Consider the following 115,524-nt stretch of genomic DNA (forward strand, 5'->3'; position numbering starts at 1 on the left):
GAATGGCGACTCATCGCCTTGCTCTTTCTGACATGTTGGGGAGGATTTTCAAGATGATTTGCCTCACAGGAGAGAAGCCTCACCTGTCAGAGATAGAAAAGGCCTTAGGCCAGGAGGCAAAATGGATAACAAATTCTGACAAGAGGAATCCGGTCTTAGCGGGAAAAATACACATAGCCCTCATTTGAAGTAAAACGCAATAACACGTGCTTGCTGAGGTAATAAATTTCTGATAACCGGATGCAAACATCAGCAGGATAGTGAAGTTACTGATCCAAGATAAGCATCTCACTGCTCCTTATCTAGGCCTCAACGTCCTCCCCTCATAAGAACCTGTTAACCTGCATGATTTAAAACTATATAATGACGATTTGATTGGGCCAGCAGCCAGCTTGATTAGCTTAGCACAAAGACTGGAAACACTGGGAAACAGCTGGCTTATCTCTGTCCCAAGATTAAGAAAAAAAAACAAAATCCCTCTAAAGCTCACTAATCAACATGTTAAGAGTCTTCCCTGTTTCAACTCCTGCCTGCAGCTTCGTATCCACCGTACAAATATAAACATCCGATCTATGTTCTCATCTAACGTTTAAATGAGAAAGTGAATGAACCATGCCCTTGTTTTAAGAGTTGTAGGAACTTTACACAGAATGCAATGGGAAACCAACAAGTCGCCAGTTCCCAAAATAAGTCTCTGCGTGTTGTTTCCAAGGCAATCAAGCCTCAGACTACTGTATTGTTAAAAGAGGTTGTTTGGCAGCAGGCCTGTAAATCATATTCTTGTTAGCGAAAAGCAGACAGTGTGCTGATTTTCTTTGTAAAAAAAAAAAAAGAAAAAAAAAAGAGGGAGAATCCAATTGTTTTTCGCCTCCCTCCCCCTCTCCCTGTGCGGCTATCAGCGGGTCTCTGGAGAAGTGCTGGTTTCCGTAAACGTGATGGGAAGATGTTTCCTGTGGCAGGTCTGTCTGCTGCTGATTAGAGCCCATCCATCAGCTGGACCTCCTTGGAGTCGAGAGGAGGGCACTGGTCAAATCTGTCTCCCAGTCCACACCAGCTTCTCCTATGAGGCCATAACAGGGCCACACCCTGTCCCTTCACCCTTGACGACACGGTCCAACAAATTTCTCAGCTGGTGCTAATTTTGGGCAAGATGATTCATTGATTCAAATTTGGATGTGACTCTAAGTGAGCACAATAAACAATGTTGGAACCGGAGCCAGGATTTCTTTTTCTTTTTTTTTTTAATTATAATTTGTCATATCTTCAAGCAATTCTTTATTTCATCCATCTCACTGGTCAGCTCGGCGCAAATACAGACAATACAGAAGTTCACAAAGTGGGTCATTCCTACTATACGGTGCCATTAGAGCCTGGTTTACTTCATCAAAAATAAGTAAAATTTTCCATGTTTTTTGTATTTCATCTGAAGGAGGATTTATTAAACTATAAGTAAACTATATTGTTCCAGCTCAAGATATCAGTAATTTAATGATTTGGACAAAGTTCTTTGAATGTGACAGAGACAAAATGTCCACCCTGACATTCTCATCTCTATTAGTATATGTTTTGAATCCACACTTATTATAATAATTCAATTTTATGATAATTAAATTGTCCCTTAATTTACCTTTGAAATATCTTTTTTAACAAATATTCACAAACAAGTATATTCACAAAGAGTCCTGCTCTATTTTAAGGCGCAGTCTAATTTCTTTTCGAATTAGAGGAATTTCAGAGGAGTTTTCATTTATTTTTAAGCGAGTTCAATTTGGCAAATCATACACTGCAAGTAAACACAAAGAAATGCTTAATATTTGTAATTTTCTATTTAATTATTATTAAAAAACACGCAAGTAGCAAAGTGGACAGGGCGTAACAGGGTGGACCTCATATCAGTGAAAAACACATTTCATTAATGAAAGTAATTTTGTTTTCAACAGTTACATGAACATTAAAATCGTAAACATTAAATTAATTACCATTTAACCCACTCCCATCCAACCACCCACCCCCACAAAAATGTAGAATTTATTCGATTTCTGTTACTATATTTGTAACTTTAGTTGAGCAAACCTGATTTGGGACAGTTTAACCTACTTATGTAAAATTAGAGTAACTATTTTAAACTGAACTAATCCTGCATACATATCATTGTATGATACTCTCATACTATGTGCATATTGCGTTGTGGGGACTCAAATGGCACCGAATAGTAGGAATGACCCAAGTACATTTTTCTTTTCTGAGCATAATGTTTTAGATTATCATCCTGGGAATGTTTTACAGTTTAGTGTGGCTACCTCGAGTCTCAGAGAGGCCAGAGTGGCTTTTGTTTTCTTTTGCAGACGCGATCCTTCATCACTTCAGGTTTTATGGCGCTGATTGCTCCGTGCAGCAGTGCAGTGGCGTTGCTCCCCGTCTGCACCTCCATGCCACTCTTTGGCATAGCACCCACAATAGCAGGATGACTCCAGTCTAAAAACAGGCTGCTGCGCGTGCCCCCTGCTGTTTAGAGGTAAAGTTCTCCTCTGTCCCCATCACTTTCTTTGGCCTCCAGTGTAAAGTATAAACAGGAGGTAGAGTAGTATCCTCCCTGGCCAGCCTGAGGAAACCACACAGGGTCTGGGGACTGAACTCGACTGTGTTCACTTCGTCAACTGGAAGGCAGCACCGTGAACTGTTGAGTCTGGGAACTGTGTTACGTCTCATGTCTATTGTCTCGGACACTGTTTATGGATCTGTGTCAAATACTACCTGCCCTTGCATGACAATAAAAGTTGTGCTGGCAATCTTGACAATCTTGAGGTGCCAGTAACGAAAACAGAAGAAAACTCATTGGAGACCATTTAAAGATATGAAGACACAAACAGGAAAGATTTTATTTAACAAGTCAACACAGGAGCAGTAAACACTTCAACTGGTGAGCCTCTCGTCTGCGCAAATGTCTTAGTGGGGGAAAAAAAGGCCAGGAGTGAAAAATTGTGCTTGCATGCAAAATAAAGGCCAGCACTTTCCTTTTGTGTTTATTCTCTGAACAATGTGTAAATCAGTATACATTTCTGTTTATTAATACAGACAGTAATAACTCACAGAAAAGTTGTGTCACAACACTTGTTTTGACACAAATTCCTTTGTTCTACAGCGACATAATTGACCACATCAAGGGAAGGAATTTAGCAAAATTTATGCCACACTTTGACTCCAGAGGCTATAGCTTTTAGGGGCCCCCCTCCAGGCGTGCATTTGTATGGATGTAACATTCCTCAGTGAGCAGTAAGTGACGGAGTATCATTGACCGCACTCACCTCAACCTGCAACCTGTCAGGCTACTGAACCTGAGGCTGACTTAGACAATGCCCAGGTCAACAGGTCTTCATTGCTATCACTGCAGGCTACAGCTTTCATTACTCAGGGTTGACCTCTGACCTTTGAGGGACAGTCTAAATGAGATCATTAGAAATTATCACTTATGCTAGCATGTTGATATTCAGAGGGTATATTTTGCTTTAAAATGGTGTTCACAAGCTTATGGGTATGTAGGACCATACACATAAAATAAGTGATGTTTTCAGTTGGTATCATTGGCCACAAACTGTGAGGCTACAGCCAGCAGTCACAACTGTCTTTATATGGAGGACACCAAGGCTAACGGTTTAGCAAGCTAACAAGCGGCTAACTTAATGTAGGAAATACAAAGCGGCACTAGAAGAAAAAAAAAAAAAACTTTGGTAGTACCACATTTACTAAGAAGTTTCTGGAAAGCATCAATAATTGTACCAAATTTAATGCAATCCGATTTTGTAGTTTGGTCGAGGTATTCAACCCAAAACCATCAGGGCAGTTCAGAAGAAATCAGGGTATCACTGAAGTCGTCAGGAACCATTCTGAACATTTAATTAGTTCATTAATCAGATTTCTCATAGGATGTGTGAATCTCTCTTCTAGTGTTCATTCTACTGGAAAGGTTGGGAGATCACTTAAGTTCCTGCCGTTCATTATCGCAGCAACATGAGTGAAGCTAATTTTCCATCAAATAGTTGTTAAGCAGCATTTCAGTAAAAAAAAAAAAAAAAAAAAAAAGTTACTCTCACGGCAGTGCTGGAGGAGGTCATTCTTCCTGAGGGCCATAAATGTTTTTATAATAAATTTTAATGGTAATCTATGCAGTAGTTGGTGAGATTTTTCTGTGTGAATCAAAGTGGTTAACTGGGGACTTACAGCGCAATCACAAAAGCTATGTTGCATTAATGTCTGAAAAAAAAATCTGCAAGAGAGCTGAAGTGGATTGAATTTTATCCGTCTCCAATCTTTGATTAATTTCCAGCCAGATGTTCATCACCCTGATTAGAGTTTACCATCTGGCAGGAACACAAACAGAATATGGGTCAAAAGACTGACCCAGCACATTGGTGGAAGTTGACTTCTTGGACTTGAAGTTATTAAGCAGTGGATAACTGACAGTAGCTCAAATAAAACCTTTTGCTGTTCTGGCAGAGGAAGAAGGGACAGAGGAACTCAGGTCTTCCCAGCTGCACTGCTAAAGGGGGAAATGAGAGTCAGGCTCAGAAAGATTTATAGTCTTCATAATAAATTTCACAGGAAATATTACAGCATTACATTGTAAGTGTGGATATTATAGTGAAGGAGCAAGGAGCACTTGGCCCAGCCGGGAATGGTTCTGATAATAGCCTGGCCACTGCTGCTGTTATTGTTCGGGAGACACTACACCAGGCTGACTCCTCTTTAGATCAGATGCACGTCTCAAAGGCAGACACTGAGACTTCCTTTCTGCCATCCAGCTGCTGCCTGTCATTACTGGGAGCCTCTGAAGTTACAGCCAGCTGCTCCTGCACATCAGCGCACTGTATTCTCAGCTCTAAATGTACAACATTAAATTACAGAAAATAATAATAATTAAAAAAACAAATCTTAATTGGTTCATAAAATTAGAACGTTTAAGATTGGAATCCTCCTCTGGATGGATTTCACAGAAAGAAAACATCACACGTGCTGCAAATCAAACCTCAGCTGTGTCCGCAGACTGCACATTAAGTCCTCTTCTCCATCCACTTCTCCTTCACATGCATAACTCAAGTGAGATTTTCCACATTTCTCTCATTCCATTACAGTCTCCGTCTGACCTGCATAGTCCATGGTCAGACACACCAAATTCCAACGCTAACAAGCACCACAGTTCAGAAGAAGAAGCACAGAGGGACACATAATCAGATAATATACCACCAGCATGCAAATCGCTACTGGGCTATATTATTTAATCAAAAAACTCTGTTCACATGAAGTCAATTTTCTGCTTTAAAGCAACTCATCCACATTCAGTGGTCCAGCAGCTCCAAGTTGTTAAACGTAATTGCAGCTAAATTGCTAAGAATCACAAAAACCATATCCAGATTGTAATTAGAGGGCCCGACTGTTGCGGGCAAGCTACACTGTACGTTCAGAAAATGAGCCTTCTTCTTTTCTTTTGTCGCTTAGGCGTGGGTTGTCAGATCGAATGTGCACTGGCTGTCATACGCTGTGTGAGAGGAGGGCACGCTTGCTAAAAGCTGCAGAAGCAGTGGTGTGACCTGACGCTGGCCCTTGCCCCACACCCAATGGGAGTGAAGCTCAGTGGCAGGACGCCACGGCTGACATGACAGCTCCTGCTGAGAGGGGAACAGACAAGGCATAGCTCACTTCTAATCTCCACCAGACTTGATTTGTGTGTGGCTGGTACCCCGCCTGAAATTCTGCACATCCCAACATTGCGTAAGTCCCCTGCTTGACCAGAGGAAGACTCCTGCTGAGCCTCACACATGACAAACGGTGTCTTATCTGGGAAAAAATGTCCTTGGAGATATTTCACACTTTGCATGTGAGTTGGTAATTTGGTCATGTGTGCAAGACCCACAAGCAGAGACATGCTTCAGATTGCATGCCATGTACACACACACACACACACACACAAAAAGATGTTGCCTTTGGGGCACAGTGCCCAAAGCAAGTACTGCTGATCTCTGAAGAATTGAAGAAACAAGGGCAAGGCATTCAGGGGCTCCCTGTAAGCAATTATCCTGGCATGCATACACACACATACAAAGACTACGGTCAGTCAGTGGGGAACGGCTTGACTCCTCAGGCTCTGGGTCTTCAAACACACCCTCTTCCTGTTTTCATAAGCAGAAAACAGGAGTAGCAATGGAGAACAGCAGAGGAGAGACACAGCAGGGTGAAGGTGAGACCTAAGTATCATTACTCAGCGGGCAGGAAGAGGCCACAGCCTGCATAGTTCATAGTGCCTGTCTTAGATACAGTGACAGCAAATGAATTGTCAACTATTTTAATAATCGGTCTCTTGTTTTAGTCATTCTTAAAGAAGAAAGGCACCACTTTGGCACCAGTTTCTGAAGCCATGTAATTTATTGCTTGTCTTTCCTCAATAAACTCAGAAAAGCTTCTGTGGACATGAAGTGCAATAATACACACAACTGTAAAAGAGAAACAATAAGAAAAACGTGACTATAAATACACATTAAATGCTGATGTTGGAGGTTATGTTTTTGCAGATGAGGCACCAATATCTTAAGGATGAGAGGAAGGTGAGGAGAGGAAGTGTAAATCACATGCATGTGAGTGGGCATTGATAGGGTGATGGAGGTCATGAGCGAAACTCACAGCATAATGCCTGAGTAATGGTCCCTGTGCACTCAAGCCAGGGTTGGGGTGTCCTAAGCCCACAGTTTTGCCACATAAAAGAAGAAAAGGAAACCACCACCGCTTTTAACCACTGGCTTTTATCCACAGGCCCGAGGAGCGCAGACTGAACGTCAACAACGTCGAGTATTTTACAAAGTAGGGGAAATAGAGGGAGATAATTGCATCAACATGAAAAGCAAGCTGAGGTATAGGTATAAGAGGGGGTTCAGTGTATGGTTTTTAATGTCCCGCAGAGAGGGTAGTAGAAGGAGGAACACTTCAAAAGACTGCCACACTAGACTCTGTCTCTGTGTTACGAGTCTCAGGAAAAACATTTCCTCTTTGCAGAAAATTATTAGTCCGTTAATAATAATAATGAAAACAGCAAATGAGTCATGATGTGAATAAGAACACTCTTGCTGTCTTTTCCTGGAACTTGAGAAACGTCACTAGTGTTTTCTCACTTCTGTGTTGCGAGTGTGCACCGCGAGGAAATCCTGTCCACAGGAGGCTACTGTAATGTAAAACTGTAAATTTAAGCACCAAACTGGGTTCTAATCAGCAGAATACAGTACGGTATTCAACAGTGTGAAGACTGTACAGGCTGGTCAGACGGCTCCTGTCGTCACACCAAGTGGATTCCCTGTTAATATGACTTCCTGAGGGGCCCCTGGATCCTCGACTACCAGTCATTAATTATGCTTTCAGCAAAGAAAGCTCGCCTCTTATCTGAAGTGACGCCAGCCAGACATGGTATCAGCACGTATGATACATGTGGAACGTTTTATTCATGGCCAGCTGTAACAGAGTTATTTAGAGATAAACAGAAAGTTTTATACTTTTGGCGGCAACCCGATAGCTGGCGCTGGTTTGATGCCAGCTGGCTGCATGTCTTCTCCTCTCTCCTACCCCATTACTTATGCGGTTCCTTCCACTTATTCCTATCAAAAAGATAAAGTTATATAAGCCCCAAACCCATACATGCTTCTTCTTCTCCCCCACTGTCTGCACTTTGTGACATCCTCACATCTGCTCAGTGGTGAGGAAGGCCTTCTCCTCTGACGACAGCAGCCTCTCCCATGGCGTCAGAGTGATATCTGAAGCCTGCAGGCCAGCGGAGGAGAGAGATGGAGCCCCAGCTGGACTAACTCCACCTCGCCATCTGGGTCCAGGCCTTGTTACAAAGCACTGAGCCACGTGTGCTGCAGCAGGCACATGGATCCATCCACCCAACAATGGATCATTCATGCTTGAAGGTGCTACTGTATTCCACACATATAAGTCTGTGCATAGAACCAGAGGTAACTGAAGTGATTTTGCTTAACAGGTCAGAGTTCATGTTGATGTGACTCTAAGTGGGGTTTACCATAGTCAGAGGATACTCCATGGTGTCCAATTTAGTAAATCCCTTCAAGTATCAGATAGCACACAGCTAAATCTAATTGCTTTTTATTCTAAATTGTGCACTGACCTGTTTGTCTTGTCTTTCCAAACTGGTGTAGATTTAAGTAGCCTGCCTTTGCTGACATCTGTGAGAAATTAAGGAGCTTGGCGAATGGTCAGTTCAGAGTATAGTGTTTATTATTAACAGCTTGCTTTTAGTTGTGGCGGCGTACCATCAGTTCCATCAGAACCGGGTAATAATGACCACTTGTGCTTCATCTCATCTCGAAGCACCTTCGCCATCAGACGTCTTTCATCCAGCACAGCCTCTCTTGTGTGGCAAATTTCTTTCTAACATGTAATTATTCACAGCAGGCCACTGTTAGTTCATGTGCCTGCTAGATGTATGTCACCTGTTGTTCACACAACCAAACGTCTATACAAGGCCTGTTGCTCCCCCTACCCTTCCTGCGCCTGTGTCTTTGATCAATAATTCTGTGGCCAACCAGCAGCCATCAATATGGGCACCAGAGAGGGGCTCATTGTCATCTAATTACAGACCTACTGCTTCATGACCGAGCCGGTGCCTGAGTGAGTATGATTAAAAGTCAGCTGGGGCATGCCTCGGGTCTTTCAACTGGAACCAACAGCTTGGAAGCACGGCAAAGCCAAACAAAGTTCTCCTCAGCACGTTTGATGCAAAAGCTTTAAACATTACGCTCTCTTTTCGCAGATGAAGGTTCACAGAAGTGAGGGGTAACGTGATCGAGCACCTAATTTGTGATTAAATTGAGAGCACCTGTGGCATCTGGAGGGGTCGACGCTGAGTCACACACTGAGTTCATCTTCAGAGAAGGGAGCCAAGTGTTAGGACAATGGCGCCGTGAGAGGGACAGTACCATGTGTCCGAGACCATTGTTTGACTTAAGTGAGGTGAAAAGACACCGAACACAACAGGATATTGAGTGTGCATGGCCGCCTGCATTTACGGTACGCCTCAAGCAGATGATTAATAAAAGGAAAAACACAAAACAAGAACCGTGAAAAGGAGTTCTAAAATAAACACACGAAAAACACAGAAGAACCACAAAAATGTAAAATTACTATGAAGAGATACAAAAAAACACCCACAACTGAATAAAGTAAGGCTAATTTAAGACAAATAGACACAAAATGAGTGCCTGAATTGACCACTACAAACTGTGTGGTGTTGTTAGATGACAACACCACACAACCAAAACAATGGGAGCACAAACTGTGGGAAAAGAGAGGCAGAACGAAGACACATCGATGCGAAATGACTGCAGAGAGATTTCCGCAACATGTGCGTGATATGCGGCAGTTGTGTGTCTCGTTCGGTCTGTGAGTCTTGCAGAAAAGACGAAGGATCAGTAAATATGCATTTGATTTGTAATTCTATAGCAGATCAGTTTGAGGCGGTCTTGTAGGTCATATTAAACCTACCGTGTAGTGGTGGATGGACAAGCTTTTTTTTTTTTTCCTGAGGGAACTCACAGGAACTACCTTCTCTTTTATTATCTTTCCTGCTATTATCACTGGCAGCGCCTGCTCGCTCTCTAATCTCCACGGCCAGCGCGGCCCGCACGCCATCCCGGTATAACTCCTCATTCTCAGGGGCCCGCTCCCTCATACATCCAGCTTCCTCCAAGGCCATTCTCCTCATATTACCTTGCAATTCATTCAAAAGCATCAGATAGCACAAATTGAGCACTTGGTAGGCTGAGAAATTGGAGTCACATTTGACCCCATCCAGACTGAAAAAAAAAAAGCACCTCACTGTATCTACTTGTTAGTGCGCCTTATAACCTCACTTAAATGGAAAGGGCAAACTCAATTAAGCATCTCTGGCTCGCTCATCTGTTCATGTGTTCCTCGGTGACTTTAGCATTAGCGCTTTCGTCTCATCTGCATAAATCATGTTTCTTCATATATCATCATCTGAGAGTCAGAGCAGATGCAAGTCTGTGATTGAGTTTAGGTGACAACAGCACACACATGCAATCATGACCACGACAAGATTTATGAAATGGGATAATGAGTTCATATTAATGCATGAACATACCCCGAGCTGAAGCTCAAACTCCAGATGTGCTCTTCTGTGGCTTCATTGACTCCAGTTACACCAAAGTTATTTCATCCCAGGAGGTGGATTATTTTCATTACAGTAAAGGTTGAAAGTCATGAATGCAGTGCATTAAATTTAAATTAAAACAGAGTACACCACTTCAAGTCAGTAATTACAGTATCAAAGGGGAATCAGTCATTGTGACTAAACAAAAGTTCCCTAATTAAATAATAATCATCATCATTAACTTATAAATGTTCTGCTCTTTTTCTTTTGAACTATGTTAAAGTGCCAGTCTCAAACATTATAAATCAAAGATACATTTACCTTATCATTGCCAAAAAAAAAGTTACTGTAAATGTAATCTGTTTAAAGGGTGAGTTTGGCCAACCGAACAGACTGCTGCAGTTTCAAAATAAAAACATTTAAGTGGCAAACTACAGTTGACATTTGTGAAGTATTACCAGCAGATTCAAAGTGGTACGGATGTTTTCTGACAGAGGATCAACTTCAAATATTCTAGGGGTTAATGGAGCAAAAATTAACAGCTGCAGTGAGCTGCTAGATGAAGAGCTGCAGACAGCAGGCTGCAAACTCCCTGCCCTTGGAATGATTTATGCAATAAAGATGTTGTTATGCTGCATTTGCTGTTACCACCAATAACTACATGTGTCATCAAACCAACCTGGACTGACTTCTTTGAGATGCTGTTACTTCTTTTATTTATTTTTTTAGCCCTATCCTTCTCTAAACCATCATCTAGGCTGACATTGTTGTGCTGCACAAAGAAACCCGTACTGCATTTAGTATGACTTTAGAAGAATGTTTCATTTATTCAGCAGTTTGAATGTTTGGGCCTGGAGCATTAATGTCTGTATTCGCTGAGGGAAGGGGTTGGCATTACTGATCTAATCAACATTAAGTCCTTGTGAGTCTTAATACAGTTTAAACTAACAATATATTGAGACCAGATCCGGCCCAGGGCTAAAACTGGAACCTGCGGTCTATAACAGCAGTGTTAACAGGTCTCAGCCCAGCCAGGAGAGGAAGGGGCTTTGTCCACTCAGCTCTGAAGACACAACACCGTCTGTGCTGACACACGAGCTGCCGTTTCATCCCCGCAGCTCATTGTAAATAACAGAAAAGCTCTTTCAATGGGAAACAAACCTGCTTTGTGTTCCTCCGTCCACACATCTAAACTACTCAAGTGCTGCACGCCGGTCTTCCTCACAGCACTGGACTCCGGGGCCAGTTCTTTTGGAGGGGCTCCGTCTGTGCTGCTAAACATCAAAATTGCTGGTCAGGTTTATTGCTCCTGCTCTGTGATGCTCAGGTTTCCCCTCATCTGGTCTACATAAGACACGAGTCGAAAGCACGTGTTGGCTTCAGTTTGGTGTCTGATTTAGGATGGAGGTGAGGATCCAAAAATATTACAACACTTCTGACGTATAGCATCTGTCCATGCTTATAGATTTCCATGAAAAGGGTTCAAATGAGCATGCGTAAAAACAAAGGTACTATTGTTCCGGTGTAATGGTAGTTAGACTTTAAATGATCAAGTCTAGTAGCAATGACTTGCCTCATCTCTCACTTATTGCAAGAAAAGAGACTTTGGCTACTTCCAATCATATAAATATTCATAATTATAAATTATTATAAATGACTATAAACCCAGGTTAACAAACTGGAGGAGATGTTGTCACACTTACATAAAGTTGGACGAACAGTTTTTATACAGGAGTTTTGGGCCCGATTAAGAATACAGATAGAGTCTGAGATTAGGATTTGAAGTACACAACCCTTAATCTAAATTTCCTTTTAATTGCAACAGTGCCATGTAGGCTAAATGTTAGGACATTTTATAGTTAAAAATAAATTTGCCACTACTCTACCACTAGAGAATAGAATGGAAACATTATTAACATGTGCGTTAGTTACAGTACGTACTTCAATCCCTTGCCATTTATTATACTTTGTAACATCTGACCATATCTGACAGGACTGTGGTGCCACGCCAGACATTAAACGTTACTGATTTAAAACCATCTGCGAGGAGTTTTTTTTTTTTTTGTATGACACACACACATTCATCTCAGCTCTTTTTCCCAGCAGCAGAGCCTGTCTGCAGCGCTGCAGTGTCCTGGCACGGTTTTAATTATTAAGTTATCCACTAACAGCGTCTCTGTCTGGAAGAGTCCATCTGCCAGCCAAGAAGAAGAAGAAGAAGATACAGGAGCTGGTGAGTGATAAATCATCTGAACCGTGAGATGAAATTCTACTTTTTTTTCTCACTTTTATTTGCATTTTAAGTTGTGTACATGTGTGCATCTGTCTCGTGCCCAGAGTCAAGAGACTTTAAGGTTAAGAGAGCAGCAAACATGTACACAACTTAAAACACAAATAAAAGTGAAAAAGCCTTTTGACTCTGTGCATCAAAGTGCACTGTGCTTTATCATAGGTGATAAGGTTCTCAATCAATTTGCATCTTATATGAAAAAGTGCTGCATAAAGACATTACTGCAACACTGGAACTACAATCTCTGCATTTCTCCTTGTAATTGCATTATTTAATATTTGTGTGTGATTTATAAGACATTTTTTTCTGTTCCTGTTTCCTAAGCGCTGGTCTATCTTGTGAAAGAGATGCTTGTATCAATGGGACGACGCGTTTAAATATAGGATTAAATAAAAAGTTTTGATGCTGTATGCGGGTGAAGATATGTTTCACTTGCAGCATCCGTCTAACAGTATGCATATGTGTAGCCATGGTATGGTGAAGTGCTTTGGCAGAGAACCTTTAAACCATCAAACAGCAGCGTGTTTGTTTTAAATCCTTAAGTGTCGATGGAGAACCATCAGTCCAGCCGAGAGTTGACAGTATGGGTCATCAAAGAGCCTTTACTGCTACCGTGTCTCACAAAAAACTCCAAACAATGGCAGGAAGGGGCTGCAAGTCTTCAGGAGATGAGCCACACACAAACATCTTCAAGCAGGATTCATCAGACTGGCGCTGGGGTTGAGGGGGGTCCATCCATTTCCTGTTTTTACCTCCCGGCGAAGCGGCGACAAGGGCGTGCGTGTGCCACCGTCGCTAATGACTTAAGACTTGTAAGGCGCAGCTAACACAATCATTCAATGCTCTATTATGCCCAGCAGAATGGAAGTGGTGCAGACTTCCCTGGATTTGCGCATATTGTGTATTGGCGGCAACGTCATCTCGTCATTAGTGGTGACCAGAAATGATGCCAGTGACCGTGTGTCTCCAGCTACCGACACAATGGTTTGTTAACAGTCTCCCAACTCAGAGGACATCCTCCCCATATGGCCGAGAGAGCCTGGCTCCAATACTAATCTGCTCCCACTGTTTATAAAATAAACAGGCCCCTGAACACTAACCTACAGCCCGCCCACTCCTGCACCCTCTACTCTACATCTGGCTGACCTTTGACCTGAGCCGTTTGAACAGTGTTTCCTGTCCAGTGCAATGTGAATACAGTGTAATGGCAAAATCAACACTGTAGACATTTTTTTAGGAGGGGATTACCAACACATCCGCGCGGAGGTGGCACATGTGGCAGCCGCCATCGCACACATGAGCACAAAAAAAAAATTAAAAATGGAGGACTCATGCTAGGCTGTAAACAAGCACTCATTTAGATAAGGCTCTGTTTAGTGGTGTTAGGTTTCTTCTAATGACGAAATCCGTGGTATTCTTTTTTCCAAAACAAGGATCTTCACGCACACATCTCCAGCAGACACCCCCGCCCCGTCTTGGTGGGAGCCTTCTAGGCCCGCTGGTGGAGGACTGAGAAGAGATAAGCCCGTGGTCGGCCTCCATCAACACATGAGGCTTTCCAAAGCGAGTAGAGTTACAGACAGGCACTCCTCTGGGGCTCAGTGGGAGTGGGAGCGGGCTGGGACGGAGCTGCTCAGACATTGGTAGGTTGTTAATCTGCCCCCAGCCGGCCTGCTGATGCCCACCATCTGTGTCTGTAACTCATCACCCCGCCGCCAGGAGCCTCCGCAGGCACACACACAAGTAAACAAACTCCCAGAGAGAGCCATTTAACGGCTAATTCTCTACCTGGCTTAGGTAATTGCTGATTATCAGCGCCACCCAAAAAGCGGAGGACGGGAGCTAGCGGAGACATAGGGTATAAGGGGGAGCCAGATGTGAGAAGGGGACCATTAACTTTCGGGTTGTTTCATCGTCCTCATTAAGAGGGGCATTTGTGCCAAGCCAAACAGAAATATAGCTCAATCAGGACACAAGTATGTGAAGAAACTACTGTGACAGGTTTAATTACCACCAGCAGGGATTCTAGTCAACAGACTTTCGGGAGTGTCAGGAAAACTGTGGGCTGCTGGTTATGCTTCATTTACTTGACAAGACTTCACAGTCATAATTGCGCAGGCCTCTGGCTCCACTGAGCCAGGGGATGTAAAGGGTTAAGAGGTCAGGAGGATGGGCGCAGCACAGGGGTGGGGGGACAAACAGGCGGAGATTAAGCGAAACGCCTGAAACTCCTCAAGGAGTATGACAGCCGCACAGGTGTGCAGCACTTACCCCCACGTAACCCCCACACACACCCATCGTTTGGGGCTGAAGTATCCCTTGGGCGTAGCAGCAGGCAGGTGATTAGCAGATACAATTACTATGCCTCACTTAGCTTTGCACCGTTCAGTCTCGTGGCTGAATCTTACTGACAGAGACAAGTCGGTCGCTCTATGTGAACTGAAGGCTGAGCTGAATGACTAACTTTTTAAAAATCTGTGCGAAATAGTTGGACGGTGATGCTGTGTCATTTCTGTTTTGTGTAAGAGGTGAAGCGAAGGCTATCAGTGCATCTATTGTTTTTTTTTGTAACAAAAGAGATCAGATATTTTCTCAGAAACATCGCAATTGTTTCAATGTATTCAAAGTATGTATGTAGGGTTGAGTGTTTTTTTCTCATGGCTGTTTCCAATCCAATGTTACTCACCTCGAGGGTCTTTTCAGTTCAGCACCCCCCCTCCTCAACCCAGTAATTTTCATACAGTCCCTAATGCGGTGCGGCGCGTCCACAGGGAGTAGCTCGAACGAGAGCTGTGATGACATTTAAAGCACTTTGCTAAATGCACTCATGAGAATTTTTGGGTGTTATTCCATGTTAAATTTACCCGCTAAGTATCATCCATGTCTGTAGCCATTTGGACACCCTAAATAGAAGTACGCTTATACAATGGAAACAGCACTGGTGCCAAAACTGCACTTCCAACACAGGCAAACTCTAGCCTATGTTACAGGATAGTTGAGACTGCAGGCCCCGCTCCAGACTAAAAAACATTAACAGGTATTTATAACATTATTCAGCAGCGGCCTCCTTTTGGGATGATTTACAATAGCTCACAGGGGCCAAACGATTGAAAACATTTATGTGGGAGCTGTTATGTTTTCATCCAGACGAGACCTACACGCCCAGGCAACCAGTATTCAAACTACACTATATTAAAAAGAAAAAGTAGACACAGGTAATTTGGTCTGGATGTGGACAAGTGCCAAGTCGTCCATAATGTTAAGGGAGGAAGATAAAAGTGAGGGCTTTTCCTCTGGCAGATGAACATAAGAGGTCCACACAGAAAGAACAACACAGCCATGATTCAATTATGCGCCCTGGAACCCAACACACGGATCCCTCTTCTTAGTGCCTCCTGCACGAAGACTAATGTTTTCCCTAGGCGCAATAAATAATGTTTTATTCCCTCTGCCACGGAAAGTTCACCTGCACGGACGATCACGGTGTCTGCCCTCGTATTTGTTACTGCGGCCTTTTAATTTGACCTGAGTCAACCTGTCATGCTCCATCAAACGTGGGAATCGGATACCTCAGGAACACAGGCGCCTTTGCTTTACGTTATGCCCCACTACCACCACCACCACCACCACCACTGCCGCCGCCCAGTGCCTCAACACACTGAGCCTGGGAGAAAGTCACCCGCATCACATGAATCAAGCACTGTGACAGGGGTCCGTTGGGTCTGGGATCACACGGAGGATCACAAGTCTCTCTTTTTACTGCTCCCTCTCCCGTCTCTGTTAGCTGGGGATGAGAGAGGCGGGATGGCCGTCTAAAGGCATATATTTCCGTTGATGGAGAGATAAATCAGATCATTTCTGGAGTAAGGAAGAGAGCACAGAGGGAGCCTTCTTGGTCACCCCCCTTTGAGATGTAAATGGCACGGTGGCACTGAAAGAGGGCCAGGTGTCCGATGCAAAGAGGGAAAGCGTGACGGTGCATGCATTCCTCAGGGACCTAGACCATTAACTGTTGCCGTGCCTCGTGTGCGCAAACATCAGATCTCATAATGGCCTGTAATGGCCCTGGTGGACACACTTTATAAGTATGATTAATAGCTATTGACGGGGTTCCCCTTCAAGGCAGATAGACAATACTCATGTCGACACAGAATACAGCAGATTAAGTAGCAACTACCACTGTGACAATTTCCAAATGACGTGTAACTTGCCGCCTTCTGTTCATCGCCGCACTGAACCCTTGACGACCAGAGGTCAACAGCTGCAGCTCACACCTTGCTGGACGATTAGAAATCAGTTAGTGGGCTTAGAGGGGTCATCAAGTCAGCAGTTTGCAGTGAACTCTGTAAAGCCTGAGGCAAAAACCTCAAATATCCCACACCTCAAGGTGGAGACAAGAGGCATTAGGCAGCTCAAATAGTGAATTAAGAAAAGAATAGCAACCCGTTATTAGTCCAAACGAGGAGAGGGAGTGGGAATGGCCTCTTTGGGAAGGGTTAGGGGTTCAAGCTGAAGAAAAAGCCTTAAAGGAGAAAGGTCAAATATGTCGTAGAAACACTCCTACAGCAGCTTTACAATCTTCCCTTCATTTCTGGGATGCCCAGACATACAGACACCAGACCATGGACTCCCATTTGATAAGACCTTGCACCATGTCGTCCTGTCTTAGATGATGTATTTGACATGATGCAGAATGAAACCGTTACACAGTTCTCCCATTATAGTATCAGTGATAATGAAAATTAACTAATCTTCCGCTCTTAGACCAACACACTGAGAACAATGCAACGTAGACATTAGCTAGTGGTGGAGTTATTCCACCCCAAATTGAACTAATAAAAAACAAATGAACAACACAAGAAAAAAACCCAATGTGTTTTATGTGTCCGGACATTCAGTCTAATCCTAAAAAGTGAGTGGCAGGATGCAAAGGGAATTTTTATTTAAAAGTTGACTGACAGTTTCCTAAGAACATGTTTATAATTGTATAATATAAGATGAAGTCCATCCATTAAAACCCTTTAGTCCACCCCACCGTGTTGTTAGACATGCTGTCTGATTTCTTGATAGTGTATTTTTTTTTTAAGCCAGATATATTTGTATACACATTGTATTTAGTAAAAGGCAACTATTACTACCAGAGGGGAACAAATGATAATTTCATTATCATCAAAATAGTTTTATTCTTTAGTAAAGAAAGTGAGCTTACTTTGAAATTTGTTTGTACATTGTCTACATGCAGGTAATTTATGAGAATATTGACCATAATGCATTTCTTACTAACAGCTTATTAAAATTAATATGCAGCTAAATGGAAAATCTAGAGCTTTTATTTCTAAATGCCACTTTGTGGCGCTTTTTAGATTAGTGTTCTAAGCTAAACTATTAGCTGGTTATATGTTAGTAGGAAGATCACCGATATAAAGTACTGATATCAATACATTCTCTGGACTCAGAAATAAGAAGTAAACCACTTTAGGTTATGGCTCTGGACAAATTTACGGAAAAATAAATAGTGGGCAAAAATGGTCACATGTATTTGTACATCTTTATTCAAAAGTAGAGATGTCACGTCACCATTAGCTGTGGCGCGCTTCAACATGTTATGGAAAAATGTAGTTAAGGTAACTGCTGATCCGTGTTACATGTGCTGCAACATTAATAAACGTGTACAGTAATGAAGACATCTTGTTTTGTCACACATTGTGAAACACTGCCTCGTTTCGAAGCGATGACTGTGGTGCCCCATCTGCTGGTGAACACAAGACACTGCACAGGTAGAAAGCTTAACATGTCCAAAGACTCTTGTTATACAATGCAACAGAAATGCTTTAAGTTGGCTTTACGCTAAATTTAACATTAAACTCATGCCCCGTGGTTGTCAACTATCTCTTTCAGAAGGCTAGTGTAAATGGCGAAAAATAATACCCATCAGTCTTCTCAGATTAACCTTTTTCTCCTAGTGTTACAAATATTGACCTAAAGTGGACTGGTCCCAGACAGCTTTTGCCATTTCTGTAACTGCTCAATAAAATATAGCAATAAACGTTGAGAAACAGATTTCAAATTACAAAACAGTTATTTTTTACATGAAATATATCTACACAGAGCATTAAATTAAAATGTAACATGAGTGAAATGTGATACAAGCGACTTAAAACTACAGAGTACAGGTGAGTGGCTGCTTGCTAAACGTCATCCTTTTAATCCCCACTGCTGTTTATAACTGACCTACACATGCAGAATTATACACACAAACACATTTCATATGTGTGCTCGTGTTTGTCAAAACTCCCTTTGCGACTGTTACGCAAGTTAGAAAAAGATTAAGACATATAAAAGGATTGTCACGTTTTAGGGGGGGAAAATAGCTTCATAGCAAATGTAAATCTCCGTATTTCCCAAAAAAAATGAGGCAGGTTCTCTCAAGAAAAATATCCCAGTAGATCTTGAAATCCCATGATCCCCTCCTGACCGTGTGCACAGGATAAGCTTGGTCACAGGTAACAGGTCGTAGATGGTCTCTGAACAGTCTTGGTTTGCTTTGGAAATTCTAGCAAAATATCATACAAAAATAGACACGACATCTCAGTGGCTCCGACTTGAGCAGTGCCGAGAGGAAGGTCAGCACCATTAGGTGATCTGCGATCGCTCAGTGTCCAAGGGCCGACGGGGAAACACATGCACGAATACGTGCATCATGCTTATTAGCATTTGGCAAGAGACAGCGTTTAAATTGACGAGCTTTTAAGAAGGCAGGAATGTGTCATACAGTGAGGAATGTCCAGTGTTCTCCTCTCTGCTGCCCGAGTAACATGAATTACTGCTGCTCCAAAGTGGCTGGAAGCGCCTGGCACAGTGAGGAGTTAATACCGAGCTGAACCGCAGCAGCTCAACCGACTCTGAAAAAAAGTGACCATCTGTGCACTAGCAGGGCATAAACACACACATACATACCACAAATCAACTGATCAAATGTAATTGCCCTCTAAATAATTTGAGAAGCTGATTCAAAATTAGGATTATAAAACATGATGCAAAGAAAAGTGAGGCTTAGAATAACCTCTCCTGTGTCCAGGCTTACTAACAGTAATGTAACAGGAAGCACAGCTGGAACTACGAGGCTGCCCTCTAGTGACCAAACTCCATATTGAACTACAATGACTTGAAACGTAACTTTATAACAATTTGCATCTTGCGCTGCACAGTATTACCAGTGAAATCTAGTGTTGAATTTGAAACGCGTACAAATTCGCATAAGCAATGGCACCTTATTATTCTTTACGTCCCACTTAGACCTTTCAGCACTTTACTCCCAGTATCTCAGTAACTTGTCTCCCTTTCATAAAGAATACTAAGCCTTACGGTCTGAATAACAGCATCAAGCATCAAGAGGAGGCAACAGCAGCTTCAAGTTGACAAACGGCAAAAGCATCAAAGTAGTTCTACACTTAGCAATGACGCTTTAGTGTATGCTAATAATATCATAGGCAAAATTGGGTTTAGGATGAATACAAAATAGTCCCTTAGTAGAATAATAGTAATGCTGGCCAGTCAGAAACTTTGGCACTGATGGCTGGTTTTTGAATGGAGGGTGCTGGTGCTTTGTCCACACACATACAAACAGAGAGACAGTGCTGCAGAGCTACAGGTATGTATCCTGCTCTGTGCTGCTAAGGCTTTGTGTGGATCGCTGAAGAGCAGATTCTTTGGCGGGACCAACGTCTGTTGGAGGTGCTTTCTGTTGGGGAGGTGAGTCCGTGTTGTTTTGTGGCACAGCATCTGGAATCATGACGGGAGGTGGGGCGGGTGGGTCGGAGGGCGGAGGAGGAGGGTCACTCGGGATAGGGTAGGGATTAGGGTACGGATTAGGGATCTCCACGACGGGCTGAGATTTTTTCATACTCTCCTTCTTCTTCTTCTTACTCATCCTCTCCTCCTTGCCCTTCTTCAGCTGCAGCGCAGACGGAGGCCCCTCGAGTATGATAGTGGGGTTCTGCAGCAGGTCCTGGTGTCTCGGTGGCTCAGCCCGCATGATGAGCTGAGCACCGTGCATCCTCGGGGGCGACTTGAAATTCAGCTCTCCGTGCTTCTTCTTCCAGCGCTTCAGCTGGGTGTGATGCTCTCTTTCCACGTCTCGCGCCGTCACTGGCACCTCGAGAATCTGGATTGGGAAAAGACACGTCACCGGGTCACAACCGGACTCGCACAAAAGGCACCGAGAACAGGGCCGCTGTGGCTGGAAAATACTGTACGTTTCTTGCGTGTTCGGCCACTGTGCTAGAAATGTGAACTTTGTCAGTAAATGCCAAAGGGTCTTAGAGTGCTGTGGTCACTCACAGTGAAGCCAGCCCTGCATATAAGAGGGAGTATTGTTATGGCAGACAGAGACTCACACAAAGCTCAGCGCAGGAACCAGACACTGAACAACCAGCACTCTGCTCAAGATATCGGTTAATCACTTTAATTCACTCTCTCTGCTCTCAGGCTTGTGACTGCAGCTCCCTGTCTGGTATCTGCTTTAGCACAATGTAGCATGCCATTTGAAATACTATTCCTGTTGTAAAAATATGGAAACTACCGTCTCCCATACATCACATTCTCTCTCTAGAGTGTATGTTATAGATCAAGCACGACAAGCCAAGAGATGAGAAGTGAGTTATAATCACTCCTAAAAAAGATGAACATGAAGAAAAATCAACTACATCTAAGGTTTTGGGCCATGATTTTTACCCATGTGTCTCATCAAAAACTGAACCCAATATAGATTCAGCTTTTGGATACAGACCAAATTCAACTCTAGGTGTATTTTACAAAGTTAGTGGAAATAAAAGGTCAAAATCAACAATGTACTTTTCTATGAACCTTTCTGCAAAGTAAATAGTTAATGACAAGACATCTGGACAATGACTTAATAGTTTCTCAGTACACCACGTTTATCCTTTGCACTCACGTCTCGGACGAGGAAGCCCTCTTGCATGTATCGAGGCTCTATGGCCTTGAGGAGCTCCATGGTCTCATACTGGCCCTGACAGGCCTTCAGCTTCTCACGGGTCCCCAGCATGCATTTCAGCAGGACCAACCCCACACGAAAGATTATCTTCACTCCTGAAGGAGGAAGAAGAAACAAGTGTGAAGGTTTCAGTGCGTGAGTGTTCTTGTGTACCGCGTTTCTGCGATACTGTGTGCAGTTGGTACCGTCGCAGAGGAACATGTCCCAGACACGCAGCACGGACGCCCAGGGCAGAGTCCTGGAGAAGGCACACATAAACCATTCGGTCATGTAGAGGATGGGTTCGATCTTATGTTTCTCCAGGTGCCGGTAGGCCAGCGGGCAGACACGTCGCAGCAGAGCAAACAGGATCTCTCCGTCTAACTGTATAGCTTCCTAAAAAAGACACAGGTACGGAAGCATGAACAGAGAAAATAAAAACCCTAGCGGTCTGTATTGTCAGAACTGAAACCTAATATGCATGGTGATGTTTATCCCTTAAAATAAAACTGTATATTTATATAAAATTCATAAAAAAATAATATTACAGATACCCGGAGGTTAAATTATTGACACACAATGCTTTATTCATTTAATTAGCCATGAGGCAACCAAGCAGCCAATGTTAAGTTATGGTTTGACAAGACTGACAACGCCCCGCTGGTTTCACCAGAAAGCTACGACAACAACAAAAACACATTCCAGTTTATTGTAGATGGTTAGTTACTGTGGAAGATTGTTTTTGTAACCAAAAAGTCTAACGGAGTTATGCTCTCTTTGCATTTTCAACACCTGTTGATGTCATCATAAAAGCTTTCAGGAGTTTCAGTCTCACCAAGCCGGGGCTGTAGTAGCCAGGAAGATACTTCTCACAGATTTGGACCAGACCCCAGAATGCATCCTGTGGAAACAAATACAGACGACGTAAGGAAAAACTCACTGTCCTTTTTTAGAGGATTGTTCTTTCCTCACGTGAAACTTGGACAACAGTGGAAATGTTGTACACTTGTTTAATTCAGCCATATAGAAACACTTTTAAGCATCGAAAACTGACCATCTGGTGCACATGTTCTGCGGCAACGCACACACCACAGCTGGAAACGCTAAAGTGAATGAGTGAAATTTGTGTTTGCATTGGATTTTGATGTCAGATGACGCCCCAGACTTACTCTGTGGGTTTATAGATCTGGCTGCAATGCTATGGTGACTTATTATGGGTTAAGAAACTATAAACTCTTGTAAATTCATTATTCACTCTCTGGTGAGTGGCTCGTGGGTTTATCTGCAGATGACATCATGTGTACAGTGTGCTTGCTGTTCAGGATAAAAATAGACTTCTTCAAGGTCACAAATTACAAGTGAGTCATATAAAATAGAAAAAGGAACATGGGGTTTCTAGTTTTATACTGAATTCCAACGTTACAGACCAAAATAACTTTTGAACAGCACATCTGCATCAGAGAAGACAGTTTATACAATGTGAATGCAGTACCTCAGCAGGCATGTGCATAAGTAACACAGCAGCAATAGGAGCCTGAGCCTGGCAGTATCCCTCCTCTGGTCTGTAGAGCGTGTAGGCCTTCAGAACACGGAACAGGTCCTGCTGCCTGCACCGAGTCAAAACACAAACAGAGACAACGTTAAGATGAACTAAATGTCAAACTAGACATGGACATGAGTCCCAGAGTCTAATGTCAGATCACATCAGACAGCTTACCCGTGCCCTCCCCGTGACACAAACATCTCATGAAATGGAAACTGTCGATGGAGGTCTTTCTCGATCACATCGATCCATTTGGGGTCACCTGGCTGGTTGTCCAGCTCCTGACATACAAACACAGAGGACATGTGAGATCTTTTTACCAGAACTGTTTTCCAGAAACTTTCAGTGATAACATGAATACTTATTGGATTAAACGATTTGTATTAAATTAGTGTAAAACTGCTTATTTGAAAGGCAAGTTCTGAACCTAAAAGTGAGCTGGCTCCAGCCCTGTGCAATAAACATCAGGGTTCTCAAACAACCACTGATGCGTGACCATGGTTTCAGTAACAATTTCATGAAATTTAAAAAAGAAATGAGTCCTAAATACACCACAAAGCAAATCTGTAAGGAAGAAGTGAAAGAGGAAGTTCTCTGACCTGAAACTTTCCTTGGTTTTGCTCTTTCTTCACCTTCCCCCCTGACAGGTAGAGCCACGCACGGCCACGGAGGGCAGGAGGGATTCCTTTCTGGCACCGAAGCCTCACCTGAGACCCGAAACAACATTATTTCACCTAATAAATATCACCTCAGGGAAACTAGAATGGGAATGACTCAACGAAATCCAAGAAAGACGTTAAGCAATCTAGTCAGTGTACAGTCAGTGGAAAGTGGACCTGCCACATAGTATTGGTTCCTTTTCTTGAATTCATGCGAAACACATTTACTATGTAGTCCTGAAGGCTGACTGGCAGCTCACATTTAGGAGGATGTGTTAAGAATGAACAAGAATTAATACAACATTCTTCTACCTCAAAAAATCTAAAACAAAGAGGTTAATTAAATAAAGTGTCCTCGCGTTTATACAGTCCCTCTATTTCTGTAGGACACAGAAGAGTGGAGGGGTGGTTTAGTGGTTCTAAACTGCACATTTAAGTGTCTGTTACAGTAGATTTTCTCCCATCTCATCATTAAAATGTATTTACTTAAAATTTATTTCATAGCAGCAACACATTACAGGTTAAACTGGGATAACATACATGCAAACTCTCCATTAAAAACAATGTCTGGACACGTGGTTGTTTGATCTAATATATAAAGACTATAGATATATATATATAATGTTTGTGAAAACCTTCTGATATAAAGACCTCGGTACAGATATGCCTCCCATCGCTGCAGTAGTGTTCATTTCTAGACATTTTTGTATTTGTTTTTTCTGATATGAAGCTGGCAGACTTCCTGAAGGATAATACAGTTATTGCTGAACTCCTACTATCAATCAATGTAGCATAATAAGGGATAAGAAACAGGTACGGTAAGTGAAACTCCCTGCTGCTAATGTTGACATGTGTTGTTTAAATACATAGACAGATCATTCTTCATCACACCTATATTACAGAGTTGTCTCATAGGACAATCAAAACAGCCCCACCCTGAATCTGAGACTATTAATTTGTCACATGGGGCAATGAAGGGATGGGTTGTGTCTTGCTCGCTGCTGACTCATAGAAATGAGATGAAGCTGCAGCGCTGTAGTGAATCGCTCAGAGCGCTTCACGCAGAACCCGCCAAACAAGTAGAACTGCAAACAATGTGTTCACTTCTCTTGGTGCAATCAAGTACTTAAGCAATACTATGCACATTGTTTGATCATGTATATAAAAGCACTCAGGGCTAGAAACTGCTTACTGGAGACAATGTGATAGAGCTAAGCTCAAGAACCCTGTTAGACGAAGGTATAATAGGAGTATTTCAGACATAAAAACATGCCACGTGATATTTTGTTTCACTGAGTTAACACCCTGGTGCTGACCTTATTGAATCTCTTGATCATCCACTTGTCCCAGTGGCTAAGCATGTCCAGCCACTTCACCTCCCTTTGCCTGAGCACCTCGGGGGGCACGTCCTGAGCTCTGCGGGTGCAATGGTGAGAAGATGGAAAACATACATTTTAAATTTTGCACTTTTAATCACGATTAAACCAGATGAGACTGACCAATGCCTTAACACTTCTTATTTTTGCAAAAGGGCATGGGCAGGGTGAAAAAAGGCTAAGAATTTTAATTAAGTCCGAAAGAAACCTCCAGTTGGTACAGGCATAAAAAGGCCGTTGTTAGGGGGTTATTCCTTCGAGACAGCACAACACAGAAGAGAAAAGCTTAGAAGGAAGGCACCACATCGTTCCGCAAGCGTGATCAGATCTACATGTGTTATTATCACTCGTTTGCAGTCGGTAAATTGCGCAATGAGTAAAAATAGCAACTACTAGTTCTTGTTTTGAGGTGACAATAAAAGATGCAAACGCACATGTTGCCCAGCCAATTACGCAGCCTGTTCTAGCTCAGGGAGCTACAGTCAGGGTTTGCCTGCTTTATGATATAATTTAACTGCAAAAGGTTCAAAGCCAAATAAAAGAGAGAACTCTTGCAGGAAAAGGAAAACGTAAGCAAATCCAAGCTACATTATGAACCGGTCTGATGCTTTACCAAGTATGTAATTATCTCATAGGCACAAGCCTGTAATTGTAGGCCTCACGCGTCTTCAAAGAGCACTTCTTTTATTTATTTATTTTTAAATTTAGGGCAACCCTCTTTCAATTAAAAGTGTAAGCTGTGTGTTGTCAATCAGTGCAAGATGTTACACTCAGACTTCAGCTTCCACAGCCGTTACAGGGGGGTAAGTTACCTTCATTGCCAAAAAAAAAAAAAAAAAAAGTGTAAGTTAAACTCTGGGTTTGTGACTAAAACTGAGCCAAAAGAGGCCCCTCCAGTAATGGGGCACCCGAGCTGTGGCTTCTAGTCTGCCAAAACTTCAGAAAACAGGAAACTCCCAGCCAGCCGGTGCCTGGCGCAGCTTTCACCCCCTCCTTCCACTATTTCGGTGCTGTCATGTGTGCTTTAAAGCCGACAGTAAAAAAGAAAAGGAAGAAAACGGTATCTTGTCTCCAATAACTTAATTCAAACTAATCAGACAGTGAAAACTCCTCAATTTAGCTCCCGGCGCAAATTAAGTGTGAGTGGCAAATTATATCTCTATAAAACCGTATATTATGGGATTACGGAAGAAATATACACGTTTACATTCTACCTTCATGCATCTTGCTTTGACATTTGCCACAACGAGGGAGCCGTAAAAATGAATGTGCCACGCAGCTGGTTGGGAGCTCTGTTGTTTAGAGGCACCCAGAAAAGAACCACCAACACAACCTCCATTTCTAAATTACTGCCATGCATTCAACTTTAACTGCAAATTTACCACCCACGTATTATTTTTTTTTTAGCCAAGAGTACGTTGGAGCAACAACGAAGGGAAAGTCAATGAGAATGAATCACTGGAGAAGTTTGGAAACAAACTTACGACGCCTCCGAGTGCTGCTGAGCCCCACCAATAAATCCATATCTATCGGTCTGTCTGTCGCTGGTGAAGCCGTTGATCTCCGAGTCGGATCCCAGGGAGCTCTCGTCGTCAATGTGGCTGCTGCTAATAGTCCTGATACTCCTGGTATCCACGGACTGACGACCGTTTTCTATCTTGGCCATGGTAGCAACAAAGCTAACAGGCTAACGTTGACAGCTCCCGAGTCAAATCTGCTCTTCTGAATATGTTGTCGACTGCATCGACGCCATCATTTCTCGAGGCGGGTTAAACTTTCCAGCAATTGTTCTTGTAAAAATTACTTAACTGCGCGTCAACTGTGGGGCCACATCAAAGATCGTATGCATCAGCTGGCTAGGTTAATTTCGCTTATTTCCATTTAACATTAGCTAGCTAACGGTGGCTAGCTACCGTAAAGTTAGCCGTAACCGCTCGTGCCAACGCAGCCCAAAACTATTTCTAAACTCAGTCCGAAACAGTACAATAAACTACATTATCGCCTCAGTGTCCCCAGTTAGGTATTTACTAACTACACCAGCTGGTTACAAGACTAGTTCATTATGTCCTCAACTAACGGCGTCTTGGTGCGCTGCCCTGCTGCCTGTCATCTAGAGTTTACTGGACAGATTTCTTTCTGTCTCCCCCAGCAACAACAACCCGGCCTGCCGTCCTGTGTTCATTACCGTCGCAATGTTATGGCGAACCCTAGTGGTCATCTGTGATTCATTTAATACAACGAGTCCGTTGTAACGATTCTTGCACAAGTCGTATTCGTATTCTGCGTTTATTTAAAATAACAAGGAGGGAAAACAGTGTTTTCATTGTGAGGGCTGCGGCTTGTAACACTACTGAATTGTGTTTAAATATACTTAATTCTAATAATTGTAGTACACTTTTGACTTGAATTCAGTTCAGTGTCTAACTGTAGATGTTTCAGTCATGTAGTGGCTGGGGCTGTCTGTAACAAAACCAAATACATCCTTCAAAAGAATCATACACTTCAATTACCCCATTTCTTAATCCGTTCAACATATACTGAACGTTAGTTCAGTATATAAGAGTTATGAAGTTATAATGCTTTTACACATTGTACCTAACTTTTTTCTGCATCCTTTTTGCCAACTCCTGTCTTTGTGTAATGATGCTACTGGATACCTAATTTTCACAAGAACCTGATGTCTTGCCAAGCAAGTGTAAATGTTTTTCTGTTTGAGCAGCCTGTGCATCACGTGACTTGCATTGATCCATGTCATGTTATTCAAACACACTGTAGTAGTCAGTTTATTCACCAACGAAAGGCTTTTTTAAAATTCCTTTATTTAAATGACAGAACATGATGGGGCTTTACTTATTCTTACAAGTTACCAACTGTATATCATCATGAACAAATCAGAATTTGAACCAATTACAATTTGAACCAACAATAATTATTACCATGCCTGTCAGCGACCGTATAATTCATTTAACATTTAGGAACAACATGTTCTTCACACAAAAGTGTATGAAAAATGCTATTTAATTTCAAAAATGACCATTAAACTAAAATGACAAGACAGGACAGAGTCAAAAAAATCTCAATTTCCTCGCAGCGTGGCTCACTTCTTTCTTCCACCTCTCTCCTTCAGTGCCAAATGAATGACGGAACCGTTGCACATGTTGTAATAAGCCAGAGAGTTGGAATCCTTGATGAAAATACCCTAAAAATCCACAATATTTGTTAGTCGTTTGTCTCTACGCAGATGACATCACATGTTTCAACAAGGTTAAAAGAAAACTTTACCTCATACTGCAACTTCTGTTTTCCAGCTGGCATGCCTGTAGCTTCATGGATTTTGACTTTAATGACAGACACCTGTGGAAACATTGCATTTGCACATCCGTTAGAATGCAGCAGTGGCACTTGAATACATTCATGAATTAAGTACACTGAAGTACAATAAATATTTGCATACCTGGTCTGTGAGTGGGACAGTGAAATTGAGCACTTGGCCATTCAGCTTCCATTCGCTCTTATCCTGCATGTTCGGCACCTGCACTTTAACTGCCACAGGACCCTGTAGATGGAGGGAAAAAATAGAAAAATTACAGCCCAACTTTAGATACAACATGTATATTAAATTGAGGGAGCTAAAAATGTTCCAATTCTGTATTTTGTCTGCATGCTGGTGAAAGACTGTGCCATAGTATAGGAAATGTATTGCAATGCAACATATTTCCAGCACATCACTCATCTACAACAAACCTTGTTTCTACGGAGGAACTCCTCCTCTGGAATAAGGTTGTCTTCTGTCTTCATCTTCTTGCTGGCTGGCTCATCCTCATGAGGAGGGGGTGGATGGGAAGGTGGAGCTGGAGCAGAGCTTGGTGGCTGTGGTACTGGAGGAGCGGGGACAAATGCTGGAAGAAGAAAGAGGTCATTTAACTTAATTTCATGAAACAAACAAGGTGAGAAATGTTCTGTTGCTAAATTGGCAGAAGAGAAGAATCAATTTCACAGATGTTTAGAAGCTTTCATCTTACCAGTTGGAACAACCATAGGAGGTGGTCTGGGGGCCATGATATGAGGTGCTGATGGGGGCATGGGAACCACATTGATGCGAGGGGCAGGAATCATGGGGGGCATCTGAGCTATAACTTGTCCTGGTGCAAGACGTACCACTGGAGCCACAGGTGGTCTTGGAATTACAGGTACAGCAGACAAAAGAGTTGTGCGCACTGGAGGGGCCACCTTGTGGAATAAACAAATTAGTGGATTATGAGGTATATATGCACAATCAAGAATTATGAAGAATACATCCTTTATAAAGCTAGTAACTTACAGAGACAGGTGGGCGAGGTACAGATGTGATAGGAGGATTAGGTTTAGGCATATTGGAGGCAGAAGAAGGGATGGGAGGCTGGTGATGAACATCAGATGGCTTGCTTGGGCCAATTTTCTCCTTGGTGTCATCCTCTCCAACCAGTCCTTTGGCTTTGTGAATCGCTTCGATCTGCTCTTGCAGGGTGATGTTGGCCTGTGCTGCTTGCTGTGTGCGGGCCATACTTCCTGAATGCCCATCCCAGGTAACCTTTTGAGGGAATAGTTAAAAGATACAGAAACATTAATGTAAAGAAATTAACTTTTGTGTAAACTATGTGGATTAAAACTATTCTGGTTCAAATTGAATCATCTAAGAGACTTATAAACCACAATTGTTCTCACCTTCTCCTCTGGCTTCTGAATTTCTTCTTCACCAATCTTTTTACCGATGGCTGTCTCTTCCACACCAAAGATATCGGTACGCCTCTCAGCCAGCTGTTTCAAGCTGCTCTCAATATCCAAACCAGGAGCATAGACTTCATCCTCTGTCTGTCTCTCTCTGATGCTACGGTCTCTTTGCTCCAACCAGCGCGGGTCCAGCAGACCAATGCGCATGTGCTCCTGCATCTTACTGGCTGGAATCTTCTCACCAGTAATTGGGGAGATGAGGTATTCATCTGAAACTGCAACTGGAGGCTGAGGCCTGGAAGCTGTGAGGAAAAGATAGCATGAGATTAACACACACTATACAAAGTAATAGCTTGTTATGGATGTAGTTTTCTTCCATCCAGGGAGTGCTGCTACCTTTGGGATCATAGTCTTTGCGAATAATAACATGATCTGGAGTTGGAGGCAGTGGGGGTGGCATTGGGTTGTCTGGTGGCAGTGGTGCCTTCATGCCATCATCATCATCATCAGATCCCTGAAAAAAGAAGAATATTTACGTTACCAGAAATTATTGTTAGTTTACTTCTCTTCCAGCAGAGGGAAAGCAAACATGGGTGCTCAAAGGAAACATGTGTTGAGATTAATGGAAATTACATTCCACAAAGACTCACAGCACAGCGATTAACAACATCAATTCTAACCTCATCCATGTCCTGCACTTGGGTGTCCTGATCAGGTTGTGAAGCGTGGCCGTCACGCCGATCCTCCCGCTCATCGTCTTCATCCTCACTTTCAACCTCCATTTCTACTTCCTCGCTCTCGCCATACTTCTCGTAGCGTTCTTGGATTAGGATTCGAGCACCAAGTTCCTCTGGTGTGGTGGGTGGGGGGAAGTGGCCTGGGGGAAGAGAGATACCATGAAAAATACATGATTCATGAAACATGAAGGTATATTTAACGGATATATGGTTTAAATGTTGGGTTAAATTACCTTGTTCATTTGGCTGGAAATCTACCGTCTCAACCACTACAAAGTCATGCCAATCGATTTGGGCATATGCCACTCGTTCTTTCTCTCTTTCCTCCTCCTCCTTCTTTCTCTCACGCTCCTGGAACTTTGCCCACTCAACTCGGTACCTCACCTGATGGATGTGGAACAGGACAGCTGATTAATATGGGCAACAAGTTATTTAATAATTATTCTAAGAAACCATTTCAAATAAAACAGCTTACCTGGTCCATAACCTCTCTTGGGTTCTCAGCCTCTCTTTTGAGTTTGGCCAGCAAACCTTTCGGAGGAATCAAAATCTGAAGGTACAAAGACAAAATACAATTTAACGTCAACACGCAAACAAACGCCTATCATTTCAGAGAGGATTTTTTTTTTAGGTCACCTTAGTGTATTGTTCAACCAGTTTGGTGAAGTAGTTGAAAAGGCTGTGTTGTGGACGCAAAAAATCAAACTGGTAGTTTCTCTGTTCTTTCTGCATGAGCTGAGTGAGAAATTGGCGGCCATTGCGAGCAACAAACTGGGCTGTGAGCTTGACTACATCCAAATCAAACGCCGAGATTGATGGAGGATCTGCAATGAACTCAAACTCAGGTGGTGGTTCTTTGGGGACGACTGTCTCCTGAATGACCTGTGACTGCACCTGTTGATAAAGCATTAGATGTTAAGAACAAACAGTGCCAGTTACAAGCAATGATAAAAACCACACTGAAATCCAGGGTCTTACTTTTTGTGGAAGTTGCTGAGACTGCTGCATGGTCTGCTGCATAACCTTAGGCACTGCTGCAGATGGTTCTTGTGCTTTGCCTTCCTTAAATTCATTGACCTTGTGACGGTAGTAGGAATGGTAGGGATCATTGGGGTTGAGGAAATTAAACTTTGGATTGTTGATTTCATTCTGACGAATTCTTGCTTCAAACTCTGGTCCATTCCTGTGACATAACAAGAAATGTGTTATACCATATACATAAAATAGTGATTGTAGTTACATTAATACATAAATTTGATTACTAACCTGGCAACAAAGCTGGCTGTCTTGTCAACGATGTTTCGGACTTCAGGAGGTGGATATATGATCCCAACGATGGGTTTGGTGGCCGGGGTTTCTTCCACGGGTGCATCGTTCTGCTGACAGAATTTACATGTGTTAGGTTGTCTTATGCAAAACTTGACACAAGATTTAGAAACAAGGAAATTAACTAAGTAAGCACCCTCACCGGGGAAATTTATTAAAAATATTTCTCCCAAGAACCCGACACTTTAGGTTGACAAAGAATCTGATAAAGTTGTTATTATGTTATTGAGAATAATAAACAGACTTACAAGGTTACGGGGGCTTGCATAAGTATACCGTAAAAAAGCTTTACTGTAAAACTGTTAAAAAATCCCTTCAGATCCCTTCTAATATCAAATCTTAGATTAGGCTAAGAGGCGAATTAGCCATCAATGCTAACTGCATAGTAACAACATTTAACGTTACGCTTAGTCAAAATAGCTGCCAGATAATGAAAATTCTAATTCATAAACAACGTTTACATTAGAGGGAAGGGTGAACGGATGACTAGTTAGCGGACAGAAAAGTATGTTAGCTACGTGACTACCATTAGCTTAGCTTAGCGGTATCATTACCTTGTTGTTGGACTCCGGCTGAACTATCTGAACAGGCCCCGGCGGCATGGCTGTGACTTTTTGTCAAAGCGGAATTTTCCTGCAAACACCGAACAATAAGAGTATATTTGTTCAAATGCAACCTGTTTATATTACTTTATGCGAGGAACACAATCTATAAGATGTGCTAAAAGCGTATATTTGCAGTGGTTGAATACTCACTGCGTCGCGCTTTCGTCGAGCCAATGGACGCGTATTACTTCCGGTAACACGCCGCAGAGGATTGTGGAACATGGAGTAATTTTTCTGAGGTTTCCAAGGAGATCAGATGTCAACAAGGTACATCTTTCTCCCCTTGAGCATCCGGCAGAAAATCTAGCTTCCAGCAGGTTCTAAGCCATGAGTGAGTTGCTGGGTCGTCAGGACTGTATCGACAGCCTCCGAAAAGACCTGGTCGACCTTCAAGGGGCGATTCTGGACGTGCTGTCCAGAACCGGCCCGGTCCGCTTTTCCTCCTGGAAGTTCCCCGACAAACTCTCTTGTAATCTAGACATGGTAGCTCTGCTGGAGCAGTACGATTTTATGGATGGGGAGGACGCATTCAACCAGCATTCCCACATTGTTTTACTGGAGCTGCTGATTGACAGGTAAGATATAACGCTAAGATAATAATTACTTCAATGCTTCCTTTTTTAAACACACTTCTTTTCTCCTCTTCTGACCCAACAAGGCTTCTACTTCTTCTGCAAAGCTGCAGTGTTTTTGCTGAGCAAATGAGTGGCAGCTACAGGAGCGAACAACCCCAGCAGAAAGTATGCCTCTCAGTTGGTCTTGTGGTCAGGAGCTATTGGAGTAATTTAGTTCAGTTTGCCAACATAAAGGTAGGTATATTGCTTCATCTTAGAGAAAATAATGAAGATTGAGCAGTCAGAGACATATCTTATTATTTTTTATTTCTGGTTTCTCCTTTTAGGAGATCTGCCGAGACATTAAGAAACAAACAAAAACATTTAACTGTGATGAGACAAAAACGCCTGGCTCCAGCCAAATAAGTGCACGCTCTGAGTTCTGCAGACATTGTTCATCGGCCCGGTCTTCAGCGAGCTCATTTAAATATATCCCACAAAGTCAGGATGCCTCCAGTCCTACCCACAACACCCCGAACCATCCTGTCGTTCAAGGCCATAATGTAGGCTGCCAGACAATCGTATCGTCCCTCATTCCCTGTGATGCTTGTCATCAAGTGCAGTCCATTTTGAGAAAGACGGGAGATGCTTTAGTAGATCTATTACAGTGTGAGGGTCTGCCCTCATCTCTGCAGCCTCTCTTAGCAGCTGTGGAGGACACACTGGAACTGGGACACATGACAGCAGGTGATGTTGGTCAGTGGGCCAATGAGCAACTCAGGGACATGCGGCGGCTGGCAAAACATGTTCACGATGTGCGGTGTACGGTACAGCCTCTTAAAGATCGACTAGCTGCAGTAGAAACGGAAAGGGAGAGATCCCGAGCCCAACTGGAAAAGGTGCAGAACGAGTTCAAGCAACAAATAGAAAAACACCAAGCAAACGTAGTCCAGCTGGAATTTTCACTGCACAAAGTACAGAGATCCATGACAGAAACAGAGCAAAGACTACTTGAGGAGCAACAGCAACTTAAAAGAGGTGAGTAAGCTGTTAATAAACATGATGGAAAAATTGCTGATGTCACATTTACTATGGTTTTATATTTTTGTAACAGATGCTTTGTCCCTGGAGGAGAGTAATGCCAGACTAAAGGAGAAAGTAGTGTTTTTGCAAGATACTTTACAAGCGCTTGGTGAGGAACTGTAAGATTTAGTTTGCCATCATGCCACTCATGTTTTGCACATAAAATACAAATGGATCTTTTTTTTCTGTGTTAGAATGTGAGAAGCATGTGCTGCAAGACAAAGTGAAGACCTTGCAAGGAAAGGGTGAGGCTTGTTGCGAACTGCAAAACAGGGTCCAGCAATTAGAGAGCCAGATCTCTGACATTCAGCTTCTTCTTGACAAAGAGCGTGCCAAGTACCAGAGTGCTTGCCGACAACAAGAGGTCAGTGTCAGAAAACTGGATTATTTGTCCTGCTCGAGACATTTATAGTCACACACAAATCAGTCACGCAACAGCAATTAAATAGACTTATTTTTACTGTGTGTTCAGTCAATGCAAGCAAAGCAGAACTGTTTGCTAGAGAGAGTCGATGCCCTGGACGAAGAGTGTGAAGAGTTGCAGAAGCAATTAGGAGAAAGAGAGGAGCAACATATAAACCTACACAATGAGCTGCAACAAATGTCAGAGGAGAAAGAAAAACTGCAAGCTCAGCTCACTCAGCAGCAGGTACTTGGATGCCAAATACCAATAGAAATACCCATAATACACACTTTTAAGCCCAGCAACATATGCCCTTATGTGTTTTTTCTGTCTCTCTTCAGGAGTTGCACTTAGGGCTTGAAAAGGAGAAGCAGAAACTCGAAACACAGGTGAGCGAGCTGAAAAAGTGTGTGGTCGAGCAGAAGGAATACGTGCAAGGATTAAAGGAGAGGGAGCGACTGTTGGTGGCTTTTCCAGAGCTCACCCCGCTGGCTCAGGCCCAACCACAGAGTAGGCAATTATGAATCATCCTGTGACTGACATCACCTACATGCATGCACATAAACTAGTTTGATACTCATGCTTTGTTGAGTGAGAGTGTGGGAAAAAAACTTTACATAGGTGTCCCTGTGCACCTACAGTGTATTGCACACAGCAATGAAATTCTTATTTAGAGTGAGGTTATGAAAATTATTTCATGGCCATTAATTAGAAAAGTCATGCAGGTCATTCATTCTGTATGTGTTGCTCTTTTGCAAACAAAGGTACAGGAAATGTGCTTCTGGATATGGAGCAACAAATGCAGGCAAATAGCATTCGTATAAAGGTTCTGGAGCAGGAAAATGCTGCTCTACGCAGAAGTCTTGAGAAACTGGGGGAAAGAGCGCAACATAATTCCATCAGGGTAGGAATTTAATAATGCTGTAAATGAGAAACTATTTGATGCAAACTATGCATTAATTGTACATTTCTCAACTGCATGGTTATACGGTGTTACCTGGATTGACTGTCTATACATTTTTAAATATAGGAAACCTCCCCCCTGCAGGCGTGGAGTGTATCTCCATCCAGCACTCCAACAGAAAAGCAACAAAATCACCTGACACAAATGCAGAAGAGTCCATTGTGAGAATAGTATTATGTTCTAACACAAACAGCACTCATTTTACACATGAGTAATCTTAACACTGTGTTTCCGTTGTGACCCTCTTCTTCTTTGTTTCACAGGCAGAGCAGCAGTGCACCACGGCTGGGCCCCAGTCACAGAAGAAAGGAAGCGAGAGGTGGGGAAAGTAGTTTGGAGTCATCCAGGTCAGAGGATCGTGTGTCTGCCTCCCCCTCCTCCCTGCACCTTCAAACCATCCACCTCAACACGGACTCCACTCCTGCAAAAAGCCCCACGAGGCTACGCAGCACATCTCTGTTCTCTCATTCTAGAGGCGTGAATCCGAGGAGAAAGTAAATGTAAATGTATTTAATCAGAAGCTACTTTTGTGAAAGACAGCACAAGTCTGTTTAAGTACCATTGGCAACAATTACACCGTGCACTTTCTTACATTAACAATGCTTCTATCCTACATTACTGTGTGCACTTACGACTGTTATCACTCCATATGTCATTGATGTTAAACCAACTATGTCTCACTGTGTAAACTTAAAAGGAAGAGTTCTGACAAAGGAATCACATGGGTCAAAGTAAATGGATGGCTGGAACAACCTTGAATGTCACGCAAATAATGTGCGAGAGAAAGACATCCGTGTCATTGTTTGTATGCTTTCTGGCAAGGGTGGGTGTTCCCATGGAAACGCCAGAGCTTTCAGGATTCAGAGGAATCATGCTCAACTGAATCTCACTTCAGACCTTTATTTCATTCCTCGTTAGTGCACCAACATTAAAATGCAACTTATGATCCTTAATTTGGAGATGAGCCATTTTTGCATTCACATGCCAGGCACTGGGCTCGTTTTGCTGTGCTAATTTAAGATGTCACGAGTTCAGTTGTGTGAGTCTAATATAGAGTCACAAATTTGACTTGATTAGCGTTTCTAATCATCTTAGTATCGACACTTTGACCTCTCACTAATGCGTCCCGAATGAACACCTGATCTGTCATTTTATTCAATTAAAAGGCAACTCATGACTGCAGGGTTAATCCCTAACATGGGTTAGCTAAACATTTGTGTCATCAAGCATGTAATGAAGTTAGTCTAAAGTACATTCAGCTAGCAGCCATAGATGGAAGGGAAAATGTTGCTCGACAAAGAATTTCATCACCACAGCATCAAGTCATGATAATGTGATTATGTAGACTTACACAGACTATATACTTCCTGCAAGATGATAAAATCACTTACATTGCAGATTTTTTATTTATTTATTTTTTTAATCATGGGAGGGCTACAGTAGAATATAGCAAAAGAAAAAAGAAGCAACCATTAGATATGGTCAGGAAACATACCCAGTAGATTACCTACATTAAGACAATTGTGTTTTATAGTTTTTCTGAGTCATGTTTTGTCTGAGTCAACATCCATTACTGCATTCAGGTTAATATTGAAGGAAGCAACACCCAGAAAAGGAAGCAAAACATTAGATAAAGTTTTAAAGCTATTGTTTTCATTTATAGAGTACTCAAATGAGAGTCCTGCTGAGTTTATTTCTCTTTTTTAAGGTGGGGTTTTGGTATTACTGCATAATAATGTTAAATAAATCTGGCTATAGCAAAACGGGAAAGTTTGGTCTATTTAAGATTTGTGTCTCAGAGTATATAAAAAGCTTTTGCAGTACTAACAGCAAACTGTGGTTTCCTAAAAAATTAAAGTTCAAATGTATTCTAATAAAATGTGCACTAATTTGCATAGACTCAATAAAAACTCAATAGACACAGACAATTCTCAAAGTGCAGCTAAGTAATGCATACACATCAAATGTAGATGTTTTCTTTCCACTGGTCTGAAAGACAAATGTTGTAACCTGACCTGGAAGCAAAATTGCCCTGTGCATAAAGTAATGATACTTTTGTTTGTTGTGGCTCAAATTAAAATGGCTACGAGGGTTATTATCTCTTTAAGACCTGAACATTCGCCTGCGCACAAAAAAAAAGTTTATGGTATTTGAATTACCATAACTCACAGATGGCCAAAATTCTAAGTGTTCCTAAACACTGGGAAGTGTACTGTAAAGCCATTACAGTAATAATGACACATCACTGCTGTTGGCTACAGGTTGGGGAGCGACGCAAGACCGAGGAGACCCAGGGAGAGAGAGAGTTGTTTGGAGGAATTTGTTGGTTAAAACAGAGTTGGTTATACCTTTGAGATGTCACGAAGGCCTTCCAGACAAAAGCACAACTTCCCAGTGTTCAGTCACACTTTGAATATTGTCAATAGAGCAAACGACTGTGCGTTACGGTAATTCAATAATTTAACATATCACCAGCGATACATTCAGATTTAAAGGGTAAAGGGTTTGTATTTAGCAACAAGTAATGTCCAGACATTGGACAGACAAGTGTGTACTTAAGATCAGCCCATCATTAAGTGGTCTGGGAGCAGATAACTGGATGATGTACTCTGAATACACTGAATGTGTTCGAGTGTTTAAAACAGCTGTGAAAACTTACAGGTATAACATAGAGAATAAGTGTTAGTTTGCATGTTCTCGCTGTGTCTGCGTGGGTTTTCTCCAGGTGCTCCAGTCTCCTCCCAGCTCATTACATTTGCGTTAGGCTAACTGGTGACCTTAAATTAACCCTAGGTGTGAGTGTGAATGGTTAGAATGGGATAGGCTCCAACAACCCCTGAGGCCCTAGTGAGGATAAGCAGTAGTAGAGAAGATGACATGACATATTTATAATAGAAATTATTTCCTCTTGTTGTGAACAAGAACACTTTATTCTAGTTCATATTGTGCACTCTGGACTAGATACAGACTAAAGTGTTGCTAAATTTTACTTGCGTCATATTGTATGTCCTTCTCCAAGATGCAATCGGAAAACGTAACAATTTAGATTTTTGTAAATGCTGCTTGAAAACATTTATTTTTTCATTGTTTGTACTTTACACAGACATACAGCATAACAGAAGGATTTGAGAGGTTCATGTGCAAGTATAGAGTACAATATGATTCAGAAGTAGAAAGAACTGGATTGTTTTAACTGTGCTTCCCGGCACATAAAAAAAAAGACAGAGAAAGAGGTGAGAGAATGTTCAGCTTAAAAAAAGCACCACAGTAGTTGACATCAAAAGCATAACCGTGACAAAGGTTTACCAGATGACAGTTTGCAAACTGCAAAGTTGTACAAAACTCTCTTGAACCAAACTCCTTTTTGAAACTATGCCAAAATGCCTCCTATGTTACATTCTCTTCCAAGTTAGTGTTTTGGTTTAATAATTCAAAAGCATGAAGTTCTATATAGTTTTTTTTTAAATATCTAACACACATATAAATGAAACTAAACCATTCGAAGCGACTAGTTTAGCTTTGGAAATTGGTCTGTATTGATTACAACATGTTTAAGGCCATTGGTTTCTTCTGTAAAACATGCAAACAAACTGGAGTTACACAACAAACATCTTTCGCAGTACTTTTACATACAGTATGTGATACAAAATAAAGCCTCATTTTAGGTCATCAACTGACACAAGTGCAGTCTGTGGGAATGTTATCTGTATAATACGAGAGAGTTCTCACATGTGGTGCTATCTCAAAACTGGGTCAATCTGCAGACTGGCGACAGGGACTGCTGCAAATCTGCTGGGATTACGGAGGCCTCAGAGAGAGCAAACATCCCACTTTAACAAAACAACTGATGTCTGCCAGCCTGTCGATATCTGTGTCCAAAGAGTCTCATTCATTAGGTTTGTGCTTGCCACTATATCAAATTGTTTCTCAGGTTGCCTCTGGAAATCAGTCATGTGATCTCAGTGATCGATGTGCTTTGATGTACATCCTCATACAGGGAGAAAGGGGAAGGTGCTGAAGGACTGAAGGTACGTGAGAAAAAAAGACTGCTCAAGATCAGTGACACATAAAAGAACAGGGTCACGGGGTGAGTTTTAAGAGATTAAGTGATGTGTTCACCCAGTGAAAATGGGGACAAAAATGACTGAAATGGACAAATAGGGCTACATGCAAAACACAGAATATAACACAGATATAGTTGCACACAAAACCTATATAAAATAAAGCATAATCAATAATAAAAAAATAAATACATACAGAGTCTTATAACATAGAATTAAATACTTTGTCAAAAAACAATATACTTAGAGAAGTCTACGACTGCCAAATGAAGATGGACAAAATGGGTCTAAATAATTAAAGCATGTGGTTTCTTCAGTGGCTTTGGGTAGAATGATATGTGAAAAGTCAAAAATGTAAACTCACAACTTTGTGCATTCTTCTGCTTAACTTAAAAAATGCAACAAATGAATGCTTGCTTTGCCCAAACTAATAACTTTCAAAAAGAAAAAGTTTATTTTCCAGCTCTAGAGCTGTGTTAACATTTAAAAAATCCTCCACTCTTTGTAACAAAGAAAGCACCATATATAATCTACAACGGCATGGACTCTGACAGACTGGCAAGGTTGCAAGAAAAGAGCTGGTCTTCAAGGATATAACACAACTTTGTCGCTAAAAGTTTACAGGACAGTAATAAAGCTCTCTATTGTACATTTGAGTATTACAAGATATACAAATAGGCCTCACAATAACACAGGGAGAGTGCATCCCATCCTGTGGTGTGCATACATATGCAGAGCAACGAGTACAGACTGTCACGCGCTAAAGGGAGTGAAATACAGAGTAAACTAGTGATAGTACAGAGTATGAGTGGGAGACAACAGACAATACCAGGCAGTTGTAACGATGACTCTGACTGGTCACACATCATCTCTGTCCCGTGGACTCCTCACCCGCTGAGGGAGTTGTTGGACTGATGTGGTGCGCTGAGGTGTCCACTTGACCATCGGGCTGGACCGACTGAACTGTCTCTACCAGGCTGCCGCTGGGTAGCACCACGTACCGGGCCGCCATGTCTTTGGGCTGCAGCTCCCGTATTCCCTCCTTACTGTGCCAGATCCCGTAGCCAAAATACACAAAGAGACCTGGGAAAGGGACAGAAATATTTGTGACTGGAGCACAATTGTAACTGTAACAGGAATAGTGATCAAAACATTGTGCTTTGTGATAAAAGCTGTTATTATTATCACATAAAATGTCACAAAAAAAACCACAATCATCCTGCTAAAATGGCACAGATAGTATCAGTTTTGAATGATTTGTGTCTCATTATATCAACGTTTTCTCCTCATCATAGTTATATAGCTAGATAGATAGAGGTAAACACAAATTACAGCCAAAGCTGATTGATGGGATTGTCATTGACACTGAGTCGACCACTTTTTTCCTCTAAAGGTCATTACGGAAGTGTCAACTTCTTTTTCCTGGGAATGGGAGCTCAGCCAACGGCCCCCGTCATGTGTAATATTGCACAAACAAGTGCATCTTGTTAATGTGTAACAGTCTGGCAGTGGTATTTAAATGGTTTACTGGTTCAGAGACGCCTTAAGCTAATGCAGATAATCACGTTACTCAAGTGATCCCCCCTCAGTGACAGGAGATTAAGTTTGACCACCACCTACATCCTCAGAGGATTGCTGACGAAAGGGAAACATTACTTTGCCTCTTCGATAACCCAGAAACCAGTTGCTTTATCTGGTGGTGTGATATTGTCAGTACATACTGTGCACTAACAACAGAAGGGCAGGCGTTTTATGACAGTCTATCCAAGCAGCTCGCCAAGCTAACAGACACGTCATATCAAGAGTAGACTATAGATTGCAGGCTATTGTGTAGACAGGAAATGGTGTGCTCACTACTGGCAATAATTTCTTATTTGCTAATTTCGTATTGCATCTACGCAAAAGAGTGTTCTCAGTCTAGTTCTGATGCCTTTTTACCTATAGCAATCCAGACGGTGAATCGAATCCAGGTTAAAAAGCTGAGCTTCATCATGAGGAACACATTAATGAGGATACTGGCACCTGGAGTCAGCGGAACCAGAGGTACCTGTACAACAATTAAAGTTTAGTCACTCCTCAGTCATAGTTGGTTTTCATGACAACAATTGACATAAACCACAAATGAAATGCTACTTTACATTACCTGAAATGTTTTTTGGTTCTTTTGCGGCTCATGAACCCATATGAGTATCAGGCTAATAAGGAAAGCTAAGCTAAAAATCACCAGCAGCATTGCGAAGCTCCAGACTGGGAGTTGAAGCTGTTTGTTTCCAAATTCCAGCACAGCACAGAGGGACACTGAGCTCACAATCAGAGTCAGCACAGAGTAGGCCACCACGTCGCCCGGCTCACAGTCACCCAATAGCCTGTCCAGGTATGGCTCCCAGCAGGCTCTCAGCTGCCCCACCCCACGCCGCTCACTTGTCTTCTGCCTCTCCACCAACTGGATCTTGTCAGAGAATGACTCATATTGTTTCAGCTCTCCGCTGTCATCGGCTATGGTGTGGGCCTCTGAGGGGGCAGGTGAAGGCTCAGCATTGGGGTTTGGAGATGTGGAAGCGGTTCCCTTGGCCTTCTCTGGCTGGAAGCGCAGTACAATAACACTTGATGCCACAAAGGTGTATGCAAGGAGAGTGCCAATGGACAGGAACTGGACCAAGGCCTCCAGGTCAAAGATCAGAGCCATGACGGCCATGAGGATCCCAAACACTAGAATGGCATTGACGGGAACTTTGGTGATAGGATTGACCCTTGCAAAAATGGAGAAGAACAATCCATCCTCTGCCATGGCGTAGACAATCCGAGGGAGGGAGAAGAGATTGCAGAGCAGCACAGTGTTCATGGCTAGAAATAGAAACAGAGAAAATTTGAGTGAAAAAAAGCATTAAAAATGTGCAGTACCGGCAACAATTTAAATGGCATGTCACTATTTAAAATTGACACTCACCACAGATGGAACCCACTGCTACGACAATTCCAGCCCAACTGTAACCTCGGCGGAAAAAAGCATCTGCAAGAGCTGAGTTGGGGTCCAGTGTACGCCAGGGTACCATCAGTGTGAGCACAGCGGAGACCAGGATGTAGGCTGTTGCTGCCAGTGCAAGGGAGATAGCAGTAGCAATAGGAATAGCCTTCTGGGGGTTCCTTGCCTCCTCACTCGAGGAAGCAATTACATCGAAACCCACAAACGCATAGAAGCATGTGGCTGAACCTGCCAGTATTCCCGACATCCCAAAGGGTGCAAAGCCTCCTTGTTCCTGGCTCCAGTTGGCCGGTTCGGCTAGCATGAAGCCAAACACCAGGATGAAAACAATGACAGCCATACTAATGGTGGAGAAGATGTGGTTGAGGTAAGAGGACACTTGAACTCCAAAGGAAATGAAGAACGAGGCAACTATTAGGATTCCTGCTGCTAGTAGGTCAGGGTAATGAGCAAGAAAGGGCACGTGCCACTGCATGATGTGCGTCTCTGTAAAGTTCTGGATAGCGTGGTTGAAAATGGAGTCTAGGTAGCCACTCCAAGCACGTGCCACAGCGGCACCACCAATCATATTCTCCAAAATCACATTCCAGCCAATGAGAAAGGCCCAGATCTCTCCAACAGAGACGTAGGTAAACATGTAGGCAGATCCTGTCTTGGGAATGCGCGCTCCAAACTCTGCATAACAAAAGGCAGCCAACAAAGAAGCAAGACCTGCGAAAAGGAAGGATATGATGACAGCAGGCCCAGCCGTGTCTTTAGCCACTGTTCCTGTGAGGACATAAAGCCCGGAGCCCACCATGCCGCCGACACCCAGCAGGGTCAGGTCCAGGGTGGAGAGGCAGCGTTTCAGTGATGTTGCCATCATGTCATCATCTAGCGTCTTGAGTCGGTTCAGTCTCTGGCAAAGGCGCACTGCTGGCGCACAGCCTCTCGAACAAGTTGCCATAGCTACAGAGTGAGTTAGGCCAGCTGGGTAGGTTGGTGTTGTGACAGTCAAACTGGATCCATTACCTGTCTACGAAGATGACCTGTAAGACATGGCACAAGATTTACAAAGGTAAGACTATGAAAAATGTCTGCATTTTGGGGTTCGATAATTGGTTCAATATATTTTAGACAGATGGGGTGTAAGATATGATGTGTTTAGGACCAACATGTGACACCTTGGACACAGATGTGTCTTCCAAGCTCATTCATTACATTTAAAGAAATTATCTCTTCACCCTAGTCTGCATAAAAAATGAACAGTGTCATGAAATATTCAGTAGGATATATTCTACTTGCTTTAAATACTTTATTTCAAATATTATGATTATAACTCATTAAGAGGAGCGGTAACAAAATAGCGACAGGCTATACAACCATCAATTTGGATTTGTCCAAAGAAACTTTGACATTAGGTTGACAATATTATCACCCTTGAGGTTAAGTCTCTAAAATTAGATTTAGACACCACGTGTATTGTGAAATATCCGGTAAACATGGCTAGATGATATGAACTTGCATTAGTGCAATGTGTTAGTTTCTGTGGCCCTCAACACTCACTAGGCCAGTCCACGTCACCTATGCCTTCGTCGATGTGTAAAATTACAGCACCGAGTACAGTTAACGATACAAGAGGAAAATTTCCATTGTCATTTCACCACTAAAACACACTATTCATCCGCCTGGCGGTGCAACATCAGCTGGCCAAGATGGACATATGGCGACAACAGGATGCCTCCATTACAATTACGTAACGCTTTATTCCCCTCTAGAAATTAGACCGCTATCCCAAACTACAAGCCTCGATAACAATACACATTCAAGCAAAACGCACACGAAAGATAAATAAAGACGAATGGAAATAATGGACGTTTTAAATGTCAGATAAATTATTTACAACAAGATGGAAACCCAAAGAGAGGATCGTTAGTGCATCACACCACCTCACTCTTGGATGAACTGGAAACGCTGCGCTACAGCGCACTTCTCATTCGTGAGTTAGGTAAAATCATTAGATCACAGCTTATGATAACGGAAGGAGAGTCGTCGGCGATAACACGAGCAATGAAACGACCCAATTTACCGTTGCTGTTGCTCAGGCTTTTCCCATCTGTGCTGCGGCTCCTGCGCTGTTGGAAGTTACCGGGGTGCGACGCCTGATGATGGAGCAGAAGGTGCACCGAGGAATAAAAGCAACACACACTGGTCGGACCGCTTCTTAAAGGCGCAGCCACCTTCATTACGCTCCGACTGAATGGGCTTCCCCACTGAGCCCCACCCATAAAATTGTAGCAGGAGATTATTAGGAGGATCTCACAAGATGGGTCCCAGATGAGCAACAAATACTATAGATTTATGTGATATGAGTACGAACACGTTTAAGAATAAGTCATACTACCAGCTATTTACCAGTACAAGCAAACAAGGAGCTCTGATACTGTAGGTGAGCATCTTACATTTGATCTACAACCAGCTCTAAGAACATAGATATGAGTCCTGCCCTGCAGTATAGTGGAGAACAGTAGGCATGTATCTTAAGTATGAGATATGTAAAGATTTTTCAAATGAAAAAAGAAAAAAAAAACAGGTCATAGGTTTTGTCCAGCTTCAGCTTTAATTATCCATTTCGCCACCCACAAGTATGTGCAAACCATTAATGGCAACAGTATAGTGTGTGTCTGTACAATATCATTCATTATAATATTGGTGGATTTTTATTTTTGGCCGATGATAAACATTTACCATCACTGACATTTTGAAACTATCAAAATAACTGAACACACTGGCGCAGAATAAAGTAGCCATTGTAGCAGATATATGAGAGCACAGCGGGAAATGCATGACAGTACTGCACAAAATAACAGACTGTTGAAAACAGAGCCAGAACACTTTGTAACAGGTTTCACACCTCCTTTATATTTTACACATTTTAAATCAGCACAATGAGGCCATAAATAAAGAACCGATATACCGCCAACAAACAGCAATAACATTTGGAATTTTGAAGAGTCCAGCTTTGATTTTAATGTGTCGACATTACTGTCGCTCAAAAATGGGCACATAAATCAATAAAACTTCCCTTTCCACATGAAACGTTGCAAACTGCTCCAAAGACATTGGGAGACATTTGTGGGTCTTTGGTGGTTTGTAGGCGACCATCACACTGTAAGAATGCCACAGCTTTAACACCAGTTTAAGTCATCTGTCTTCATCTCTTTGTGTCCTGGAACATGTATGCAATGGGTCTTCCTAATTGCACAATGTGAGAAAAGCATTTAAGTTGTCACAGTGTCCTACGTCTCTCCTCCAGGACTTGAACCAACTTTCTCTTGCAGATTTATAACACTGCCAATACTTACACTCAGACAACTTCTGTTCAAAACTCTGTGTCTGAACTTGTTGCTTCTCAGAGATAGCATTGTCGATGCATCCGTGGCCACTGAATAACTTGACTTGTGACACATTTGGAACTCTGTGTCTTTCTCGTGTTACTCAGGATTGTGACTCCTTTTGTTGTAGCTTGAGGATCAGTTCAAGTAGGTTCATCTGCATTGTCAGCTCCTGAAACACACAGTGGTTTGAACGGTATGTTAGGACATACACCACCCTCTGCTGGACATTCGTCTCCATAGCAATGTACATATTTTCTATGCAACTGTACTATTTATGGCATTAATATGTATTTCAACTAGAATAGTTAAAGGCATGTGTTGACATTAACCTGAGGATTAGTGGTGATATAAAACCCAGGAACTCCTGCCTTCTCCAGAGTGTTCTGCTGGTCAATTACTTTTTGATCCATTTCTGCCACAATCTTCTTATCCATCATTCTTTGCTCCTCCCGCACACGAACTTCCAGAGCCTGATGACACAACACACAGATATTAATAAACCAAAACGGCAACGAGATAATTTCGGTAAATGAATGACACAATGCTCAGGCAATGAGAATTCAATACTCGCCTCGAGCTCTGCTTGTTGGTTTGATTTGAGAAGTGCAAGGTTGTGAGACTTGCACGACTGCAGAGCATCTTTGTGTTTTCGAACAAGATCTTGTTTGAGTGCTGCACACGAAACAAAACAGCCAATCATTGAAAAGTGAAAGAAAAAAACAGAAAAGCAGGACTAATGTTGCACATAGTTGTGGATTTGAGGCGACTAAGTAATTATTCAGGTAACAGACATGGAGATGCTTCTTGGAACAGACCACATTTGTCACTGCATGACATCTGTTAAGCACGGCACCAACCTTGGTGTTCACCATGCAACTTTTGCCTTTGGTTGTACAGATTTTTCTCTGTCAGATGCTGAATATCCAGGAGGCCCTGCACAATCTCATACACTGTCCCGTCTATGAGTGCCAGAGCCAGGTCACTTAGCGTGTTGTAGGACAGGCGCTGCTGGAAGGAGCTACCCATGAAGAAGAATGAAACAAAACAAAGAGGGTGATGTTATAAGTCGCCCATATACCTAAAACTAGACCTTTCTTCGTGTAACTAGTTTTCTGAAATCAGCGGAGTAAGGATATCCTGGGGGAAACGATACCTTGATAAATCTTTGACTAAGGTTTGCAGCTCAGATAACAGGTAGTAATGTCTTTCTTGCTGTTTAGTTGAATCGCCGTCAATGACTCCGGAGTAACCATCCATCCTTGCAAATGGAAAGATGAGCACAGCACAGGACGAGGTTCAACACATCCAGCCAGCGAGCTAATTTAACTATTTTATAGTTGAACGCTTTCGAAAACGAGTTATGTGTCCGAGACTAGTCTGCGAAGGCAACTCTTCGTACGTGAACAAAATGCGGTAACATTACTAAACCAAATTAGTAGCAAGGAAGCAGGGACTGTTTTTAGCTTCCCAGTCGTGCTAACAGGACCCCGGGGTAGCTGGCTATCAAGATGCCTGCATGTAATTTCACGCGTGAAGTGGCACGCCGCGTTCGCCAGATGGCGCGCTGTGATTCCTTAAGGATCGGCTGCTCGCCAGGTGTCACCGTTCATTCACATATGCGGTTATTACAAATGATCCCAACATCGTATCAAAAGACGCAATTACAAACATATCGATATTATGTCATACGCGAAAATAAATCCACCGGTGCTGCTGTGTACGCAGCTGATTGACGTTTATAGCAGGACATTTATGATGGTCTATCTATCAGTTGAACCTGTTTAAAGGGAGAGCGCCCGGGATGCGCGCTACTGGTGGGCTGTGCGCCGTCACGAGCTGAAGGTGTCATGAAACGAAGAAAACTCACTTGCGGAGGGGAAGAGCTCTGTTTATAAGAGCGCGTATGGGGACACACGAGGATTTGGATTAATAGCTCGCTCGACTAAAAATGGCCAAAAACACATCTCTTTATTTTCGCATTGTCGAGGGCAGGAACCTCCCGGCCAAAGACGTGTGAGTAATTTCGGCATGTGCTTCTTCTGTCATATGCATAGCCACAGCATTGTTTAATAGCACCTCGTCAAGATAGCTAGTGAAGAGAAAAATCCAGCCTACATTTAAAATGCAATTTTCTGGTAGGCTGTCTGCTGTAAATTAATTAAGCTGATTAGGGGTGATTTAGCCAAAGCCAATTTGACCTTAGTGCAATTAAAGACAACAGAAAATTAAATTAAGCTATACTCCCAGGCAAATTAACCGTACCACGTGTGATTATGTCTTTTTTGGCCTTTTAAAAAAAAATATTTTAAATTTTTTTTAATTTATTTATTTTTTTACAGCTCCGGGACCAGTGATCCATATTGCATTGTAAAAGTTGACAATGAAGTTGTGGCTCGGTAAGTATGCACATCCGCGCATTACAACAACATACAGTTAAAACGGGAAACATATAGTGTTTGGAGCTCTCACGTTTCAATATCTTTCTTCACAGTTTATATATTTGCATCAGTTTAGTGTTCTGGCTGTGCTCCCCACTACTCTGCACATGTAAACCAGGGTGGAGTGTGTGTGATCAGTGTGGTGGAGCCCACAGCGTGGCCCCTCCATCACAGAGAACCTGATACTGGTCTGGCCTTTAAAACACCCGCAGGTAACCATGGAGAGGGTGCATCAATTATTGCAGGGAGCACCCGCTGTATGCAAGGAGAAAGCTGGAAGCAGAATACACCAGTTCAGGCGCAGTTTCACGTGGAGATGATGATTTCATCTTCCAAGTTATTTTAGATGTCCGCTGGACTGGGCAGTGTTTGGACCTCGACCCAAAACATTCTGAGAATGCAGTTTGTTGTGGACATTGACAAGAACATGGGGTGAATTCAGTGTCTTTTGTTCCATCTGGCATGGCGAGGGAAAACAGCACAATGATTCACCGCAGACACTCACACTAATTATCTTGTAGTGTTACAGGCCAACTGACTCCTCAAGTGTGATATTCATGCATGATGAAGCTGGTAGACTCTGGTGGGAAAACACTCTTATAGAAACACAAGGGTTTGTTATAAGGACTTTAGATCCCGTTGAGAGCATGCATCATAGAAACAAAACCTTATTTACCAGGAGTGTCTTACTTTTATATTTCTATATATTTTATAGATGTTTTGTAGACACAGTAGTCCTGCAAGAATTTGCTGAAATACAGTTAATTCAACAGTTAACTGCTTTCAATCATAAACGTATCATTACCGACTAATTGTTTATCACTCAGATTATCACTCAGACTGGGCATAACTGACACATTTATTTTAAAACATAATGGGGTTAGGCCCTTATGAGCCCTTATACAATTACAGAAAGCAAATCTTGCCTGGAGCTGCTCTAATTTTTACTTGCCCAACGGTTCTATCACATGATCCCTCAAAATGATGCAATGCCTGTGTGCGACCTCACTGTCAGACATTTCATATATCACTAAGTTCAGTTCAGATCCACCAGAGAGGGATTTTCCCCTTCTCGGGCAGGTTCATTTGAATAATTATTAGTGACACAAACAAATACAATTGTTCGGTAAATCACCATCATCAAAAAAAGAACAAAACAAAAGAAAAATGTTAATAAATGTACAAAACAAACAAAAAAACGACATATAGTTTGTTGTTGTAGTTCTATGATTATTCTTCTATAATAATATATAATAACATGTCATTTCTCTTTCAAGAAACCATGTGAGTTTATGCTTCAGCCACATTTCTGACCCCCGCCATTTCGCATTCACCTTGTGTGTTTCTCTGTGAGCATGTTAAACCTCTCTTTTCAGGACCGCCACGGTGTGGAAGAACCTAAATCCTTTTTGGGGGGAAGAGTACACTCTGCACCTTCCGATGGGTTTCCACTCACTCTCGTTTCACGTCATGGACGAGGACACGATTGGGTAACGCTGTCATCCAGAAATGTCTCAAATCATTTATATTTAACCATTACTCCTAACTGACAGAGGGCCCAGTTAATTTATAGTCCTCAGTGTTTGCTTAACATGGCTCATGAACCGATATATTTGGGTTAAATCCTCGTGCAGAGCAGAAAAAAAACCCTCCAAGCATTGAATAAACAAACATCATCAGGCAGATGGCCGATGAGCCTGAGTGCTGATGAAAGGTTGTTTTTTTCTCCTCTTCTCACGACCACCAGTTCTCTAATCATTTAACTCAAGAACCTTGATTGTATTATTTGTGGCTTCCACCTGATAATCTCTTTGTTTTTAAAATCCCTTTTCTGCAGGCATGATGACGTTATTGGAAAGATTACACTCAGCAAAGAAACCATTGGATCTCAAGCTAAAGGTATGAGAAAACAAATCAGTCTGTAACGAGAGTGCACGACCAGAGCTCAGAGGTTAAACATACAACATGCTTCCCATGATAGAGTCAAAAGTCAGAGTGATTGGGGAGACATGCTTTTTTTTTTTTTTTTTTTTAGTCTGGGAATGTTTCTCAGTTTCTCTCTCACACATTTCATTTGTCACATTTGTCAATCACTTTTTTTCAGCGTCGCATTCAAGACACTCATTGATTAATTTGTTACAGGTATTATGATGGCCGTCCTGGTGCTCGTGAATAAATAAACTCTGGGAATGTTTGTCGTGCATCATAAACCTATTTTTCAAACCCGCGGTGCTGTAAAATGAGAAGATCAACCGAAGCGTTTGAAACGGCTCCCAAAAATTTAATGAGGAGCTCTGTTGCATTAGAGTTCAAGAAATGAGTCCAAGTGTTTACCTCAGCATTAAATGTAGCCCATGCTGTCTTGGCCAGACATATGGCTTTTAAAATATGGTCTGTCGTGATGGTGTTGTAGTTTTATCACATTGCCGGGGGTGTTTATTGGGGGATGTTTGCTGCATACCGATGCCTCTCTTTTGAAAGCCACCTGGCATGGCCTTCACTCTCCTGTGATTCATTGCTACATGATGGCTCTGAGTCACTTACTCCCTTGCAGGATTTTTTTTTCTCACAGCCTGGTCTTGACATTGCATCATTTTTTATTTATAACAGAAAACAGTAAACTTAATTTACATGCTGTTCAGACTCTATATATTTTTGACTTTGTGTACCTTCACCTTAAACTGTTGATAAGAATTATAGACATTTCACAGACTCTTTTTCACAAAAGTCTATAACTCAATACAAAACAGCGATTTGCTAAAAATGTAAAGTAATCAGACCACATTATGCACTACAATATCCAGATATTAAATATTGTTTACTATGAAAATCCTGTGACAGTAATTGTAGATTAACAAGTGTAGTTGATCAGATCTCTTCCTCAAGCGTCTTATTTGGACATTAGTGTTGGCAGATTAACTGGCAGATTTGCCAGTTAAGAATAAAAACACTTAATGGGGGAAAAAAAGTGATATGCAGCCCCAGTTGTCACATCTGTTGTTATTCTCTTTTAATATTTGAATCTTTCGGGAGTAGTATCTGTGTGTGGTCTGTTCAGGGCTAGATAGCTGGATGAACCTGACCAGGGTCGACCCCGATGAAGAAGTCCAGGGGGAGATCCACCTGAGTTTGGAGCTTCTGAAAGATACAGAGAAGATTTGCCTGCGTTGTCGAGTCATTGAAGCCAGGTAAAGAGAAACATGGACGCTGCTGAGAAACACTATGACGTGAGCTTTGTGCAGATCTCTAAAATAGCATGAGGGTTGAGTTAGATGAATAAATAAATAGTAACTGAAAGTTACAGCTTCAGTTTCAGTAAGCTACTGTAGGAAGACTTTAAAGGTCACTATATTTCACGATTTGTACAATGTCCCCACACACAAAACACAAAATAACTGTACTGTAAATAACTGTAGGGTTAGGGTTAGGGTTAGGGTTATATCCTACTGCACCTCAAATGATGATGGTGTTTGTTTGCTCTGATCAGATCTTGCGTGGAGACATATTCAATGTGTAAACACACGTACTTGAAGCCAGATACTTGTGATTTGATCACTCAGGACACACATTATTACCAGGTCTGAACGGGGCCTTAGAGACAGCAATGGATGACCCTAACAGCAGGATTGTATCAGAGGTTCTATATAGACTGTAGAGACATGGCTAAATGCAATTTTTAGTGGTAGAAATAACATGTAATCATCTTATGATAAGTTTCTGTAGCTGAGCTCCTTGTGGCAAAGACCCATCAGTGCCATCACTGAGCTGAAATCTTATCACCATCACCCCGCAGGCCTCCACATTCCCTACTGAGTCACACTACTGCCACCATCACACCACTCACTGCCCCATCTGCGTGTCCCAGCCTACAATCTCTCCTTCTCAGACAGGGCACTAATGAGCATGTCAGTCAGGGCTTGACACTGTGTTATTCAAACAAGCCCAGATTAATGTGAAGAAAAAAAAAAAAGGAATAAGGTGAAGTAGTGTTTTTACACCATCATACTAACTAAATCAAATCACACGACAGATAATATGAGTTTATTGAGCATTTTTATGTGTTGATGAATTCTCGTTTGGTGATGATGCCCACAGAGACTTGGCTCCAAGAGACATTTCTGGAACTTCCGACCCCTTTACAAGAGTTATTTTCAACAACCACAGTGCGGAGACATCGGTGAGCTCCTTGTGCATGCATGTATTTAGGTTGCACTGGAGCCAGAAGTTTGTATTCATTCGTTGATGTTTGTTTGATTGTCTGTCTTTTTATTTGATGTCATTGTGCAAATAAAGGGACTGAAGTGACAATGGGTGTACTGAAGAGATGTCTGTTGTTAGGATTTCTTAAGAATTTCAAAATACTTTATTTTAGATAATCAAGAAGACCCGTTTTCCTCACTGGGGAGAGACCTTAGAGATGGAGTTGGATCCAGAGGAGCTCAGCGATGAGGGGACCGTTACCGTGGAGGTCTGGGACTGGGATATGGTGGGCAAGAACGATTTTCTTGGAAAGGTAATTATATATCACATGATTTAGATTTATAGCCCATGACTGTTTTAAAAAGTATTTTGAAGCATTTAAATAAGTATTAAAAGTATTTATTTCCAAACATGAACGTTCTTAATGAATTTTCTAGTCATACATTGTATCCTCGTTACCTTGTTTGTTCTTTTGTTACAGTTCTTTTTTTCTTTTGTCACAGGTGGAAATTCCCTTCGCTTGTTTGCACAAGACACCTCCGTTAGAGGGCTGGTTTCGTTTGCTGCCCTTGGGAAACAACGAGCTTGATGCTGGGTGAGGATTATGGGCGTGTTTGTTTGTGCATTGTGGCAATTTGTGGGTTTATATTCTTGAGAAGCATTTTGCCCCAAAGACTCAATCTGTAATAACAGTCACTGTGTCTTTTTTTTAAAATGCACAAAGTGAAAGAATTTGCTCTCCTCCAGGCTCTCTTCCATATAAATGAATATTCACAGGTGTATAGCCAGGTCTCTGACAGCATCTGTTCCAGGAGATAATTTTAGAGCAAAGAGGGCTGAGTGAACTGCAAAAGGATAGTGTCAAAGTAAAGTGAAGCTCAGTGGTTCTCTGGGAAATGACTCACAGTTTATAAGAGGGGAGGGGGACACTGCTGAGTGGAAATTTATTAGAGACCTACTTTCACAATAGTGCAATTGCCATTGGTTGCGGAAAGCAGTGTGACCAAATATTTGACAGTCTTCCTAACCGATAGGACTCTTTTTAAAGAAAATGACGGGTTATCAGTCCACAGAAATATTGTGTGAATTTTTTTAAATGGACTTAATTGAGTACACGATGAAGACCTGCAGAGCATCCCCCTCTCCTTTGTTTCCAGTGGAAAGCTGGGAGCGCTGCGTCTGAAGGTGCGGTTGGTGGAGGACCGGATCTTGCCGTCCATGTACTATCAGCCACTCATCGACCTTCTGGTTGAGTCGGTAATCTCCCCCACAGAGGTCAGCATCTCTGCTCCTCTTCATTTCTTCTCGGTCATCATGTGAAGGGACTGCTGCATGCATCACATCTTCCTCTCTGTAGTGCTTTCCCTCAACCCACTCCACAGTTATCCACCTACTTCATTTATCCTACACGGGCTTTCCAGTGACGCGCGCATTATTAGGCGATGACCTTGGTACTCCTCTTTCCAGGTGGAGGACAGCAGCGCTCTGACCATGCTGGAGGAGGTGACCACCGTCGAGAGCAGGCAGGATGTGGCCATGACTCTGGTCAAGATCTACCTGGGGCAGGGCCTGGTGGTGCCCTTTCTGGATTACCTCAACACGCGGGAGGTCAACCACACCAGTAAGAAGACTAAAATATTACAGTCTGTCTGAGACAATATTAGGAACTAAGGAATACAGCGAATACCTGCCAGTTTTCTGCTATTGTTCCACTCTCCTGAGACCCTCTTACGGGAGCTATTGTTTAACTCTGAATTGACATTAAGGTCTCTGAATGCTGCAGCGATGGTCTGTGTGTGGGCAGTAAAATCCAACCAGCTCTATATTTACTGCCCCGATGCCAATTATTTACTCACCCAACTGTCTTTTCATGGCTTCTCTGAGGTCTGGATTAGTCATGTTTTTTGCCTCCGCAACATATCCCCATGATAATTCACGCAGAGTTGTGCGAGTCTGGTCTTTGGGTTCTGTTGGTGTAGTTTGAGATAATAAGCATAGTGCCTAGGTTTCCATAGCAACACCACATGATCTAACTGCTTGATCAGGAATAGACGCCGTGAGCAGTCAGACATTAAAGTTCGGCACGGGGGGTGAGGCTAGGAAAAAGTACGGTACACCCACTGAGCTGTCGTTAAAACCTAGCCTTTCCCATAGGCGCAAATATTTTACCTGGCAACTCAGTCTTGTCACAATGGATATTTTAGTATCACCACTCTGAAGGATTTATGTGATGCTGAAGCAAGGTCAGTTTACCCTCAGTTGCGAGACTAAGTTGTTTGTTTCTAAAGCAGATCAATTCTTGGTCAATACATCAAACCGAATAGAAATGGGGCCACAGGTGAAGCCTGAACCGAAGGCAGGACAAGACAAAAGGTCCACACAGTGTATGAATATCTTTCAGTTTAATGACACAATGTATCAGTCCTTGAGGGTTTAATCAAGCGTAATTATAATCCTGATGAGGGTCTTGGTGAAAGTTCATCACACTGATTAGGAGCTGTTAATACAGCGGTGGGATCCTTTCCCCTTGTTCCTGCCCTCAGGTATTCAAAACACAAAGAGTGTTTTCTGGCCAGAATAGTATGGAGTCAATGGGATATGAGCCAAAAACTGTTAATTGTTGGAATTTGTGGTGAGCTTCATAGCAATTGTTTTTTTTTTTGTTTTTTTTTAATTATTATTCTTCTTGATTTAGCCAACTAAGCTAAACAAAATCAAGTCAGATTTTCCTCTTGGGGTTGTATAATCTTAAATCCTATAGTAAAGAAAACAGTTAAGATAAAGAAAAGCTTCAGTTTATTTTGACAATGAAAGTCCTGTTATTAACCTTCTCCTTCTTTGTAGTTCTTTAAATTGGTCGTGCCCCTGCTTTCCTCAAATCAAAGCTGCTGCATTAGAATTATAATTTAGTACATTGTATTATACCTTGGATTATATGTTAAAATTATTTTTCATTTTGCTTTCACAGCGGATCCAAACACTTTATTTCGCTCCAACTCACTTGCCTCAAAGGCCATGGAACAGTTCATGAAGGTGCGTTGACATCTCTGTTGTTTAATTTAAAGCTATCAGTGATTTTTTTTTTCTTTTTTTGTTTACACTGTGGGAAAAGTGGAATTTGTCTGTTAATTATTTCCAGCCTTTTAGTCGATCTTTGCCGCCTTCCTCCTGAACATTCCCTCTAAATGCTCCTTTCTAAATGTACGCTGAGTTTGCTTTAGTGTATTGTGATTGTCCAGCTGGATCGCACTGTATCTTGTTTACTGTCTCGATTATGCAAATTTACACTTTGCTAACTAAATAGATGGTGCTAGGACGGTGGTAAATGAGGTGTCTACAACATATGGTATTGTTTTGTTGTCAGGCTGTTGGCATGCTGTATCTACACGAGGTGTTGAAGCCTATCATAAACCGCATCTTTGATGAGAAGAAGTACATTGAGCTGGACCCGTGTAAGATTGATCTTAACCGCACAAGGTAAAACAGACCTAAAACACATTCTCCTGGATCGCAATAACATAATAATATTCTGACCTAAATATAATCCAGGTCTGTTTCACAGGTGCTTGTCCTACAAATGACTAATGGGGGATTCTGTGTTGTAGATTTATGTGCGCAGCTCGACGTTTATGTGTTAAAATGGTCAAATTGAAAAGATGCCACAGGAGACTGCCCACTTCCTTTACACTTCACCCCTGAGAGAAGGACATCAATGTGAGAAAATGAAAAAAAGGGAATGTAAAAAGGGGGAAGGCTGTTGCTTGGCAACTGCCATGAGCCCCCAGAGATGTCTATCTCTGACATGAAGGGAGATCCAGGATCTAACATCCTCTGCGTTTGCAGTAGATCAGCCTACCGTCATTGTTGTCTCCCCTGCCTGTCGATATTTATCTCACATTTTCAATACAGCACTCAGTGTTCATACTCTCACATGTGATGACATAATCAGGAACAGGGCTGCAGCGAATTGATTCGAGTACATGTGTTGAGGATGCAAAATTGTGTGTGATCTTGTGTTTGAATTGTGCAGACCTCTGTCGCAGGGATTCAGTCCTTTACAATCTCTTTCTTTGTCTCTGAAGACGAATTTCATTTAAGGGCGCAGTGTCAGAGGCAGAAGTGCGGGACAGCAGTGTGGAGATGCTGCAGAGCTACTTAACCAGCATCATTGAATCGATCGTGGGCTCAGTCGATCAATGTCCTCCCGTCATGAGAGTGGCCTTCAAACAGCTGCACAAGAGAGTAGAGGAGCAATTTACTGAGCCCGAGAATGAGGTCAGTCGGGCAGAATACACAGATAAAAAAATACGCGCTTGAATCTTTTTAAAGCACATCAGTGTATTTGTAGGTCATGTGATTATAACTATGGCTATTATCATGAAGGAGAAAGCCCCTCACTTAAGGATTTTTCTGTCAAACTCACGACATTTTTTACAGGACGTGAAGTACCTGGCCATCAGTGGATTTTTTTTCCTGCGTTTTTTTGCTCCTGCAATCCTCACGCCTAAACTGTTCCAGCTGAGAGACCAGCACGCTGACACACGTACAAGCAGAACGCTGTTACTACTGGCCAAGGTATGATTCCAAACGCAGGCGTACGCACAGACGCTGCCATGAATAATTTATTCTTGTCCAGACATCACACTTAAGTGCATAAAAAACAAACAGTAAAGATGCGGGAGCCTTGGTTGTAAGGTGACAGGCAGAAAGAAATGGATACTTCACGAGTTGAACAAATTTGAACGTGTATGTACGACATTGCTCTTTTGTATGTTTTTACCTGCTGCTGAATTAACAACTTCTTCCTTTAGTTTTATGATTTTTGTAATATTCTTTTTCTTTCCATCCCAGAGTATTTAAAAACAGCAAGTGATTTATGACGGTTCAGGATTACTCACAAATTGCTACAAAAGGACACAAATAATGAAAAACTGTTCCCTTGTGACAGGCAGGTTACAACTGAGGTTAAGCAATGATTTTGAATGTAACAGAGCCCTAAGTGTCACTAAGAGAAACACCCTTAATTTCAATAAAAACAGGGGTCTCATGGTCACATATTAGACAGAAAGCAAAACCTGTTTCCTCTCCCACATTTGGCTTCTGTGGTTGCTGTCCGTGGTGCTGAAGTGCTGTTGCCATGGGTCCTCTATGGAGACAGGGAACGGGCTATTTTTACCTTTGTGTGTGCTGCGTCCAGACTATGGTTCAAAGCCGACCATCAGAGAGGGGCGTAGAGAGGAACTTCCTGTTCACTCTAGGCCAGGTGTGGGCTGGACAAAAGGCCTCACAGCATGCTTGGCCTCAGGGACCCTTTTGATCTCAGACTTTGAGATATGCAGTCACTGGCTGAGTTCTGTCAGTCACCTGAGATTTGATGTGATGAAGACGTGAGTTTGGAGATGGTATTTTGTCTTTGTATTTGGCCATCCAGGCACTACAAAGTGTCGGCAACTTGGGTCTGCAGCTGGGCCATGGAAAGGAGCAGTGGATGGCACCCCTTCATCCCATCATCCTTCGCAGCGTGGCCTCTGTCAAAGACTTCCTAGACAAGTTGATCGACATAGATCATGACATTGGTGAGGCTGCTTACACTGAGCACATCACTAAAGTTCTAATCAAATGTCCAAAGGTCATATTAATGATCTTATCAGCCACAGGCCACCTGCCAGTGTGGCGACTAATGTCAGGATTAAGTTAAACAGTACTACAGCCCAGTATTGAAATATTCATAACGAGCTGGAAGTGTAGAAAAGAGATGACATGGTGAATGAGCTGGCGTGGAGCTAGAATGAGACGCCACACTGGTTATCCATCATGTCTTGGCTGCTGTCTCACCGTCATGTGTCAGTAGGGCTGTTGTTGTGAAACATCTTCCCCCTCTGACATATCATGTTTCAGCCTCCTTCTTCTACATCACACTCACTCCTTTCTCCTAAAGGCCAGTTTGACATTTAATGCTCTTCAGGTGGATTTGTTGGACAGAAGTGGATGCATGTCATTCCTCTTTGAAGCTGTCCTTCATGTCGTGATAGAAGATAGAGAGATAGATAGATACTTTATTTATTCTGTGGACATGATGATGAAAGTAAAGCTAAACAATTGAAGGTGCAGCATGCTGTTTATTTATTGGCACAGCACCACCTTGTGTCTGCCTGCATGAATATGCCATTGCATATAGAGTTTTTCCTTACATTTGTTTTCTCCTTGGTCCTGCAGTGTCTGAAGTGCCTCAGAGGGCCGTGTTCATGCCTTCAGTCACAGTCAAAGAGGGGTTTCTCCACAAACACAAGACGGAAGGACCCCAACTACTTTCCCGTTTTGCCTTTAAGAAACGCTACTTCTGGTTGACTAGTGAGACGCTGTCCTATGCCAAGACTCCTGACTGGCAGGTCGGTATTGAACCATTAGGCTCGAGCGTTATATTCCACTGACATATAGTTTGTCACACGAGTCTCCATATTGTTGTTATTTTTATTTTATTATTATTTTTTTTATCGTTTTGCTAGTTAGCATTCACAGGTCTTATCGTGTAATGCCTTTCTCGTTGGCTTTCATGCAAGCCAAACAGATGAGTAAAGTTTGCATAAAAGTCACGTGAAAGTGATTCATCTATTATTAGAAGCGGATATGCTGTCTTATGATGAATTAGTCACTGCGTGTGCCCCTCAGAGGACTTTCATGCAAAAGAGGAAACATTAAAGTTATTCCCAGCTTGCCTTAATGTATTTGTGTTGATATTCTTCTGAGAAGATCATTAGTGTCATTATCATGTGCTGCCAAACCTTGTGATAATGATCTCATCTCATTTAGTAACCAGAGACTGAGATGGAGAGAGTGTAGCAGCCCAATTTAGCCCAATAAAAAGCTCTCTCTTTGAGCCGGTCTCCGCTTTGTGTGACTGGAATAAAGGCGACAGTTAATTGAAGGCTGTGGATATTCATGCTAACATTGCAAATCAGATTGCAGACAATGTCCTGGCCCCTTTCCTCCATGTCGGGGCACTCCAGTCTCAGTGAGACGCGCTCCCAGTGGAAGTGGCTGATTTACACTTAAAAGTAGCCTTTGCTGCCACACTGGTTCTCATCTCCACTTCCTCCTTGCCTCATATTGTTCCAGCTTAATGTGTGCAGAAACCACTTAATTAATGTGCGATCAGATGTCACCCTTCTCTTATTTAAACCTCAGTGTGAATTGCCTAAAGCAGAGGCAGGATACGTTGTTACCTACATGCGGGTACTTGCGCTCATTGGTGCTGTGGCTGAACTGTTGCAGGTGCGCTCTTCAATCCCTATCCAGTGTGTGTGTGCCGTGGAGAGGGTGGATGAAAATGCCTTTCAGCAGCAGAACGTAATGCAGGTCATCACCCAGGACAACGATGGGCAGCTGCACACCATATACATCCAGTGCAAGGTGCATTCGTACCGACACCGTCCAGTCACCGACAAAGTGCATGACCTTTTTTCAGTTTGACGCTTTTCTTCTCTGCACAACAATTGTTTCTTCGACCCATTATTTTGTTTACTGACCTTTTTCTGCAGTTTTTTTTTATAAGAACAAATTTTCATTTAATGGATGCATTTTCCTGTTTGCGAATCCTTGTTCAGACACTTACTTGATTTATTCATTTATTTTTGTTGAAACAGAATGTGAATGAGCTAAACCAGTGGCTGTCTGCGATCAGGAAAGTCAGCATCTACAATGAGCGCATGCTGCCCTCTTTCCACCCCGGGGCTCATCGCAGTGGCAAGTGGACGTGCTGCCTGCAGGCAGATCGTGCTGGTAGTCCTGGTGTTATTATTTCTAATGCTTCTCTGAGGACTACAGAGTTTGGCACGAGCACCTATTTCACCAAGCAGACATAAAAATATGTGGCACATGTTACAAAAGTACTGAATTATGCCCAAGACACCAGAAGGATTGTCAGGAATTAACGGCATCCCAGAGCATAAGCAGTATTGTCCATTAGGCTTATTTCATGACATGACACTTTTCTACTTCACTCCTGGCTGACTGACTTGTAGCTGGCTTCGAAAAGCGAATTAGTTCCTGGCAATCCATATTTAATGATTAAACCTTTGATTTGTAGCTGCCATGTTTTTGTTTCTTCGGTGGAGAACAAGCTCAGAAAACTCACAATCAGATTTTTCTCTTTTTCATTCATCTAAAACTGCACGTAATTTCTAACATAATTTTATCTGCCATCAGTGTCTGTCAAAGTGTAAACCATTAGTAATACTAGAATTTTGGGTTTGACAAGACAAAAAGACATGTTGTTGCATGAGGTTTCAATGTAGATCATCACTGTTAAAGACCGGGTCTCAGTTACAGGCTGCAGTAGAACCCACTCAGCTGTGACTCTGGGTGACTGGAGTGACCCACTGGATCCGGACGTAGAGACTCAGACGATTTACAAGCAACTTCTCCAGGGCAAGGACAAACTCAGGTCGGTGGTGCAGTTCACTTACCGGACACTAGAGGGCTATGTTGCAACACAGGAATGTGCTGCTCTGCTGCTGCTGCTCCTCGACAATGCGATGACTCAAATACCTTCACTGTATGAAAGCTGTATGTATTCTGACTGATTCTGCAGGAAAAAATATGTGGAGACGCCAGAAGCTGATCAGATGTTGAGCAATCAAGAAAAGATTAACTCTGACATTCACCCCGGTGAGACTAACATCTATGTTTACTGCGTGTGCTTATGTCATCACCATTGTCATCTACAAATACTCAGTTACAATTACAGATTATAGGATGCTTAAATTACCACTTTAACGAATCTACGCATTTCTGTCTCGTAGATGGCGCAGAATGCAACACTCAGCTAATGAAGACAGGTCAGAGCATCGCTGCCCGGCTCTTAGCGGTGATAGAAGACCTGGAGCAGGCCCACGATGCCTTCCAGCGCAGAGAAAAAGAGGACGGCACCAGTGTCATTCTGAATCCCTGAACTACACATGGACTGGGATCCATTAATACCTGAAGGGGATCCACGTCCTGCACCAACACGTGGGAGCATCAGTTATTCACTCTCTTGCCTGTCAGCAGGGAGGAAAAAGTGGCCACATGGTGCAGCCTCTTCCAGCCTTTTTGTACATTTCCCGCTGGCTGTAAAGAGCAGAGGGAAATCTGCCACTTTTAATCTTTTTGTATTCTCTCAGTGCCACGGACGACAGTGCCGGGGAGAGATTATGATACTTGACAAAAAAAAAAAAAAAAAAAAAGCGGGTGGGGGGGACTTTGAAGCATGATCTGACTTGATATTTTCTATGTAGGTAACAAGCAATCTGTTGCATGGCCTGTATCCACTTGTTGTGAAATGTGAAAAGGAGCTTTTATATTTTTTGAGATACTGTACAGGACCTCGGTCTCACATTTTTATGCAAAAAGCTATTTGTAGTGTAATCTACAGTACCTGAATGTATTGCTATTATCAATGTTTTGTATTTCTACTGAGGCATTTTTTTTTCTTCAATGGGCGCATTGTAGCAGTGACATTAACATAACAGATTATTCCACTTTGACATCATGAATTGGTGGTGCATAAGCCATGACCATAGCCCAGTCTGTACAGTGAGCAGAATGAAGTTTATTTTAAATGTTGCTGATGTCCCTTTATAGAAAGAAAAAAAAAAGTGCTTTGGTTTGGTGCTATGGCCAGTCACCTTTAATGATTGATTCTGATATAATGTGCATATTTAAAATGCCCTGTTCCAACTCCTGAAGTCATATAGGTAATATTTACCTCAAAACATACAAAAATGTGATGTTGACTATAACTGTGAGTAGAAGTTACAGTTATGGGGATTACTCCCATTTGATAAATTTACATTTTATTGAGATCATTGTGCCATTTGGCTCACAAGTGTCAGGATAAGTTTGAGATGCCAAAGTTGCTTTTAGAAATCTAAAAAAAAAAAAAAAAACTTCAGTTTTTAACAGGCAAAATATATAAAAGAACAAGAACTGTGCCACGCCTTTCCAGATTTGTGATCTCTGACATCTGGTCTCAGCATGCTATTCTGGAGCTGGTTAATATTTTATTCTGCCACAGCTGTGTGGATGGGACTCTTTTACCGCTGTTGGTTTGACCCGTAACACTGACGCCAGACAATTACTGGGCTACATTGGTACAGTTAAAGTGTGTTGGTATATGCAGCTTTCCAAAATTTATTTCACTGATTTGCCAGTGCAGTCTTTTTCAGAACTAGAGTGAATGTTATTGGTTTGTGAACTTTATGTTCCGTAAATGAGGGCTCTTGTTATGTAAAGAAAAACACACTGCCTGTATCTTATTTTGCAAATACACCATAAAGGTTTGTTTCAAGTGGATTGTTAACTGTGAACACAAATGTATTATTCATTAAACTTCTAATTCAGCAAACAAGTCTAGCAGCAAGTCTGTGCCTTGAAAAGTGAAACCGACACCTCACAATAAGTGCATTTTCCATTCTCATTAACTTAAAGGGCAGAAATTATTAATACTAAGTATCCAATTTGCAGCCTCACGTCCATTTGTCCCCTGGTTAGTTTAAAAGTGGAAGGTTTGACTCAGCACAGGCAATGACATTCATTCATTTATGGCATTGCAGGAAATGTCACATCGTGTCTCATAGATTGGACTCACAATGTCATGGTTACCGCACCACCCCTTCCTGTAAATGAATAATTTAATCACACCGCCAAAACTACAGACCTCACAATCCAACACTAGATCAGAATCGGGTGTTAAATTATGGCACGCAAACAATGTGTGGAGCCATTCTACCTCGTGGCCTTATTTAAATGCTAATGAGAGCCGACTTACCTGCAGTGATGCAGCAGAGTCTCCCTGCTAACACTCTCATTAGGTGCGAGGGGTGAGTGATGAGTGGAGGCAGGGCCGAGGGGATTAGGCACCATAACTAGAAGGAGGACTGACCCCTGAGCTTCTGGGTCAGTGATGGAAGGAAGAGACAGGGGTGCTGAAGGTGGGATCTGGTCTCCTCAGGCCTCCACAGATCTTAAGGCCTGCTTTAGTACGCGCTAACCACAGCTCTTCCAGCGACAGAAAATGACCATAAAGCAAATTTACTGCCAGCGAGAACTGTTTCGACTGCTCTCCACAGCTCCAGCAAGCCTCATTTATATCCATATAACGAGGTGCAGAGCACAGGGCTGCTCAGGGAGAAGGAAGTAGGGGAGCTAAATGGAGAAGGACATAATGTCAGTGACGGGAGAAAGAAAGAAAAAAAAAACACACAGGCAAGGTGACAAAAGGTCAAACAAACTACCCCTGTCACGGGCACATTTATTTTTCCACAAGAAACACACAAACATGCAACAAGGTCATCACAATTCAATAAAGACCAATAGATTAAGAAGCCCTTTATAGTTTAATCAATGTCTCTCTATATCTTGCCTTTAGTTTAACTCAGAGATCTCTTTGTGAACCATTATAAACTGCAAAATGCTTAAGATGAGACAAATCACCAAAATTATGATTTGAAAATGTCAATTAAAATGGGCACTTAAAATGCAAAACATTCAGATGTTAAACATGATGTCAACAGGTCAAGGAGAGTACAGCCAAACGCTATCACGTCCCCGTCTTTGTAAATCAAAGCCAATAGAGGAAAAGAAGATCTTTCTAACTAAGTGGAGGAACTTGCAAAACCACAGTGCTAAATCACCAGAAAACCAGGGTGATATTTCTAAAGAAGCTATGATGTTTTCATACGCAAAAAGCTATGCATTGTCAAGAAACTTGCTCACAGTTTGGTTAACATGCACCTCTAGGAGAACATTACTGTATCTTTAAAGGACATGAACCTAAGCTTTGTCTACTGGACGCCCACTTGGCAAACATTCACACACATTCACACAAACAAACAGATACAAACGTACATAATATCCACACAAAATATTAAGGTATCATTTAGAGAGAGAAGTACAGTTTGCAGTGGACACTATGAGAGAGTACAACTGTAAATACTTCATACAATAGGACAAGTTATTCCATCCCTTATTCCACATTGAATCAAATGGAAAAGTACAGAATGAATATTAATAAGAGTAATACAGCAATGTTATGTAATAGTTCTTTTAGAGACAATCATTCAAAAAAAGACATCAAAAATATATGTTTTCTAATACATAGCATGTGGACATCGTCGGATTGCAACCCCTTTTGTTTAGAAACCTGGAGGTAGGCACCCCATAAAGAAACATCCATTGTCATTTAAACCAAAAGTCTGCCTTCTTGCTACACGTATATCATGTATTAGATCTTAAAAATAGTAAATTGCATATAAACCATCTCTCTCTTCTTTAATCTGACAAATACTGAACCATATTTGATTTATTTATCGTTCCCATATAAGTCTGTACACACCTGAAAAGTCGAAAAGGCCTGCATCGCTCACACTACACGACCGACGCAAGGAAAGGAAAAGTCCAAGAAGCAAACATTTGGATTTCTCTAGTTGATGACACTTTGCTCAACATGGAAAAAAATTCCCTGATAGTTTGGAAGCATTCTCTCTTGCTGTCCCAGTTTATAAAGGGTGTCAATAATATGTGAAGGAGAAAATGTGAAATGTGAAAGCCAAAAAGTGACTGTTTTTAACACCTGGGTCAAAATCACACTTTGAAATATTTTTAGTAGTTTGTTTTAGCTTGTGTTGAAACCAGAAAATCGGAATTTAAGATGCAATACCATGGACTAAAAAAGACAAACAGTAAAAAATAGCCCCTGAAAACATGAACATCATTTGGTCTTGGACGTAGTGGAAACAAGTTGTAACAGCTCACTTTAAATTGATATACACTACCAGTCAAAGGTTTGGGCACACCCTCTCATTCAATTCAACGAGACGTGTCCCAACAGTTATGGTTGGGACTCGCATTCTGTACACCTGGACAGTATAAGTCCAATATTTACTTTCTGTCATCTGTTTTTTGTGATATAAACTCATGTAGATATATCTTGGTCTCTAGTTGCTAAATGCACCGCCATGTTCTCTAGCTAGGGCTAACGCTGCATATACAGTTTCGTACACAGTGGTCTTACAGAGCTTACCATGGCTACAAAAGACACCGGTATGTCTACATGTGGGCATCCATACTCTAGTAACTCTTTCAACAAGTCTTGTGTGTAAGTGTTAATCGAAAAGGTTACGGAGAGAGTGAAACAATGACCTGAAACTTGCTGTAAAGCTAAAGGATAGCTGCAGATTCAGGGTTTGACTTTTTCATTTCAACATTGCCATTTGATGCATCGCTATTTTAAAGTGTTCATTAGGTAACCAAAGCATTTAAAGACATCCTTTAAGTAAAACTTTCATGACTACATAAACAGCCCTCAAAAAAAAAATCCAACATTAAGGAGCTAGCTTATGGCTAACTTATAACTACTATTTAAAAAATGGACTACTGTTGGGTAATGGTAAAATCTGCAATGACAGAAAAGCACAAGACCCAAAAATCTAATACAAGTATCCATTAAACATTGCGTTATACGAAAATGACTGTTTCTGTCTACAAAAGATAAAATATTATGGTATGAAAACTATTAAACATTAAAAATGAATTGGGAGGCACAGATTCCCTGTATCAACGTGGTGGCTACTGTTGATGCATCGCTGCAGTGAACAAAAATATTCTTTAAGGGAGTCTATTTGTTACACTTCCAGCTGACAACTAATAACCCACTCATCTGTTGGTTCAGTTAGCCAAAACAAACTATTAAGAATATTTGATATTTAACCCAGGGTATTTTCACCTTCAGACTTAACGAAATATGCCGACTGTCTCCATTCACATTTTCTGGACAAGTAGCAAAAGAGAAATGGTCCATTTGGGGGGACTGACCATCTTCATGCTGCTAAAGCTCCCCCAGCAATATTAAAGACACATTTACTGTATTTATTGGTGTCCCACTGTCAATCAACTACACAGATTCTACATTAGGAATAACAACAGCAGCATATGCTAAGACTACTTGTAATATAAGACGTCCATAACAAGTCATACATGTTTCAGTCCCTGACATACTGACAAATATTTGCCAGATTTTGTGTATTCATGTTAATATGTGCCTGTGTATAGATATGTGGGACAGTCTTTATATTTTCTATATAGAAGAGTATAAAAATAAATTAAACTTACACCATTGACTCAAACTGAGCTTGAATTTAAAGGTATATCACATCTGCAAATGTATATATTTTCTGTATTTTTAAAGCATTGCAAGCCAGTTTAGAAACAACAACTTAAAAAAGACAGAATCAGTTGCAATTTAAAACATTTTCCTAAAAAGTAAATGACTGATTGAACAAAAATGTTGCCTCAAAGTGCAATGGAAGACTATGATTCACTCCTAAATTAAGCCCACAGCTGGGTGCCCCCACAATAAACCTTACACCAAGGACCCCCTGCATTACCATTGATCAGATACACAGTTGGAGAATTATGCAGCACTGGGTTATCTTTAATCTCAGACTGAAGAAACATCACATGATATCTACTGAGGACCTTCAAAATGCTCGAGGGCATGGAATCTGGGGGACAAAGAGGACAGCGTAGGAAAAAAATCGCTCCTACCCAAAGACGTACTAAACCAACATTTGCATGGTTCCTCAAATGACGTGCTTTACAGCGGGGGGGAGGAGTGGGGGAAAAGCCATACATCAAGATTGGCCCTAACAACTGTGTGTGAGTAAGCTCACACAGGGAATGAGATGCTTCACTGCTCGCTGTACAAGCAGTTGATCCCAGTACACTGCTTCCCAGCGGGCTCACAAGAGACTTGTGGATGGCAGGCGAGTAGGAACGCTGCCCAAGATTCATGTCCAAGAGAAAAGTGCGATTGGTTGAAAGAGAAACATCCATCCGTGTATTCAGCTTTTCTCCGGAAGGACTTAAAACCAGGCATATTAATGCCTTGGAGCACACAATCGCACACTCATGTATGGTCAGCATGATGGATCGTGCCAACTGCTGGGTTTGCTCCAACAGGGAGAATAATAATGCAGGCTTTAAATTCACAGAGGTCAGCGTCATCAGGGTGTCAACAAAACAAATGAGAGTAACCTTGGAGCAAAAGCACAAATCCCGCTTCACAACCTCAGACTTTCAAGTTACAACTGCTCATAACAGGCGGTAAACTGACTGGTCAGAGGCTTGTTTTATCTCATGTCTCCTCTCATGGACAACCCACAAGGTCCACCAAACAACATACATTTATTACCAGACACCAATATTTCCTAGCCCGTAGCTCTCTGGAATCTACGTCATGCAGCACAGAACACACTTCCGTTTCACAGAACGACTGACCTGTCATATCTGATTTGGAAAATGTCAAATACACTCAATCTAAAATCACTTTAGCAGAGCCTTCCTTTAAAAAACAAGCTTCACCACTCTATAAGTCAGTAATTAATTATAAAAGGGGGGTGGGGTGGGGTGGTGGTGGTGGTGGTACATAATTAATGGATCAAATCATTTTGACTCGTTTGTAAAGCGGAAATTCTCTTAAAAGTATCTTCACAATATCAAGCAGCAACTGATCCACTGGCACCTCAACCTATTGCAGATCTATGCTCAGCATTCATTATGCAGCGTTAGTCTGGGCCATGCATTCGGGAGTTCAGCATTTATATATATGCCTGTGTATAGTTTTGGCCCTTTGCTTTTTCCTCAGAGGAACATCATCAGTTCAAATCTAAAAGGGGAAACCGACAACATGACGAAACTCTCTTTTCATCCTTAACCCTTAGAGAGACTTTGTCACAGACACGGTATGCTCTAGGCATGGATCAAGAGACAGCGGGGGGGCAAATCCAGGTTATACAAACCAAAAAATTGATTATAACCATGTCATTTATTTTAGCTTCCACTGCTCTCGTGCCAACACTTCTGCAGGATATGCTCGCATGTGGGGAGTAAAGTGTTGTCAGCTGCATGTTGGTCTATCATATGGTGTCCCTGTTCTCTGGGAGACGGCGGGGCAAGGTGGGTTGGGTACGGTCTCAGCAGCCCATCAGTCCTTCAGGTTATCCTCGCCGACGCCCTGGGCCGACAGCTCTGTCAGGACGTTGTCCAAGTAGTTGGGGTCAGGGTAGCCATGGCCTGTCAGGTTGGAGCCAAATTCTGTCTTGTGGTGAATCTCATTCCACACCACCGTGTCCGACTCGCCTGTGGTGCTAGACGTGCCAATGGTGAAGATGAGCCGGCGGTCCCAGGCTGTGATCAGCAGCTTCAGGACCTGGAAACAAATAAAAGAGAGGAAAGAGGTTAACAATCCCTCAACGCCAAGAATGAAGGAACAAACCACGTGCAGGAGCCCTGGTTTCTGGAAGTGGTGTCAGAAATTACCTTTCTGCCTTTCTCGTTGTCGGGGAGGTAGCAGTGTCGAGGGAACCCTCTTGCACTGAACTTCTTCCCAGGGTTGGGGTGCTCATTGGTCTGGTAGAAATGTCAAGAACAAAAACAAACATTACTACTGCTTCTCTTCCAATTACGACTTAATTGAGTGGGAAATGTCAGCAGCACACGGAGGACAAGCTTTATTGTTCACATTGCTTACAACGTCTCTTTGTAAAAAGCGTTTGAGAAATACATTACTGTAAATATCCTCTTATGTCTTTACTTGTCCCTTTTAAGTGGTCCGACGTAGAAAAAAAATCTTCTGTTTGACTGAATTATAGTGGGTTGGAATAGCAAAAGGTTTAGCAATGAAATATGGAAACCTTTCTGTAGCACGGCCAGATAACCGCCAACTATAAGAGCTACATTACAATAACAGTTACACCGCCTCTGCACTGACAAACTGGTCTTATCATTTTCTTAATTTGTCCAAATGGCTCACCATGAAACAGCTACTACTGCTTCAGAGCAGCCTCTAGTTAGTGCACTACTTGAACAGATAAAATGTACAAATTTTTCCACTGACCGTGTTCTCCTCTACATGAAGAGAGAAGTGCATGAGTTTAGTTTTTAATGGTCGTCACGACAGCGTCACAGAGGCCTGTGATGATTCTCATTTCTTTGGTCAGTGTTGCAGTATAAAAAAAGACCTAACTGACAGTGTGTTTAGAGTGCAGGCCGAGGAGCAAGAGAAGAGAAGGAGAGGCAGACGACCTACAATAATGTCCTCAGGCAATAGAGTATTGTGCTGCTGTGCTGACCGGAGCACTTAGATGGACCCCAGTATTCTCTGACCCTGGGGACACTACGCCTGATCCGCTGGTGGAAAAGGGTCAGTTCATTGACTTCATTAAAGCCCGTGTCAGCAGTCAGGATAAAATACGCAGCACAAGCTTGAACCCTGAACATCTGCTCTACTTCAAATTTGAAAGGATTCATATCAGCTTTGCCTTTTCTTATTTTACATAGTTTTCATTATTACATTATGTTTATATTCATTAATACACAGGATGAGATGTTACAACCCCTTGTGCCATGATCTGAGGCAAAACTCCTTCAGAGGCCCAGTCCAACTGGAGAACCAACCAGCAGACCAGTGGTGAGCTACTAACTAGCCTAGCCTAGCCAGCAGCAGTAATAGATATGATGGGACATGCAACTACACTTCAGCCAAACGTCTCTCCCTTCTGACAATATCAGAAATAAGATACACCCAGACACCACCTACATAGCCTAGTTCAATGTAGTAGGTAAGAAATGGTGGGAATGCGATTACACTCCAACCAAATATCTCTTCCTTCTGCCTGTATCAGAAATGAGATACAATTAGCCTAGCCACCAGCACTAGGTAAGAAATGATGGGAATGCGACTACACTCGAACCAGACATCTCTTCCTTCTTCTAATCATTTCAATTTATAAATGGGCTTACATTACTATGTCACACATATCTCTCATACTATTTTAGATTTGCAATTGTCTGTCTTTGCCCAGAAGCACCGTGTGATGTGTAAGGCTGCAGTTTCCTAGCTGCCCCCAACACATCACCTTTCTGCAAGAATATCTGCTCTGCCGAACTTAAACGGATAAGTAGTTGTAGAAAGATTTAGAGGGCAGAGAGCCCAAAGGCAGCATGGTGGATTAAGTGAAGTGAGACCGTTCTCACCTGGATCCCAGCAGGAATGTCATAGACAATGCGGATGGTCTTGGAGTCGGGGTAGCCGGGCAGGCAGTGGGGGATGACGTGGTACTCCATCTTCCCAGGGGGCTGAGTGCCCGTTTTCTCCCCATAGATGGTTTTGCATGTTGGACATTGAAGGCTGCCATCCTGGTTTAATACACACAATAAGATGACATTGTAATTGTTGATTCAATGGGCAAATGGTCTCATTTGCCAAAAAGAATATCCACAACTGTGAAAACTTTAATTTAAAGCTCCATTAATCAGTAATTATTTTGTCTAAACAGAACAGTGAAAGGCACTCCTCACGTTGATGAAGCTGCAGCAAATTATGACCTGACTCTACAGCTCTCCTGAGCTGTACAGTCCTTCACAGTGAGTTTCAGCTTTTTATGTAGCTGCCGGGCCTGCAACTTTCCTGCTTTGATTCGGTCTCATCTCTCTCTTACCTTTTTTTCCGGCCGCAGCAGGCAGCTGTTTTCATCAAAAACACCACTGTAAGCTAGCTGCACAGCACCAAAGAGACAGCGTCAACAACTAGCTGTTGAACGTGGTCGAGTACTCAGCAGCTTTCACGATATAAAAGGAGAGCACTCTACCAATTTAGCAATGCACTACAGAGTCACAAAGGCTAAAACCCACCCCCTCTTTTACCACAATGTCACTTGACGCTTTTTAAAACAGTAGAGCCACAAATGGTTTAAATTACGCGGTGTACTATGATCAATCATTGTGTATATATTTTGTGGCTGAAATATGTGATCAAAGGGGTAAAGGCACAAATTCCAAAGACTGAGAATGAGAATATAAGCTTCAGCTGCTAATATGACACTGATGGTTTCTGATTGGATCTGATTTTATTTGCGCCATCTGGGGTAAATTTGTATTTGATTCAGGCGAACCGAAGTCAGCAGAATTTATGGTTATTTTACAAAGCACTGTGCTGACATGACTGATCTTACAAGGCTATATAAAATCCCCATCTGGGAGCAACAATATTGGAGCCTGATCATCCGCCAGTGCCGTGCGACCCGGTCAAGCTGTAAGACATTGCAAGTTTATCATTTCAGCCGAGAGTGACATCATAACAACGTCTGGCTCACAGGCTTTTACCCACCTTATTGCCATTGTTGTACATGGCCACGAGGCACAACAGATGGTACATGTGCCCACACTTGCCAAGTTTGCCCACCAGCTCTGGCTTGATGCCTTTGTGCTGCAGGACGCCTTCATAGCCTGATGACATGACCAGCCTCTCCATGCAGATGGTACAGTCCTGGAATATCCAACCAAAATACTTCAGCTGCCATTCCACAGTTACATAAGTTTGGATTTCACTCTTGGTGAGGGCAGTGAATGATGACGATCACAAAACTTATGTCCTCTGTGGGCGTATGCATTTTTGATTCTCACCTCGTCCGGCATCACTTTAATCTTCTCTGTGTATCTTCGCACCACATCCTCTGGGTTTTTCCCTTGTCATAAAACAAAAGATCAGAAAAATTATATCATCATTTAAAGAAAGCCAAACACGCCTCATATACCGATGAGTAAATACGATGGTATACGCTTGTCTGGCACCATTGTTTTTATGACTGTGTTTGTGCATAAAGTAGACATGTTTGTGATGTTAAAGAGGAGGTCACCTTCAAACCAGCACATAACAACCAGCCATCCCCACACTCTCTGATAATCCCCGTGTGCAACCAGGCTAGCATGGCTGAGAGCACACCCACAGCTTACACCCCTAATACGCTTACAGGCAACCTCTTTCCCCCAGAGCCTTTGTTTGTTCATTTGAGGGACAGCCAGTGAACAGACAGTGAGAGCAGTGGAAAGAGACAGCCTGCACAAAACAAATGTTAAAGTAGAAAGGGTGGGCAGAGGAGGGAGAATATGGTGAAGGGAGGGAGGAGAGAAAATGGGGGGGGTAAAAAGAGAAAAAGACATGAATTAAGAGTCCTGCACAATTGCTGTTTGATGGATTCATTAGCCGGATCATGTTGCTCTCTGGCCATTTTCTGCACAGGAGGAGGATCAACCTAAATCTTCCTGCTTAAGAAATGAAATACATCTCCTTTTCTCTCACAGCCTTCCAGTATGTCTGAGTTTATGGCATTCCTGCAAGCAGGACAGTTTGCAAATTTGTCTCCTGACTCATTCTTTAGTCCACAGTGACAGTGGTAATGTTTAACGGGTCCATGATGTCTAGATATTTTATCATTATTTTAAAAAATAATTAGTAATTAGAAGGGAAGAATGAGGCAAAAACCTTTTATTAAGGAATGACAATGTTGGATTGTCTGTTTGTCTGCAACCTTGTTCAAGACTGGCTTTGGTTTTGATGAAATAACTGAAATGAAAGCTGCTTTTGACATTAATCACCACAGAATTAATTCCATAAATTTTGAGATGGTTTGCATTTTGTGCGTCATCATGTTGAAATTCCAACACATCAGTGTGTTAGTAATGCCATTTTATAGCATGATATTAGCATTTAGCCTCACGCAGGACTGTAGACAGCTGGATTTGTTTCAAAAGTACTTTGATTTTATCATGTTTTTCAATTTTTTCATTTTCAGAAGAAGGTCAATGAACAAACTATGCTTTTTGAAAGGTCATGTAAATATGATAATATCCATTATCCATTTATTTTTGGAAATGTAATTCTTCATATAGACCAAGTTGAATAATATCTTTGGAGCAATAAACTGGAACTGCATGTCTAGCCTCCATGTTGCCTATAATTAGTGCATAATTGCAGAATTAGGAACTTTCCTGTGAATTTACCTTTATCTATATATCAGTTCCCTTCTAGGAAATTAAGTCTGGTAAAGCCTTACCACATCCTCTCCACACGCCTATATGTCTGTGTGTACAGTAAAGGCACCATTTGAAAGGCTGACTGAGAGTACAAGCACAGTGCAGCGATGGAAACCCAACAGTCCCACTGATCAATTATGACAAAGACTCCCTCGGGAGGCCGGTGGTTTCCACAGCTTGCATCGACCTGCATTTACTCTGGCCCCGGATCTGTCCAGTTAAGCACCAGATCCCCTCTCACTCCAGCTCAGTGCAACAGATTGACTGCTTTCCTTCCAACTGGCTCTGTCGATCTGCATGTAGTGCAACTTGTATAAAAATGCTCATCGCGCTCTCGCTGCATTTACTCATAAATCAGAAACATCATTACACTACACTTAGAAAGCAGCGGAAATGTTTTTCTCTCTAATCACGAAGAACCCTGCGTAAGGTTAGAATTACTGTAACCCTAATGGAGCTTAAATGGGGTTTACAGAACAATTGCGGATCCTTTTGCAGTTGATTTTGTGGTTTTCTTTGCAACAGCAACAGACTTGCAAACAGCTGATAAAGAAGCATCGCGCAAAGGTTGGCAAGACAAAGAAAGTCTGCTGATCGTCAGTGGTTGGTCTATTTCCTTCTCTCCACTCCTCTCATCTCACCTCTCCTTAGGTGCTTTTTCTTGGTTTTGCGTCGCATGCCATTGATCCCTGGCACAGGCTTCATGTCGCTCTTGTTGATGGGCGGTGGGTGCAGAATAGGCTTCGGGGCACGAGTCAGGCAAACCGGCAGACCTGCAGCGCACATCAGGATACCTGTCATACCTGATGCATATGTAGAGCGCACGCACACATACACACAGAAGGGCGGAAGAAATGAAAAGTGAAAAAAATAAATGAATTTCCTTCAAGATAAAAAAGAGTGGAGATATAACTTAGTGTACAGGCATTCATATTTTTAGCTCATAACTATAAAAAAAACAAAAAAGAAAAAAGTTGCTGCACAGCAAATCTGACCTGCTAGCGCTGGATGCACTGGTCCAGAACCAGTCAGGTTCTTAACTGGGAGAGCAGGAACGCTATGAGAGGAAACAAAGAAAGAGTGAAATAAAGTAGTGATGAAGAAACGAAGCCCTAATGTCTGCAGAAAGCGACCTTCTAACGTCGTGAGTGGTGACTCATAGATTCATGCGCATGCTCTCTTTTGTCTTGTGGATGCTGTTGGCCATTTGAGGACTAGCCTCTGCCACTGGTTTGTGAGCTTAAGCTTTGTTTTGATGTTGTTATTTTTATTCTTTTTAACATATGCACAAACCTCGTGTACTGTGCGTGCTAGTTTGCAAATGCTGCTTCGAATTCCGCCTCGAGGGACAAATAAATTGAACATCACACATTTCACATAAAGAAACACGAGAGGAGGGAATTTGTATTTCTTCTGTTCCCTGAATTTGACAGTTATCGTTGAAACTGCGCACCAACACTTATTACGCCACAGTTGAAAAACCTGAGAGCAGCCGATAGCTCTGCTCTGTTTGCCGTGAAAAACACTCTAGTTAAAATGTCATATATGCTTCACCACAGAAACCGAGATGTCTGCAATGGAATGAGACAGCTTGACTCATGTACAAAGCAGTGCAGCAGAGCCTGATTCACAGCGACATTTGGGGAGGTTGGAGTTCATGGCAAACACAGACGACAAAGACGGCCGACTCGCACGCGCTTCGAGTTCTGTGGAGCAGAGCCGACCAAAGCGCTTGGGGCATTAATGTGAGCATACAAGTCTCTTTTCAAAGGAGCAGGACCTAAACTCAACCAGCACACAGCACGGCGGGGCTCAGGGACGGCTCTCCTTTCCTTGGTGGGGCGCAGCCAAAGAATAAAATCTTGAGTGATTAAAGCTTTGACTACAGGTCAGCAGAGGGGCAACGCAAACTCTCGCCAAAGGTGAAACAGCTGGAAAACTGTGTGAAGCAGTTTAACCCCAACTTGAGAATAGGGAGGTCTAATCTACACCTCATGTTGAAACTAAAAGAGTGGATGCTAGGCAGACCTAATGTTGCTTAGATCCGGCTTTGTCCGCTGCCACCAAGTGGTAAAGAGGTAAAAATGAAGGTTTGAAGTCTAACAAACATTAAGCTGATTGTTATGATTCCTTGAAACCTGCATTGTACACCCATCCGGCATAACATTATGACCTCCTAATATTGTCTAGATTTCCCTCCGAAATAGTTGTGACTCACACAGCTACACAAGATTATAGTTGTACTTAAGGAATATTTCAGTGCCACGTTTTATACAAGTTGCACAATAAAAAAAAAAAAAATTCTAGATGCAAAAACACTAACGCCATTACAAACATGAATTGCACAACTATTCCATAATGAGCACAGGAAAACAACAACAAATTAAAAATAGACTACAGGCTCAATGCTCTGCTCTACAAGAAACACAAGTTCTACGAGTTTATCGACCTCAGACACACACCACTGCACACGCACTTCTCAATCCCTCTGCTCTCTGACCATGAAGCAGCTGAGGTCTTTGGCCCTGCAGCTCCCAGGCGCTACACAAATCCGCATCAACAGACCGCTTTGATATTGGTGAGAGCTTCTGTTCCCGTGCCAGGGGAGGCTCTTCAATAGGCTGCGCGCAATAACACAAAGAGACGTGAGGCCTGGTTGAAGCCAATGTGTCTCAGCGCATCTCTGGTGGAGGCTCGGGCACACTCGTCTCGCTCGGCGGACCGGAAACCAGGATCAGCTGACTCCTGCCGTGCTCAGGGTTGAGGTGAGTTAAAATCAAAAGTACGGGAGTGATGAAGGCTTTATGTCAGAATGTTGACATTATGAGTGTGAAACCACGGCAGGCCTGTATTATTTGGGTGAGATTTCTTGTCATGCAAAAGATACAGGGTGCGATTCACACCTTCAACTGTAGCGGAGGAATTCATGGCTGAACTCGACTCCTGCAGTCTGCACTTGTAACAAAAACCAACCTGTCGATACTTCACAGCGCACAGCTGCAATTCACCCAATAAAAGCGCCTACTTGGGTGAAAGGTTGGCCACCTTGTCTGTCTGTCCGGAAAATGAGGGTGGTTGGTTGTTTTGAGGAAAATGTAGAAAGCAACAAGCATCTTATCAGAAATAAAAGAAGAATCCGATACTCAAAACGCATAAAAAAAAAAACAAGGTGCTTCCCAGTGGGAGAGTTTCTCCTTTGTTTAAACAACATGATTCAAATGAACACATGGAGAACAGGACGCCTCACTTTATGAGTGCATGTATAATTTGGGATGTTCACAGAGAGCGCTGAGATCAAACTAAGTATTTTCATTAGGAGAAGAAATGAGCTGTCAGCACATTTTGCACAAGCTTCAAGCACACGATACGGAGGATCTGTCAAGGATCTTTAACATAATATTAATTAGGAACGCTTTTCACCTTTATTGCTTTCCCTTTCCAGCAGAGATTTCCGTCAGAGAGCGTGTAGCAGAATAAATACTTCAATAAAGCAGCCGCAACACCAGAAAATATAAAACCCATAGAAGCTATTGATGATCCTTATCTGGACTGAAGGTAACAAGCTCTCATACTTATCTCTGCTGTGTTTATGGTTTATTTTGACTACGAAAGATAAGCGCACATCATGCAAACAATTTCACAACCCCCTCCCTGTCAAATTACTTCTAGTATGATTCCATCTGTTCTCGTACGAGGCTCTACCTCGACCAGTCAGTCAACCTGTAGCCCGTGTGCAGTTGCCACCCTCCCCCTCATTCTGCGCTCTTCATCTCTTGACTTCAGAGCCTGCACCTCTGGAGGCAGTGACCCTGTCTGTCCTGATGTGCTCTGAGCGCTGGGGTTGAAAATGCACGCCGCCCCGTCACGCTGCGCTGACAATCCCCGACACGTGATGACTCCCAGGCTTTAACTCTCGCTCTTCCCTTTCAATCAAGCTTCCCCCCTCCCCAGAACCAGCTAAAAATCTACGCCTTCTTCAGCATCTGTCGTCATTTCCACAGTTACAAAAATCAATGATCCTCAACAATGGGTTCCGTTGGCCTGTGCTCGGATCTCACAAGTAATTACACCTCATAATCAGTGTAAACAAGCGCAGACCCTCTGACTTCGGGGCTTGACACTGCTGTTGCAGCACTCCAGATTTTGATGAGGCGCATTCAGCAAACCACACGGAACCTTGTCGCCTCTGCATTTCCTTCACGCTGCCAGCTCAATTTTTTTTTTCTCTTCTCTCTGACCCGTGCTCACTTCCTTGTTCCCATCCCCGCATCTTCTGTGCGTGAAAGAAAAAAGTCATCCTGGCTACAGCAAAACCTTGAGCAGAGGGCAGTGCAAAAGAATGGCATTTCACATGTCTAATGCAGAAGTGTCTGACCAAAAATCAACGCGTTCAGGTGCTAGATCCTGACCCAGTAGCTCATGCATTAACGGCACATTAATTTTGTTTCCTGGCAGGTTCGCTGTCCCTTTCCTGACTTCTGCTTAGTATCATCCTTCCTTTCCTGAGGGAACCTCCAGTCTGCCTTGAGGACTTAATCGGATGAAACTCCCCAAATAGAGACACCACATTAGGCCTTATTGAGAAAGTGCTGACGGAGGACTAAAATCTCCTCATCTGTTTATTATGCGCTATAAAGACAGTGCGTGGGGGGGTCGGATGGAGAGAACTCCATGAGTGCTTAATTGCATATTGATGTGTGTAGCACAACGGCAGAAGGAAGCCCGTCTCCTGTTGGACACTGAGGGCTGGGCTGGGGGAGGATGCGCATCACCTGAAATGCCCTGAAAACGCACAACAGCGACACAAGAATGACCTAATTGCACGAGCATGATCCACATGAGCGCTCATGATTTATTCATTTATTCCTACATTCATTTTGGTTATAAGGGGAGCTCCGGAGCAGAACACAGAAGCACTGAGGGATAATGATCTCTGCACCCGATACACTCACAGCCCTCCAGTCAAAGCTCACGCTGGCGTCCCTAACGCAGGGAGCTCGTAAAAGGCAGCAGGCTGTGGCGCGCGGACACGTGCAACTCGAAAGCTTTTTCTTTCAGCTTGATTCACTTTTTTTTTTTGTATGACTTTTTCGTTTCAGTTTCTCATCCTTCACCAGTCAGACAACAGAAATCGATACCGTACAGTACTTCAGTCTAAAGACGCAAAGTGCAGGTCTTATCTCTGTCAAACACTGACGTGCGCAGAGAAAGCACACAAGAGGAAGTGGTCGGACTGATCTCGAAAACAAATCCCCTGAGAAATTCTCTGCTGCGCTTCCACCACAACATCTCTCTAGTTATATTTCAAACATGCAGTAAATCCAATGTTATTGTTTGTCATGTCTCCATCTAATCATATCAGGACGGGAAAACTTGAACTGAGACACAGTGGTTGACATTTACAACTTTGATCTGAAGCATTTCAGAACACTATTGTATACCTGCACTGTGTTCATTCTACAACATTTATTTTTCTGGTTAAACACCATTAACCCAATACAGTAATTAACATATTATTATATATTATATATGTTTAGACATGTGAATGTAAAATGCACTATAGTAAAGTACTAAAAGTTTAGTTTTCTTCTTTCATACAGAGTTACTCAATTAGCCAATTCATTTTCAAGCACAAATGTCAAACACTCTCTCTTTCCAGGTTCTTTTTCCAACTGTGAGTCTTTGCAAAGTGAAATTCTTTAAGGCATTTCTCGTCAGACCAACTAACTCAACCAATTAATGAAGAAGGTTGCTCACTAATGACAATAATCTAGCACGTGCAACAGCGCGACCCGTGTACGAGCTCAAAAATGCATAGCAGTCGGTGTCTGTCACCGCTACACTGTACAGGTGGTGGTGATATGCAGTCTGCCCGGTAATAAGATAAACTGACAAGCTGACACAAACCAGCAGACGGTGCCACTTCTAATATTTGTGCATACAAGACAAATACATGAAGCAAAACAACCCCACTTCCTTCACAACCCACAACCACTGGTTTCTTAGACAATAGCAGCCTACACCACTAATGATACACACATCACAAAAACATATCTGGCGCCGTGCTGCTCGCTTCCATCAACATTCAGTGAATCATGTGCACAATCACTTAAAGTATCTGCAGTTACAGATCTCTGTTCATATACAGAATGATTGTTTACACACAGTGTGTGACACACTTAAATAATCACAGTTAGACAAGTCACAAAGAGAGAAATGCCTTCCTAGCACCCAATGCCAGATACATGAGGGCGTAGGTGTGTGAAAAACACATCTCATGTTTGACGTTCTGTGTGGGTTCCTCTCTTATCTGTCTGTAGCATGCTTGTGGGAATGTGCGAGGGAGTTCACATTTCAGTTTGTGCGCGCGTGCGTGCGTCTGCGAGCGCTCGCGCCCTCCTGCGTGCATGCTAACCACACTCATCCTGTATGTCGAGCCACTCGCCTGGGAACGATGTACTCCGCTTCACCCCTGTCTCTCTCGGTCTCTCTCTCTCTCACACGCCAGCTCTGTGATTCTCACCGTCGCCACAGAACCCTACGTGCTGCGAGGTGAAAAAGTCACATTTCATCCACGACTCCGCGCACCAGAGCTTTCACCGAATTCTTAAAATGCAGAAAGGGAGTAGGTCATCGTGCGCCGGCTCAAAGCCTCACGCAAACCTTTGCACGGAGATAAATGGTTTGCTACCTACTTTGAGTATGAAACTAAGTGGTGAGCATAAAAAAAAACGTGTTCATCAGTGGCAGTGAATTAGGCCGCAGAAAGTGAAATCATTTGAGCCGGTATTATTCAAACATGCAGTAAGTGTGTCTCTCCCCATGAGCAGCAAGAGCAGAATGGAATCAAATTAGATCAGGAGAGGGTTTATTTTAGTAAAAGAAAGAAGGATAGGAGGCTGAAGTATCGGTTACGATGCTAACACACTTCTTTTCCTTGCTTCCTTTCTCTGAATCGCTCTGAGGTCAGAGCGCTCTGCTGAAGCTCCCATTTTTCCTTGATCCATTATTCATTCTTCCCCAGCGGAGCTGTGCCTCCATGGCAAATAGGTTTCCACAGATACACCAGAGCCCGCTTCATATGTCTGACCATGCATGTACAAACGCGCATCATGCAACAAAGGAGCAGTTACACACACACACACACAAACGTTCAGTTCATGTGGGACTGTTTCACATCTCCTGACACCACAACCACAGCGTAGTGAGTTGCTAACAAATTAGTTCAAAGCGCGAGCAACAGAATAATCCGGAAGAGCTCCGGTATTTCACGCCTTTTGGGGCCTGCATAAGCCCATTATGGAGCAGATGCCGCGGCAGACACACATATGGAAGTGGAGCAAAGGAGAATCAAACGGACTGTTTCAGAGCCGGCGTTCAGCGCGTTGAAAGAGCGCTCATGAATCAGCAGAGAGGGAAGTAGAGAAAGACACGGGAGAAGTGGTAAGAGGTTAGTGAAGAGGCAAGAACGTCGAAACGAGACAATGACTGAAATGCACGGCTGTGTGTGTATGAGCAGCATTACCCTGGTGGGATGGCTCCCCTGGCGGTCCCCATCGATATGCGCTGGGTGCCCGGCCGGTTCAGGTTGTTCTGACCGTTGATGGTGAGAGCGTGGTGGCCATGGGTGGATGAAAGGGACGGCATCACGGGGGAACAGGCAAAGTTGGCAGTGGACAGCGGCAACTGCACCTGTTCGGCTTTGGCTTGTCCACCTCCCACACTTATGTTATTGTTGTTGGTACCGGAGGAGCTGGATGTTGGAGACCAGAGGGAAGTCCCGGCGAAGGTGTTACTCTGCCGTACCACAGAGAGGGTTCCTGTGGTACCTGTGTTGCCCGTTGTCCCTCCGTAGAGCTTACGCCGCTGAGAGGCCAGAATAGCATTAGAAGCAGCTCTCGTACTGTTGACTAGGATGCACTGCTGGCAGGAGCACGGCTGGCCAGAGCTGGCTCCCACCGGCCAGGACTGGGACTTCGGGATGGAGCCCATGATGAGCGGATAGGCCAGGTCCATGCGTCTCCGCAGGCGTCGCTTGCGCTGGCTCTGCCTGTTGGTCTGCGACATGCTGTTGAAGTCGATGAGGTAGCAGAAGCCCAGAGAGGTCAGATCCAGCCAGGGGTGCTGCTTCTCGTAGGCGTTCTGGATGGTCACGCAGATCTCCATGTCATACGGCGTCCACGAGCCGTTGTCGTTCTCCCACTCCCACACCACACCTTTCCCCGGGGCCGACGACGGCTCATAGAAGTTCCTCTGAACTGGTCTCATCGTGCCTAAAAGTAACAAACAAAAAAAAACAAAGAAAAGAAGAAACATGAGGGTGGGTTTTTGTGTTTTGCATGAGGGAGCTAATACTATAGCACTTCCAAGAGACAGATTAAAGCAACAAAACTATAGCATCTCACAATACATTTGCAAAAGACCAATGTTTCAGTCTTTCGTGAGATCTACCTGGCCTCCAAAATGCCACATCTTTCAAACCCCCACCTCCAGTTTGTACGGCAGGAAGTCTGAAACCCAAGCTGAGAAAACCATCATGACAATTTGGTTTTGATGCAAACGTTTTGTAAACCCCGACGAATGCCATCGTGTGATACACAGACTCATGAGCTGAGCAGTGCTCCTAATGATAAATAAATTGAACCTCATGGGCAAAATTAATGGAGTGTGCCTTTAATTTATTTTTATGAAGTATAAGATGAGTATAGTAGCATAAGACGGTGCTCGTTTAATGTGAAAAAGTACGGTGCCTTTTCTGAGTATAACCTAACAAAAGCAGAACACTGCTTGCTTTTCACCATTAAAACTATGACAACTCGTGATGAGAATTTAACTGTTGAATGGAGTAAAAAGAATAAGCTGTGTAAGTGATAAATCGAAAATAACATCAACAGATAAATTGCTAGTGACATTAGCCTGAGGCAAGATGCAGTTTTAATGTTTCTTCACTCTCGAGCTCGCCTCGTAAGCTAACAAGTGTTGAGACAGCAACTTGGCCAAATGACGAGGAAATGAGGTGTTACACTTCAGCTGGGTAAACTCGCTCGCCCCAGTAAGCTCCCTCTGCGTTTTGAACCGCATGGCTGGCCTCTCAGAAACACAGAAATCATATTGTACCCACAATGCCCTGCGGTAACTTTGTACCTCCGTCCCTCTACTGTTGGCCATGCGTCTCCCACCTCCATTATAACGCAATTACTGTAGTCGCATGGGAAATCAGGATACTTTAGCCTATCCGTCTATGCGGCAGCACGTCAGCAGGGGTGTCCAGGAACTCCGGCAGAAAGCCTCCCCCCCACCTAATTTAACGGGCAACTACACACTCTCACGCCCTGTACGGCCAGGGCGATAATGGAGGGATGGGATTGTGTGCAGAGTTTGAACGGGCGGTTGGGTAAGGGGTGTGGGGGGGTGTTTGGTGGACAGTGGTAACCCTTCATCTGGCAGCGTGGTGCCTGCTACTGAGAATAAAATGCATCAGCAGAATCAGCAAGCCTGACCTTGAGTCGCTGCTGCAGACTGCTGCTAAAGGACTCGGCTTGACGGCTAATTTCATCTGGGGGCTGCTGAGAACCACACACACACTCACACACTCACAGATGACTGCTCAGTGAGCCAGCTGCTTGTGTCTCCCACGTCTTCACTCAGTCAGCCATGCACCACTTCCTCAGCCACTTGCGTCTGTGCCTGCACACAGTTTGCTGGCTTGATTTCTTCTGATTTTCTTTCGGGAAAACATTTAGAAGCAACAATGAAAACAGATTTTTTCTAAATTTCTCACTGATTTCCAGAAACGTTGCACATATTCATTTGTTTATTCATTTGAAGCAGGGTATGGGTCTGTGATGGTGAGCCACACAGATGAACTCTCCATCACTGTGGCTCCTCCTGAGGGAAGCATTACGTGAAACACTCTCAGCTCGGCTGCGTGTTTCTGGCCACAATCGATAGCAGCAGAGCTCCACACCAGCCTTGCTCAGCGGTGAGTTTAACACATTAAGCTTCATAAATATTTGAACATGCGGAGACATTTTATTGCCAGACATCAATTTAAACGTCTCACCTTCGGTAAGGAAAGATGAACAGCATTTTTTATTTATTTATTTTTTTTTTTTTTAAAGCTCACCAGCACTGTTAATTCTTCTCGAGAGTCTGGGATCGTGCCTGGCGCATGACATGTGCTCGTCTAAAAGATTTCCTTTAAACAGTTCAGTGGCCCTGGGGGGACGGATGTTTGGCATTCAGATTTCTTGAGTATAATTAAAGCGAGGTGAGCATCGGGTTTTCCTCAGCATTAGTAGCTTGTGACTCTCGAGAACCTCAGTGTCTGATCTTGTCTAACAAAGGTTATGGCTGATCTGAATGTATTTTCAGAGTCCCCAGAGACTTGTTTATTTCTAGGCTACATCTTTCTCAGAGACCGACACACGTTTATTTTTGAAAAGAATAGCTACATAGCTCCGCCTCTCTGCGTCTGACCCTCATGATGTAAAATATCATGTGTCATGCATCTTTCCATTTATAGTCTCTCGTGCACTAAATGCTGAGTTTTCTGCAACTTCTAAAATAAAGTCTGGCTTGAATGAGACATTTGGGTGAGTCACATTATTCACTTTCTGGACTACAGTTAAATCAGTATTTACACTTCCCCTCTCTTCTTGTTAAAATGAAAGCTAACTAGGGCCTTGGCCGTATTAGGTTAGATAGAATTAAATCTAGGAACTTGACTCTGTCTGAAGCTAAGAGAAATCACAATTTAATAAGTCAACAAGTTGAAGCTGGCTTGTTTACTTTCCGTAAACGGCCTGCTGTTTTCCGGTGTCAGGCCGTTGCTGAGCATCTCTGGCCCTAGTTTTTCCGGTGTTTCCCGCACCGTTGGCACTAGTTGGGCCCCTGCTGCCAGCTTTTCAGCTGATTCAGCATATTGATTCAGCAACCAGAGATCACTCTTATTGGGTGTTCACCTTACAGAACCGGCACACGAGAAGAAAGAACGAAGGTAAACAACACACAGAGAGCTTTCGTTGCTTTACATCTTCATCTAATCTGAAAGTTTTTGCCCAGAAACTGACGACATGAGGTGACGTCACAGTACAATTCATTTTTTTGACTAATTAAATTTAGCTAACGGTCTCTGGGTCTAAAAGGGTGGAGAAGCACTAATAACTATTCCTATGAAAAGGCCAGTCTGTAAACTGTGATGAGTTTTTTCTTGAAATAATTTAGTCTTAAGTTACACAGTTATCCTCCGTCTTATAAATAGATTTGGCTAAACTTGTGTTTATCCGATGACAGATAGATACTGTATGCTAACATCACAGCTGTTATCTTAAATAAGTACAACACTATTGTTACCGAGTGTAAATGATGGCCACGGCTAAACCAATCAGAGCCAAGATCTACTAAAGCAGAAATAATGTTTACATATTTGCATTCTTATTTAGGGCTGAACAGAGGCCCTCGGAGGAAAGACCATAGGCCACGACAACACAGAAGGTCTGGTAGGAAGTTTTATACAAAACACGGGGCCTGAAAATCTGGCCCCTGGCTCATTTTCTTTAGTAATTTACTGCTGTTTATAACGTAACTGCAACTGCCAAAAACCAAGCACTGACTTGTTGATGTTCTCCCCGTGACCCTTCATGCTCTTCCTAACAGGAAACTAAGCAAGAGGGGCCACTTCCCGTCTGACCCTGCTTGAGTTTGGCAGGCATCTTTCCTGCCCTCCTTTCTCATGCCTTATCTCCCTCCCACGATGTCCTCCAGCTGTCCTTCCCCGACACCGGTGCGATTCCCCTCGGACGAACTGTAACAGTGTGATGTATCTCCACATCAGGCTTCTCTGCGGGACCCTAACCCCGTTGTCACGCAGGGACAAGTGGGTTCAGGGTGAGCTTGGTTACCCTCTCCCTTCTTAGCTGGGGGGGAAAAAAACTTCCCGCAATCTGTTCGCTATATGGGGGCCACGCCACTCTCCACTCTTAATGGTTTTGTTTTCCTCTGGAAGTGAAGGGAGACCTGCCCGAACCCATCTTTTAAACACAAGGGCATGCATCATTAAATTGCAACATCCTTGACTGTCCTCTGAGGCACACTGCAGGGAAAGATGGCAGATTGGCAAAATTATGCTTTGTAGTTAAGTTCGGTGGATGCTTTTATCATTACTGCACATGCCGTGTATAAGATATACTACAGTTTGGCCCCGAGATATAATTTAACCACAAAGCAGAACTCTAATGGATTTTTATTTTCCAGAAAATATGATTACTGGTATATGCACTTCCTCTGTCCTGTATGTCACACTACACTCTGTAATAAACGCTAAAGAAAAATGTGGGGCAGATTTTGGTTGTACTCATTTACTAAGTAAAACTGCTGCCGCTCACATACTGTGCGTCTAAATCTGTTACTGAGGTTGTGACATACTGACACCACTGTGCTGTGGTCATCCAGCAAAGCGTGAAAAAAACACTCCTATCAGCGACTTACGAACTGGCCCGCTACAACAGGTACTACCCAAAGGCCTCGGCAAGAGACCGCGGGACTTGAGCTCTGTTGTCACAGGAACACTAAGGAAAGGTTTTGTTGTCCTGGAAGCCCTCCCTGGGGGAGACGAAAGACGAAGAGTGGGAAGGCTCGCGTGTATGTGAACCTTCCTACAACTCCTTTCCCTGAGAATAGTACCAGCGCTCCCCTGCTCATCTCATCTGCTGCTGACGCCAGCTTTCCTCTCGCTCTCCACCGTCTCTCCTGGCCCCGTACCAACACTGTCACGCTGAGCCATTCTTCACATTTTCCACTCTGTCACTCACTGGATGCCATCCCACTCTCACACAACGCTCAACTGTTGGACAAAGAGTCTAAGTTTGTGTCATTGAATTAGGGACCCCATCACCTTGTAGCCACTGCTCTCCTTCGCACTCCCCGAAAGCGGACGAGAAGCTCAATAATAACATATCCTTATAATTGACCACCCTCTCCGATTTCCCTCGGGTTGCGTTGAGCCTATTAAAACACGGCGCTGCATTTTTCCATTTAACTACAGGAGGAGAGAGGCCAGTAACAGGTCCAGCATCATAAGACTCAACGGTGGCTGAGAGGTATTTAGAGCTCGCTAATCTATGGCCTCGGCTGGAAAACAGGCAGAACTGTGCCAGAGAAGACACAACCCATTTACAGTACAGAAAAAAAAAGCTCCTTCCTACTAGTGTATTAAATTGGAGCAATCAGTTCAAATTAAACTAAAAGTTCTGCTCATAAAAGCTGAACAGTAGGACCTATTAACTTCTAATTTCACCTATCTGTACCTTATTAGTCGCCAATTATTTTAAGTAAATATGTTTGAGCAACGTGTCTCACATGTAAACCAAATGCAGTGGCCGGGGCCTAAGCACCAGGGGGTGTTGAAGATAGAGATTAAAGGGGAAACCAGGTTGGATTTTCATGTGGCAGAGCATCCTAGAATGTTTGTGGAAACCAATAGATGGCACTGGATGGCACATAAAAAAGAAAAAAAAGGAGAAAAAGATTTCTGTTTGTTTAGAGATTGCAAATGTTTTGGCACAAAAGCCGCTAATAAAACACATTATGGGAAATGATCAATTTTCCTAAGAGATGTAGGCTTGAGCTCTTGGTGCTTTGATTTTGAATTAACATCTTCACAATAAATTATAATATTTCACAATGGTTGCTATGACAACTTTAAGACCAAAGACAAACAGCCACAACATTAGGACCACTGACAGGAGAAGTGAATAACATTGACAAACTGTTAGGAACAAAAAACTAAAACATGAACAACAGCACAAGGTGTTGACCTGGCCTCCAAATTCACTAGATCTCAAACTGATCAAGTATCTGTGGGACGATCCACAGACGCCCCTCCCCTCAACCCATAGGACCCAAAGGAACCACCCATAGGAAACGGTCATAGCGTTGTGTCTGACTGGTGTACCGTTAAACACATGAATCTATTACTCACACTGAGCAGGTTATCTACTAGATTTCATTGTTTCACAGACTGCGTTTAAACTGACAATATTCCTGACATCCTTCTAATCAGATTTTCTAACTTCCAGGTCAATCTGGGGAAAAAAAAATTAAACGATCTAATATGTTTGTGGAAACATTTTATTATCCGCTCAAAAGAAAAATATTAGCACAGACTAAACTAATTAATTGACCGAACATTTGCGCTCCTGCCACAACTTGATTAGTCTCTCTCCTCCATTTCTGTCCTCCGCCTCTTTTTCTGCTTTGTCGGCATCCTCCCGCTCTTGTGTTGTTCTGATATTCCCGCTGCTTCCCACCGTGTTTTGGAGCTATTTCCTGTGTCCCACCTTCTTCTTTCATGATTGCAGTCGGGTCGGTTGGATCAGTTCACACTACTCAACTGCGTCCAGTTTAAGCTCAGACCATTCAAACACGATTCTCTGACTGCGGCGGAGGTTGGGACGGGGTAGTGCGTCTTCAGCTTGAGTCCTAGCCCTGTGCTACCTTACTGTAACAATGTCTTTCTGCCTGCATCTTCACTATTCTCTTGAAGAATAATTTAGCATCATAAAGTCATCTTGACAGCACCTTCTACCCGACTTTATTATACCATTGGCTAAACACTGGCAACCACGACACTCCCTGCTATGCAAATTTGGTTTGGTGCTTAGGTTTCTTTCTATCCGGCTGGTAGAAACTCATGTGTGTTAACAGTTAATCAACTTTCCTACAGATCTGTGAATAACACGGCATCGGGGCAGACACGGACCTTGAATTATCATCGTACAGCCTTCCTAATAGCCTACATGTGAATACTGAACACACGATGAATATTATGCTAATAAACTCTACAGTATAGGGGAAATAAAATAATTGCAGTGCGTTTGATGTTTCTGCATAAACCCCAGAGCACAGCTTGGGAAAAAAAAAAAGGACTTTCATCTCCCAAAAAGGGCCTTCGCAAACAATAAACCCAAGCTGGCTATTAGTGATGATAAAGAGACGGAATAATGCAGAGTGGTTAAAAATGCATCACAGACCGAGAGGAAACATCTGCCTCGAAAAGATCTGATACTACGCAGTGTGCGAGGATGATAAGAAGAGAACTCTTCTATTAAACGCATGTGCCACCACTCTCCTTTCCAAAAGCCGTTGTCGTACCTGCACATCAAAGTCTCGGGGATCTGTAAGAGCATTATCTCCTCATTAACAAATACCCAGAGATCAGAGACCATAAAAATGAGCATGACAGCCTGGCATTAAGCTGGTTTAACAGCATTATATGTTACAATATCACAGCTCCCCGGCCCCTCTCTCACAAAATCACACATTAAAGCTCATTTTCTGTACTGAGACGACACTTTAGTTTTCCCAGAATGCAATTCTTCATAATGAGCTACAGCGCTGAACAGTGGCTTGGATTCCCTTAAGCATCATTGTCTCTTGTGATGGATGAACAAAAGCGGAGGAGCAGCCGATGGTTGGAAGGTTGTGGTGGTGGTGGTGTGGGTGTGGGTGTGGGTGGGGGGTGTTGAAACAAATGGAGGGGGAGACAAGGAAGGAGGAGAAACAGGAGGTAAGGAAGGTAGGCGGATAGGAAGAAGGGAGGACTGAGGGGAAGGAGAAAGGGGTGTGAAGGGAGAAGAGAATGAAGATGGAGGAGGATGGAAAAGAGCCAGGCAAGGGGGGAGGAGAGAGGAGGAACGCTACGTGAGTTTATAAGGAGGGAGGGAGAAGATAGAAGGTATGTGATGAGTTGAGCTTTTCTGCCAAAGAACAATAAAAAAAAGAGGATGTCTCACTCCTGCCCGAGCTTAGAAAGTGAACACTGCAGTAAAACCAGCCCTACTAATACAGTTTTGCTGCCAGCAAGACAAAGAGGTGAAGAAAGGTGGCTTTGCTCCCACTGCGACCGTTCTCACCCTCCAGCCCCTTCAGCTCTCCCACACCTTGGCCTGGGGAACTGGCCAGTTACCGTGCACTTGTGCAGAGTCTGCACTTGCCGAGGTAACACAAAAAGACAAGAGTGGATGAAAAAAAAACTTAAGAAAATTAAGTTACAGCCCTGTCCACCTGCCAGCTCCTGTACTGCAGCAAGAGACCCTGAAACAACCTTCTGACGCTGTAGATGTCGTGACTGTCCTCAACCGAGGAGCTCGCTGACTCACTTTGTGTGCGCGCGCGGTTCGCGTCTGTGTACATGCGGAGGGACACGCCGGAGAGGTGAGTGCGGCTGGGCATGCAAATGCGTTTTTCGGGCGCACAATCGCCACCTCGCACCACTTCAGCCTCATCACGTCCAGCGGGAACCTCGTTAGCATGTCAGTGCCGTGCCTTCACGTAGCGAGGGCAATGGAGCAGAGGAGGCACAGCTCCAGGCGACACTAATGCGCACACACACTCACAAACCTGCGGCCTCGGATTCACATGACACAGCCCGGCGCTAGGAAAGAGCAGTGTCAGGGTTCCAGTGAAACAGGTTGCTTGTTAGCAGCAGCGGAGAGTCGCTTTCACGCGCGGGAAGCAAAATCGTGCCATGTTAACTTTCCCAGTGAAGACAGACGCAAGTGAAAACAGACAGCTCACACGGCTCATGCAGCGCTTGACAACATTTCCTTCCGAGCTAAGAGATTGACTCATTTTCTGGGATGTCTGCCTGTCAGCGCCCCGTGCACTAGATAGGCTTATTATTTCACCCCAACGTTTCCTCATTTCCAACTGATGCCGGCTTCAGCCTCCTTTTTTATCCTGACATTGGTAAATTTGAAGCACGGTGCTGCCAGGTATTACTGCATAGCATGCTCAAAAGTAAATGAAAAAATAAGGAAATTGGACATACATGTTGGAAATCTGCACACCTGAAAAAGAAATCTATAATCTGTATTTAATATTTAGTATTTAATCAAATTAGCTTTGAACTAACCATCTTCCTGTGTGAAAGTCCTATTGGTTTGTGACCACACTTTACATAGACTATAGCAAGTAGAAGAGACATGCATTATAAAGCTAAGATGTTAAATGCAATGAAGAGACTTCAAAAACTAATTTCTACCACATGTCACTGGCTTTCCTACCAAACTGTCGAGCTGCCATGGCTACAAACGTCACTAATTTTTCTCTAGTCTCATTAAACACCTCACATCGGAACACAGGCGATTTCATGAGTTGATGGATTTACAGTATGTGATTTATGCAAATATTTCCCCCCCCAATCATTTACAGTTGGTGGCCACTCATTAGGAACACTCAACAGTTTAATGCAGTACGCTACAGGAGCTCTACCGTGACCTTTTCTCAATAAAAACCCCCGCCGTTTATTATGATGGAGAAGGACTGTCGTGAAGTTTGTGATTGATTCCAAACACGCAGCCAAACCTTTAAACGCGATCTTAAACTCCACACCGCATCACTCGTCACTCGGTTCAGCGGGGGGAAAGTGGCACGCACACACACACGCACGCGAAACCCCACACGCCGTGACATGGTGCGGTATTTATCTCTGCCGATACGATACTTCACGTCAGGCCTCACGTTGCTGGGACAGACTGCACATCAGTGAAACCATTTCACGTGCTCTGCAGAAGCCTGATTGATGGCCGCACCACATCAGAGGAGACTTTGAGGAATGGCTCACGCGGTTCTTTGTCAGATGACCTCTGCCGCACTGTACATGCAGCGCTAACTGCTACACGGCCGGATCTGGAATTTATGGCGTTCTGCGAGGTGTGATAGTCACCACTCACAATATGAACTGAGCGAAATCCATTTCTAGAAAGTCCCCATGATCCCCACCTAAAACCCTTATTGTCTGGTTGGACGTCACGCCGTTTCTGACTCACCTCTTTAGGCACACGTCCACCTACATCTTTAATGGATACTTAATGATATACCGTTAAAGCATTGTAGCCTAAGAAATCGCTAACGTGACTCATTTTGAGGTGACGATGTGCCCTTTTGAGGCACAAAAGGGGACAAAACTGCACGGAATATTACATTTGACAAATAAAAGGACTCACTGAGGTGAACAGCATGGTGTAAATGAGTGTGCTGAGACAGGCTTTTATAACCCACTTCATGGTTGTCAGACATGGTCAGGTCTTATCAGAGGAAACGTCTGGCTACATTAGAGCAAACTGTCGCCGCGCCAGACTACGCTGGCTACACAGCTCTGATCCGCAGCAAACTGGACACGGTGTGAGGGAGGTCAGAGAGCGTCAGACCACCCTGCGGGCAGATGATGAACCTTTTATCCTCCGCGCACTGTAATGGATGGACCGAAAACAGCTTCACCTTAAGTGTGTTCTACTTTTTCCATATTATTAGGCCCGGACCTTTTCCCTGCTGAATCACAAGTGTAATCACATTTCCGCTGCGTTCATACCTCCGAATTAATGAAGAGACGTTCAGACACAACCGTATTAACTGCTTATTTTAAACACTAAATTATTTTTACCGCTGTGGTGCACACGGCACTATTAAGTCTGTTCGGAGGAAGAGGAGGGGCATATTCGGGGAAACTCATGCTTTTCAGGGCAAAATGTCGAGGCTGAATAAAAATCAAGGTCGCGTCCTTGTTGCAAAGTTGCTGCTGGATTGCTAAAAGCTTTTATCGAGCTTAAAGCCAGACCCACAGGTCCGGTGGATCTCATCAAAGCCTAAAGAGGTGACACAGTGAAACACTGACTTTGAAGGGTCAGATTTTGGGATTTCCCAAATCTGGTTTATCGGCAGTCATCAGCGAGGATGGAGGAAAAGGAAGCTGATGAAATATGTATGATGTTGTTATGATACACTGCGCTTTAAAGGGAGACTACTATTTTTGACATCTTATCATAATGAAAGGTTGTTTTCAGCGCAATATCAGTTCAAGAAGATGGCGTAATGCTCTCTGGGCTCTAGCAGCTGGATGAAATGTACATAATTTATATGGATCTACAGCGAATAAATGATTTATCTTTTCCTGAGAGGGCGTAATTACTCTAGAACAGATGAGGGTCAACTTTGAAATTCAATTAATGTTGCACTCACAGGGCAATTGGAAGGGTGGGATTACTGGGCTTAAAGTGATACACGCTTCCCAAAATCTGCAGCTTTTCTGCTGCATTGCGACCTACCTCGAAGGCCCAAAGCTCTTCAGCTCAGCCCGAGGCAGGGTGTTCATTTGTACTGTAGGCAGCTGTTTGGGACGTAGTATCAGACTGGTCAGCAAACAAGCAGATTATACCGAGCATAATACACTGGAGGAATTTAAGAAGTTTCAGTTTACACTTTGAAACGTCTGCTACATCAAAACTGATGCAAGTCGAGTGGACAACGGAGCAAAACTACAAAGCCGACAAAATTCACACATTTCAAGCCAACAAGAATAAGCGTGGGTAAATAGCTACAAGCTCATAAATCAGCATCATCCTCCGCTGCTTCCACTGAATAAATGCTTTTCATATATTGTTAACTTATAATCGGTCTCGAGCCGTTTGGAATAAAGTCATATCATCTGCTATTTCAATTACGAACTGATCAATTTGGTCTACACGTTCTGCGTTTTCAATAATGACGAATGCAAGATTTGAATCACTTTTAATTACTTTCACCACTACTAATTCGTTTTTTGTCTGGTTTAGGGTTAGGGTTAGGGTTAGGGTTAGTTACATTTGTTACATTTGTCTGCAGCCTGTTGTTCTCACATCGCGATCACAGGTCTTAAGCGAAGTCCTCACTTTCGGTTTCCCACCTGCTGGAAAGTTGGGAGGAGCACTGTAATACTTTGTGACGTTGTACCCTGCCTCTAAGCTAGCTGTCGCCCTGCTGCATCAACTCTCCTGCACTGTCTCCCACATGACTGCAGCTGAGCTACGAGCTGAAGCAAACAGACAAGAGACTGATGAGTGATGACCACTGATTATGGTGCAAATATAAACTGCAGTGTCAAGCGCACAGTGATGGTGCAGCAAATACTTCCTTTCTTGAATCTGGAAATAACGAAGTGCACTCACTGGGATGCATCACCGCATTTCCACACGTCATTGTTTTGGGTTTTTTTTATTCCTGCAGTGATTCAGAGAAGTGCCATTATATCATGAAGAACTGTTGATGAATGACAAGCATTCTTATTTTCTTTTTATCGTAGCTTGAACGAGGAGAAGATTCAGGACCACATTACCCTTATTTATATTAGAAATGCATTGCTTTTGACACTTTCATATTGGCAGGAACACTTCGAACGCATATGGGACCCTTCGGATAGAGCGGTTTGCTATGCTGACAGGTTCTTCTTGTCTGAAATAATAAATCTGTTCCAATAATAAAAGGTGGATGTAATAAAAATTCCCTTTCCCATTGTTTTAATTGATAGGTTCTGACATCCACCTTTTAACCTGAAAGACGCCGCCGCAGTGACTTTCGTTCTCCTTCCAGGTGACAAACGACTCTCTGACGGAAACGCATCCACGCAAAGGACAGAACAAAGAAGACGCAATGGCCATTTAAGCCTGATAAAAATCTGACCTCGAGGCACCAGTGGCATAAATCCTTAGAGAGTTTGCGAGCGCTCATTCATAGTAAAAAGTCTAGAGAGTGATGGCGTGTGAGCGGCTACCATCCGAGCAGTAAAAGAGGAGGTTTGGCTGCCAAGAGCACCTGGCAAATATTCTTCACCCCACAAGCTACTGCAGGATGCTCTACACGCTGAGCCGTCGCAGGACTTGGACTCTCACCAAGAGCCATGATTTAGAACAGCTTACAGGTGACACAGAGAAAAAAGGAGGAGAGGAGGGCGAGAGCGCCACACATTGATATTCTGCTCACCGCCCCGGCAGCAGACAATCAAAATAAGTGATTGTTGTTGTTTTTTTGTTTTTGTTGTATGGCTCGTCCCATTGTGGCATCAGTCTAAACATCACTTGTATTCACGATCCAACGCAGTTAAATACTGCACCATGAGGGCTGCGACTGGCTTCGACGATTGCCTTTTTTTTGGCTTAAAGAGCAACTTTGAAACATCACGATATAAATACGGCCATTACAACTTCCTAGAGCCCTGACAAATATCCATTACGCAAAAGATACAACAACACCCAACAGGCACGCTAGCGGCTCTGTACGGACGCGCATCAGAGCTGTACAATGCTGAATTGAGTAAACTCCTGCCTGTGTGTTCAGACTTTAGGAAGCTATTTTCTGTCCTTTACAGTAGCTCACGCCGGAACAGTGATGACTGCCTTATCACCGAGATGCTTTTGAGAAAGCCATCCCGTTTCAGCTTTAGAGCTTTGTCATGCCACCACAGTGTGGGCTTTTTGTCTGAGAGCGAAATGAGCAAAAGGGCTGAGACCAAACGAAAAGTCCCCGCGCCGTGTTTCTGCGCTCGCCGAGGCTGATCAAGGGAGCAACCGCTGGCAGCCATGGTTGCATCAGTGCAGCTCTGCACTCAGAAGTTTTCAGTAAATGTTGGGCCTTACCCTCCTGTAGATCAAAGACACCCCAGTGGTTACAGTAGGAACACTCTGTCCCTTTTTGACATGACTGCATGCTAATGCTTGGCTTGTACACTGAAGAGCCACTCGCTATAAAGCTAGGGAAAGTGAGGCGGATGGAAGAATATTCACTTTATAACAGCTGGAATGTTTTAATGAATGGAAACACTGAGTAGAAAGATGATTTCTTCCAAACAAAAGCACATAACATGAGAGATAAGATGCTATAGTAAAACAATCAGTAAATAATAACTACCTCTAGGTTATGTAACAAGGCCGAGATGATGCCTATTTTCTATTCTAGCAGCAGCAGGCCACTCGGATGAAGCAGACAACAGTCTCCGATCTGTCTGACCTGCCAGACAGGCCTGATAAGCAAGTGGAGCAGAGAGCAGCTTTAAAGCTGATGGAAATTTAAGATATCCATTTTAGAAGTTAAAATGTGGTGACTCGTTGGATTAGAAGTTAAAAGGGAGATGTTGAGCTACTGCTACCAGCGCCAGGGGCTGATAGAAACTGCACAGACTGTTCATCACCGTGATGCAGTAAGGATGTGGAGTGAGTGGACTGGAGCTCCACGACCCTGGAAACAAGGTCGTTCTGAGACGGTAGTCAGACTCATTTTTTTTACGAGGATGTAATAAGTAACTGAGTGCCGCAGTGTGGAAATGATTAATCAGCTGGACAGAAAACTAACCACCCTAAAGTTTTTAAAAATTTGTATTATTCCAAGAGTTGGTCAGACAACACAAGTAATCTGAAGATCTCCATTTAAACCCTCGCTGTCAACCCTTGCGGTTGTAGTGTTTCGTCTCTTTTTCAGACAGCGTATACATGTCTGTGGGCGCGACGCTCCTTATCTCCACCTAGCAACTCGATCGCTCGTCGGCCTACACAGCTATCTCCTCATCGGATATGTGGAGCGCAGTGCTCCTCGGCTCCTTGACCACATGTTGCCAGATTGCTCATTCAACCGTGGTGACACTAATGCACTTCGGTCTTCTCTACTTCACACTGCTTTTTGATTTCTTGAGTTTATTTATTTATTTTTTAAAAAAGTTTGGATTAATCCTGCTATCCCTGGGCCTCCAGTCCACTACCAATTTTTTTCATCTACATTCACAGCTGAACAAAGCAGCCTCTCAGGCCTATCGCCCATCTCACCCCTGCTCCACAACCTTTACTTTCATGCCTGCCTCCATTCCTTCCCTCAGAACTCCTGCTACTATTCACTCCAGAGGATTTGGTCTGCGTTCGGCTGGTCAATTGTAGCACCGGCAGTTGATTATCTCAGATAAAAATGTGGAGACAGATAAGAAGATAAAGCCCTCAATAAATAAAAATTATATTTAAAAAAAAAGCTTTGCTGACTTTGAGTAAAACAAGTGTCACACATGCTAAAATGTGCTTGATAGCTTGTGTGTCGACTGCCACTTCCAGCCCACTGCATAAATGATTTTAATGGAAGGCATCATCCTCTGCTCCAAAATATTTACTCAGATAATTAGCAAAAAGAAAAAAAAAAACATTAATTCAGAATTAACATGAAGCACACTGTGGAAGGAAGACTCGGCCGTGATAGCATTGAATCTATGCTTGTGTGAAAGTGAAGCAGCAGGGGAATGTGCACAGCTGAGGTTCTTTCCAGTGTTATTATCCCTCCCTCCACACTGTCACTTCCCATCAGGAAAACGTTCCACCTCTCCTCTGTTCCTCTTCTCTCCTCACCTCCGTGTGCTCACTCCTCCCTCACCGCCGGGTCGCTTCAGTCCCTTTTCCTGCCGACATCCATATGGAATCCAGCCAGCTTTTTGGGGTCATGATGGACCCCTGAGTCAGTCACACCCCGGCCACGCATTAGCTCCACACCATTTTGACTCAACCGACAGCCACTTAATTACGTTACATTATATATGTTCCTCCTCTGGATTTATAACATCAGTCTTGTGAGGTAAAGCCAAATTACACCCACGTATACAGTATATATACATGTGTAGTGGTATGTACCGCAGTGTGCCGGCTAATCTGACGTATGTAGACGTGTTCAAAAACGAAACACAAACCATCTGTTTCATTTCTATTTCTAGTCATTTCTTCATACAAACTGGAGTATTTCGGCCCAGCTCGTTTTGCCTTCTTCTGACGCAAGTGGGATTTCACAGTCAGAGCTGATGCATACAGCACCTGACCTTTAGCACGTACATGGCAAGAATCCTTTTTACAGCTTCCTCCCACAGACCACCGAAGCAGTTCCCACACGCGATCACTACTTACTAAACTACATTAAAGGAATAGAGAAAACAAAGCGCACCGCCCCGCTTCTGGCTATGTGCAACATGACATACGCTCGTCAGGTTTACATGCGGCGCCCATGCCGTTTGTCAACTGAGCGCGCTTGTCTTTGTCTTTTGACAGATTCTCAGCACAATTACTCAGAGGGGGTATTTAGCCGAGGAAAATAGGCTGGAGGAGAGGAGGTTCTCACGCCTCTGGAACCAAAACAAACAAAGCCCCGCTCCGGCAACACAGCAGCCAACAGCTGCTGATAGGGGTTATCTCTGCAGTCACACATGGGCCATCTCATAACAGTGAGCAGAGCAACTGTAACCATGCTAACATCTCAACGAACGCACGCAGGGGATGCAGAAAATGAGGGTGCACTATAGTTTGTCTATTTGGTTTCAAAGTTGAAGTGAGATTGTAAGTATCTTCACTGCCTGCGTGGGTAAATGTGAACTTCGTTGAGTTCTTGATCCACTCTGTAAGTAGCAGAAGGTAACGGTGATTCCCAAAAGCGAGGCGGGATGGTTAGAACTGAAATAATTAGGGACTATTCTTAGAGCCTGCTCACCAGTCCAGAGACCAACACCAACACTGGTAAGACACAACTTGCCATAAATGTGTTGCCTTTTGACCCTTTAACTTCATTGCTCATCCAGTAATACGCCACACTGCCATAACGATGAGCAATGGAGCCCCCTTACAGAATGCAGATGAACCCAGATGAGGCGGGGTCCGGTTTGCGAAACCTCTCCATCATGAGGGGAAATATAGAAAATGTAAGTGCTTAAAAGCCAGGCAGTATAAGCAATACCTGCGGTGTGAAATCCATCAGACAGGTCATAAGTGCTGGTGTGTGATGGAAATGGCAGATAAGCCCAGGTGTTTTGCTGTGGGAGTGGGTGTAGTGAAAGGGGATCAGTCCACAGCAGTGTTTAGAGGTTCAAATGCCCCTCTGGGGAGGAGAACCGATCGATCCCTCTTGGCTGGGAGCCAGTCCTCTCCTCAGATATTCATCCACACTATGTGTATAAGCCCCTGAGTCTTCACTCATATCGGGGCTCAGGATGGCACCACGGACTGACGGGTCTTCACCAGATCAAATCCATGCCCTCATTTTTCCTACGCCATTTAAACACACATGTGTTTATACCGCTCCCTCCAGAGAGGGGAGCTGCCGCGTCGTCTGTGGTCCCCACGCTGTCGTCATGATGCTTTGATTAGAGGGAGTCATGGAGATAAACTATAGCTGCTCCCTCATTAGTTGGTATAACGCAACCCACAGGAGATCCTCCCTAACCCACAGGAGAGCAGGGTACCCCCACACAGCCTGCAGGGACAGGACACAAACACCGCAGCTGGCGGAGGGCAGCATCACACAAGTCGGCGAACTCCCTCACAAGCGCAAATAAAAAGACGTACACAGGCGTACGCTGTGGGCATCGGGCGCGCTCAACTCTCTCCAGCTTTGGCAAATAAAGAAAGGAAAGTCTCCGAGGACTTGATCACTGGCTCTGCGACAAAATGGGGCTTCCCCACAGGGACGCTCCATAAGCCTGTAAAATAGCAAGAGGCTGCGGGTGACCTGCTGAGCCACAAATATAGCAAACATCTGATGCGAAACAGATGCATCACAATCCACACTAAAACAAGCTTACGGAGGTCTTTCGTGCAATCAGCAGCGCGACAACATCACGACAGCCTGGAAAGCGAGGCCTCGTGGGACGTCTGAATCGACGGCTGCGGCCTGGACCGCGTTCACGGGCATGAGCGGGGAGGGGGGGGCTACAAGGCATCCTGGCTGCTGTCCGTCAGGCCACGCTGTGACAGGTTTATCCCGGCCGAGGGGGAAGGCAGCGGGCCGAACGGCACAACGAGGAGCGATAAACGTCAGGACCAGCCCCTGCGCCGCGGTAATGGCTGACAAACGGCTCAGTGGCTCGTCTCACAGCCGCTCAACCCCAGACACGTGTACCGCTCTGTGTTGAATTCTATCAGAGGGGTAAACACTAATAAGAACAGCAGGTACCAGGCAAGGCGGCCCGGGACCATTCAATATAAGTCACATTTTTCATATAAAGCCTCAGGTCACGCCTCCAATAGACTCCACATGCTTTCACTGGATAATGACATGTTATTTTAACTGTCTACCATTTACTGCCTTAACATTCATATGTATAGAGTGTCCAATTTATTTTTAAAGCATCAAATACAGTTTCCACAGCTGCTGCATTCCACACAGATTATTATAGAGGGAGCTAGTCTGAAACACCCATCAGAAAAATGTATGTAGGGATTGTGGATAGTTTAGAAGATTTTACACCGCATTTTAACCTTATTTAAAAAAAAAGATCAGTGGTTACTATAATACCGACAGCTGCAATTGCAAATGAACCATTGCAAATATCAAGAAAGGTGAGGTCACCTTCTGTGTATTCTCGTGATTACCACGTGGATGCTCTGACGTTACGTAAACCCCCTCAGTTACACCACGAGACATGTCATGGACCTAAAAGAGCGGAGTTTGACTATTCAGATGTCTCCTCATCAAGAATAATAATGAAACTCGACTTAATTTGAGACACGACCTGCGCACTCCCAAGAGCTTCTAACAGAGGAGTCACAGTAAACACAAGTAGCTCACTAACAGACTCCAACACAGTGATGAGCAACGGACTCAGATGTGAACGTGTAAAATAAATCAGAGCGCTGAGATGAGTCCAAGGCTGGTTTTAACAGATGTCTACCCCCCCCCCCCCCCCAAACACACACACACACACCTTTACCGCCACAGCAACAATCCACACACGGCGAGTGTGCACAGCCTTGGTGGTGTATAACAAAACATCTGGTGGTATTTAAAAAGGTAGCAGTTATCAGAGAAAATTACAGTCAACAAAACGAAAGCTGGATTTTTACCCTAAAGAGTCACGCAATACCAGGAAGGGAAGTTCAAGAGGATTTACCGTAAACGTGCTAGGGCCACAGGTGACCAATTCCTCAATAAAGACTATGTTGTTCTCACACAGACATAAAACTGGAGAAAAACTTTCTCACTTAAAATCCAGCTGGGGCATAGATTCAAAGTCTGATTTATAACCACATTTTTTTTCCATACTCTTGCCTGAATACTTAAATCAAGCTGAGAATACTCCAACTGCGCTAGTCCTTGAGTCAAAATCCATAATTACACTGGCTGAAAGCACATAGATGAGAAGCGTGAGGGGTGTTGTGCTGAGCCACAGCTCCCATTTGCCTGATGGATGAACAGCCTCTCCAACATGGTGACCTTTGACAAGGTCACGGCATTCCAGCGGCTGCATAAACACACTCCTAGCTGAATAAATAATTACTACACTTTTATCGTCTCGGCGCTTCATGTTCTGTTTGTTGCAGCGCCTCTCATCTCTACCTGTGGCTCGTTTACATGAGTGGCGAAGCAGACGGGGCTTTCAGCAATCCTCATTTATCCCCTTTAAAGTTGCATGGGATTCGTGTAGCGGACAACATAAAGTCTCCATCGCTTCTGGTTTTGAGATAACAGCACTGTGGCGGGAATAATCTAACATCACTCATTTATGAGTGTATTTAAACCATTCCCACTACTGTTTTGTTTACATCATCGCACTCTACTTGACATCTGGATCTGTGACACCTGTGTTTACAGGAAACCTCTACATGTCTTACCCGTGTCTTGTCGAAACTGGTGCATGGACTGCAGGTCGATGATGTAAGGAGAGAGCTGAGCATCCACCTGTCCCAGAACGACACTTCCTCTGGCATCCCCCTTCAGCACGTTTTCGATGTGATGGGAAACCGCCGCGCTGTACGGCCTCCAGCGCCCGTGTTCGTTCAGCCACTCCCAGACCACCACCCGGGCCAGGTTCTGCGGCGGGTACCCCAGCCCGTTGACGGGCACCAGCAACCCGGAGCCCGGACGAGCCATCTCCTTTGTGGCTGTTTGCGCCTCTGCTGCCCCGGCTGTGTCCGCCGCTAGAACACCACTGTGATCCTGTCAGTCAGCTGACACACTGGAACATTTTCATCAGCGCCAAACGGGAGGAAAAAAAAAAAAGAAAAAAAAAACTTGAATCAGCAATTAGTAGCTATGGGAGTCCTCAATTATCTCATGCTGCTTTCAAGCAAACAGCTCTGCTGGAGTCATCGTCCACAGGTACTTTCTGACTGCTGCCACTTTGATCAGCCTTAAAAGCAGCAGCCTCTGTCCTCTCGCCTCTCGTCACGTTTGAAGTGGCAGATGTTGTTGATGATGATGAGTTTGCAGCTGTAGGAGTCTCAGTCCTCCACAGCCAACCACAGCAGATCTGCTGCAGGTAGACAAGAGGCACTCTCTAAACAAAACACACACAAACAAAAGCCGTGATTTATCACACAAGCAGTTTCTAAACAGTCAGGCTGTGTGTAAGGAGGGGAGGGTGGTGACAAAGATCTAATGTGGTACAGTCCCATTAGTGGCCTGTACCTCTGGGTAATTCTGTTTACTCTAAGTGTGGTGCGTACAACTGTACACCAGCCAGCTGTTTCAGCAACAAAATAATCGTCATCAGATGTGTGTGTGGAAGGGACAGAGCAGTGTGCACGCACAATGTGATCACTCAGACATTTTAAACAAAAAGCTGCTCAGATGCAGCGAACGCCAAATATCCGACACTGTCTCTGTTGCTTCTGTAGATCCTCTGCGTTTAGTCTCGCGGTGAATGATTATCGAGACATGCACAACAACAACAAGCTTGAATCGATTCCGGCGATACAGACCTGTAGGCTGCAGTTGTGGTGCCACACATCTGCCAGGTAGAGGCTGCATTTCACAGGCTCCGGACGAAAATCAGATTACCAGAGGAGGGGGGAGAAAAGACGATGTGAAAATCTCGAAACGCACCTGCCTTTTTTTTTCTCTGCTATTTGCATGAATCCTTATCCTGAAATCTTCCTCCAAGCCCACCTCCCGCAGCCTCGGCAATCCATTTGTTTTGTTACACAAAACCCAAGGCGTCGTTTTATTCCCGTGAACCTGCTACAGACAACAGCAGCTTGTTGGTCCGCTGTGTTAAGTGAATGCATGCCCCAGTTGCACGGCTGTCAGTGTGTGAGGTGCAGAGCACCCACTCCGATGTAGACGCGTATTTCTCTCTCTGCGACGGCAAACGTCACGCGCAATCCTTCTTGCTCGCAAATGAATGCCCCGGCACACCTGTAAGGATACGCGTTACTGAGATCCAAAGTGTCTTTTAGGAGAAAGAAAAAAAAATAGGATTATACAACTTCCGGTGTCCAGTTTCAAAATAAAGCCCCTGTTGACATATGATTCCACTGAAGGGAAACGCTCTTCCACAGTAATTCAGACATTAAAACTGATTGAAAAATAAATAAATATATTGCTAAAGAGTACATGTGTTATCTTTGACTCATCAGCCACAACATTAAAACCACCAACATTTGAGGTTAATTACATAAACCATCTTGTGACAGTTCAGTGATCTGCTGGGGAATTTTTGGACCTGGTGTTTACTTAGACATGTAAAACCCACCTAGACCAGACCAGAAACCCACATCCCTTAGTAATGACACTCCTTGATGGCAGCAGCCATCCCCAGGAGTATGCAGGCTGACACAGACACACACACACACAAAAACTCAAAAAGCATGAAAAACAGCACATGGTGTTGACCTGGCCTCCAAACTCACTAGATCCCAAATTGATCAAGTATCTCTGATATGCACTCGAACAAGTCTGATCCACAAAGACCCCTCCCCTCAACCCAACGACATTCTGTTGCCAGACACCACAGGATACCCTCAGAAGACCCATGCCCATTCTGTGATGTCACAACTGTTTTGGGTTTATTTTCTGTGCTGTAAACAGTGGGTTGGGTAATATCACGTAGCCCTTACCATAACTGCTGGTCTTAATACTCGCTCGTTGACTTGCAGCAGTTTTTTTCATTGCATACTCCATCAAAATGACTAATCAAATTAAATTGCCGTGTAACGATGCGTTTAAATGGGAGTTTTTAGACTGTTATATGGATGATTGATAAGGACACTGTTGCCCAAGATGAAGCGTGTAGCGTCACGTATTTCTCACATTTTTAAATGAAGTCAGGTGCACCATAGGAGTAACACTGAGAATCCAGCTAAATGGAACAAGAGTATCATCAGCTGCCAAAACGACGTGCCTGCAGCTGCTAGAAAAAGGCTTCTAGCTTTAAATAATAAAGAGCATTAGCTCACACAGATGCAGGGATCACTTCACTTACATCAGTAGCCTCTCCAAAATGTGCTTTAATAACACAAACAAGATTGAATTGCATTCTCTTTGCCAAGCTTGTCGCCAAATGAATCATTTCTTTCAATCACAGATTTGATCTGTGGAAAACTTCAAGCATCATCTGCAGCTCAAGACATATTTCAAAATGACTTAAGGTATATAGGCAACTTAACAAAAAGTGACTGCATGAAGTGTGTCAGCTGTATCTTTTCTCATATGATCTATATACAGAAATTTAATATGTTACAGTAAAAAAGTACTGAAGTATATGAGTTCAATCGAGATGGATGGACTTTGATATAGGTGAGGAAATGTTCACCATCAGTGAAGTTTAGTGCCATAGTTGTAGGCAAGTCTTTGTATCTAAATCCAAACCCAAATTTCGAAAGTTTCTCACCAGAGGGTCTGAGAGGAGATGGAAAGTGTAAAACAAGTCACTTAATCTGTTTCTCTTGTCAGTTTCTTATTCCAGTCTATACTTGACAAATGCTTAAAAATAAATAAATAAAATAAAGAGGACCAGCAAGGTTCATTCACTTCAACTCTGCCAGAAGTGTCATCAATTGGAGGAGAGCACCACCATGTGGCCAGTTTGTGTTATTGACGCTTGAACAGCAAAGTCATCACTAAACAAAACCAAGCACAATGCTCTCAAGGGCCTGAAATAGTTTCAGATTAGCTGATTGGTTTGGCACTCATAAATGAGACAGATTGCTGTGTTGTAGTTTATTTTTGCATTGTACAGCATGTTCATTGTTTCTTAATTTGGCTTCAGTTTGCAACTCGTGTGTTTAATAATTTGCCATTTTGTCTCATTATTTTTTATTTTAGTGTAGCACCATCTGGTAGAGCAAGTTAACCTTCCTGGGCTTCCTGTAGCTTAAAAGAGGCAGTTAACATTCAGTTTTAACACTCAATACTGTTGTTTGTTAATGATGTGTGGTAACCTTTCCTATGCACAGTAACAGGGCATACTCTATGTCTTTTTCTTTTTTATGTGTTATTAGATTATATCTGTAAGAAACAAACCAACGAAACATAACATTTTAACATCATTTTATGTTATTAAATTTCTTCTTATCACGTATTAGAGATTTTTTCTCTTCTCATCTGTTAGATTAGGAATTAGATTATCTAGAAAGCTAAAACCTCTCTGACCATAGTGAATGTTGCCCTAAACTGTCAAAATGTTATCAACTGCAATTTGAGGTTTACATAAACATTAAAAATATCAATAGTTTTCTCACTTTAGATGCAAGATCTATATTTCACATTGTGTCTTTTTTTTAGGAGCTGAAAAAACACGAACCACTAACTCCTTAATTGTTGGGCCCCCCTCGAAAATGAGATGGTTCACTTCAAGGGGCTACCCATGAATAGATTAGTTTGAATTGTGAATTTTGTTGTTGTTGTTTGTTTGTTTTTTTCCTGTTCCATCATCAGGAATTCCTGTTAATTTAAGCCATCAAATAAATACGTGGCATAATAAATACATACACACAGAAGGAATTTGATTTGAGCAACTTGAAGGTTTTTTTGTTTTTTTGTCTTTTTATAAATAAGACTGGATACAAATCCACTTTGCACACCGACCGGTCGCTGAATTTGTCAGTCCTTCCTACGCTGAGGTTGAGGAAGTATGTCAGTGGTAGGAGAGAAACTGATGTGAGCGTTTGTGGCTGATGTAGCAACAGCACCACCTAGTGGGCTTTGAGGTGTAAAATGCTGCTTGAACTTTATAGAGTTTAGGTACAATTCTGTTTGTGACTTCAGTCTGAGGCGAACTGGGGTTCTGCAGCAGGACAATGATCCAAAACACACCAGCAAGTCCACCTCTGAATTACTGAAGGAAAACTAAATGAAGACTTCGGAATGGCCTTGTCAAAGTCCTGACCTGAATCCTACTGAGGTGCTGAGGGGCGACCTTAAAAAGGCAGTTCATGCTCAAAAACCATCCACTGTGGCTTAATTACAACAATTCTGAAAAGATTTGTTGAACAGTTCCTCCACAGCGCTGTAAAAGACTCACTGCAAGTTATCCCAAATGCTTGATTGCAGTTGTTGCTGCTAATGGTGGCCCAACCAGTTATGAGGTTTAAGGGGAAATCACTTTTTCACACAAGGCCATGTAAGTTTCAGATTTTGTTATCCCTTAATAATGAAAACCTTCAATTAAATCTGAATGTAGTGTTTACTTGTGTTATCTTTAACTAATATTTAAATTTGTTTGATGATCTGAAACATTTAAATGTGACAAATATGCCCAAAAAAAAAAACAAAAACAAAAGGAAGGGCGTCAACACTTCTTCACACCACTGTAAATGATCTTATTCACTGTAAATTATCTGTAGTTATGTGACTAATATATTTTGAAATAAAACCACGTCACAATGTTTTGTTTGTTGTTATTACTCAACCCTTCCTCCCATACTCACACACTAGTAGTCAAATACAATGAAATCCCTTTAAATCAAGCAACCCTTATTTTATTACACCCTGATATGCAAACATAGAAATATCTTCTTTCAAAAGTGAATGCTTTGATCATAATACATATTGCTTTTATACAAATATACAGAAGGATTTACAGGATCACAGTCTTTTGGCTATTTCAACAGCGTTACAGTGCCACATAATTCATAAGAACATCCCTATAAGATAAAGTAATTTGTGTGACTTTGAAATTACACTGAATGTTATAAATCACAAACAGGGAACAAATGGTACATGTTTATTAGCGCAGGTTTATCAGTCAGACAAAACAGCTGACAGCAGACCACCAGTCCAAGTAACAGTGTAGTGGAGTCGGAGGCTCACAGGATGACATATATGAAGAGAGCCATGATGGCAGCACTGATCAGGCCAGAAATAGGAACTGTAACGAACCAGGCGATGAAGATGTTCCTGAACAAGCGCCAATCCACTGATTTTCTGGAGCGAAGCCATCCCACAGCCACCACAGATCCCACCTGTGTTCACATGATACGGCAGTTATCAGCTGATGTATGATGTGACGCGATCGCAACATGTTCAAAACTGAACCATATTTTAATAAGAATGTGCATCACTTTGTACATTTTAGTGTCATTACCTTGCAGTGGGTTGTGCTGACAGGAAGACCAATATTGGATGCCACAACAACTGTGATTGCTGAAGCTAGCTCAATACTGAACCCACTAAAGTGAAAGAAAATGTTAGAACCTCCTGACAATGAAAGAAATGCAGTTTCGTCTGTTACAGGATGTAGATATGTGCCTTACCTGGAAGGTGTAATGGGGGTAAGGTCTTTTCCCAAGGTCTGGATCACCCTTCGACCCCACACCCAGAGTCCAGCACAGATGCCCACGCCACCATAGAGAAGCAACCAGATGGGGGTGGGTGTGTTGGACACCACAGAGCCACTCTCATACAGAAGCCAGAGTGCCACCAGTGGGCCAATCGCATTGCTAGTAAAAGAAAATGTAAATCATCTCACGGAACACAAATAAATAAATTCCTCAGAGGAAAGCAGTCCTTGCTTACCTAACATCATTCCCTCCATGAGCAAATGAGCCAAAGCATGCTGTGAGTATCTGCAGGAACTGGAAAAGCAAGGAAACTTCAGGTTGATCGACCTCCAGCTCATCCTCCTCCAGAGCGAGGTCCCCGCCAGCTTCTTGAATCACGCTCCCCTCTGGGACTGCACTCTCACTGGTGACTGCCGAGTTGTAGCTGCTGTAACTGTCCACTCTCGACCTTCTCTGCAGCCCAACATCCAAGTCTTTGTATTTAGGATCTCCCTGAATCCCATAAATAGCCATGGTGTAGGAGGTGTAGCTGTTGTTCCTCCGGATGGGCCGCTCTTCTGTGTCACTGTCACCAATGCAGTCACCAACCTTGGCCATGTGGAGCTTGTGGAGGAGGTCTTTGTAAAGACCAGAGTCTTTGTGGATTGTGTGGGACCGTCCACTGTGAGGATCAGTGATTGTCATGGGCCCAAAAGAGCCGTTTAGACCTTTGAAAACAAATTATTTAGCGTGAATCATCTGGTGAACTTAGTTACGTGTGTTTAACTATGAACTTTAACTATGAATGTACCCACTGAGGTCCATAGACATTTATAGAGCCATTAATATTTCTTACCATTGGCGATATCCAGGTCTTTGTTTTCCATGTCGTTGTCTAAATCAGCCTCCTCTGAGCCTCCAAGTTTAAAAGCCACCCTCTGATCGTCTGCGGGAGGGGCCTGTGGTTGAGGGTTATGAGGTATCGGGGGCCGCTCTGCTAAGGTCGGTTTATTGGAGTTTGTTTCCATTAGTGGAGTTTCACAGGCAGTGGCAGCTATTTCTCCTGAAGTGCAGTCAGGGGTGAAAGAAACACTCAGATCTTTAAATTAGGTTTCAAAATGTGCGACTAAGTAGATGCATTATTGATTAACCGTGATAATACATTTCGTAGTATTCTTTAAAGTTACTTGAAATTAAAATATTAAAGGACCAGGCTGCAGGATTTAGTGACATCTAGTGTTGAGGTTGTAGACTGCAACCAGCCGATGTCGAAAGCCTAACATTGGTCTTTCAAGTGTGCAGCATATAAATGTGAACAGCCCTTTCTAAATCCAGTGTTTGTTTTTTTCCATGCCGGGCTTCTGCAGAAACATGGCAGTGAAACTACAGGCTTGGATAAACACTCTATAACTACACCCATTGGACTCCTAAAGAGTGCTTTAGTGTTGGAGGGACCAGACGTCAGAATCTTTCCACTGCCTGACTCCATCCAGCTCCTGGCTAAATCAAAAATGATCAAAGAGGTGGAAAGTGTGCTGAGCTGAACAGTCGCGTGATGCCTAGATGGAAATCTAGTCGATTGGATTAAACTCAAAGCAATTATTCATGACTTTAATCTGAATTAAAAGTGCCAAAATGACCCTGTAGAGTGATGAACTGATTTTGTAACAGGCTGTAAACTTTTTTAATACTGGGAGTTACTCACTTTTTGAACCTTCCTCAGGTGGCCATGTAAGGAAATGCACTTTAAGAACAACATGGTGGACTTTATGGAAGGGGACCTGCTGCTTATGAAGCTATACATGGTTAATTTTAAGCTAGCTTTATCTGGGCTGCACAAGAATTTAATATCATTTTAACCCCAATGTGAAATATTTTTCAAAACTGAGCTGAGTAATTATTCAAAATGCATCACTACTGGCAACTTGAAAGTGTCACATTTACACATTTACTCACGTTTGATTTTCTTCTTGAGGCGTGGGCAAACAACAAACCAAACAACCAAGGCTGTGACGAAAGCACACCCCAGAGCAATGCATAGCGTTCCCCACCATGGCAGTCGGTCAAAACCCAGCACTGTGCACACAAGATGGGGGGACATGAGGCAGAGCTTTCAGATAAGAAGAAACAGAAACTTAACTGTGTACATTTACAACTCATGCTGTTCCTGTTCTGAAAACAATGTCATAACTGTTAATGCATATACATTTCAGCACACGCTGGTCAACTTTTAATTGCATCATCCCAACATATGTTGGTATGAAGTTATGTAATCTAAGAAGGAAATGTGATAATTTTTTCCAAAGAATCAACACCCTCTGCTATCTCCTTGTGTAAGATGTGGTCAAATTATTTTCTAAAAATTATTAAAAAAATGTCTCAATGGCCTGCTGCAATGTTTAAGCATGTTCTTATAGACAAGAGTATCAGCGAGAGTACACGCTCCTCCAATCAGATAGTGAGAAAGAGTGTGGTCTTGCAGCATATTGATAAAACACTACGCTGTGTTAGAAACACTTCTAATAATTTCAGTTTTCCTCTGATGTCGACAGGGAATAACTAAACTCCTATTGCTGTACGTTTTTTACTACTGGAACACGTTTAAATGTAGGTTAGCATGGCTCCAATTAATCACCCCTAAAGGATGCAACTTACCTTTTCTTTCAGCAGCATGAAAACAAATAAAAAAGGACATGGTATATCTATATGGGTGTACTTCCCCTTACATTATTGACAATACAGATGGCTACGGTGTGTAGGCAGATAATGTCAATAAAGAAAGTACACTCTGTGTAGGAAAATAAAAGTCTGGGAGTGGGCCATATGTTCAGTATCAGTGTGAGACGTGCCCTCTACTGCAGGACATATAGCTGGGCTTAAGGTGTCTCATATTTCTTGAGTGAAGGACCCGGGCCCTTTGACTTCTTGATAAGTTCAATCCTGCAAACGAAACAAAAAGGAATGGAAACGTTCCATTTAATAGCTGCTTTAAACTCTTCGCTCAGCCAAGTTTATTTTATTCATGCTCCCTGGTTTTCTTTCATCCAGTTTTTACTTGAATTGCAAAACCTTAAGCATTTAAAAGAGAAACTGGGGAAATTGTAGGTAATTCAAGAATCTGAATGATGTGTTGCTTTTCTATATCTATGCTGTAGTTTTCTCGTCCTTTGCCACCTACTGTTTTCCTAAGAAGCCTGGCATCAACTTTCCTCTGTGCATCCTATTCACATCGTCTTGTTCCAGGGATTTCAAGAGCTGCTGTGGCAGTGCAGTAAACGTCAATTAAAAGGAGCAGGGCTGTGGTGTGTGGATGGTAAACTTACGCGGTGCTCCTGTAAACATGATGGAGAAGAGGTTGATGCCCATAGTGATGCCGTAGAAGACAGGAAGGGCTCTGAGGCCGTTGGGTACGGGGTTAGTCTGTGAAAACAGGCTCTCCTTAGTCACATGAAAAAATTCCAATGTTCCAATGGAGGTATGGAAAACGTAGGTACTAAAGGATGATACATAAAGACCTTCCCACTCTCTTAATGAGAAATAGATGACAAGATTGATACCTCTCTGAAGTCTGTATGATACATATTCAGCAGGCAAGTTTCCAGTGACTATGTCAGGCTAAGTAAGCCAATGCCATGTTCAGTGTGCACATTAATGTTCTGTCAGGCTTCTTGTCAACTCTCACAAATGTTTGAGGTACTGTACTAACTGGAGTAAAGACACACACGCTGGCCCTTTAACCATTTCTCCACCTTCCCGATTCCCGTTGGAGGGAAACCTCTGGACAACCACCGCACCACTGAAAGGTGCTGAAACATCAATACCATTTTTCTGCACAGCAAGTATTTCATCTTTTGATACTAAAATACATTCTCCTGGGAACACTTGTGTTCTTTTACTTAGGCATGGTTTTAAAAGCAGGACTTTTACTTCTAAAGACGTATACTGAGATAACATCCATAACATATGAACTATACACTGAAGAGTTAGGTCTTACCTTGCTCAGAATGAATTTGCGGACAAAATAGAAGAGAATTCCTGACATGATGCCTGACAGCATAGGTGACAGGAACCAGGAAGCCACTTTGTAAAGACGTTCAAAAGAAATGCAATTAATGCACTTGCAGATTTCACAGACACAGTACTTAAATATGAGGGAACAAACAAGATATATTCACCAATGCGCAGTAGCTCCATCCATTTGACCCCTTGGTGACCCCTGGCTACCATAGAGAAGCCAATTGTGGCCCCAACAATACAGTGAGTTCCAGAAATGGGGAGCTTCAGGAATGATGCAGCCAGCTGCCACACAGCGGAGCCTGTGACACAAAGGCATGAGGTGTGCTCACAGAAAACAGCCACAAACAGTACCTTCCTCACTTTAAAGTAATCTCTCTGGGAACGCTTACCACACATTGCACTGATCGATCCCGCCATGAGGACGTGCTCTGAGCCGTTGTACATTTGGACGTCGATGATACCCTGCCGGATGGTCTCACTGACTTTGGCTCCCAGCAGCACTGAGCCCACCGTCTCAAAGATAGTGGCCAGGATGCACGCCTGCCGCAATGTGACCACCCCAGAGCCCACTGCCGTCCCAAAGGAGTTGGCCACATCATTGGCCCCCACAGAGAAAGCGAGGATGAAGGCAATGATGAAGCCTACTATCAACAGCCACAAATAGCCCGACATGTCAGACTGAGAGGCCAGAGCCACGGTGGCGGCGGCAGCCAGGGTTGCTAGTGTAGTTGTATCCATCACTACTCGGCAAATAACTTAATCTTAAAGAATTATGAGGTAATATGTCTTTGTAAATCAACTTTGAGCACAGAAACTAGGTATATAACCCTTTAGATGATTTTTTTAAGTGCTAATTGTAAAAAATTAAAATGTATTGCTAGCTAGGTGTACAGGGTCTCTGTGTAGGCTTCATTGTAAAATGACTGGATGTGGAGATGAGAGAGACGTCCATTGTGGCCACAAGTCTTTGACGGTGCACTCTGCAAAAACACAGGAGTACACGAGAAAGTGGTTAATACTCACTATTTAGTGGTTCACAATCAAAAGCTAAGCAGAGTTACATATTAACAAACGTGAACTACCTGACACACCAAAAGGCATGCATCATTTAACTCGGCAGGCGTGATTTACTGAGCTATGGCAGAGGGAAGTGTTTCCAGTTATATATATCAGCTATATAAAACACTTCATCATACTGGACATGTGAGGCATAGAATGACCACAACAGAACTTTACCATAGAGTGTCTGTTTAAGAAGGAGTTTGGAAAAATCGTAAGAGTCTGGGCCATAGCGCACACAAGTTGTTATTCTCATACAGAATACGCCTCTGAATACTTAAAGATGTTGTTTAGAAGTGTGCTTAAAGCAGTCGCTTTACACTTCACCTTTAGTGACTCCGCTGCTCTTTGAGTGTGTTTAATCTCCTGGGGTGTTTTAATAGGATTAATTCTGGAGTAAATCCATCTATGTAATGAAATCCAGCACTCTTAAATGCGCGTTTCCCCCCTCGCAAACGCTCAGCAGGTGCGCAGTGAGCGTTACATAATTATAGTAGCCCCCTAAACTTCTAGTTGCATAGAAAAAAACAACAACAACACAATAAATCCACTTAAAACTTCGAAACGAGACTTTGGGGCTGCGGATAGCTGGCTTATTCAGACAGTCGGTCATTTCGAACAAACTCACCATCAGTATGGAAAATAGCGGTATGTTAATCGCCTTAGTTTGCTTACATAATTAGAGGGGGGCCACGGCGCAGCGAGGAGCAAACTGAGAGAATCGAGAGAAGAGAGTGGGACAAACTTACATGAGAGAGAGCAAAGTTTTCCTCTGCGTGTTGTTATTGTCCCATGCGCTCGGTGCGTGCCGCTGTCAGCTGTGGAGATGTGCTCCAGTAAGCTCCCTAAGCAGTGAGAGGATGTGAGGGGAGCGAATCCAGCGGCCTGGGGCGTTTGAGGTTCCGGTTGGAGGTTGGTTTATATATTGAGCTGAGCGAGAACCCGCCTTTCCAGTCCGGTCATGAGACGGCTGCTGCACGTTAGCTAATGTTTAGCTTGTTTGTTGACAATGGGGAAAAAATTACAGTTGTCTGCTGATTATGTCGCTTTGCTTTATCCTCAAATTGCGTTGGGTATTTTGCCCCCCAACCACGAAGAAACAGAAAGGTTTATTGTTTTGACTAAATATACCTTCTTTTAGTACTTAAAGGAGAATGAGGAAAATTATTCAAGTTGAAGTTTGTTAACAGTAATCAGAATTTTGGACTTTTATATAAGCACTGCAGTATTTACTTTATATTTCTGGATACTACCATGGTTCTACATGGCAGTATGGCCTGTGAGGATTGTTTTATTGTGGTAATAAAAGACACGGCCTTCACTCTGGCGCCACCTTTTGGCTGAATGCAGCATTTCGGGGCCACTGCCAATTGAACGTTTTCGTTCATCAAACAACTTTTGTGTGCGTTTTGCTCTTACTGATCATTCACCTCACCACAGTTTTGTTTAAGTTGTACTGTTAAATTTATTTAACCATCCTTTTTGGAGTGGTCTGCTGGAGTGGCAGCATCTCAGCGGCAGACAAAAAGGCCGGGTCTGCTATGGGCTACCCTCTTGAGCTTGTGGAGGCATGGAGGATGGAAGCAAAAGGTGTCATCCTCGATGGGAAACCAATCCCACCCCTTTCATGGTGCTATACCGTACTGGGCAGCACCTTCACCTTTGCTGTGTAAAGGAACATTAACACAGGTCCTTCCTTACTACTGCTGTGAGGCTGTAGAGTCAAGCCAGCTCTCATTAGACCACATACATATAACTTCTATAATGTTCTGTAGTTTGTGTTAATTTAATTTTGACTTTTAAACTGTGCTCTTGCAAGACTGCACATTTCCCCACTAATAAAGGCTTATCTTATCTTATCTTATCTTATCTTAAATAATGTTATGCATCATACAAGCAGATTGAAGTAAGGTTTAAGCTATGGAGAATCACATGTCTGTAGAGACTATAGCTTGTTAAGCAAGAGGAGCTAAGCAAAATGTTAAGCAACTGTCTCAAACTGTGTTACTAATCAACCACCTACCATGAATAGTAACTCCGGTCAGAATCTCTAGGAGAGTGGCAGACTTCCTTCAACGTCAGCGGAACTGGCCCTTCTGCTACAGTGCCTCCAAATCTGCTGATATGTTCCTTTTCATTACTCATTTATTGATGATGTAGTTTGGATCCGTGACATGTGCAGACAAGTGCCAGCCATGTGGAATATTTTGACCTCTGTCAACCATGTGACACCCGTCCAAACGGACTGGGAGCGCACTGACACACACACACGCATGCACCACGTCTGAGCTGAGGAGAGAAATGTAAAATTACCTCCTCTGTCATCTACACGGGTATGTACTGCGAAGGTACATACTGTCCAGTACATTGTTGTATGTGTGTTTGTGTTTGTGTGTCATCAGACAATCTGATCAATCATCAGATATTAATAAATACACTGATACTCATCCTAGCTACACTGATCAGGCATAACATTGTGACCACTGACAGGAGATTTGACCATATTGTGGCAATACAATGTTATGTTGGGAAACTTTTGGACCTGGCATTCATGTGGATGTTACTTAGACACCCACCTAGACCAGACCAGGCACCCCCACCTCATATAAATGACACTCTATGATGGCAACAGCCATCCCCATCAGGATGCAGCCTGACACAGGCCCACACACAAAACCAGTTTGGGAACAACTCAAAAGACATGAAGAAACTGCACAAGGTGTTGACCCGGCCTCCAAATTCAGTAGATCCCAAACTGATCAAATATATGGGACCCAAAGGCCCCCAGACACCACAGGACACCCGCAAAAGGCCCATGTTCTGATGAATGACAACAGTTTTGGAGGCACAAGGACGGGCTACACAATATTAGGAAGATGGTAACATAATGTTATGCTTGATCAGTGTATGTACTCAATAACTGAATGATTAGTTTCTTTATCTGGCAGTTTCTTTGATTGTTGTGAATATTATAAGCTAATAAGCTAATTTATCAACATTATAAACAAAAAGGACAAGATGCCGCATCCTAACACCTGTCCAATTTGACAGATAAAAAGAAAAAGCTTTTTTTTAGCCTTATGTGGATACATTTTTGTCAGAGAGCAATAGAGCGTTAGGAATGATAGGAACATGCAGCAAAGGGTGCAGACTGAAACTGAACTTGTGCTACTGTGGAGTGAACTATAACTTCTATTCTGTGCTGCTACATCCCTATACTCACATGAGGCAGAGGAATGCCTGGGTTTGTTGTGAGCATCCTAAACCCAAATAAACACAAAGAGCTTTAACAAGAATTCTGAAACTGAATCGTTCCATGCAATCATGTTCTCATGAGATTAAGGCCATAATATGAGTTATGTATGAAAAGATTCTCGACTTGTTGACGGTGATCAAAGTTTTCAAGTTTAAGAATTTTCCCAGAAGCCGTGGCCGATTTTCCGTATTGTGAAGAAGACCTAATTACTGTTGCTGTGAGTTAAATGTTGTTTTCCGTCGTGTTTGAGGTATCCAGGATTGTAATTGTCCGACTCACACAACAATGTGCATTTGTTCAGCAGCAGTATGAGAAATATCTCTTTTGACATTCTCATGGCAAGTTGATCTATGACATTTATATCTATCAAAGCCTTTTGAACAGCAGTGCCCCATAGCCAAACCTGTTAAAAACCGACCGTATCTTTAAAAATGAACTGTACGTTTGACACACTCATTTTAAAAATTATTGTCAGATCATGCGCGGTGGATTTAAAAGTTTGAGAACGAAGTGT

At 43.0% G+C, this 115,524-nt stretch overlaps 8 protein-coding genes and 1 long non-coding RNA gene across 19 annotated transcripts; 3 read left to right on the forward strand and 6 right to left on the reverse strand.

Moving 5' to 3' along the window:
- Window positions 1-6,859: 6,859 nt before the first annotated feature.
- On the forward strand, window positions 6,860-18,794 carry LOC125011768. Its single transcript, XR_007113223.1, has 2 exons — window positions 6,860-8,667; window positions 8,810-18,794. It is a non-coding gene; the product is annotated as an uncharacterized LOC125011768 (long non-coding RNA).
- On the reverse strand, window positions 17,988-27,205 carry LOC125011767 (TBC1 domain family member 10A-like). The gene is made up of 9 exons (XM_047591085.1): window positions 26,513-27,205; window positions 24,969-25,068; window positions 23,593-23,700; window positions 23,168-23,274; window positions 22,943-23,057; window positions 22,286-22,351; window positions 21,657-21,846; window positions 21,412-21,566; window positions 17,988-20,622 (listed from the first exon to the last, which is right to left on the reverse strand). Exons 1-9 carry the CDS (start codon window positions 26,692-26,694, stop codon window positions 20,104-20,106), a joined length of 1,542 nt encoding a protein of 513 aa, XP_047447041.1. The 5' UTR covers window positions 26,695-27,205; the 3' UTR covers window positions 17,988-20,103.
- Window positions 27,206-27,837: 632 nt separating this feature from the next.
- Window positions 27,838-32,659, reverse strand: sf3a1 (splicing factor 3a, subunit 1). 4 transcript variants are annotated; one of them, XM_047591078.1, is made up of 16 exons: window positions 32,557-32,659; window positions 32,356-32,434; window positions 31,742-31,854; window positions 31,454-31,658; window positions 31,112-31,369; window positions 30,951-31,025; window positions 30,709-30,859; window positions 30,419-30,615; window positions 30,135-30,252; window positions 29,733-30,040; window positions 29,350-29,598; window positions 29,051-29,258; window positions 28,773-28,927; window positions 28,483-28,584; window positions 28,311-28,382; window positions 27,838-28,227 (listed from the first exon to the last, which is right to left on the reverse strand). In XM_047591078.1, exons 2-16 carry the CDS (start codon window positions 32,401-32,403, stop codon window positions 28,126-28,128), a joined length of 2,361 nt encoding a protein of 786 aa, XP_047447034.1. In that variant the 5' UTR covers window positions 32,404-32,434; window positions 32,557-32,659; the 3' UTR covers window positions 27,838-28,125. The 4 variants fall into 4 exon arrangements, with proteins under 4 accessions (XP_047447034.1, XP_047447036.1, XP_047447038.1 ...); XM_047591080.1 differs by having other exon boundaries at window positions 31,742-31,851; window positions 32,557-32,658; XM_047591082.1 differs by lacking the exon at window positions 32,557-32,659 and having other exon boundaries at window positions 31,742-31,851; window positions 32,356-32,540.
- On the forward strand, window positions 32,642-37,180 carry ccdc157 (coiled-coil domain containing 157). 2 transcript variants are annotated; one of them, XM_047591083.1, is made up of 10 exons: window positions 32,642-32,981; window positions 33,065-33,215; window positions 33,308-33,998; window positions 34,075-34,152; window positions 34,238-34,407; window positions 34,516-34,692; window positions 34,788-34,956; window positions 35,211-35,350; window positions 35,477-35,571; window positions 35,674-37,180. In XM_047591083.1, the coding sequence occupies exons 1-10, from the start codon at window positions 32,734-32,736 to the stop codon at window positions 35,906-35,908; spliced, it is 2,154 nt and encodes a 717-aa protein (XP_047447039.1). In that variant the 5' UTR covers window positions 32,642-32,733; the 3' UTR covers window positions 35,909-37,180. The 2 variants fall into 2 exon arrangements, with proteins under 2 accessions (XP_047447039.1, XP_047447040.1); XM_047591084.1 differs by having other exon boundaries at window positions 35,495-35,571.
- A 1,287-nt stretch (window positions 37,181-38,467) lies between these two features.
- On the reverse strand, window positions 38,468-44,660 carry slc7a4 (solute carrier family 7 member 4). The gene is made up of 5 exons (XM_047592653.1): window positions 44,523-44,660; window positions 42,419-43,482; window positions 41,615-42,315; window positions 41,410-41,518; window positions 38,468-40,554 (listed from the first exon to the last, which is right to left on the reverse strand). The coding sequence occupies exons 2-5, from the start codon at window positions 43,398-43,400 to the stop codon at window positions 40,337-40,339; spliced, it is 2,010 nt and encodes a 669-aa protein (XP_047448609.1). The 5' UTR covers window positions 43,401-43,482; window positions 44,523-44,660; the 3' UTR covers window positions 38,468-40,336.
- Window positions 44,661-45,338: 678 nt separating this feature from the next.
- dgcr6 (DiGeorge syndrome critical region gene 6) lies at window positions 45,339-47,314 on the reverse strand. 2 transcript variants are annotated; one of them, XR_007113308.1, is made up of 6 exons: window positions 46,985-47,314; window positions 46,689-46,849; window positions 46,403-46,503; window positions 46,161-46,301; window positions 45,799-46,000; window positions 45,339-45,688 (listed from the first exon to the last, which is right to left on the reverse strand). XR_007113308.1 is itself a non-coding variant. In XM_047592705.1 (5 exons), exons 1-5 carry the CDS (start codon window positions 47,086-47,088, stop codon window positions 45,932-45,934), a joined length of 576 nt encoding a protein of 191 aa, XP_047448661.1. In that variant the 5' UTR covers window positions 47,089-47,314; the 3' UTR covers window positions 45,339-45,931. The 2 variants fall into 2 exon arrangements, 1 of the variants encoding a protein (XP_047448661.1); XM_047592705.1 differs by having other exon boundaries at window positions 45,339-46,000.
- A 164-nt stretch (window positions 47,315-47,478) lies between these two features.
- Window positions 47,479-62,853, forward strand: LOC125012643 (rasGAP-activating-like protein 1). Of its 4 annotated transcripts, none has more exons than XM_047592704.1 (21): window positions 47,479-47,844; window positions 48,171-48,227; window positions 49,646-49,759; window positions 50,107-50,168; window positions 51,328-51,457; window positions 52,365-52,446; window positions 52,642-52,782; window positions 52,973-53,064; window positions 53,627-53,726; window positions 53,937-54,090; window positions 55,438-55,502; window positions 55,834-55,946; window positions 56,552-56,744; window positions 56,907-57,044; window positions 57,901-58,045; window positions 58,686-58,858; window positions 59,742-59,879; window positions 60,113-60,248; window positions 60,780-60,912; window positions 61,060-61,136; window positions 61,271-62,853. In XM_047592704.1, exons 1-21 carry the CDS (start codon window positions 47,780-47,782, stop codon window positions 61,417-61,419), a joined length of 2,457 nt encoding a protein of 818 aa, XP_047448660.1. In that variant the 5' UTR covers window positions 47,479-47,779; the 3' UTR covers window positions 61,420-62,853. The 4 variants fall into 4 exon arrangements, with proteins under 4 accessions (XP_047448660.1, XP_047448657.1, XP_047448659.1 ...); XM_047592701.1 differs by having other exon boundaries at window positions 47,480-47,844; window positions 53,627-53,744; XM_047592703.1 differs by having other exon boundaries at window positions 47,501-47,844; window positions 53,627-53,744; window positions 60,798-60,912.
- Window positions 62,854-63,729: 876 nt separating this feature from the next.
- On the reverse strand, window positions 63,730-102,358 carry dtx1 (deltex 1, E3 ubiquitin ligase). 3 transcript variants are annotated; one of them, XM_047592149.1, is made up of 10 exons: window positions 102,024-102,358; window positions 100,811-101,475; window positions 80,905-81,652; window positions 74,375-74,436; window positions 74,021-74,182; window positions 71,970-72,031; window positions 71,674-71,832; window positions 70,542-70,703; window positions 68,826-68,915; window positions 63,730-68,715 (listed from the first exon to the last, which is right to left on the reverse strand). In XM_047592149.1, exons 2-10 carry the CDS (start codon window positions 101,067-101,069, stop codon window positions 68,491-68,493), a joined length of 1,929 nt encoding a protein of 642 aa, XP_047448105.1. In that variant the 5' UTR covers window positions 101,070-101,475; window positions 102,024-102,358; the 3' UTR covers window positions 63,730-68,490. The 3 variants fall into 3 exon arrangements, with proteins under 3 accessions (XP_047448105.1, XP_047448106.1, XP_047448104.1); XM_047592150.1 differs by having other exon boundaries at window positions 74,021-74,152; window positions 101,900-102,358; XM_047592148.1 differs by having other exon boundaries at window positions 101,900-102,358.
- Window positions 102,359-105,876: 3,518 nt separating this feature from the next.
- On the reverse strand, window positions 105,877-112,663 carry slc20a1a (solute carrier family 20 member 1a). Its single transcript, XM_047593060.1, has 11 exons — window positions 112,504-112,663; window positions 111,085-111,675; window positions 110,854-110,994; window positions 110,673-110,758; window positions 110,002-110,098; window positions 108,635-108,754; window positions 107,535-107,741; window positions 106,935-107,406; window positions 106,673-106,858; window positions 106,504-106,588; window positions 105,877-106,381 (listed from the first exon to the last, which is right to left on the reverse strand). Exons 2-11 carry the CDS (start codon window positions 111,431-111,433, stop codon window positions 106,226-106,228), a joined length of 1,899 nt encoding a protein of 632 aa, XP_047449016.1. The 5' UTR covers window positions 111,434-111,675; window positions 112,504-112,663; the 3' UTR covers window positions 105,877-106,225.
- Between the last annotated feature and the right edge of the window lie 2,861 nt (window positions 112,664-115,524).

The sequence above is a fragment of the Mugil cephalus genome, chromosome 8 (genome assembly GCF_022458985.1).
Source record: "Mugil cephalus isolate CIBA_MC_2020 chromosome 8, CIBA_Mcephalus_1.1, whole genome shotgun sequence".
In the NCBI taxonomy this organism is placed as follows: Eukaryota; Metazoa; Chordata; class Actinopteri; order Mugiliformes; family Mugilidae; genus Mugil; species Mugil cephalus.

What these genes read in the sequence shown, in the direction of transcription:
- sf3a1 (XM_047591078.1), bottom strand. Translation starts at nt 32,403, where the DNA reads ATGCCGCCGGGGCCTGTTCAGATAGTTCAGCCGGAGTCCAACAACAAG. An exon ending in ACAGCCAGCTTTGTTGCCAG is followed by an intron (nt 31,659 to 31,741) that starts GTTAGTAATCAA and finishes GTTATGTCACAG; the next exon opens with GAATGGACCAGAGTTTGAAG. An exon ending in TTTCCAGCCAAATGAACAAG is followed by an intron (nt 30,616 to 30,708) that starts GTAATTTAACCC and finishes CTCTTCCCCCAG; the next exon opens with GCCACTTCCCCCCACCCACC.
- dtx1 (XM_047592149.1), bottom strand. Translation starts at nt 101,069, where the DNA reads ATGGCTCGTCCGGGCTCCGGGTTGCTGGTGCCCGTCAACGGGCTGGGG. An exon ending in GAAAAAGCACCTAAGGAGAG is followed by an intron (nt 72,032 to 74,020) that starts GTGAGATGAGAG and finishes TTTTATGACAAG; the next exon opens with GGAAAAACCCAGAGGATGTG. An exon ending in TGTACAACAATGGCAATAAG is followed by an intron (nt 70,704 to 71,673) that starts GTGGGTAAAAGC and finishes GTATTAAACCAG; the next exon opens with GATGGCAGCCTTCAATGTCC.
- LOC125011767 (XM_047591085.1), bottom strand. Translation starts at nt 26,694, where the DNA reads ATGGCCAAGATAGAAAACGGTCGTCAGTCCGTGGATACCAGGAGTATC. An exon ending in TGATCAAGAGATTCAATAAG is followed by an intron (nt 23,701 to 24,968) that starts GTCAGCACCAGG and finishes TTCGGGTCTCAG; the next exon opens with GTGAGGCTTCGGTGCCAGAA. An exon ending in AGGGCTTCCTCGTCCGAGAC is followed by an intron (nt 20,623 to 21,411) that starts GTGAGTGCAAAG and finishes TTCCCAATCCAG; the next exon opens with ATTCTCGAGGTGCCAGTGAC.
- slc7a4 (XM_047592653.1), bottom strand. Translation starts at nt 43,400, where the DNA reads ATGGCAACTTGTTCGAGAGGCTGTGCGCCAGCAGTGCGCCTTTGCCAG. An exon ending in AGCAGTGGGTTCCATCTGTG is followed by an intron (nt 42,316 to 42,418) that starts GTGAGTGTCAAT and finishes TTCTATTTCTAG; the next exon opens with CCATGAACACTGTGCTGCTC. An exon ending in CACCGTCTGGATTGCTATAG is followed by an intron (nt 40,555 to 41,409) that starts GTAAAAAGGCAT and finishes TCCCTTTCCCAG; the next exon opens with GTCTCTTTGTGTATTTTGGC.
- LOC125012643 (XM_047592701.1), top strand. Translation starts at nt 47,780, where the DNA reads ATGGCCAAAAACACATCTCTTTATTTTCGCATTGTCGAGGGCAGGAAC. An exon ending in CGGTAATCTCCCCCACAGAG is followed by an intron (nt 53,745 to 53,936) that starts GTCAGCATCTCT and finishes TCCTCTTTCCAG; the next exon opens with GTGGAGGACAGCAGCGCTCT. An exon ending in CAGGGCAAGGACAAACTCAG is followed by an intron (nt 60,913 to 61,059) that starts GTCGGTGGTGCA and finishes CTGATTCTGCAG; the next exon opens with GAAAAAATATGTGGAGACGC.
- dgcr6 (XM_047592705.1), bottom strand. Translation starts at nt 47,088, where the DNA reads ATGGATGGTTACTCCGGAGTCATTGACGGCGATTCAACTAAACAGCAA. An exon ending in ACCAACAAGCAGAGCTCGAG is followed by an intron (nt 46,302 to 46,402) that starts GCGAGTATTGAA and finishes TTGTGTCATCAG; the next exon opens with GCTCTGGAAGTTCGTGTGCG. An exon ending in ATATCACCACTAATCCTCAG is followed by an intron (nt 46,001 to 46,160) that starts GTTAATGTCAAC and finishes TGTGTGTTTCAG; the next exon opens with GAGCTGACAATGCAGATGAA.
- slc20a1a (XM_047593060.1), bottom strand. Translation starts at nt 111,433, where the DNA reads ATGGATACAACTACACTAGCAACCCTGGCTGCCGCCGCCACCGTGGCT. An exon ending in ATCGATCAGTGCAATGTGTG is followed by an intron (nt 110,995 to 111,084) that starts GTAAGCGTTCCC and finishes TTTGTGTCACAG; the next exon opens with GCTCCGCTGTGTGGCAGCTG. An exon ending in GATGGAGCTACTGCGCATTG is followed by an intron (nt 110,759 to 110,853) that starts GTGAATATATCT and finishes GTCTTTACAAAG; the next exon opens with TGGCTTCCTGGTTCCTGTCA.
- ccdc157 (XM_047591083.1), top strand. Translation starts at nt 32,734, where the DNA reads ATGAGTGAGTTGCTGGGTCGTCAGGACTGTATCGACAGCCTCCGAAAA. An exon ending in AGATACTTTACAAGCGCTTG is followed by an intron (nt 34,153 to 34,237) that starts GTGAGGAACTGT and finishes TTTCTGTGTTAG; the next exon opens with AATGTGAGAAGCATGTGCTG. An exon ending in GGCTCAGGCCCAACCACAGA is followed by an intron (nt 34,957 to 35,210) that starts GTAGGCAATTAT and finishes TTGCAAACAAAG; the next exon opens with GTACAGGAAATGTGCTTCTG.